Source organism: Hetaerina americana, unplaced genomic scaffold (genome assembly GCF_022747635.1).
Source record: "Hetaerina americana unplaced genomic scaffold, ioHetAmer1.1.p SCAF_21, whole genome shotgun sequence".
In the NCBI taxonomy this organism is placed as follows: Eukaryota; Metazoa; Arthropoda; class Insecta; order Odonata; family Calopterygidae; genus Hetaerina; species Hetaerina americana.
Window position 1 is genome coordinate 5990662 of NW_027286775.1, and position 144179 is coordinate 6134840.

The following is a 144179-nucleotide window of genomic DNA, read 5'->3' on the forward strand; positions in this document are numbered from 1 at the left end:
AAGTAATGTTTTAGAACCAATAACTTGAGTAAATCAGTTAACATGTAGTCTACTTATAACCTACCTGACACGCACACACACATTGGGCAAATAGGATATAAATAGATGCAAAACATTCGCTTACAGCTAAACGAATAGAATACTAGCAATTAAAATTGACTAGACATGTTTCCCTCATACGAAAATAACTATTACTTATATTTTAGTACAATATTATTTGTATATGTATATTTATATACTATAGTCCTTTGATTGGAAACATTTTAGACTTGTTCTGAAAAATCTTCGCGGTCATCGTCACGTACAACACTCATATGCGACATAAAAAGATTTTATTGGAATTAATTACCCAGACTAAGTACTTTGTTGAATTCATATTACTATTTAATTGCAATATGGAGCGTCACGGGGAGCTATCCACGCACGTTTAACGCATACCTTGAAACGGACCCCCTGAATAGAAAAACTCATCCCTTTGGTCTCACCGGGAGGAGCTGGGGAGGGGAGAGGGGGTGTTTGAGGGCGGGGGGTGGAGGAGGAGTGGTGTTCCTTAAGGGGGGAGGGGCCAGGGGGTGCCGTGCTACTCCTCTTGGGAGTCACAAGATGACGGGGGTGCGTGGGGTCGGAATGCCGCGACTTCGCAATCAACGCCATGGCAACCCCAATCTCTCTGCTCCCTCCATCCACTTGCAACAAATACGAGCTGCGGCGGCGACCCCTGCAGGAGGACATATGCCCGAAGGGAAGGCCCGAGGGGGCAGGAGATGTATTAGGGTGTGGTGTGTGTGTGTGTGCGCCATCGTGTTCCTCGGCGTTATATGGATGGCCGCTCTACGGGGCGAGGAGAGTTGGCCGGACCGTCGCAGCCATTCGCTTCTACTGGTGCACGTCTCGTTGGCACGGCTATAAGAGTACGGGAAAACGGACGGCGTTTCTCTGGAGCACGTGAGCGGAATAAGGAGTGGAGGGGGCGCAGGGGGGGAGGGAGGGGGGGGGGGGCGAAGGAAGAACCGGAGAGGCGATCTGGAAATAAGAAGAAGAGGCAGGAGGAGGGTCGTCGTTTGAGTAAATAAAAAGAAACACGATGCTGCCTACCCCTTCTCTTTCTCCACCTGATGAGGGCAAGGGATGGAAGAGCTTGTGAAATATTAGGGGAGGCCATTTGATCTGATTAGAGCGGCCGCAACCAGGGGGATGAGGAAGAAAAAGAGAAGCGAGAAAGAGGAGAGGGACATCTTAACTATTGCGTTCATTCGAAGGCAATAATCGGTGAAATTTATTAAAAAGATGATCGTCTGGATATATCATAAATCGCCATCATCCTCATCATTTGTCCGGACCGTTCCGACCCCAGTGCGCATCTCCTGGGAGATATCTGAAAGTAGCTCTTGGACATCCAGCTCTTTTAGAAGCTTTAATTTTCCTAAAGTACGAATAAATAAGATTTCCATGAGGTCTGTTTTCAATCTTATAGAATTACTTAAGACAAATAAGAAAAGGAACTCTCCATAAAAAAACCTCTTCCCAGATCAGGGGGAAATGTCTCGGTAGGATTTGCGTCAGATAATCATTTCATTCACAATCGCAATGGCTGAAATATTAACTAAAAAAACGTAACATTGCACGGAAAATTGGTTATTTGAATAATGAACTAATGCCCCAATGGAAAAATCTCAGAAACGAATGTCCTTGACTTCAGAATTTGGTCATAGTATTGGGTGTGTATTGTTCAAATATAATTCCACTACGGCGGAGCATAATTCAATTCTCCTCTGGCGTGACTTTTCAGTCCGCCAACTTTAAGAAGAGAGGTGATTTACGTCATATTTTCGTTCGGCTACAAAGAAAAGGCAAGTAGATTCAAAGAAAAATAATACTTTATTGTTAATACGAATCGTTTGAGCTTGAGTTCGCACAGGGGAAGGCGTCCGGCATTAGCCTACTCTTAATGATAGGCGCCAAGGGGCCCGCAGCTTAACGTCCCATCCGACGGACGGCGTACTCACTCAAAGTGCCCTCCACAAAGCACCTCAAGTAGGGATCGAGATACCTCTGAAAAATATTCAACACCGCCGGGATTCGAACCCGTGCCCTCAGGGTGGGAAGCCGCTACGATAGCCACCGTATCATCATTATCTCGATCCCCTAATTCCCGGCCCGATTCCAGAAGGATTCCAGTCACGCTTTTCGTTTTCTTGTAACAGTTTTTAGCAAAACGGCCTGCCCGGCGTTGAACCTTCTTAATTTCCCGAATGAGGCCTTATTCACTCGGATCCCATACGCTACTTGCATATTCATATGCAGGCCTTACAAGAGTGTGGTAACAACCCTCCTTGACCATGGAGTTACTTACTGCCGACAACCGTTGATCGGTGCCGGTGAAACGATCAACTTTGCAAAGTTCAGACAAATTAAAAATGAAAATTATACGGAACAGGGGGTGTCCATTTTAGCTCGATTGACTTTAGGGGGAAACGGGGAATGAGTTTTATTTAATCAAATTTCTTTTATTCGGAATTTTGGGTTCAAGATTAATCTTACACAAGGTTAATCATTGAATTATTCCAACCTCTGTTCATAAGCAAATGATTTTGATCATCCATAATTCCCAAAGAGTACGCTTAGAAAATATTTAATATTGTCATTTCATAATAATTGAAGCATTTGTCAACCTATTGAGAGAGTTTCGAGTTGTTTCGATTCACTCCATGTATTTTAATGCACCTAAAATTGAAAAAGAGTTGTACTTCAGGACAGGCATCTCAATAATTCATTAATCTTCTTAAAAAAGCTTTCGTCAAATTTGGATTCGCTTTTTACTTTATCCTAATAGAAAATGGTGCCTATTTGTCATTAATGCTAGTGACAATAAACATTAAAGAGGAAACGATTTGTGGCTTACGGATTCCCACAAAGAACTGGTGATTACAAAACGCCTCACGTACTTAATTAAGACGCGAGAGATGGATATCGCGAGCTCTCGGCGCTCTTAGTCAGGAGAGATAAAAGGGTTTTGTGCATTCAAGTCTGGATGCTCTTTGCCGAGCGGCTCTGCTTTCGACAATTTTTTCTCATCTCTCGCTGTCCTTCCCTTCCACATCCCGGTGATTCACTTCAGGCCTTTCCCCCACATCAGACGCGAGAGATCGTGCGTTTCAGGAGGAAAGCCTGCCTCTTCACTCGCGCTGTTGCTCAAGGTGCCGGAAAGTTCATTGGGTGCGAGTTGGGAGGTCTAGATTCGCTCACCCGGACGACGCCCGCCCGCAGCATGCAACCGCATCTGGTCGGCCCTTAGGGGTGGCTCTTCTTTGAATACGCGGGGATGCCACCCCTTGGCAACACGCCGATGAGAGACATAAGCCTCAACTCTCCATCTCTCTTCCCTTTTCTTTGGATGAAAACGCCGCCCTGCCACATATTAATGCTACATCTTCAATGCAATTTGTCACGTGAAAAATATCAAAGTGCTCATTTATTTCTACAGGCATTACTAGTGATGCACAATTCAATTTCAAAAATATAAGCTGGCAAACTACAGTCATAAATACAACTAAAAATGTCTTTACAATATTTTTTACTCAATTCTATACTAGTTTTATCAAAGTATTATTTTCAGAAGCAGAGAAAAAATGTAAGTAATGTAATAAGATTGAAAGAATATTTACTCTTTAGAGAAATCTCATCCCTTGGGTGTATGTGCGTACTTATGTATGGGTGTGTATGGGTGTGTATGTGCGTACTTATGTATGTATTTATGCATGTGTATGAATGCATGTATGTATGTTTTATGTGTGTATATGTATGTGTGTGTGGATATGTATGTATATGTGTATGTATGTGTATGCATATAGGTATATATGTGTGTGTATGTGTATGTATGTGTATGTGTGTGTCTATATATATGTATATACTTTTTTCTTTTCGATGTGCAAATTTGGATTAATGAATTTATGTCTATCTCTATGTGTTTATGTTTAGATTTGAATGTAACTGTAAGTTTAAATGGCTAATATAATATGTATATGACGATGGGTTAAATGGAAGAAGGGACCATTTGGTCTCAATTTCGCCCAAATAAAGACCACTATCTATCTATCTATCTATCCCTTCATTAGAAACTGTTCATAGCCAACAAAGTAAGGCATTTAAAATTAGACCAGAAATGTCGAACCATATATTATTCCGAATAATACCTTGCCTAATCGCATATACGTTCATGAACGACATGAAATGCTTTCACTAAAACTCACGCCTTGATGATATCAGAGAAGACGACTTCCATTCCTGCAAATAATAGCAGCTGAAGTGAGGAAGACAAATTACATTGATTCACGAAGACTAATATTCTCCTCGCGTCTTCGTATAATAACTTTTAATAGCCCCAGTGGAAGATTTAAATTTAAAAAACCATGTATTTCTATAAATAATATATTTCAATACCCGTAGTTATCCGAAGGCCTTCCATAAATACTGCCTCTCAATGGAATGGCGGGCGATGTGGACTCTGACTATGAAACGTTGACGATACTTTAATTCTTGAACAGGAATCCGATATTTCCCAATTCTCTAAATGTGTTCATACCTTCGAAAAAACAGGGCCCTGAAATCGGTTTGAACTTCTAGGGTAATCACTAGACTCGAGGAAACATTAAATATGAGGCTAAAGTATCGTTTTACGTTTAAAGTGCTACTTCAAAAATAAAATAATTGAAGAATCAAAAACAAAAAAACACTTGACATTCAATATTTACTCATACTTCTATGGTAATGAAAATAACCAGTCGTTCTTATAATATTCAACTCTCGCCTGAGGAGTCGCTATCAGAAGAAATAAAATATTGGCTTGAGCAACACCAAGGGGACTAATTTACTTAGATAATTCTATACTCTCGCGGCAAATCGCTGAGAGATGCGGCAAATTGCTGAGCGTGGGCAGAGCTTTTTCGTGGATTTTAAACATCAGTGATAATTGAGCGTCATCAATACAGCTTTACACGAAGTCATCGAAGGGAGCGGAGATATTTCCATGGGCTTTAATACAGTCGCAGGGCAGAGAAACAAGCGGGTTTCAATTTGCAAATTGCTTTATTCTCCACTATCCGATTTTCGGTTTTTCGCGAAAGCCATGCTCCTAAATACGTGATCCGATTGAAATTGCGACCCATTCTCCAATCCTCGCCGTGCCTTCGGCAATGAATCTTCGCTGAGAAACCTCTCTGAGAATCTGAGAAACAATCAAGGAAGAGGTGATTGGATTACGGAGTTTAGATTTAACCAATAAATGCAGATCGAGTTGCCACAGGCCAGTGAATTGAGCCATAGTCCTCCTTTTTCCGCTTCGTGCGAATGTCTGTCTGGGTTTTCTAATTCCGAGTGATTGGCTTCAGGAACCGCCGGTGGAAATCCATCACGGCCAACTTATTTATTCATTAAGTCACGTAATCAGTTCAGGAAGCGATATATTTCGGTAGTTTATGGAAAAATATTAATAATAATTTGATTAAAAATTTACTTTTCTTTTTAAATTTAAATTTGTTTAAATTTAAATTTAAGTTTAAGTCAACGGAATTTTTTTTATCAATAAGACGATATAACCGTAGCGTTTCTACCAAGAGAACCTTTCTCACACTACGCCGGTGTGGTTTGAAATTATTTCAAACGCTCAAATATTCCTGCGAAGTACAAAAGTCATGACTATACTCCGCGCATGCATCTCTTTTCCCAGATTCTGAATGACTTAAGTCGATGGCTATTAGAACTTGACGTAATTTATGAAAATTTTATGTGTTCTTTTGTCGGATTCGCCGTCAAGCAAGCATCGCATATTAGAAATAGCTTCTTAATCTCACTGCCATCATCATGTCCTGTGAATTCGTAATTCATGGCAGCATTGAGTGAACTGATGTCATCTGTGATTTTCCTCAGGTAAATTCGAGCCAGAAAGAGACATTAAGACTAGGCGTATAAAGAAGGTGGGTAGGCCGAAGAATTTAAAATGTAAGAGGTGTATTGGGAAGGGAGAAATTAAGAAAGTGAGGAAAAATGTTATTCAAACTTAATAATTGTGTAGTCCAAATCGACTATCCTCGTATGGTTACCCAACCTAATTAGCAAACATTGTTCAGATGTCAATTTAATTATCAAGCATATACAAACCACTATTAAGGTAAGTTTAAATTTATTTTTCACAGAAAAAAGCATTATAGGCACGGTAAAATTATATGAAGTTATAATGGCTTGCATTTACATGAGTTTCACTGGTATTTATTACTTGTAATGCAGGATCTAATCATTATTTGCAGGCCTCAATTTGAAAATGAATTCGGCTCCCGCCCTACTTGAGCTGCCGGGTTCGGTCCCTTGAAGTTATATTGGCATTCAGACTGCATTGTTTGATGCATTCCAATCTTGATATACTATTCTAAATGAGGCCTCAACAGCGACAGATAACATTTCTCTTTTACCTTTTCATCACATTTACCAGTACTATTCTGATGACTTTCGAGACGAGTTAAGCGCATATCTTTCGCATCGCCAACTTTTCAGTGATAATGGGGTGCACTGCCATCTTATGTCAATGCCAATATACGATATCCATGACCGTGCGCACACTTAACAACCGACGGTTTCAATTCAGCGTTTCACGCACACGTCTGGAAAAAAATTGTTACCGATACTATTTATTAAAACCTTACAGGGTTCGTCCGGAAAATAAGTGTACTGAGCTCAGGAAAAAAAAATTATTACACTTTTATATATCTTAAGCTAATATTTCTCAAAATAGGACCCTTGTGAGTCGATACACTTGTTCCAGCGGCGTTCCCATTCCTGGAACGCTCCCGCGAAGGCATCATCGGGAACCTCTCGAAGACACGTCGTCGACCTCTTCTCTGCCCTCCACGAACATCTTGTGCCACCGAAAGAACATGTTTCTCGACATGGCTGACTCCCCGTAAGCCTGGTTAATCATACCGACAGTTTCGGTAGACGATTTCCCAAGCTTGACCGCAAATTTGATGGAATAACGCTGCTCCAAAAACTTCGGCATCGCGTTCCGTGACGTGGGTCGAGCGTGGAGGTTCGCGTTAACAGAGCTCCTCACTACACCACAGCTCAGAGCCGACTGCCTTTTTCAGCGTCGCTTGCCAACATACCCCCCTCCAATCGCAGCCCGTCAGAGCGGTGCTGGGCGCGCCTAGAGCGGCGGGAAAAAAATCAGTAGTCAGTACACTTATTTTCAGGACGAACCCTGTATATCTTTTAGCAGAGAGCATGATATGAGTTTTGTGTCATTTATTAAAAAAAGATATTTTATATCCTGCAAGCCACCGCTAGGGTGTGCAGCAGGGGGCGAATACCCACAAGACTAATTTGACATGAAATCTGACCTGAAATCTTCAAATCGTGGCTCCTCTGAGCGTGGTTCTCCCGACTGCAACTGACACTGAGGTGACGTCGATTGCTGCTGTACCATCTATTAATTGTAGCAAGAGAAACTATTACATACAATTTTATAAAAAAATTTTTGATTTTGATTACAAAATAGTCGGCCTTCGAGTTTCTCAAATAAAGGCCCCGAATCTCATTACTCTAATGAAAAGATACTTTAAGATATGAGTGACAAAATTAATTGGAATCAATTTAGGAGTCACAAGCTTACGGGCGAACAGCAACGGAAAACAAGTTCACTCTTATCGCTTTTCACCGTGGTCGTTTCTTGCATTATTACCATCACTTATTCGCCATCTTGGGGACATAATTCATCAAATCGCACCAGGAGCAACGATGGACAGCAAAACTTGCATTCAGCAATATACGCATTTTTCCTCGTCTGACATATCAGTTCCACTGCAGGGGGAGGGGGGGCGAGGTGCTCTAAGGATCGCCCCCACAGCTGCGTGATTTCTCTCGGGCCTCTCATATCTTCGTGGGAGACCGCTGGCTTCAGGGGGAGTGAGAAACTGCCCACACCTCATCATCATCTTGATGAATGAATCTCACATGTCGCAATGTGCCTAGCGTTGGGTGAGCTCCACCCTCGCCTTTCCAAAAAAAACCTTCCGGCTGTTTAGCGCATGTGGTTGGCTGATGGTCTTAATTGACTGCGCCAGAATCGACGACAAAACTCTCCTTCTGGATTTGCGGGACCTCAATACTTACTTCCCTTCCCTCACTCCCCCAAAGTCTCCTCTCGACCACCAAAACAATTCTCGTCCTTCCGCCAGGGATTAGCGCCTGTTTGGTCGCGTGCCGCCGGCGGCAACCGTCTCACCCGCGCCCCGGTTCATCCAGCATCGAGCCCCAGGAAGGTTGGCCCTCGCACTCCCCGGCGCCGAGGGGCGGTCGACCGTCAAACGCGTAGGAATCGTTCGCACATTTCACCCGAACCGGCTAATTCAGGAAGTAAAAAAAGGCAAAGACGAGATGTATATCGTCGATCATTCTCTAAGAGTATTTTTTCATATTTTCCAGGAGTATTTGTTTTCTCTAGCATAAGCATAAGCTTGAGCTATAAAGATCAAAACCAGTTCGTCTGCAAACAAATTGGAGGTTTTACAGTGAAGCCAGCTGCTCATGGAGTGTGCCGTAACAGCGTTAAAGTAGACACTTCAAATTCTTACACATTCTCTAGACAAGGTCTGAATGAATAGTATCGGTGACAAATTATTTCCTGACGTGCCCTACGTGAAGTAGTGAATTCATTCCGTATCGGTTAAGTGTGCGCACGATCGTATATCGTATTGGTATTCATAATATAACAGTGCACGCACCATTGCCACTAAAAAATTTGCGACGTGAAATATCTAAATTTATCCCGAAGGGCTTTGGACGGACTTCCAAGAGAGCAGAGTCGAGTGTGTCTGCTTGCGAAGACCTTCTGCAACACGCTGAAGAAGACCCGACTTTTTTAACGTTCCCGACTTGGCACCAGCAAACTATTTCCTATTCCCAAAAGTGAAACCCTCCCTCAAAGGATATCACCATGGGACCCTAAGTGCCGTCAAAGAAGCTTGCACGCGTACCCTTACCGGGATCCACCTACGAGGGAGTCTTCGAGCCGTGAAAAAGCCGCTGGCAAATGTGTTAAGGGATGCACTTGGAAGAATTTGGAGGCATTGTACGCAGCAATACCTAAAATAAATCTATTTCTCCAATACTTTTCACGATACTTTTTATACAAATCATGTTCGTACCTGCATTTCAATGAATTTCACCTTACTGTTGTAATATATTCTATGTGAAATACATACGCCCGCAAATGAAATGGGAAACGCACCAATCTGTAACGAGCACGGAATGCGCGCCTCATCCAAGTTGAATTTGTAGCACATATTAAGGAACTTAGTGAGAGATCAGCCCTCAATCGCCATGGTGCCGTGGGAGCATTGATGCAATCCCATTACGGTGTGACCGCCACCTACGGATGAACTTACGAATAGATGAATCTCTTAAGAGCTGATATCACAATGTTAAAGACCAATCAGTGTTTATGGCTCCATTGGCACATGGCTCAGCCTGGCTGACCATGTCTTTGCGAAAGAAGAGGCCAGATGGCGCTCAGGCGGGGAAAAGCACGATCTCCACTGCAACGGATGTGCGCGTAAAAAGTGGCAATTGTCTCTCGACAGACGGGATTCGATGGGAGCGTTGCTCATATGCGCTCCATTTCGCTGCTCCGCGCCGTCCAGGCATTTTATAGCCGACGGGTTGCGGGAAGGGGAGGGGGGGAGTGGTTCTTTCGCCGGAAATGACGCCAGGTATCACTTTTATACTGCAATATTCCTAGAAATGAATGCTTCTCTTTCGGAATCGGGTGGGAAAAAAGAAATCAGAGAAGAGAAGAAATCCGAAAATATAATAAAAGAGAGAATAAAATATGACTGAGACTGAAGCGTTCGATTTGGGCGGACTTAAAATAAAAATTCATAAAGTTCCAACAGCCAATACGAAACCTGAACACTGCCGTGATACAATAAGCAAGACGAACCCTGACGGGATTGGACAACGGTCGTGGAGCCATCGTATGTTTTTCCTATATTTTGGACAGCAATTACACTTGCTTGCGGTACGCGCGCGCAGATCATTTAACGAATATCCGTACTAATGTAGAATATTTGTTTTCACATCAGTCATGACGCAATAGAGTGATGTAAGTGTATGTCAAATCCTTATTGTAGTACGTATCCTCTAGAAGGGTTTCTCAACACATTTTAGAGAAGGAAACACAATTTGGTAAATTATGACGACGCCATCAGATACATAAATAATCCTGTGGACAACAGCGTCACACGGAGTTTGGGAATGATAATGCTCGTCACCGTTGGGTGGACGCCGACAAGTGAAGGACGTCACTGCGGAGTGTCTTCCTATGTGCGTAATACGTGGGGATATTAGTTATAAGGATATTTAAATTCGTTTTGGAAAAGGGTCATTTATATAATGTTCTGGGAAAGAAAAAAAATACCATGATTGTTATAACCTTATCATCCACTGCTCGAAGGGACATATTATCACTTAAATTGCCAGAGAGTGCACTAGCGCTCGCATTGAGTTTTATTTATTTCCTTTCATCCTGTTCATTTATTTATTAATGTACCCTATAAGCCACCGCAAGGGTGTGAATACAATACAGTCTAATTTGGACCCGAATATGACCCTACCGCGTTCGCACAATGTTATTATGATCATTTATCGTTCTTGGTAAAAATGGCATCTTAAATCTTTGTGTTCTACTCTTTATCTCTCTAATTCTATCGACATGTTATCTCCTACCGTAGTACGATCGGGGTAATAATACATGTTGAATATCACTGCTAAAAAGACCTTCTAATTAATGCAAGAGCTTCCATCTGTAATTTAACCTTCGCTCTATAGAGTGATTCCCAGCCTAGCTGCTCTAATATTTTGGATACGCTACTAATTTTATCACAAAAACGTGTTGCAAATCTATCTCCTCTGCGCTGCTAGCCATCCAATTCGGCAATCAATCCAACTTCGTGAGGATCCTATATAGTACTAGCAGCATATTTTAAATGAGGCCTCAACAGCAACAGATAATATTTCTCTTTTACCTTTTCATCACATTTACCTATCACTATTCCGATGAATCCTAAGTTTTTGTCAGCCTGTCTTTATAATCCCCGTATGTGTTTCACCCAGGAGAGATCGTGTGTGAGGGTAACGCCTAGAAGGTATTCAGGATGGAAATACTCTTTTTCCAAAAATTTCTCACTTCGCACTTTTTTAATTTTAATTCTAATTGCTAAGTGTTGCAACAGCGTTGCATAGCAAAATGTATAAATGTAAAGTGCAATATGTGTACGCGTAAATACATTTCAAAAAGTTAAAGCGATCGAAAGACATTAATGATATTTAAAGTCCTCACTTGTACACAACTGAAAAGGCTTCGCCATACAAAGCCAACTAGCCTGCGTGTAATAGTTTACAAAAAAGTCGGTTGCATTTGCAATCCCCACCGAGTGGACATGAACGATTAAATTTGGGATCAGATTGAAGTTTCCCAGTGGATATGCGCAGTTGGCTCCCCGTTGTCATCGTAGCACTCGACACCGGGAGAGCACGTCGCTATTGGGGATAATACGAGCGCTCTTTCCGCCAGGAGTCCTGACCCAACGGGCGGCATGCGTGCGTCGACGAACTAGGCCAATTCACAAAGGGATGCCCACCCGCTCTCCAATCGGACACGCTCGGTCACCCGGAAGTGAGGAAAAAGTTCTCCGAGGGTTTCGGGTGTCCACTGCGGTGCTTTCCCTTTGGTGCTTTGATGTGTGTTCACTCTGGCAGTCACGCCACTGGGTGGAATTTTTGGTGCACGGAAACAATATGACACTTCATAGGTTTACTCGCCGTTGGAAGGAGATGTGGGGAATGAGACTTTGAAAAATTGAGCTACACGACAGAAGGAAATTCAGTGTCGTCCCATGAACGATGGGCAGGGGCAATTGGTGTACTTTTACAGCCGAGAAGGGCTTCGGATGTTGCTCCGTGTCCCTAAATACAGGGAAATCAGAATGACGAGCGGCGAATACAGCTGTGTACTTAATTTAAAATCACGTCCGATACGACTGAATCACTGGTCGCAGACTCTTTTCCAGATGTGGGTAAGGAAGTTGGTGAGGTTTCATTATTTATTCTGAATTTCACTGTGCATACGCACGTATGCACAGTGAAACGGGGCCTGGACGTGGTGGAGTGCTGAATTACCGACCGGAGGGCCCAGGTTCGATTTCGAATGACGCCTCCGTGCGACCTCAGCCTCTCCAAATCTGTGTGGTTTTTCGGAAATCAGATTGAGAAAACACGAGTGGAACAGGGAAAGGAACTTGATCCCTCTTTCCCCTGATGTGCGGATTTTAAGTGAGGCGTATTGCACTCAGTACGAGGTTAGATTCACTCTCACTTATCAAAGCCTCGAGGCCCATCACTGAGCTTTTATGAAGAGAACTAATCTGACGTGGCATATCCTGAAGGAAAACGGGCAACTGGTTTGAATGACACTATTGCATCGAGTTGTGTTCACCATTGACAATGTAATATCCTGTCGATTCCGTCCTTCTGCAATACGTTGACAGGAAAGAATTAGCTCGTTCATGCATTTCAGGCGACCTGACCTCCAACGGAAATATTGAACCACAAATTTATTTCCTTAATTAAAATTTCTAATGTCAACGCACTAGTTGACATATGGTAAGAAGAGTCCTTCCGGGAAATTAACGGCATAATCGCCTATAAAATTGAACCTTATCCTCAGTTTACCCCGATCCATCGCCTTCAATCGTCAATTATGTTCAGTGAAATATATATATATATATGTATGTTTTTTGTAATGTCAATTGGCGGAATGGAGATTCGAGCTGTTTTCGTAAATACAGTTTTGCGGCACCGCAGACTGGGCAGCCAATCTGGACGCTAAATAGTCCCCGCAGTAGTCCCTATTACTCCAAATTTCACAGAAGGGTCGATATGTATCGATTTCTGTGCTTCAGCGATTATCGGTGGGGGCACGAGCAAGATATCGAAAGACTTGCTTTCACCTCAGGGTGTGGCAGCAACCGCAGTTGAGGCGGCGAGTGAAAACCGCCAATTGTTGTCTTCTAATACGTAGCTCGTCCCCCATTGGAACACAGCCCACGGGCCATCGTCTTCTTCTGTTTCCCCGCAGCGTTACCGCCGCAGGTGTGGAACTCGGGGTAATCAAGGCGAAGCGAAGGCGCGACGTCAAACCGGTTGCACTCAAATGTAGCTGAGGACGTGTTCTCGACGCGGTCGTTCCGCGAATGGATATCGAGGTGGCATACGTGCGATATGATGCGCCGTTTTCCTCGTTCAGAAACAAGCTATCTCCGTTCCAACCCGCATGCATGGGAGCTAGACGTCGTGTTCGGGCGATACTTGTGCCTCGCAATCGGAAATGCCCTTCGAGTCACTCCAAAGGTGAAGGTTATGTTTGAGTTCCGGGAGGGGTGGGAGAGAAGGGATGGGGAATAAGGAGTTAAATAGAAAGTGAGCCCCGAATGGGATAGTAAAAGGGAGGGTTACTAGAAATCCCATTGACAATTGAACCAACTTTAGTGTCCATCTTCACAGTGATGACTGCCACATGATATCACGAAATATTGCTCGACTTGTTTCGTAACAATAACAGGTTGGAGTCAGGCGAGGTGCTCTAACGAGACTTTTAGGAGTCCGCCAAATTTAACTTAAATCTTTCATTTTTACCCTTTGAACATATAATTTTATTACCCTGCAAGCCCCTGCTAGGGTGTGTGGCAGGGGGTTTTAGCTAGTTCCCACGAACCAGAATATTTTTTTCCCGAACAAGACCCTACCGCGGTCGAAGAACGTTATTAAGATCCCCTATCGTTCGTGGAAAGAATGATATCTTAAATCTATCTGTTCTACACGAAATCGCTCTAATTTTACTGATACAATCTCTCCTACCGAAGTGCGATGAAGAGAAATGATTAATGAGAGAAATTTTATCCTTCGCTGGTTGGGCCTCATTTGGAATAATATGCTGCTAGTAATACAAGGGATCTTTACATGAAGTTGGATTGATTGTTGATTTGGATCGCGTGCAGCGTCGAGGAGCTAGACTTTAAAACCCTGCCATGATAATCTTAGTAGCGTATCCAAAATATTAGAACAGCTGGGTTGGGAATCAATTAATGGAGCGAAGGTTAAATTACAGATTAAATCTCTTCAATAATTTTGAGGTAGGTCTCTTTAGCAGTGATGTTGAAAATCCATTATCACCCCATCGTACTACGGTCGAAGAGATAATGTCAATAAAACTAGAGAGATTAAGTGTAGAACAGATGTATTTAAGATGTCATTTTTCCCAAAAACGATAATTGATCAGAATAACTTTGTCCGACCGCAGTAGGGTCGTATTTGGGTCAAACTTAGACTGAATTGTATTCACACCCTGCCACACACCCTAGCGGTGGGTTTGACGATACTAAAATAAGAAAATATATATTATTATTAGGTAATCTACCGGTTAAGGTAGGTTTTTGGATGGACAAAGCTCTTAAATAAATATTTTGTGACTCCTAACAAAACATCTACATCAGACCCCTCTTCTTCTCTGAGTACCTTCTTCCTCCCTTCATCCCGTCCAACATCCCTGTCCTCGTTTGCCCAACATTCTCCCCTGTATTACAGTCTTTAACATCCCACTGCCGGTCAACACCCCCTTCATCCACTTTTCCTGCCTCCATAGGATTTCTCCCAACAAACCCCTCTCTTCGCCCACCATACCAAGTACTTCCTCATTTGTTTTCTTCTCTGTCCATTTCACCTTCTCCATTCTTCTCCACACCCACATTTCAAAAGCCTCCAGTCTACGTCTATCCTCCTGCTTCAATGACCACGTTTCCGCGCCGTACATAGCTACGCTCCATATCAAAGTTTTTACGAATCTTTTCTTAACATCCTTACTCAACGTCACTGTCATCGACCCCCTCCTTCTCGCGAAAGTCTCTTTGCCTAGCGCAATTCTTCTCCTTACGTCCCTACTACTTTGACCGTGTTGGTCCAAAACACTTCCGAGATACGTAAACTGTTTACCTGCTCTAGTTTTTGCCCTCCTATTTTAATGTTTAGCTTATCCTTTTTCCTTCTAGAAAATCGCATAACCTTTGTTTTATTAATATTGATTCTCATCCCATACCTGTCGCACTGAATTTCCAATTCACTCAGCAATGCTTGCAGCCCCTTGGCTGACTGACAAACTAAAGCTTGGTCATCAGCAAACCTAACTGATTTTACGAATTGCCCGCCCACTTTCATTCCTACCTCCAGTTCTTCCCATGCCTCTTTGATCATTTCCTCTGCATACAGGTTGAACAGCAACGGTGATAATGGACAACCCTGCCTTACACCCTTTCCTAACACTGCCCATCCTGACTCCCCGTTTCCCACCCGCACCTGAGCAGTCTGAGACATGTACAGGTTGCGGATTAGCCTCCTTTCCCTCCAATATATTCGTATTTTCTGCAATATACTCATTTGTTTTTCCCAATTCACTCTAACAAAGGCTTTTTCGAAATCTACGAAACAGGCAAATACCTCCTGGTTGTGTTCTATATTCCTCTCGATTAATAATCTCATCACGGCAATGGCATCACGCGTACCTCTCCCCTTCCTAAACCCGAACTGATCATCCCCTAAGTAATCCCCAAGGAAGAAACATATGCCATATATATAGAGGCAGATCATACGTAAAGCGTTAGAGTGCAGAGAATTTGGGAGAGCATCAAGTGATATTTGTTTTAATCAATATTGTCACAAGAATGGATTATTGTAAACATAGCTAGTTTCTGTTTGCGAAAATAAACTTTGGCGGCCTCCGCCATCCTATTGAGTTCATCACGATTTTATCTCATCTATACAAGAAAATAATCTGCCTACCTCCCGCACACGTTTGCATCAAATCGCAAGTTTTACTTTATAATTATATACATTCACATTATTTAATTTGGCGCAATACTTTAGCACGCTGATGCCGGAATTATATTAATAAGAAAGTCGAATGCCGAGATTTCTTTTCTCAGATCTGATGCCTCCAGTTGTGAATCAGTATTGGAACCATCAAATTGCGCTATTTCGCGCCGTCTCCTCTCCTTGGCAGATACCCATACCATTCTGCCAAGCCTGACTCACCCTCATTGAGAACGACGCCACGCTAGATTATTTTTTTACTAGTTATCATATACGCAAGAAATCTCTCCCTTGTTATCTCCCACCCTCGAAACAGCCGCGACGAGCACTTCCCTCGGGCTTACCGGCGTTGGAGGATGACGGCGCCATAAAAACCCATGGGGTGCAGCAAATTGGAGAGCAGGGTGGAAACACTCACAGGGGGGATGTCTTTTGATTTCGCGAATACACACACACACATAAATACGTATCCCGGTGGAGGGACGAAGGAATCTAGGGAAAGTCCCTCTTAAACGTAATGCGTCCAGCAATGCCGGAGGCAAGCGAGAGTAGGCGGACGCACGCACGCATTTGTACGGATCACACATTAAAATTCCGGGGGATTCGCAATCTGCTCCCTTTGCTATGTAAATCCCTCACTGCGCGAAATTCAGTCTTTGTCGCCATTAATGTGCGATCATACCCGATTTTCGAACGGTTAGCTCTAAAACACTAAGGACGTAACTTTTTTTGACCTTAATCATTTAACCTCCTCTGATCACTGTCTCTGTGGATTAATTAATTTTCAGCTACTTTGTACAGGTTACTACACAAATACTCTGTGATCCACCAAAATGATATGTGGCAGGGGATACGAGAACCAGGTGGAAAGGGTAAGGGAGAGAAAGGGTTTTTAAAGGGTTAGGTAAAGGGAAAAAACATCCACTTCCTTGATTCATGAAAATGTGTGCATGGTGGAGCACCCATATTACCGGCAAACTCAGTTTTGAATCAACTCTCAATTAAACTCACAATGGAATTCCTCGGCTATATTAAATTATAGGGAATAAAAATGAACCAAAAACACTAATCATCGATATACCAAACCAAGACGGGTCATGCAGAGCTGGAACGGGGAAAGAAGGGGAAATTCGCATTAATCCACCGCCATGTAACTTACAGTTTCCGTTCCTGACGCCGAAGGTAGCAAATGATGTGGACGGCAGGCGAAGTTGTATTGCGAGTGTCAATGATGTGTGAAGGGTGTGTGATTTTGGACGGTCTATGAAATTGAAAAGTGCGCGATTATGGACGGAGTGCGGCGATGGACGGAGTGTCGTAGGCATGGTGTAAACCTAGCCCATGTGTGTTGGTAAAGGTGCGGTTGGTAAACTTAAAGTGCCATTGTAGTGTACAAGAGCATTTTGTTTCATATCTGTTCTTCTTGTGTATGTATGTATGTGCATTGTAAGAGTGACTGTTGACCAGACTTGACCGTTGTTACCAGGACAATTGCCTAATTGCAACGAGGCTCATATAATAATAATAATAACTGTGGCACATTGCTGTTGGCAGTGGACCCCTCGATCCACCCCCACCCCCGGGGAGGGGGTGGGACGTGTGCGAGGAAGGGAGAACTTAAAAATACAAATAAAGACGGTTATAGAGTGACATGATATGCACTACGCTAGATGTTGTTTCAGCCCTACTCAGGGATTTACCAACAAAACTAACGGGATTGGCACGCTAATACTTAGGCATGAGCCATAATTATAATTAGTATGAAGACGTTTTAGGGGATAAACGCTGAGTGATGTTCCAACATTGAAATTTGTTTATTCTGGAAAATAAAATATTTAGAGTCATTTATGAAACACTATTGGGGTAAGAAATCCATCAACTATAAATCTTAGCACAATAGGTTGTCAAAATGTATTAAGAAAATATTATGAAAATTATTCTCCATATTAATCTAATAATATGCTTAAATTGTAACAAAAATTCAAAGAGTAATATATAATTGAGCCCGATCAATTGAGTATTCAGAGATTAAAGAGACAAGCCAAGTTATTGTCTGCTTTGCATTTCGCTGAAATTACGTGTTACCACTTGATACGTTTCACTCAAGTTTTGCAGTTGTACTATCGACCCATATGGGTCGAAAGCGTTGTGTGGATCTGCGACGGTATTGGGGGGGGGGGACCTTAGTTCTGGTCTGGGGCCTCCATGACGCCGAAACCCAACCGAAGAGTCGCCGTTGGCGCTTCGAGCGTGGCCCTGGGACGAGGGGTGTGAGGGAGACTGCGCCCTTCGGCAAACACAAGACATGCGTGCTGCGCAAGAGATTGAGAGACGGAGCGCAATATGCTCTGCGAATTAGAATGCCTTGATTATAGTCGTCCGTCAAACTTGCTTCGCACCTCTTCCCATCGGCTAGACCTTCGACCCCTTTTCACTCAATCGGTCATCTGTGCCACGTTAGCCGTCGCTCGCCAGTTGATGGCCTCCCCCCCCCCCCTGCCTGGGGAAGCGTGCGGAAGAGGCCCGAAAGATCGTGTGTAGAGGCGTACTGTGGGAATGAATAAGTGGTTTGGTGGGTTCATTATCTTTTCAAATGGGGCAAAAGTTATTCAGAATTGATTTTAAAGGACCATACTTCCTGAAATTTGGGGAAATAATTTAAGTGGGTCGGGTGTGATTAATTTTGGGCGTCGGGTCTTGCTTCGGCTGTTCAGAAAGTAACTTACGTTTGCGTGTGGCGAGCGAAGTAGTAACGGGAGCCGAGTGTTTGCTTTATTGCCACACACACACTCAGAGCTGCATTGTTCGAAAGGCCGCTTGTCAATTGTTTGCAGTAGCGAGTCAAAATGAACAATACAATTGGAAATACCGCCAAATATTAATTCCGTTCGGTGCCAAGGCTACAAACCGCAAAGCTGCTGACCTTTAGCAGGAAATGTGTGCTGTGCACCGACTAAGTGATGTGTGACAGTGTTGTACGTCCGTGGTGCTGTTAGTTTTAGGATGAACGGACGAATGTCAATGATTTACTAGAACTACTAGTCATCCGTCAGTTCATCTGTCACAAGGCTAGGTCAATCACTGTGGTGCTCCCGTCTTATGAGCATTGGTGCTGTGGCCATTTTAAAACTGAATGCACCACTGCCTCACTCCGCCTTCACTCATTATTCCGTCTTCTCACACTTCAACAAAGTTATCTATGAATTTCAATTTTCTTGTGGTTTTTTGCCAGTAAAAACCCAATCACAGGTCATGATACAACTCGCGGGATTTCTCATTTTAAAACTCGCACATTTTAAGAGTCTGTAGTGGGCAAACTAGAATAGCCACACAAAGTCTGCACACCCTAGCACAGCAGGATGCGTGCACTGAGTGTAGGGACGTTTAGACTCCGGCAAGATGGTGGCTCTAGCCCTAAACCACCATCACGCTAGGCCGAAACGTATGTTACTTTCTGGTTAGCCCTCGTATAAGAGGTGTTCCTGGCACTCATGCTGCCGTTCCTGCTTATAAGGCACGGCGCTAGAGCCTTGTACCCCGTGTAATAGACAATATGCAAATCGTTATTTCTGATGATTGATCACTGATATTTTAGACGCAACCACAGTACGTTATACTCCAAACACAGGATAAAGCGATAAGGATTCGCGATTTTAATGACAAGTTAAATGCTGGGTAAAAGCATGCTGGTTTAAAATCCTGGTGTATTATTTAGGGGCATCAATACGGAGTACCCATGTCAATGGCGATAAAATCTCTTCACGGTAATTGGAAATCCGTCTCGATAATCACGCTATCTAGGAGTAAAATACGGGTAGCATTGAAAGCCGTTGGCGACCATCCAGCATCAGGACAGGGTGAAATTTAATATACCGAGGCGAAAGCTGTGTCCGAGGATGGAACGGCTGATGAGGCAGCGATTGGGTTATGCCCGCCCCTGAAATTCATTCGGAGGTGACCGGGGGGGGGGGGGGGGGGGTGAGGGCGTACGAGTGACAGAACCTAAAAATTTGACAATCGCAGGTGACGTGGGTGCTTGGCGGACTCAACTTATGGGATTATCCAATTTACGGACGCGATGATGTGGCGTGATGCATGACTACATAGATTTTCTCCGCAGAAAAAAATAAGTGCTTACATCGTGGAAGATGGAGTACTAGACTCAGCCGTGGGAGCATTGACCTTTCGAGTTCACTTCTTCTCTCGAATATATTTGGATCGGATGGAGCGTGGTTTTCTGCGAATCGGAAAGATGTCCGGGTAAGCGGGGGGGGGGGGGTAGATTGGAGGCTTTTGAAATGTGTGTGTGGAGAAGGATTGAAAAGTTGAAAATGGTTGAATAGGAAAACAAACGAGGAAGTGCTAGGCATGGTGAAAGGGGAGGAGAGGGGATTGTTAGAAGAGGGCAGGGAAGATGGATGCAGAGCATTCTGATTGGTGGTGGAGTGCTGAAGACTGCGATAGAAGGGGAGGACATTGAGCGAGCGAGGAAGAGGGAGGGAAGGAAAGCGGGGGTGCATAGTGGACGCAATGAAAGGAGGGTAGAATGCACGCGGATTGGAGAATAGTTGACTTCAGTGAGGGGTGTCAGACTCAGAGTGCCTTCCAGAGCGAATCTCAGAAATACACAAAGGCGCGTTCGACCTTTGTCCGCCTGCACACTCCCTTAAACTAACCACTAGTCATACGTTGTAATATCGAGCTTGTTAATTAATTCATTAATCGATTTGTTTTAGCAAAGATAGTGAACTCCTATTTCCACCATAGATATAGAACTTCCATTCCAGTGGCTGAAGTTGTATTTTCAAACGGGAACCCTCTCCCTGCTCCCACAACACACCTTCCGTGATAAATATTTGTCCAGGGATTGAATCAAAGCAATCACAGGGACCGAAAAAACAAACCACTGGCCTTCCATATTCAAACCAAATTGTGATTTTCAGAACTATTAAGATATTCATTTTTAAAATGCTGACGACATGAACTAAGTCCAGTCAAAAGAATGTGTTATGCGTAGTCTGTTCAGCCGGAGGAAAACTTTCTAGAAATGTATTTCGTTCCAAAGAATCAGATGAATTATCGAGAGAATCTAGTACGATATTAGGTCCGATTTATTCTCATTCCTTGGGTGTTTATCACTTTGTAGGTAGTCTCCTGTGTAGACTCTTATATTTGGCACGATATCTTTCTCCATTTTCAACCGAGTGGTTTAGTCAGGTTAAGCTAACGAGGCGTCCTCTCACAATGGGAAAGTTTAGGGACTTCAAAGGAACTAGAAATTAGTATAACGAAATACTGGACATAGTGTCACATGTATTCGTAGTCGTGGTATTTTTGGCATTCAATTCCAACCACCCTACGTACATATTCCTCACCCCGTTTCACCGTCAATGGAATCGAACAGACTAATTAATACATTGTTAATAACTAATGGCGAATATTAGATCCTCCATTTGGAATCTAGGTTACTCAAAACATGTAAAGTTCATAGAAAATTCCTCCTTTCGAGACGAAAAAGTTAACAATGGAAATAGCATCTTCACCATGGAAATATTATATTTAATTCTAGGTGATTTCAGTCGGAGAGTGCCACTGGGTCTTTCTTTACCTTTTGGATGAGGCCATCGTAATACAAATGCCTACTTCAATGGTACACTCCAGTTTCAAAAAGTTAAATTGAATAAAGGGAGTTAAATTTCGATAAAACTTCATGTTTCAGCTCGCAAATAGGTTAACAAAAACTATCGAAGTTCTTGTTTTGCACCAACGTGGTGAAATGCTATATTCTCTCCCGGGACCACCATTATCAACGAGTGATTCAATTCCGCACAAACTCAGCTCGAATGTTAAGGATGTTCCATCGCGTATTTCGTATTCCCCAATAATACGGGTAACCGATCTCCCCAAAACAAGCATCTCGGGCGCGAGTCACTCACATAACGATCCCGGGGACCCGAACCTCACCCTCCTCGGCCCCGGCGACGAAAAACGTCCAAGTCCAATCCCCCATTCGCCTTCTTCAACCGCCTAGGACGTTCCCTCCCCCTACGGACGCCCCACGAACGAATCTTAATGCCCTTCTCATTTCTCTTCCTCTCACAGGGCCCCCGGTGACCAGTGTCTAGGCGGCGAGAGAGGCCCCGGGGGGTCGAGGATACCCCGGGAGGGGACGGAGACGCCGAAGGAGAGAGACAGGCCAGAGGAAGAAGATCGGGGGGGCGCCTCCCACCGAAGGGGAAGCGGGTGTGTGTGTCTGTGTGTGAGGTCAAGGCGGAGAGGGGGAAGGGTCGGAAGGCCCCCTCCCCCCCCCTCGACTCGAGCGAGACTCCTCCTCCCTGGCCCTGCGTCTGACCCCTGTACCACCCTCCCTCCACCCAGGAGTGCGTGTGTGTTCGTAATATAGCATTTCAAACGACCTGTTTGCGGGCGCGATTCGAACCGTATCCCATAAAAAGAGGGAGAGGGAAGAGTGGAGACGACGTCGTGAAGGAAACTGAAGACGGAAGGAACGAGAGAGGACCGTATTTCATCATTTGGTTGCGGGCGCGGAGGGGAAGAAGGGAAGTGGCCCAAACGTACATTTATGCATGATATGAATAAATGATAATTCCTCGCGTTGACGTTTCAGAGTTTCTCAAATCCTCCCCCGAGCACTCTGCCACAAGGGTGGGGGGCGAAGGAGATAGAGTGGGGGGGGGGGTGGGCGGCCGAGGGAGGGGTCGATTGAGCGAGAGATTGATGCGCTTTCCTTCGCTCCGTCGCCGTGATTGATCGCTCACCGCTCGCTTGCTTGTCGCCGTCGCCGGCCGAGATGGAGAGAGGGAAGAAGGCCGGGCTTAATTAAACACGAGTTCCCCTCGCGAGAGAGGCGACCCGCGGGACGCGCATAGAGGGAAACCCGGTGTCTCGTGCCATTTTTTCCCCTTCAAAAACTCCGAGCCATCGCCTCTAAAATCGCCAACAATCACCATTTTAAGACTTACTTTTATCCCCGAAGGACCCCTCACATGCAAGTCCCCGATGAAAACCTCTCTCTCCTCGAGTTGGGGCATGGCGAATGCGACGACATCAGTGCATCGATAAGATAACGCAGTTCTCGCGATGCAGTGAGGAAGGAGAAGGGCTCAAGTGCTCGTATTAATCAAAAAATAAAAATCTCTATTAATTTTTTTCATGGCTGACGGTCATTTCGTGCCCCATTTTTCGGTAGAACGAACTCGTGACCTGTGATTACGGACTCTAGTTGTGGCGAAGGGTCGACGCCTCCCGGAAAGAGGCAATCTTTCTCGTCTCCTAGGCTTTGAAATCGGTGAGAGGAAAGGATTTCGGAGTGAAATAGAGGTGCAGGCCTTCCAACTGGGCCCCCGGCGCTTCAAATTGAGAGAAGGCCACGCGTTAAGGCCAAGGAGTCAACGCTTCGCAAATGCGACGACCGGCTGCCTCTCATCCTTCGGGTTTGCAAGGCGCCCTGCTTCGCTCATTTATTTAGAGTGGAGCGATCGTTTCTCCTTTCGCCGCGATCGACACTGCCGAAGGGGGACAGGGGGTGTCCATTCCCTCTGACGAAATAACCAGCGCGTAAACAACTCTCTTCCCCCGGACCACCGGGGTCGTTATTCCGTGAGAGACTCTCATCCCCGCCCCCTCGAGTCGGAAGTCCCGACCGACTCCCACCCTCTTTCGTAACCCCCCCCCCCCGTCCGCTGCCCCTCTTTTGAGTGCTCCCTCCTTCCAGTTTAACGCTCACTGACCCCGCACCACGTCCGTATCTCCATCCGAACGCCCCGCGTGACATTAAACAAACGAATTCAAACACGAGCGAACGATATCTTCCTCCTCATTTTATTTCCCTCCCACGCCTCCAACCCTCATCCCCCCCCCCCCCCCCGCGATTTCCAATAGGTGGCACTGGAGCACGGGAGGCGGACAATTTCAGTCCCTGCATGACATGTTGGGACAAGGGCCAAGCGCCGACGACGGCATTTCCCGTTTAGAAAGTGGGTCCGAGCAAGGAAACCTGGCGCCCTCTTCCCCCTTCCTTTCGCCTCAAACAGTGTAGTGGTCACTCAACTGCTTCCGAAACAAGAAACAAACGACGAATTGCTTCAACAAGAATACGATAAAGAAGCACGCATCCGCGCGTGCACGAAAAAGAGCACGCGTCATATGTGTGTGTGTGTGTGTATACAATGAAAAACTTGCCCGTTTTCATTCCCTGAAGGCGTGCTGTTAATTTACGCTCGAAGGAATTATGAAACGCGCTCCATTCCGTGCCCCATCACTTCCGAATTTTATTTCCACAACAGTTGTTTCTATTTTGGAAAGGGCGTGATTTTTTGAGTCGACTCGGAAGAATCGCTTCGGCGGACCGGCCTCTGTGGTGGAGGAGTCCCGGGCAAACACATGCCTATCCCCTTTACCTCTCAAATCTCAATAAAAATTTGGTTCTCTTACGCTTCGACAGAAACTGGGTTGGACGAATAAACACTTTTAAGCATTTCTCAACCGATTAGGCCGCCTTCCAATGGAACTGCAAAAAGGAAATTTCACATCCCTAAGCACCACCCAAGGCCCTGACTTCATCGCTCGGGGAAATCGGGATAGGTGCTCCACTCTCTACTCCGAGGGACGAATCCTACTCATTTCAGTTTAGCAAATCCCCTCAACAAACCCCCAACCCCCTCCCGGATCGCATAAAACAAGCACCCATTCCACAAGACCTTTGACCTGCTATTCCCCCTAACGAGGACACTGAGGAGAATATTCAAACGTACGCATGACCTGACCATTCATCTCACCGAACCGCAAGACCTCTTCCATAAACATTCGATCAAGTGATCGTTGGGTTTCCCACGTGGCTCACGGCGTCGTCGCTCTCTTCCGCGCTCGGGGACCAAAAGGGAGGTGGAGGAAATGTCGCAGTTCGTCACGAAGGACAGGAGTCACGGCAGGTGACTCTCGCTGGCGATTGGGGGAGAGGGTCGAGACGCCTACGTACAACAATCCACTCCGGACCGCGTCGAACTAAGTGGCAAGCGAGACAGCAGAGGGCGGTAATTAGACACGTGAAAGGAAATCAGAAATAAGCGCCGGTGCGTCGACGCGCATTTGGTTGGCGAATCAACGACTGCGCCCTCGCTAACTGACAGCCATCCCACAAGGATCCCTTCGGCCCCACTCCTCCTCCTCCGACGGGGAGTGAGTGCCTTGCTTCGTGAGGAGGAGGAGACGGGTAAGGGTGGGGGGGCGACTGAGGACCGCCACGCGCTGTCGCCACCACCACCCCACGGGATTTCCATCGCTGCTAGGAATCTCTCCTGGATTTCGGACCCTCCTCCGCCGCGCCTGCGCAGTGAGGAGTCGGTGGGTTCGTATTTTTCTCTCTCGCGTTGAAGGGAGAGAGAAGGCGCGAGGAGGCGAACTCCGCGGGCAGAGGGCTTCTCCCGGGACTTTGGGTTGAGTCCGCGGCGAGTGCACGCGGTGCGACTTCGTCCAACACCCCACACCCCTTCGGGTCAGTTGGCGCGGCAAATCTCCGCACTCGAGGCCAACACCGGAAGGGAAGCACTCCGAGGGCTCGTCCCCCGGGCGATTGAGGTGGGGACGCCCCGCCCCACGGCAGGGGCGATCAAACCGAGTGGCGAAGCGAGGTCTTCGGCGGGAGAGACAAGGCGAGGAACTCTATCGAAGATCCGGACGAGGGGAGTTTACCTCCACTGCATACCCCGACTGCGGGAGCGGAGATAAAGTGGACGTCGGAGGCGGGCCCCGCTGGACGGACGCCCCGCGACTCCTTGAGACTCCTCCCTCATCAAGACCTCCCCACGGACATGTGTTCAATCTTCCACACGTTCGAATCCCCCTGCCACCAGAGGGTCGACTTCCTCGCGCACGCTTCGTCGTCCCAGAACTAACTCCCTGCTCTCATCTCCTCCGAGCCAAAGGATTTCCTTCCTGAAGAGTCCCCCCGCGCGCCCACCCATATGATCCGAGGGGCCGCTTCGCTGAAATATTGGCTCGGGAGTTAGCGACCCCATTTCATCGCCGCCCGCAGGGAAGGGACGATCGCCCGGGGACGGGCGCCGTGACTGCCGGGATAATCTGCGAGGTGCGGCGGGGTGGAGAGGCAGGGGAATCGCGGATGGGGGAGGAAGGTTGGGTAAATTAAGGGAGAAGGGAAAGGGATACGCCCGCGAAGGGGAGACCGTGCCACCATCTGCGAGCACCACGCCGTGGAGTGCGGTGCGGGAGAGAAGAAAACAGCAGCAACACGCGAACGGCTGGCTCTCGTCCATCGCGCAGCAAACGGAGAAATCATCGCCCCTCCCCCGCCGAGCACACGCAGCGCCACCGTCTCGGCATCACGCCCCCATCCCCCTTTCGCTTTCTGCCGACTCCCTCCCCGGCCTCCGCCGCCCCCCGCACGAGCCGCGGCGCCACCTGTTGCCCCTCTTCCTCCCCTCCGCTCCGCCTCCCCCGCTCTCTGAGGGGCCCGTGATAAATATAAGGGAGAGGGCGAGCGAGACTCCCCCCTCGCCTACCCCCTCCCCCCCTTTCCGCTCCCATTCGGTGCCACTACCCACCTCCATCCTCGCTTCCTAGCTTACACAGGCGTCCGTGATTGCCAGGCGCGGGCCGCCAAAAGAGGGGACCCATCCTCCGGCCCCTACGCCATAAAGTCCACCCCCCACCCCGAAACCCCTGCCCTCCTCTCCAACCCCCCGCGAACACAGATGCGACGAAAGAGGGGAAGAGTTGGCGTGCAATTAAACTCGCGCGCAAGCGAATTCGTGGGCGTACACAAATCAGATTGATTAGAATTAACCTCATACCCAACCGAGGCGACGAAAGTATTCTCCCTTTTCCCGAGACGGATTCGGTATTCGGAGGCAACCGAAGCGACCGTAAAAAGCGAACGCCTCCACCATCACCATCACCCTGCTGCAATTCCCTTGCACCGAATCCCCGCGGGCCACGGGAAGATAGGCGTGCGGACCCGTGCGGAGGGCACCTCCGCGGAGAGGGGAGGCGAGGCAGTCTCCAGCGAGATCGGTGTCATCGAGACGAATGCGTGAGTGACCGGGAAGAAGTGGAGTCGAGAGTGCGAAGTACGATTCTGGCGGGCGGCAGGAAACAAAAGCCGCTCGAGCACAATCGGGACAGCGGGTGCTCAAAGCGGGTGCCCAGCCGCAGGCGGGAGCGGTTTGCGGAGGAATGGCGCGTGGTGCATACGCTTGGAGGGAGCAGGGCGCGGCGATTAGATTAGCGAGAGGAGGCCCCGACTCTTCTGCTCTCCGGCGATAGGCGTCGTGCCCGCCCCTGCGGGAAGAGGGTGCTCCCCGTCACCCCTCCCCCCCCCTGGTCCGAAGAAAGAGAAAGGGAAGCGTCACTTCCCTTCCCTCTCCCTCAACCCCCCCCCCCCCCCATAATCAAATCTCTTCTCCCCTTGGACCCTAAACCTCATCCCACTGAGGCAGATAATAAAAAAAACTTGAATAGTTTTTCTCCGCAATCGGACTTCTCCCCTTCCTTATCTGTTGATTTTATTATAAATTTATTTTTTGAATGGAGTTGCGCTTTTCGCAAAGCGGAGAATAGGAGGAGAAGTGGGGAGGAAGACTGCTGCCTCCAATCCACCTCCCGTACTCCCATCCCGCCCTCCATTTCACACATTCCATTCCGTCGCGCGCATCGAGACTGCCTCAGTCTTCCATTTACCGCTCTCCCGCGAGCGGCGATAGTAACCTCCTCGCGCTCCCTCCTTCGCTTTCGTCTTTCTCTTTTGTTTTCATTTGCCCTTGGGAGTTGGTGAACGGCGCTTCTTACAAGAGCGAGCCACTGTCACGCGCACACCCATCCGCCCTGACCCCCGTCACCCACCCCCTCCATCGAGTGTCTCTGGGAGAGAACGGCACGACTTCGCCGCCGTGCGCCTGCTCATATCCCCATCAGCGCCTCCCTCCCCCCCCACCCGCCCACTTGCCGGATCGCCTCCACCGCCCCCCCACTCAGGGTGGGCAGAACAGCTTCCGTTGGCCAACGGGGGCGGAGAGGGGCGATTATCCCGCGACGTCTGGGCGCCCCACCCCAACTGCTGGCAAGTGTTTGTCCGCGGGAGCAAGAGATGGGTTCGGCCCTTGCGGCCGGCGGCCTCTCCCGGGTCGAAGGGGTCCCCGCCCACCTGTGAGAGCGAACCCCCTACTCCCCCGATCGCTGGTGGCCTCGACTCCGCTGCCTCCCTCTTCCCTCCCCCCTGAGACACGACCCCTAAAGCCGGGATGGCCGACAGCAACAGCATCCTACCAAGGGTGCAGAAGGAAACCCTGGCGACGACGACGCTGCCTCCCCTGGCGGCTGTATACCCTTTTCCGCCGCGTCCCGTGGCCCTGGAAGGAGCCCCCACGATGCTCAACAACAGCAATACCTCGTCGGACCCTGGAACCTACAATTTCACGTACTCGGATGACCCAGGTGAGTGGAATACGACACAGATTCCGAATATCTCAGTCAACTCTGGTTTGCTGCGGGCAGAAACGCCTTTGAATGCTCGAGACAGTGGCGTCGAGGCGATGGTTTTATGACGCAGATATTGTTGTGATGGCTTGAATGATTTCAGTGGAATTTGTACAGAAGATACTTTTTACGAGGCATATCTCTTTTCATTCGTCATTCATTGTGACGAATTTGAAATATCCAAAGAATTAAAACATTCAGGAATTCATTTTCCCGTGAAAATACGATTTGGTGGTTCTGCCCGCAGTGAATTGTTTAAAAATTGAGTTACGATTGATGATTCAGATTTATGGACGTGGAGATAATTTTGCAATTTTCGGCGGGTAAGGGCTGCTGGGACTCTACCACTCATTAGAATTCCAGAATAATTAATTTTTGAATTTACCTCGAGCATTTCTGGCCAAAATTACAATATTACCGCGGAGTAATAAACTAAAATGGAAGTATTTATCGAATTAATTGCACTATTAATTCATCCAATAAATGAGGTGGCATACGCAGATCATGGAAAACCTTCGCTGTCAGTCGCTCAAGGCTCGAATATTACAGGGTAATGTAAAATGACTGGGGAAATATAAATCATATATTCAACCTTGTAACTGAATAAATCAAGACGTAGCCCCTTACCATAGATGGACGATATCATGATGAGAAGTCAAGGCAAATGATCCGCGTCACAGCTCTGCATAAGTGTCTCATTTAGCGATATGCCATAAAGTAAATAAGCAGCTGTGAATCGAAACGCATTCTCAGTCGTCGTAATTTAAAAAAAAAATCCCGCTTCAAAAGCTCGTGTTAACTTTAATATCAAGATAATTTAGAAAATTGGTAATAATATTCATTAAATAAAGGTAACTTGCCAGAATTCACAGCAAAATGGAGCTTTCGCAACAATAGGTACGCTTGCATGAGAAGAGGAAGCAAAAATTAATTTCCCCACCAAGGGACTGGACACGACAAGGCCGTTGAACAGATCTTACCTTAGGATCCTGACGCTCTCATCGACTGAGACCCTTAAAATTGGTGGTGATTATGTTGACCAAGATTACGCCACACCTATGACGAAAAAAGGAGACACAGCTATAGCGTCATTAAATCACATAATTACCTGAATAGATATTCGAATACACGACCTTTGGGTAAAGAGATGAACAGTAACTTGTCCGTTACAATGATTAAATCCGCTGATTAACTCCTGCTGAAAACGTAAATGTTCCTCGGCATAAATTTTCAGTGGTACGTGTAGTCGAACGTCGGTATCCCAACTTTAGTAGCTGTAAAATAATCTTTTTACCATGACTTTGAGTAAAAAAGTATTTTTTCGCATCTTCTGTGGTTTCAATATTTATACAAACCCATCTTTGCAACAATGTCAATACAAATTATTTTTACGTTTTGAAATTGTTGCGCATTAGGGGATGGCTCCGTCGAAAGCTACTGTCGCCCCAAAGCAGTATTTCCAACATTTGTTGAATTAAAACATCTTTGCTCAATTTCTTTTCCTAGCCTCGGTTCTTCAATGATGGCTATGGCATATCTCGCCGCCTGTGTATTTTGCTCGACAGTTTTTAAAGAGCAGGAGATTTATTTTCTATAGGATTTGGAAAAACAGTATTATGTAGTTGCATTTTGATTTTTCATAATTAAGGCGCTCACTAAAGCATTTGTATTTTGAACCATAAATCATTTTTCAGACGGAAAATATCAATTTAGAAGCATTGAACGAAGGGATCCCAAAAACAATATTGAGAGTTTAATGCCCACCCCAAGAGAATTAAGAAACATGTAGGATAATAGCCATATAGAGAGGATTATATTGGAATTGGATATTAAGAATTATATTGGAAAGTTAAATAAGCTGAAGTCATATCTTATGGGAAAAACTGGTGATAGAGAGTGCAGTATTTTTCTGCCATTTTTTAATATCAATAAACATATCCTCTTCGATACGTTTGAGGATCAGATGCAATCATTTTCTCCTTTCTTGCTTCTAATACTGCGAGGGAACTGGCGTCACATCGTGGATGCAAATTTAGTGAATGAAGTATGAAAGATCCTGAAATAATTCTTCTTAGCGGTATCACTACTCAACTTGATCACTTCTACCGTAAAATCTCAGTACAAAAAAGTAACGAGAATTGCCAATTAAAAAAAATATATAAACATGAACGAGAATACGCCAGTCACGTAGATCAGGAAGCATTATTTCAATATGTTGGAAGCCACTGTCACATTTCAAAAGTGAAATAACCGTGAATTACAGTTACTGAGAAATGGCGCGCTCTATATCTGGAACGAAACCTAGCTTCTCTCATTATCCCCCGCCAAGATATAATGTTTAACCTGCATTGTTAGAATTTTAAAGGAACTTTGCATTCCATAGTTTAGTTACACTAGATAGATTACTATATAGTTTAAGACAAACCGTCTGAGGATTTCAAGTAACTTTCTCATTACTCCGTACAAAGTCGGTTCAAATTAAATAAGTGATGTTATGGACTTTCAGTCAACTAAATGGATTTGGAACTTGATTGATAGGAAGCACATCGTGCTTACTCCGCAGAGATCCTCGGCGGCTGCGCAGTTGGCGGAATAGAATTCGGATCGGGACTCGGTGAAAGTTATTTTGGTCATCTGCCCAGTGGGGGAGGCTCTGGCATTCTGAAGCGAAGGCCGCCGGTATGCCAAGTATGCGTCATCCCATCAATCCAGACATTCCCAGAGACTGACCATTTCTTTGCTCATGATTAAGAGCGCCAGTGATACTAACTTGGACTTGGGTAATACCCGACGCCAAAAATGAGGCACGTTGAATAAAAACAGTAACACAGCATTCATTGTGAATTTTCATTATTTGGGTGATGAAAGTGATAGCTGTTTGGATCTGGCCGTAGTCACCCAGTGCCCTCCCCAGTAAGCGTCCGTCCCCTGGGGAAATGCCGCCTTCGGAAATGAATGCCAAGGACGACTCCCGACGACCGCCCATTCCTCAAATGCGCTCCCTTCCCACGGACGACAGCCTTGACGTGGTGTGCAGGACAGGTGCATTTTGATGACCCCTTAGGGCTGTGCTGGCGAGAGCGCTGATATCCTCCCTTGCAGGGCTCCTCTTAGTTTCAAATACTCTTAAATGATTATGAGACGATCTGAGTTTTAGGAGAAGAGTATATTAATATCCATATTAAATGAGTACATAGTCGGCGAATACTTCCTTAAATAAAACAGCATTCGATTTGTAGCTCATTAGTTGTCAGTTATTCTAATATCCCTTAGCTCACATGGGAACATATCATTTTTGACATGCATGTTCGTATTTAACGATTTTTCTCAATATATGATTTAGCATTCTCTCCGTGAGCGATTCGAAATTCAGTTCCTCTGATATCAGTTCGAAATTCAGTTCCCACGGATCTCAGGGTAAATTACATATCCTCGATAGCTCAAGTGGTTAAGAGCATCCGCCCGGCAAGTGGAAAGATCCGGTGTTCGAGTCCCGGTTGAGGAAATATTTTTACTCTTGTGATCCGTTCGATTCCGCCTTCCCCACCTCTATTGTGTTCGTCCTTTATACGTGTTCCTATCCCTTTTCCTTATATATATATATATATATATATATATATATATATATATATATATATATATATATATATATATATATACAGAGTGTGGCAGCATAACATCCTTTTTTTAAAGAGTTTTGCGTTTGGAAAAAGGAAGTTATGTTGCCGCACCCTTTATTATAGGGCTGTGCAAGGTGAAATGATAGAAGGTAAGCGGGGATTACAGGAGCGATGATTCTAGAGTTTTGCGGCAAGGCTAAGAGTTAGAGCATTGGGTGGCAGTAGTACTAAAAAAGTAGTGAAAGTGTAGTTAACAGAGAGTAGGTGAGTGATAGAACAATATTAGCAGAGGTAAAAGCTAAGCCATTGGCTTAGGTCATGGCTCAGATCTGCATGCCAACAAGTTGAAGCAGGGAGAATGAAATGGAGATCCGCACATAAAGGGAGAAAGCATTCGATATGTGTGAGGGATTGGGAGGCGAAGGAGGAGAGGCATTGGAGTGAGACGCCGGTTTAAGGAGGAAGAATGACCGCGGGAAGGTTGCTTCAAGAGTTCTGTTGGAGTAATGGTTCAATCACGACTAACCCTCGGTTCAAACACCGCAGTCCACGTAGGTATGTTACGAAAATGTACGGAGATTCAGAAATATATCAATTAGCCTATACCATCCAAATCAATTCGCACAGTCTTCTGTGAGATGGTAAGGGCTCAAATCATAATATTGTGTTAATGAAGTGTAATGTCCGATCGAAGAGAGTAAAACACGGAAGAATGAAGAGTAAATGGAATGTACAAGTATTAACAGAACTAATGGAAAATTACGTAAGAAAATTACTAGTGAATAAGTCAAATTACAAATAAAGAAATCACGTCATCAAAGTAGACGAAAGAGGGAAATATGAGAACGCACCTACAATACAAAGTAAGGTAAACGGAAGCAAAAGGTATTTAATAAACTAAGTCGGAAATCTAATAGGGTTATAGGGTCCATGGTGGAGAACGGAATGTAAGGATATGGAGAGTGTACAGAGAACAGTTTGAATTGGAGCATTCACCAGGAAAGTGCTGACCATACTAGGGAGTAAGAAGGGAAAATCCGGGAGCACTAACAAAGAAAAGGCGGGAAAATAATTAATTTGCCCAGGAAAGATTTAGAAGAAATTGTAAGAATAAATAGAAAATATAAATGGCCCTCGTTTGATAGAGTGAATTAAGCAGAATTCATTAATAAGAGGAGATTGGGCAGGAAAAGGAGTAGTGCCAATCGATTGGCGTATTAAACGCCACCGCCAATGTGCCTTAGGTACGTGCGAGTTGCGGGTAGAGATTCTGGATGGGCAGTGTTAGGACGAGGGGTAAGGCGGGGGCGTCCACTATCACCGGTGCCTTTCAACAGATAAGTAAAACAAATGGAAAGAAAGGCTTCGGTTGAGGACAAGAATCTACGTGGACAAAACAAAGGTAATTAAGTGTTCGAGAAAGTGAAATGTTAAATTAGATACTGAAGTAGAAGTTCAGCAACTGGAGCAGGTGGAACAGTTTACCCATTTCGGGAGTATTCTGGGCCAAGATGATCAAACTAGTGGGGCCATTACACCAAGAATTGCGTCAGTCAAAGAAATTTTCACAAGGATGAGGGGAGAGGACAGCATTTTCACTGTTATTGGCGTTGCTCGGAGGAAGTTCTCCACTCTACCGATAATAGAAATCCAGAAATTCTGCAATCAATCCTCCAAATTGATCCAATCATAGCAACACATCATTCCACTATTAACTGTGGAACGTTGTGTTTCTGTTATCCGAGCATTTGGATTGACGATGGGAAGGAAATTTATCGCTGTGCCGTGGTATAGACTGTTTCCATTCAAAACTTATTTCACCCGGTAGAACGCTGATAATAATATATATTATTATTCTCCTGCTACTTGGCTGAACTGAAGTCATTGAAGTATTAGGATGTCTATTTGCATTTTCGGCAAAGTGATAAAAATATTGAATAGATTTTAAACCTCAAATAGTTCATGATTAGAGAGGTCTTGCTTTTTTGTCTAATATTCTTGGCCAAAAGGAAATAAATGCTCCAGTCTAGCTACATTCATAGCCATCAAAGATTGTTGCCTACCTGTCTTATGATTAATTACTAAGGTCAATACATTTGTTATATTGAAATCCATAAGCCATAGGCATTTTATCACGTAGTTGATTGCGATGTTTTATGATTAAATTTTGATGGCTATATGCCGAATCTAAACCCTTTTAAACACATTAGTAACTGCAAATTACGAAACATTATGCATATAATCCTACGGAATCGAAAGATACTTATTACAATTTTACAGATATCTAGCGTAAAACAACACCCTGCACAAGATATGAGCTTTCGCATTCAGTTTCAAAATTTCAAAATGCACTTTGTTCAAAACCACTATTCCTAAAGAACCATCAATATTACATTTACAACGCACGCCAAATATTTGGCAGTTTTGAATCCATTAAACTCTTGTGGTTTTAATTTTTTCCCGGACTTCGCATCAGATTTGATTTACATCCTTTATCGACAGTGTCGGCCATAAATTCTCATTCTTAATCCATCAGATGGCATTCCATTGGACGAATGTAAAAGCGAGAGAGGTAGACGTGGTGACAACTCAAGATATAATTGATGTCCACCGTTACGGAATTTTATTCGTTCAATCGTCAAATTTTTGTTACACTTTCATTTCTTTTTACCCGTTTCTTTCTAAATCGTTCAAATTACGAAAAAATTATATTTCGTTTGGATTTGAATGAATTAATCAACGTTGAAAGAGTGGGATAAGTTTTTGCAATGAAGTGGAGACATAGTTGATAAAGAAGTTTCTGTGTCCAGTTATTTCAGGTTCTTTTGCGACCTTTGAAATATTAAAACAAAAAAAGAACAATGAGTAATGTTGAATATTATTTTTTGATTCCGGATTCGAACAGCTCTGGGAAAAAGTTTTACATCGATATATCCAGAGGCTTGAAAACTGTCTATTTGAGTCAATTTGGAGCGCCGGCCCTGGTGAAAAAAAGTCACTCAGCGCATGATGGCTCCGATGACATGGAGGACGTTTCAGGAGATCCCAAGGGCTGCAGTATCCCACTCCATCGTGAATTCAAGCAAAGATATAATTTTGAAATGGGCATTTTAAGAATTACCAGAATATCATCATACATAAGTACAAGTCTCACTTCATTCACTTGCGTCAGTAGATAAACAAAAATATTGGGCAACAGGAAATGCGATGGTATTGTTTCAGATATATTTCAAGGAATAAATATTTGCTAAAGGTAAAACACTATGGTGGCCAATTAACCAATTTTTCTGTCCCGGTAACTTTCTTTTTGCCTATATAGCGGAGGATAAAAAGTATTCCAACATGCATTTGAAAATTAAGTTGTCATTCTTACAATAACCTTGGGTCTTGTTTATTGATGACTAGTGATTTGCTGATATTATCACCTCGGCCTGTAGTAACATGGACTTTCCTGGAACTTATCTTATGGCGTTTTACTGATGTCATGCTTTTCAGATATAAATTATTAGGTAATACAGCTTCTTTACATTCGTAATTCCAATAATGTTTTCATAAATGAAATACGTGGAGCAACTAAAGCATAATCCGGTTTCGAGGGTATTTAAATGATCGCCCTTGTGTGCTTGAAATGAGGCAAATATCCATGGGTAAGTCCAAGGTGACATTCCTATCCCATGAACTTTTGAGGAAATATAGCCTCAATACCTAATCTGGCGTATGGATTTATAAATTTCAACCCCAAGGGTTTAACGACGTATTTATGAATTAATCTTTTCCGATTTAGCTTGGTGGAACGAATTCATTATGAATTCCAACACTTGAAAATTCCACATTAAATTAATTGAGATTTAATTAACCTATGCGGTTCCGACTTTGAAAAGTAATTTTTATGTGAGGATGACTTTGAAAGTCAAAACCTAGACCGTTTCAATAATTTTTATGTGAAGTTTCCACTTGCTTTCATGTTCATTTAAAACGCGAGGCGTTCCTGCCTACTATCAAATTCTAGCTTGCACGTTATTGGATATTTACTACATTCTAAGGTGCAATTGTTTGTTAGTTGATAGTACATGTATTTGCATGCTTGAACGTTAAAAGGGTTTTAGCATGAATGTATACGCCACTGTGGGTATAGGTTTGCATGGATGTGTTGATTTTGCATGTGGTTTAGTTATTTTTTCCGGATCGTGACCCAACATCATCCGCCACACGCCCTTGCGGTGGCTTGCGAGGTATTATGTAGGTGTACATTTACATTGTATTTAGAGACGAACTCAATGCCAAATTTCAGCTTTGCTAAGTTTTTAGAGTTTGAAGAGTTATTTTATAACGACAGAAGACAAATATTGATGGGTAATTTCATAAATAGATGAATCACATTAAGTTGTATGTGTGCCCGCATATCATTTATTAAAATAGACCGCAAATGGAACGAAAACGAATTATTAAAATACTCTGGAATAGATTGAAAAATCGTAGGTCATCTTTAATGACCGTAAAAATAATTATAAATTGCCAGGAAAATATTTTATGGCTTTTAATCTGATATTAATATGAATGGTAACGTGCTTAGTGATGACTGAGCCCAAACGATTATTGTATTATTCTTACTCTATGTTAATCAGAAACTTATATTGAAATTTATTCAAAAAATTAAGTTTTGATGGACTAATTTTAATTGAATAATAATATTCATTTAAGTATGTGTGCATGTAAAACAACTCTGGGACACCTCTCAAACACTTACCGCGTATTTCGTTGGGATTCTGGCGGAAACTGAATGTGTCAATGAAAGAGGAAAATGTTACAAGACTTATTTCGGGACGACGCGACGTTTGCGTTGAACGCCTTTTTACCTTCTGTTGCTTGTTCAAATTTCCCGCCGAATAGGCGTTATAATGATGCTATTGGAAGACAACTTCAAAAAATCACCTGCATAGTAAACTATTTCCTAAGGATGTGTTGCATTTTCTTAACGATATGATACCATAGAGAAAGATCTGAATGCGGGTCAATGGTGAATTACCCCATATCCCACCTTGCCATTCAATAAACTGTCGTTTTCCGTTCCATACGCTTTCCGAGCGATGGGAAAGGGAGGGGATGATATAGAAGGAAGGGGTGGTGGGAAGGATGATATAGGAGCTTCAGATGGCTGGGGCATTCAACGCTCGAATGGGGGCAGTTAAACATCCGCCGAATTCCATTCGCCCGAATGAATAACGGTCGATATCGATTCGGTCTTTTAATGGGCAGGTAGCGGGAGGCGTGCTTTCATTTTCCCAAAAAAGAGTGGGAAGCAGAAATATCCATCAATAACCCACCCAGTTGGTTATCCTTCACAAATTGCATCGCGCTTGTGAGGAGCGAGTGTGGTATTTGAAACCGGTTGAATGACTTCGCATTAGGTGAGTCAGGGATTATGAAGACTAGGTGGGAATGGGCATCGTTACGAGGGCTTTGAAAACCTATGAAGTGCCGCTCTGTAAGTCTTTGTTCACACGCGAATTCTAAGTAACCTCTTGAGATTATTTCCATTGCTTTCCAACAACATCGCTGGAAATTGATAGTTCAGGTCCTGTCATTCCTTGAGGGCCCCATAGGAATTATTTCACTTCCAAACACAATATGCAGGGAGTTACTGATACAGATAACCAGTTAAGTAATTGGAATAAATCTTATTTAGATAATAATGATTAATAAGGAATAAAATATACATTTCCAGCAAAAATAAAAGCTGAACCCGCCCGCAATTGACCCTAGTGCTGTTTAAGTGCCACTGTACCCCATAAACCCAAACTTCTCGTAAGAAGAGAACAATTCCAGTTTCCTACGGGGGGGGGGGGGAATATTTTCAAATTCAGGCTTTTTAGTCTACGTCGCTTACACTACGTTACCTACCCCTCTGAAAACCGGCAAGTCATCCTCATATCCTGTTTATTCACAGTTTTTTTTACAGCTTATTATACTTTACTTGCTCTTTCTCGCTGATTAGTGAAAAAGGTGTAATTGTTTTGTGAAAAGCTTAAAACTCAAGGGTTAAGGGAAGAGTTTAATTATCACTTTTAACCCTTCCTAAGTGAAGCCTCTGCCTAACTAAGAAATATGCCGATCGACTTTTATAACAGAATCCATTAAGGTCCTGCAAAAGAAACGGATGGCAAAGTAGGGCGTTGATTGTTAGAGGAAGAAAAGAAAAAGGGCTATTCATCTCTATTATTTATATAGAGCCCTAATGAGCCGAGCGGGTCGACCGCTGATGGCCATCGGAGAGGAATCCTTGAATGACAAACTGTAGTAATAAGGTGGTTAGGGGTCACGGGGATTTTTGAGGTTTGGGGATAGTGTAAGGGACGCACTGAGGGGAGTACCGGATTCTCCCCTCCGATTAAAATTCCGCGAAATAAAACAAAAGTCGGCCCTCCAGTCTTTACATCTGCATCGCTTCCCTGCCGGGAGTTCCAAGAAGAAAGAGGGAAAATCAGGAACGGATGAGGGTGGCGAAGGAGACCATAAAATAAGCGAAGGGAGAAGGGGGCGACTTTCCCCTCTCTGCCAGCCCTGCCGTCATTAACGTCGTCATCAATGGCGCATTCAAGATCCGTCGTGATTTTTTAAAAGGCAGAAGGAGGAGGAGCATCCAGCATTGACGACGAACGCCAAAGTGAAATGACATGATCGGATCCATTGTGTGCAGAGCTCTCTGGCGAACGACACGGGGGTCGGAATACGGGGAAGGGTGGAGGGATGGGCGGATGCGAAATATTCCCTCCCCTTGGAAACACTCCTCTCTTTCCCTCCAGCTACGCGCCCTTTATTCCAGGTCGTGTCTTCACACACTCTCCATCAATACTTTATACGTATATGGGCCGTAAACCTCTTTCGGTGATATTACGTAGTACTTCCACTCGAATGCTTCCAAGAATCAGCTCTTTTGATCTGCAGGTCATGATCCTGAATCAGTAGAAGTAATAACATGGAATGAAATTTAAATAAAAAGCTGTTCAATCCTCCATTAACGATGTCTCGGAATTTCCTTAATAATGTGGGATGCTTGCGACGCGAACCAAGGCATTCCGCCCCAGCGGAATGGTGTCTGGATCTGGAACGATTTAGGTCTTTATGACGAATTCTTGCGGTGCCCTAGTTCGTTACATCATCACCCAGATCGTGAGGTCATATTTAATAGATCTGGAACCTCTATTGTATCCCTAAAGCAAAAGGTTATGTGGTAAAGAGTTAAGCACCAAAGTTAACGAAGAAATCATAGTTATTTCAACGGCCTGTATTCCTTTCATCAAACTGCAACTCAATTAGTCGAAAATGTTGTTGAAACAATTGAGTTAAGTTTACATCGGGACATATATATATATATATATATATATATATATATATATATATATATATATATATATATATGTCCCGATGTAAACTTAACTAATTTTAAAATTTATCGATAAGGCTAACATTTTCCCATATATATATATATATATATATATATATATATATATATATATATATATATATGGGAAAATGTTAGCCTTATCGATAAATATTAACACAGAATCGCATCATGGACTATTAGATCAATTTATTTGTTCGCGCCAGTAAATACGTTATATACACACACATATATATATTGTACATACGCTCGGGAAATAGATTCCGATCTAACACCGCATTCATTTTCTTTGCGGATGGAGAAGGCGACAAGCAAATAAGATATTCCCTTTATATGAAACTTATGTTGACTTTAAGTAGTTGGTGTATATATTTTCCTCGATAATTTTAAAATAAACTTCTCATTCAGTTTTTTCCGAAAGCAGGTAAAATCCTAAAAGATCCGCCACACTGTTTTACACAATCGTCTGCTTGAGGGAAATACATGCTGAAATTTTGGCTTCGAAGCCTAAATTCGAACCATTGAGCACCCTTATGTTGCGGATGTATAATAATCGAATATGAAAAATCTTAAAATCTCAGCTTTATAGGTCACAGAAGTTTGCTAGTTGCCATTCTTAATGGATAGGACGCAAGAAAACTATTAAAAATTTTATTTCACCTAACCTAGGATAGCGATGAATACAATAGAGTAATTTGTCCGTGGGCAATGCTCCTGCACTAGTAATTATGAATTCGGCTCCCACGAACTGATTGAAATCGATACATGAACCTAAAAATGCGAAAATTTAACAGCGAATTCAATCCGCCATGAAAGCTATCCCTTTCTCGTGATTATCGAATGAGGCTTGAAAGCGATGCGATGGATCTCTCCGTTTTACGTATCATGACGGTTTGGATGGCCGATCTACGCCAAAAGAATTATTATTCCGGATGTGGATTGTGCTCGGCCATACATAAATTTGGATGGAAATGGAGCGACATTCTTCAAGTATTAAATATTTTCTCCTCGGACAACGCGTTAAACAGAACCATAATTTATGTTGTCAATTTATGAGCAACATGTGCGTTAGGGTAACTTCAATTAGTAATGATAGTATTTTATTGGGAAATTTTATCAAGAAAATCGTGCGTCTAAACGAGCGGTGGGTGTGGTGCGATACCAGTGACGTGGTCCACCACCCATCGCGACAGAAATATGAGACGTCAGGCGTCATCTACGTCACCCTTTTATTGTCATAGTCCCGAAACGCAGATAGGTCCTTCGGTGCCAATAGAGTACGTGTAAAATATATTAGAAAATTCATGTCTCGAGACATATAATAACAAATTTTTATAACGTAATAATTTGGAACTCGAGTGAGTTATCACATTTTTGAGGACTATTTGCAATTATTTTATTGTTTAATAGCAATTAGTTATGAAAAGATTGATTTATTAGTGGATTGTTATAAACATTAGTCGTAAAAGTGAACAAGAGTTTCTATTTTGTTTTTTTATTCGACATTTTCCTGCTTTATTGTTGCTAAATGGCCACATATTTCGTCACGTTCGTTGAATCTCCTTGAGTTATACGTAGATTCCATTCCATAAATGAAAAAAATAAACAAAATTCATCCAGTTCTTTTGCTTCACTGCCGGAGGATGGCAATCTGCTGGTTAAATATCTCCTAAGGCTTGAGTTTTCGAGATATTAGAGCGTGGAAATTCTGGGCTCCACAATGTACGCATGCTTTACCAAAGCGATAGAATACTAAATTTCATCTCCATCCTAAATGGTAACACGTGTGGTACACCAGGAAAGGCGGGTAATGCTTTCAAGTTTATTTTGAAAATAGAAAAAATCTGCGAATTTTTCTGTCGAGAAAAATCCAATATGCTTTTCTGATATGTGCTTTCAATAAACATATACGCATTTAAAATATTTATGAATCTGTCTTACTCTCTTGAGGTTCTCAACCACTAATATTGACAGAAGCCTGCCAAAAATCAATTTTATTTTCCTCAAAATTCACGTGTTATTATGGTCGAGTAGAGAGACGTGAGGCGTTTGTTTTGAGCACTTCCATTCGAGGCATAGTTCGCATGACCACAATTTCTCGTGACTCTCAGAAAAGTGCGCGAAATAAAGGTCATGCGCTTGAACATTCACGATCTTTATCCACTGTCGATCACACGATCCCTCGAGAGAACGAATCCTCAGGAGTGCGTGACATTTTGGAGGAACTCGTTTCGTGCAAATGCATATCGAGTTTCGCGTATGCAGTTACAATGCCTTTCATTTTGTGTTTAAGGTTAAGTGTACCTCCCGTGACTACTCTAATAGCACTACCCCACTGTGACTACTTCAGGTGTAAAATTTCATGCATGGTTCGAGGGTTGGTAGCAAAAGGCATCAGTTTGTGTGTGCTCGTACGGTTGATTGTCCAGTGAGAATCATTTAGTGAAAGAAACGTCGACGAGAGCGAGCCCATTAATGGCAATTATTGATTTACTTGAATTAATGGAATACTTATGGATATACTTAGCATTGTTTTTTATTATTACCGCTATTGCCTTAAAGACACAATGATTTGCAAAAATTCTCCGTCGAGTCTAACCTGCGGATACCAGCGAATGTCGATTAAAAATAAAAACTACCCCTTTCTCCAAAACAGCAGGACGGGAATTCTAGAATAGGAATAGTTATTGGCAAATGGCCAATGACCGTACCATCGCGCATGCTTTCAGCGCAGAAATAGTAGCATCAGTCCGTCACTTGAATTAATTAGCGAATTAATTCATGCAGTGTCATACGCAACGTAATGCTTCGTGTTTGATGATTGGTTGACTGCACCCCTGTCGCTCTACATTGATGACGCAAACTCTCTTGTGGGGACTAAAACAGTTAGCCATCCGTCCAATTTATCTCTTCACTCAGCGTTCGCGTTTGTCGGTAACTGCTATTTAATTTTACTACTTCAACGAGAATGAACTTAAGAATTTTCATAGAAATTTGTATCTTAAGTTTGATCTTTTTAGAAATTCCCTTAGCTAGACTGTCGCTTTGCAAACGCTCCTCTGTGGGCTAAATTTGCTCAAAAGGTCAGATGAAATATTCGTATTTACGATAGCGAAACATCGGCAACCTTCGATTTGATTCATGTCATATACATTTTGTCCTATTTGATATGTTTTTTTACGAGCAATCTTTTTCTGAAATAAGTTGTCTTTTCTTTATAATGAAATGCTGTTCTGAAATGTCTACAAAAGTGCGAAGGAAAAAAATCTCGACCTTATAAAAAAACATTCAAATGAGCTTAGGTTATTATCAAACCATAAAAAAACTTGTTTTCAGTTATATGAAGCAAAAACAGAAGTTAAGCAATTCAAATAATTATTTAATGCTCAAAAAGCAAGTGACTCGTAAGTGTTACATTGCAAATAGGCTGGGGCTGGTCGAAGGCTTTGGATTAAATCAGGTGAATAGCGCTTTCAGATGTGAGAAAGCGATTTACACGAGTGACCACTTTGGGAACACTCATTGAAGGGGTACGTATACTTATTATTGCCAAGGTATGTTTAAAAGTCGGCACGTTTCTTTTTAATTTTAGTAGAAGATCTAGAACATTTCAGAAAACTAATACAGTAGCCTATATGTTGTAGCCTTAATGATCAAAAAGACTCATCTGCTCATTCAGTTCGAAGAACAAACATTTAAATGAAGAAATTAAGCTCGTATGAAGTTTGGGGAAGACAATAAGTGAGAATTTGAGCATTTCGCGTTTTGTCTTGCCGAATAAATCAATGGAGGATTTCCATTGCTCGGTTAAATTTTTGGGAAATAAATATTATTAAAAATTAATTAAATGATTATGTTAGGACGTTATGGTCCCATAAGCGTTAGATGATACATTTTTAAAACAAATTTGAATAGAAAGTATTCTCACTCTGTTGGAAACGAAATAAAACTGCCGATAGTCCTGATTTCGAGGTTGATTCTCATTTTGTCTCGATATCATCTCACCATAACAATCCAGAACATCTTGATTCAAAATTACGCTCAAACGTTTTCAAAAAATTCCACTTTGGAAACGACGGAATACTGCTTTTTACATGGAATGTGAATCTCGTTGTTCCATTTACTGGTTATCTAGTTTCGAGCGATGTTACAATGAAATATCCCAGGTTTTTTTAGTCTATAGCCACAATTATTTTCCATAATTTAAACCTTAAACGAAATTGTTACGCGTAACGTTTTCTGTAGCTTTGACGAAGTTTAGGCATATAAAGCGCTCGTGGGTGGCCGCATTAACACGAGTATGCTGAGAACAGTTGGGCTTCCTTTACTTCGAGCCGAGCAAGTGACTAATAATCATCCCTTCGCCGATAAGGTCACTATGATAACGCCAAAAATTACTAGATTATCAAGACCATTAAAAAAGTCACCATTAATCTTTTGTCCGTTTTTTCGAACACATCCCCAGCAGTAGAAACAAGAAACAGGCTTTCCAGGTTCGCAGCGATATGATAAAATGAACAATTGGATTTTGGCGTATGTTGCTCCTTATTCCAACAGTATTTTATACTGCTGTTTTTAAAATAAAGCGATTATACTATTTACAACTATTCCAAAAATTATTGGCCTTGGTTAGCCAAAACTTTTAATCCGATTAAAAAAATTGTATTCGCCACCTCAACAGCTACCCTTTTCGTTCGATAATATTCCTTTGTTGCTCTCAACGATACAACCGTAGCTTGCGCGAAGTGCATATCACTCGGCAACGAGCAAGTGGAGGGGGCGAGCCAAAGGGACGGGGACGACGGAGTCCAGTGTGGTCGCCATGACGCGGATCTGTTTTTAAAATGCAGTTACGGCTCGCACGGTGGCAGTGTCCAATCTCAAGACGTCCCACTTTCTAGATATTAACCTTTAAGTGCTTTGCAAGCGAAACACCCGAAGAGGAACTGTATACCACCACGATGGTCAAATCTAGTCGGTGGAATTGAAAACATTTCATTAAAGATAACTCTTTAAACGCGTTTCAACGTTTTATATTTTTTGAAAGAAGGTGACCTATATAAACCCTTGCGCCTTCGATTAGTATTTTGATTCTTTTTACCCGTGCTTTTAACGGTTTGAAATCTCACGGAAGACAAAGATTACTAAGCAGTAACTCTAGGTCTCTTAACTGAGAACCATTTGCATCCTCCATTGACCGGTCTATTGTGTCCTCAAAACGTTTGGTGATATTTATTTTAGTCATGAAATTCACCCGTACGTATTGACAGCTTCCGTAGGAACGCTTTATTCCCAATATCTACTCAAAGCTACGAGAAACTTTAACAGTACATCCCAACGACGTGTCCGTTCGTTCCTTTCAGGATGATAAATAGCCCAGAAGCAATCCAGACGACAGCTTTATTGCGCTTCAACTTATAAGTCCGAAAGAGAGTCCACACGTCCTCTGGCAGTGCATTTAGCAATCAACTACACACACGATTTCCGGCTCGATCAAATTCGACGGTAGAGAGTAACCTTTGGCGGAAGGGAAGTTGAACGATAGCGAAAATATTCAAATTCCATTATTTCCACCAAATGATTGGCGAAAAAAAATAAACGAAAAGTTGCAGAACATTCACCAACGTGCACCATTCAATAAAACTATCTGGGGAATAAAAAATGGAGCCAAAAAGTTTGATAAAGGACATCATTGCTTCATAGAAATTCCACGATTTGAAAATAGTACTTTCCAGGTCATGTGTAAACCCGTCGTCATCCGATATTTAGTAGTTTCATCACGTTTATTGGGCGAAATAATTAAATTCTACAAGTCTTTTTTATTATAGTAAAATAGATCGCTGAGAGAAAACCTTTTAACAAACATACAACTCCTGCTTAGTGCCCTAATACACTAGCACCTCGATTTCAGCTCCATGAAAGGTTTTTCTTCTTTAAAGGATAAAAGACCCCTGAATATCGGTAGAATTTCGGTTAAGTGAACATAGAGACACATATTTTTAAGTGTAATGCTTTCTCCCAAGAAAAAGAGCTCTAAAATATGCGTGTAAAATATTTCAGTCACGAATTGCAGTACAGGACACATGCCATTATGCTGAAATGCCGTGCAGTGACGTCAAAACAATCCAAAGGCGCTTTGAGTCGCGTGAATTTTTATAACTTTGAGGTACATTTAAATGCTTCATTGTCCTAGTGCCTAGCGCATGTTATTTTGACTTGTATTAGATCATTGGATTCGTTGTAACATTTACTGCCACTAAGCACAATAAGAATATCAGGAACAGAAAGAAGATTGTGGGGCTTATCGTCTGACCTTGAGGCAATCAATCACTTCCCCTCTTTATCTGCGCGGGTAAATGGGTGCCGTGGCTGGTGCCTTTTTGGTCCCTCTTCCTGGCCCTACCTCCGTCCGACGTCAGCCGCACATTCGCCTCAACGTGGACCACGCCGGATCAAGGTCACATTCAGCTGGCGAGAGAAGGGTAGAATGGAGACGAACTGCGATGGCGGCATCTTGCTCACTGCTCGCGCAGCAGCGCTCTTTTGTTTAACTACCATCACACCACGTCGACACTCGTGGCTAATTAGTGGAATGGCATGGAACTCTGGGAGAAAAATGGAGCCAGTCCTTGGAAACTTGGCCCTTTTGAAGTGATGTTTGTTAGATACATACTTAACTCGCCGATATTATCACTATTGCTTCTCCTTTATACTGTGGTCACAATGATTTATTTTGGAATCAGGCACCAAAAAGTAATTTTCAACGAAAATGGCATTAGGCAAACTACTCCTATGATTAATGCACGAGTTTGTACAGGATAATTGCGAGATGTCTAGCCTACGTTGCCCATTTAGGTGACGCCAACCAGCATCCGTCGAGTATGCTACCTCCCGGTGTTAAAGCTGGCTTTAATGTTTTCTCGAGGGGAGAGTAATCTCCAAGGATCACCGCTCGGAACCCCATTCCCTCCGTCGGAGTTAGGGGCAACTGGAGTGGCCGGCAATCTTCTCCATTTCCACTCGACGCTGGGGAAACTTGACGGGAAGTACTTGATGATCTCAGGGAGTTCTCTCCAAGATTCTAGAGCGGTATCGGTGGGAGGAGAGCTTCTGGAATCCTCGCATATTTACTTGATGTCAGGTATGCCCTGAGGGAAGTCGAGCACGTGCCTCGTATTATGGACATTACTGACGTCATTAACATACAGAGTTTCATACGATGCCAAGTGGTGGGTGCCCGTTTGTCAATTCTAGGAATTACGTATAATAAGAACGAAGGGCACAACTATGTAATTTTAAAACAAGATACCTTCAATAGTGGTGCAGGATTGAAAACTAGTCCATATTTCACATGCTTTCTTGCATCTTTATTAGTTTCCAGTCTAACAATTAGCAAGGACCGTCATTGATTTATTCAATCCAATTAATAAAAAGAGACGTTTCAGGCGTGATATGGTGGAATATCATGATTAATTAAAAATAGCAATTTTCCGCAAAAATAAAATTTAATGCGACCGGTTTATGACCGATGATGTAGTAACATTGAAACCGGTCGCATTAAATTTTATTTTTGTGGAAAATTGCTATTTTTAATTAATCAATCCAATGCATTATATCGTGTAAATATTTTGCAACGCACACTTTCAGGTTTTGTTGTGACTATCCGAAATGTTTGATTTTTTATCTGTGGGACATTTATCGCTTGTAATATTTATTCATCGGCCAGTCCTCCTTTCAGTTATATGCATTTTCTCAAGAACATTTTCATGAGCGTGTACCTAATTCATATCTCTATTCCGTCATGTGTTCCACGATGTTTCTCTTATTGTGCTCTTCAGTACTTAACAGGTGCATCTTCACCTATCAATCCTCTCCATCTATCTTGAGTTCATCTACATAATACCCCGCAAGCCGCCGCAGGGGCGTGTGGCGGGGGGTGTTAGGTCACCCGTAAAATAGAATTAAACCACATTGAAAACCAACAAATGCATGCAGATTTACACCCAAAAAGACCCAAATTTTCATGCACAAACATTCTTAACCCACACGCATACAAAAAAATGTAATTCGAAAAAAGTGATATTCTCTGGCCTTCCAGATCTGGACAAAATCACCTTTGTTACCGAAGCATTAAAGAAAAGAATTACATTCTGAAGTGATTCAAGGTGGAAGGAATGGTACGTGCAGCTTGATTTTTCTATTTGACAACCACCTCATATTTTCTTAGTTCTCAATTTATGATTTACCAATATTTTTTTCAATGCATCACAATTTATAATAATCTCTTAGCTCTATCTTTTGATCTCGCACAGTTAGCCTTCCACATTTTTTTTATGCCAAGTCAATGGTGTTAACACCTTTCCCCTTCCCACTTCCTTTCTCATTATTTTCCATGGACTTCACCTACACTTGGCACAGTTTTCACCAAAGATTTTATTCCTTCGTCTTCATTATTTTTCTGCCGCAAAACATTCCCATTGCTTCGAACAATATTTCACCCGATGGCTCCTCCATCCAATTTCTCGCTTTTAGCGATATATCTATTAGCTCCATCTGGGTGCCTCGATAACGGTATTTTTTATTCTTGGCTGTATTCTGGGCATAAATACATTTTTTTAAAATACTTGGCTTGTTCCTCTATGCTAGTTGTCATTACTCCACCATATATACGAGGGCGATTCGAAAAGTAAGGTCTCCTATTTTTTTCTAGAAAAATCAAATTTATTCTAAACTTTGCGTGTTTCGTTGCAAAGGTTGAGTATTTAGCTATTTTTCTACATAGTCGCCTTGACGATCAATCACTTTTTGCATCCTTGCAAGCAGCTATTTAATACCGGCGTCGTGCCTTTTTCCCGCCGCGTCGCGAAGCCAACTGGCGACTGCTTCTCCGATACAAATTCATCGCCGTTTAGTGGAAGTGTACGGTGAGTAGTTTATGGACATCAAAAACGTGCGGAAGTGGTGCAGGGAGTTTTTTGATGGCCGGGAAAACGTCCACGATGAGCAGCGGTCGGGGCTGCCGAGTTTGCCGGAATCAACGGTGGCTCCGATTGACGAGATGGTGCGCAATAACCGGTGAATTACCCTTCATGAGATAATGGAAGGCCTTATTGAAGAGAGTGACTACTTTTCCGTGCAGAATATTGTACCGGAGCTATCTTCTTATTAGGTCTACTCCCCTCTCCCGCCCAAATAAAGACCACTATCTATCTATCTATCTATCTATCTCTCCCTACATCCCCTCATTGCCCCCTCACCTCGTTCCCACGCTAATTGCCTCTCAAAAAACATTATTTATCTTGTGTCATGCGAACATTGTACTTCCTTTTATATAGGCGAATGCATTACCCCCTTATCCACCCGAATGAATAATCACCGGTACTCCTGCAATTCTACCTCACTCTCTACATCTACATCTACATAATACCCCGCAAGCCGCCGCAAGGGCGTGTGGCGGGGGGTGTTAGATCACCAACCGTAAAAAGGAAAAATACCACATGCAAAAAAACAACACGGAAAATTACACCCACAGCAGCGCACACACTCATGCAAAAATCCCTTCATCCAATACTCATGCAAACACATATACCGCAAAACAACTAAAAAACTGCACCCCATGATGCAGCACGAAAGCCATCCTACAACACGGAAGCCAGGACACAACAAGCAAGAAATTGAAACATCACTACCACATGAAAATGCACCACGAAACACTCTACCCCCAAGGAGTCTGTAAAAGGCAGGGAATGCGACCCAACGTTGCAGGTAGCAGGAATTTCCCCCGCGGAGAGGGGGGAAATTTTACTTACCCACCTGACATTGGTTAACCGAACAGATAGGGCTTATCGAGCTGGATTAAGGCATTGAATGACAGTATTGCCACTACACTAAAGTACTGTGTTGGTCCCTTCAAAGCAAAGCAGTTTTGCCATAAAATGACATCATCATCCAAGGATTTAGAGTGGAGAATTTTCTCAATCTGATCGACTGACCAACTTACCTGCCATTTTATTAGATCCGAATGTTATAATCCAATATACGGTTTTGTATAGTATTACGATGCATTTGGCGAACATTTCTTGGCGGATTTACAAATTGTATGTATTCTTCCATCGAATGTGCTTCCGTCTAAGATACTCAGAAGATCCAAATAATTGAGCAATTATAACGACATTTGTATATTATAAACTATGCCTAGAGATTAGAAATAAAGTTGGAAAACATAGGTTCATCAATTTTTGCCGTTGATTCCATTTTCAGGAAAAAAAACATAAAATTGCCAATCCAAAGTTGCTTTCTAATTTCAATGGCTAGAGTAATTGGATGATATTACGGAGTCTAACAAAATAATGTTTTACGACCATGCACCGTAGTTTAAATTTTAATGGAAATATCAATAAATAGTTGAATGAAGTGGGTCGCAGTAGTCCAGAGATAGAGCATTGGACTAGTGACGGGAGGGCCCGGGTTTCCCGGGCAAGCTTCCCTGAGCACCCTCAGCTCCACCCCAGCTATGTGATTCATCTACATCTACATCTACTTAATACCCCGCAAGCCGCCGCAAGGGCGTGTGGCGGGGGGTGCTAGGACACCACCCGTAATTTAGAAAAGAAAAAGAAAAAAAACCGCATGCAATAACCACAAAATCATATATCCAAAAAAAAACATGCCATACATTCATGCATGAACACTTAAACCCCACACACATGCAAACACTCAAACTACCAACTAACATACACATGCACCTGAAAGTATACCTAACATCTCTATAGTGTTTAATTTTGTTCCGACTTGTAAATTCAACGTTTTTAATATTTCTAAAGTGACTTCGGTTTCTTGCTATTATGATTTCTGATTGTTCGGGGAAAGAATGAGTATTTGTACCTATCTGTCTTGGAATCTATCTTCCTTAGTTTATCTTTGTGGTCTGATCTACCTAAGTAGTGTGGGGCCATTATAATTCCTTCAGTGTCATAGTTAAACTCGTTTGTTCTGAACCTTTCTAAAAGTCTAAGCCTCGCTTGTTCTCTCCGCACTTCAAGTGGTTCCCAGCCTAAATCCCCTAAGAGACCTGTCACGCTTGTGTTTTTATCATAACAATTTTTAACGAATCTAGCGGATTTTCTCTGGACTTTATCTAATTCTTTTTGCCAAATTTTCTCCCACGGATCCCAAATACTTGCGGAATATTCCAAATGAGGTCTAACTAGAGCAAAATAACACCTCTCTTTAACTTTTTCATTACATTTCCCCACCACCCGTTTTATGAAGCCAAGTTTCTTTAAAGCTGATCCGCATATTGTCCTGATATGTGCTCCCCATGAAAGGCGTGGTGTTAGAACAACCCCCAAATATTTAACTTGATTTGCCGTAGTCAATACTGAACCCTCTATTTTGTAGTTTATATCCTGTTCCTCGCTTCCTTTATTCCAAAATTTCGAAACTGCACATTTATCTATATTAAGTGTTAATCCCCATTTATTGCACCATTCCGAGATATTGTCTAAGTCTCTAGAGAGTAGCTCGCGATCTAGTTGGCTCCTTCTTTCCCTGTATATCACCGTGTCGTCAGCAAATAACCTTAGATAGCTAATAACATGTGTGCTTAAGTCATTAATGTATATTAAGAACAGAAGAGGCCCTATTACACTTCCCTGGGGGACGCCCGAAGTTACATTTCTCTCCGTTGAGCACAACCCTGAGAGACAACTCTCTTCTCTTCCTATCCCTTCACACGCCAATTCCCGCAACCTTTCATTCGACCAGTGTTTTGCTCTCAGCATCCTAGAATCCCTACCTGATTCAGCCACCAATATAGAGGTGAGAACTCGTGAATCCGCCTACATATTAGCATTCCGTTATTTAAAAATTCCCACCCTTAACCGCCATCTTTAATTTCCCTCCCAGCATTCCCTCCACACCTCCCCTCCCCACCCAAACCTCTTTCCCCTCTCCCCAGTAAAAGCATATTTTCAGTCTCTCTTGAAGAAGGCCTCTGAGAGGGTCGAAAGCTCGAACAATTTACCGTGTGAGTGTCCATTTAAATGTTGCTATTCTATTCTATTTGTGTTATATTGTGTCAGCCCATTATTGTGCCGCTCGTGTGAGTTTTTCCGTACAATCGTTATATATATATATATATATATATATATATATATATATATATATATATATATATATATATATATATATAATTATTGGGTAATCTACCGGTTAGGGATGGTTTTTCGATGGACATAGCCACTAAATAGAGAAATAAAGTATTTTGTGATTCCTAACAAAATACAAAATCCGGTATCCTACTCTACATCAGACCCCTCTTCATCTCTTAGTACTTTCTTCCTCCCTTCATCCCGTCCAACATCCCTATCCTGTTCCTTCCCTTTCCTCGTTTGCCTAACATTCTCCCCTCTATTACAGTCTTCAACATCCCACTGCCGGTCAATACTCCCTTGAAGAGTTGAAGAGGGACCTGATGCACAGTAGGATGTTGTGTTTTGCTAGGGGTCACACATTATTTAATTAGTAATTATGTAATTAGAATGAATTGAGAGAGTTTTCTCCCCCATTTAGCAAAAATCCTTTTCCGCGCATACTCCCTCCGTCGCGTCTGTGCCCCACGCAGCGCCATCACTGTCTCTTCCGCTCTGCTCAATGCGGCTCGTAGCCCTCGTCGGTGGTGAGACCCATTCGCACACCCTCTTGCGTCGTCTCTCCTCGACCAACATCTCTCTCTCTCCCCTCGACAGAAGGCGCGCTTCAGTGAAACCTCCGGCCGCTCAAGGTACACGGACAGAGGGGAGGAAAGGCCCAATGCCCTTGACTCGAAGGAGTCAAACTTCCTGTTTTTTGTCTATTTCCATCGACACCCACCAAATTCGATCGATTGCTGCGAGGGAAACGGGATACTGCGGTTGTGTGGTGTGTTTCTCTGCAGAGGAAGGGATTGGGGGTCCCAGGGAGGGAGCTAGACTAGCGGCCGAGGTGATTGACCCCCTCGTGGGAGAAAATGCCGGGGGGGTGATGGTGTGTTTTGTATTTTGTAATCAGAGGATCGGCGTCATCACTCTCCCCTTATGTCATGCAACGTCCGGCGTGGACACTAGCACGCCCAGGATCACTGATTACCAAATGTCCACTTCTCCGTTTCCCTTCGGTGCAGGCAGTTCATTTTCATTCATAAATTCGTTTTCCAGAGTCGCCTACTCGATAGTACCTGGCCGGTGATAGTATCGCGGCAGAAAAGAAACACGTGTGGGTAGGTGCTTTAAAGGTGATGGCCATTCAATGTATTGAAATGATTTATGTATTATTAATCCCAAAAGATGCCATGTTGAAAATCAAGGTATCCACTGGGTCGGGGGATTTCTTGACGTGTCGGAGACCTTCGACATAGGTTGACACGAAGTGGTCCTGGAAAAATCTACTTGGCTAATTCAATGAACGAAATCATACCTTGAAGGAAGGAAATCCAGCTGAAAATGAGAAGACTTTCGGTCATCCTTGGGGTATATTAAAGCAGAAGTTTATCAGGGCTTTGTACTCGAACCTAATGTGTTTAACCTTTACACGGCCCACTTTCCAACATCTCGAAACTTCTGGAATACATCAGTAGCCACGCATTTACTCTGACGGTGTGGCATTGTTAGCCAGGAACATAAAATCAGTGAGAAGCAGTGAAGCAAACTGCCCCAAACAATGGAATACGTTACGAAAACTCCAAAAAATTACAATCTACTCGCTTTCCAAACTCGTGCCTACAAGAAACGCCAAGGGAAATGAAAAATACATGGGAAAAGTATGAAATACTCCGCGTCAGTGACCTATTTGGGGGTTAAATTGGACTGAAAATTAAATGTGGAAGTAATGAGCATAACGAGGTAGCTTGGTCTGTAGCAAGATTAAGTCCAACATATAAACCAAATCATGTGGCTGGGAGCCTGAAACTATTGCGGATGAGTCAATAATCAGACCACCAATCGCATATGCATGGCCAGGTTTTCGGATAAATACGTATGAGTTGGACAAGGATTAAACGTTTTGAGAAAATGACTCAAAGGACGATCTTAAAACGAAGACAGCGAGGGGAAGTAGATTGCTACGAAGACTTAAAAGCGACCGACTTAAGCGGTATACTTGTACTGAGGAGTTAGTGACAAACCATTACGAAAAGGTAAAAAATAATAGTCATGAAATAGGTAAAAACTTGGTCTTAGATAAAAATCCACACGGGATAAGTGTAAAAGGACAATAAATATAACTGGGGGAAGGTTGTCTTCCCCTTAAAAAGGAAAAATGAAGGAACTCCAAGCAATTAGAGTATATTTAAAAGCCCCAATGTAAGATGCAACGATAATAAAGGCAATCTGGTATCTAGGTACCGATGTACCACTTGCATGTCATCCAGGGAGAAGGCGGGACAACGTTTACTTCAATGGCTCTCGACCTCGGGAGTGGGCTGATTTGTATTCTGTTCTGTGCAAACACTCACTAGGCCCCTATGAACATGAGTGTAATACAGAGGCGCGCAGGCTGCGATCACAAACCGTATGCCGCCCGTGACAACTGACGTTTTTTTACTTGAAGGCTATTTGAAATTTCGCACAGTACATATACTACATACGTAAAAATAATTAAATAAGCAAAATAATATCTGTTCTTAATACAATTTTCCAAATACGGAAAAATGACCGTTGTGTGACAAAGGCCATATCATATTAATGTGCCCTATCGAATTAGAGGGAGGGCGCTACTTAGCACTTCTAATAGGTTCCAGAAGGGAGACACTCTGGACGGTCAATCCAAGACAGGAAAGAGTGTGAGGTAGGCGAGGATTAAGACTCCCTTGAAGTTCAACAGTTTCAGGCGAGATGAAGTGGAATTACGCCATTATGACAAAAGCACTTTTCCACAGATTTATTTGTATCGCACAATGCGTTTCCGTTCATAGAACCATCTTCAGGCACAAGAAAAGGTTCAACACGTGATGCATCTTATTTATACCTGATTGAGGAAGGTGGGAAGAATAGAGTGAGGAGTGAGGTGGGCAGGGACAAAGCGGGTAAATGTGGAAAACCCAAACAAACAGGGAAAGTAAAGAAATGGAGAGGTAAAAAGAGGGGGAGAGGGTAGGGGGTGGTTGAATGGGAAAATACGGGAAAGGTGGAGTCAATACGAAGAGAGAGAGGGAGTTTCCCTTTATGCTGTAGAAACGGGATTCTGAGGAGAGGAGAGTGGTTTACAAAAATATTGTCGCTTAAAAGAACATTCATATTCAATTTTGCAATTTCAATTGGCTCTAAAATATCAAGTATTTTTTACTGTTTTCGTAGTGTTGAATTTCCGGATGACATTTACATGAGTGGGATAATTGAGGAAGATGCTAAGCTAGGAGTGATGTTTCATCAAAAGCCCTCCAGCATCTTTCATGTGCTTTTAGTCTGGTTTTGAAACTTCTTCCGGTGTGGCCTATCATAGCACATATCACAGGAATCACACTTAACCTTGTCGAACAACCCTTCCCTGATAATGTCCTTCTCAGAATCACTTATGCCTCAACCTGCCATCCAATCCATTCCATGTCTCCTTCCCGCTCAACCCTTCTTTATTCTTCCCTCCTTCCCTTCCTGCCTACCACCGTCCTCTCAAATAATGACCACAAGTGATCATCCCTTCCCTCTTTTTAGCTCTCCATTTCTTTAGTTTCTCTGTTTCTTTGGGTTTTCCATATGTCCACTCTTTGTCCCCACCTACCTAACTCCTCACTCTTTTCTTCCCTCTCCCCTTACTCAAACAGGTATAAATGAAGCTATAAAAGATGCATCACATGTTGAAACTTGTCTTGTACCTAAAGATGGTTCGATGAACGGAAACGCGTTGTACGGAACAAATAAATCTGTGGAAAATTGAAAATTTTGTTTTTCTCATAACTCCCACGAAGTGTAGATACTCACACCCCTCGACGGGCGGTAACTTGGACTCTCTCGAATACAATGCAGTCACTGCGCTTGGTGTGCGGGATAATTCTCATTATTTTCATATATTATATTCTTTAGTCTTAAATTCCCGTTCGCGTGACGTCTCCGCTAAGCTATAGTGAATGAACTCCAACAGTTCACTTGATTTCCTTCAGATTAGCCTCCTAATTCCTTCGCATTCCTTCGCTTCCTTCCCCTTGCTGTCGAGTTTCTTCATATATCTCTTCCCTTTTCCGTCGCTGCTCTTCCCGAACTTCGTTCCATCAAAACTGGCACCTATTAAGTTCGACAAGTTCATTTCTTTTACCGACCTGAGATTGGACTCGAACTCCTTCTTCTCCCGCTAATCTTGGAATTTAATTACACATTCTATTTATCTTTGCCTTCTTAATCACTCTCTCGTAATATCACCTTCATATTATCTTTTCTGCAGTGTCCATATATATATCATTAACACAGAAATATATGGTTCAAGTTGTTTTCAAAACTATATAAGAAATCACGAAATTTGTTGACGGCGTCTCCCAATTCTCCTTCCTTAAGGCCAAGAGATCTCGTGTGATTGTGACCTCAGTGAAGTCGCTTGTATTTCGCCTCAAATTCGAAGTTTCATGGAATCCTCCGCACTCATGTTGAGATGATTCCGCGCGTGCCATTCGCGTGGTCGTCTCACCTCTCGCACCAACGGAACGACCGCTTCGGTCAGTGGACATGACCGTGCGCTGCAAGATTTGAACCGCCCATATAAATTGTTCGTTATCGTGCAGTCATCCGAAAAGGAGAAGGGGGCGTCGACGACCCTTCCCGTATATCTTCTCCCTTCCTGCGATTGAGACGAAATGCTAGACGTCGTGGAATAATGCGAACTGAAACTCCTGAGACCCGAACGGAAATTCCTCCTTCAAACGAGAAAAGTGGATGGGAATTGATCGGGTTGGGTATTTTCGGTGTTATTTCCTTTGCATCCATTAGCGAGCAGGTGAAATGCTATCTAATTTAATAATTTGGGTTCGTAATTAGGATTCAAGATTTTCGCTCCAAACGCTCGCTCATCAGAGTTTAAATCTGCAATTCCATTGGTGCTTTTTCCGGCATATGATTCAACGGAGGTCCCCGTGAATGCCTCGGGGAATTCGAATAATTTGCGCGCTCATCCCTCACCATGCGTAATCACAAGTAACTCAAACTTCCTCGGCTCGAAGCCTTTCATTATGTGGAGGGGAACACTGTTAATGAGCAGATGTAGTTTGTGGAAGAGCGACTGTAACTATTCAAATTTTCTGGTAAAAATAACTTTAAAGTTACCAGAAATATCTGCAAAGAAGCCTTTTATACTACGCGGTTAGGAAAAACAACTGAATCCACTTTAGCGAAGCGTTATTCATTGGAGAATGAACTTTCAACGACGGGGGAAAGAACACTTAACCACCGTTCGACTGATCATGGGCTTCGTTACGGGTGCTTCTATCGCCTTGGGGGCAGTCACGTGATCTCGTTTGACATGGCCCCTTCATTATTATTACTGGATAGAGAAACATGCTCCCCGCCTTGAAATTTAACGAGTGCCGTAACTTACCGAGGATCTAATGTTATTGATTTCTAAAGACGGCTTGTTATTTTTTTGTTTTTTGCCCATTTTAAAGCATATTGGAAACATTTTTTAAGAAATACCATGAAACATTCTTCTGACGATTTTACATTTTAATCCAAGATAATAAACGTGTGTTCAGGAGAGGCAAGGCGTTCTTCATTACTTCTTGTTCTTACAAGAATAATGTCCAATTGCTCCAGGTTTTTGAGGCTAAATATAATGTTGAGAAAAATTTACTCCATTATGGAATAATGTTCTCTACCACGTCATAATCAGAACGGCCTGCTAAAGGAAGGTAACGGGCAGGACTAAATGAGCAGGGAAGTGAATCAATTTTAGTCTCCAAGTACCAGTATTATTAACACATTTCGATCAATATACAAAACCTCGGCTCTGTTTGAGACGTAGTCCTCTATTTATCGCATAGTCGAGCGTAAGAATCGACTGATTTGTGGTTAACGCCAAAAGATAGCGAACAGGATTTGATGCATCGAAAATGCCGGGAATATTATTATTTTCCGGTCTTCGCCTGATCTTTCAATATTAATTTTTCCAGGTCTCATCCCTGATATCAAGAAACTTTAAACGCATATTTCATGACTATTTTTCCTAAAATGTATGATAAAAATAAATGTACATTTAAATTCCATATATATAAATATATATATATATATATATATATATATATATATATACATAATTATTATTATTCTTAGGTAATCTACCGGTTAAGGTAGGTTTTTGGATGGACACAGCTCTAAGTAAATATTTTGTGACTCCTAGCAAAACATCTACATCAGGTACCTCTTCATCTCTGAGTACCTTCTTCCTCCCTCCCTTCATCCCGTCCAATATCCCTATCCTGTTCCTTCCCTTTCCTCGTTTGCCTAACATTCTCCCCTCTATCACAGTCTTCAACATCCCACTGCCGGTCAATACCCCCTTCATCCACTTTTCCTGCCTCCATAGGATTTCTCCCAACAAACCCCTCTCTTCGCCCACCATACCAAGTACTTCCTCATTTGTTTTCATCTCTCTGTCCATTTCACCTTTTCTTTCTTCTCCACACCCACATTTCAAAAGCCTCCAATCTACGTCTATCCTCCTGCTTCAATGACCACGTTTCCGCGCCGTGCATAATTATGCTCCATATCAAAGATTTAAGAGTCATTTCTTAATATCCTTACTCAAAGTCCCTGTCATCAACTCCCTCCTCCTTGTGGAAGCCTCTTTGCCTAGCGCAATTCTTCTCCTAAAGTCCCTACTACTTTGACTGCGTAGGTCCAAAACACTTCCAAGATACGTAAACTGTTCTACCTGCTCTAGTTTTTTCCCTCCTATTTTAATGTTTAGCTTAGCCTTTTTATTTCTAGAAAATCGCATAACCTTTGTTTTATTAATATTGATTATTATCCCATACCTGTCGTACTGAATTTACAATTCGCTCAGCAATGCCTGCAACCCCTTGGCTGACTTACAGACTAAAGCTTGGTCATCAGCAAACCTAACTGATTTTACGAATTGCCTGCCCACTTTCATTCCTACCTTCAGTTCTTCCCATGCCTCTTTGATCATTTCCTCAACATACAGGTTGAACAACATCGGTGATAATGGGCATCCCTGCCTTATACCTCTTCCTAACACTGCCCATCCGGACTCCCCGTTCCCCAACCGCAACTGAGCAGTCTGAGACATGTACAGGTTGCGGATTAGCCTCCTTTCCCACCAATCTATTCCTATTTTCTTCAATATACTCATTATTTTTTCCCAATTCACTCTATCAACCACTTTTTCGAATTCTACGAAAGAGGAAAATACATCCTCGTTGTATTCTATGTTCCTCTCGATTTATAATCTCATTACTGCAATTGCATCACGCGTACCTCTCCTCTTCCTAAACCCAAACTGAACAACCCTTAAGTAATCATTTGCCTTACTCTATATCCTTTTGTTTATGATCCTGAGAAAAACTTTAGCTGCGTGGGATATCAAACTTATTGTCCTGTAGTCCTCATATGATGTAGCCTTTACCTTTTTCGGAATAGGAACTAAAACTGATTTCACAAAGTCTTCCGGCAAGATTCTTTCCTCATAAATACTACGAATCAGCCCATATAGCCTCTTCCTCCCACATTTTCCTAAACATTTCAACAGTTCCGCGGGAATGTTATCCACCCCCACGGCCTTATTTAGTTTCATCTCCCTTAATGCCCTTTCTATCTCATCGTCTAGTATGCCTGGACTTAAGCTATCTTCCTCTACGCCATACTCTTTTTCAATGTCTAACTTTGTTGGTCTAAGTTCTTTACTATACAGTTCTTCTATATATTCCTTCCATCTCTCTTCGATCTTTCCTGCATCAACTATTATCTTGCCCGCCTTATCTCTAACATATATATATATACATATATATATATATATATATATATATATATATATATATATATATATAAACTAAATACCCATAGATTCGTCGAATTAGAGCAATGTTGCCGTAAACAGGATTTGGTTTATTTTATCGGCGCTTTTCTCATTATGACTCTTGAGTTTAAGAATATTTGACATAAGACTATCTTTTTTCTAGAAATCAAGAGGAATGAAATAATATTTTCCGAATTCTATTAAATAATTCCGTTTAAAGTAGCAATGCTACTTAACCACGCAATCGATTTTTCGTGCGTTGCATTATCCACTGGATGATAATATCCCATTTTGACAAAGCCGAGAACGTATTATTTTCAGCGAGTAAATAATCTTTTAAAACATAACGTTTTTCTTCAACAAAATGTTCTCTCTCCTCATTTTTGCTGGTGAATTTCAAGACCAAGCAGTTTTTAAGAGTTATGCATGTTCACCGTATTCGCGGTGGAGACGATGAAACTCCGAAACTCCCACTTTCCCCCTCTACCCTCCCGAACAAACCCCCCCTCCTGCTCTCCCCGCCGCAATTGAGTCGAAACGACGTCCACCTTTCCCTTCCTATCTCCCCCCGCTCCCTCAATCTCCAACCGAGGGGCGGAACATCCACCCCGTGTGCAAATATTGGGGTGACTCCGAACCTATTGCGCCCACCGCCGAGCGGACACCGAGGCACCCTCTCGCAAGGGGGTGCACTACCGCACCGCACCGCCCGCCACCACATGGGCCGGCGTCGTATCCAGTCAGTCGGAAACCCAATTACCGGAGGACGGGGGGGAGAGAGAGGGTGGACGCGCTATCTCTATCCTCCTCGGCCGTCACTCATTCTCACTGGCTGCCCTCCACAGCGATCTGTCCGCGAAATCGATTGCAAACACGAGACAAACGAAATACAATACAGCATTTCACATCAGAAATTATTTAAAACACTCGTGTAATGCCCAATACGCTTCTAAATATAGTCCAAGGGACTTTAACAAATTTTGAAGGATTACAGATTACTTTTGTTGAAAGTTCTGCTCTATTCTACAAGTAATTCTTGAGGAAAATACTCCTTACATGACACTTCGTGTAGTCATTATGAAAACTAGAGTGTTAGTTCAATCACAGGCCTGTTATAGGGGAGTATACAGATGCTTAAGGATTCAAAAATAACCATTTAAACTTAATTTGCCAATTCTATTGCCAATAATTATTATTTTCCAATTCTATTCTATTCTATTGGATAAAAAGACGTAACAAGTCCTAAAGCGGTGACTTTGAATGCCTTTTCTCACCTCAATGCTTCTATGAGTCTGGCACGCTGTGCTCATAATATCCTCTTGTTCACATTGCATTCAGTACAGTTCTTCAAAGGAGAGAGTGAGCTATCGTTCTTTTAGTCGTCCGCTAGTTAGGTCTTTTATTGATAATTCTTCAGATTTAATTAACGAAGCGTTAGAGTTATGGGCATGGGTTATTCATTCATTAATTTCATTAATAGGCATGAATAGGTTTTACGAACAGTTCCATTGCGAGAAGATATCCTCCATTATCAGGTTATGGGTCAAATTTTAGCTTGATATGAAATTTTTAATATTGATTTTACATTGAAACGCTAAGAGAAAATATTGAATGCTTCCACAAAATATTCTAAAGCAACTTAAATAGGAGTAATAAAATAATGCACATTTTACCACTTTCAAGAACGAAATAGCATTTTAAATTTTATTAGTTGGCAAAATAATGTATCCAGATTAGATTAATTGGGACATTTTTACGAATTCCAAACAATCGTTTGGCGATAGTTTTCTATTTGGCAGAGTCACATTTAGGAATATTATATATATGAGTGGGTGTTTCGTTTAATTTTTTATCATGTAGATTTTACATAGAAAATTCAATATTTTTACAATATGTCGCCCGAGACGATGTCAGATTATGAACTTATGATTTTTATTTTTTATTTTATTTACGTTTTAAAGCTTATCTTCGAGCTTATGTCGAAAAAGGAACGTGAATTGGTCATAGACCTGTCCCATATATTTACAGTAGTTTAAGCGGGCGCACCAAGTCTTAGTAATTCAAACAGAACTAATTCCTCTCTCCCACAAACACGAGTTCTCTAACTTGTTGGCTCCTAATTAACTGTATCCCGGTGTGAAACTCTTTCCTACGCAAAAGACACTTCAGGTTCCTCCCGCTTTCCTCATCTGGAAATTTGAAAACAAACGTGCTGTACCTCCACCACCCCCTTCCCTGACCATCTTTCACTCGCCTAAACGCCGGGTTCCAAAAGCACGCACGCACGCCTACTCTCCCCCATCCACTTCACCCAGAACTTCCTCGCCCCCCCCCTCCCCCAATTCCTCACAGTGATGACCCTGGCGATATTCTGTAACCACTCCTGATGATGCAGATCTACTTCGAAGCCTATGTCGTGTTGCAATATAAAAATTGTATCCGGAACACACTTCCACATTGGCTTTTTTCATTCCACTTAACGGATACGTATTAAATTTTTTTACCTCACATTTGAAGAAGTGTGCTATTGTTGGTTGTATAGAAAGCGTCTAATAAACAGAGCGTAAATACTGTTAATTTTGTTTTAGTACATATATTACCCTCCAAGGCGGGGTTTGTGGCAGGAGGTGATTGCACACCAGATGCGAAATACTTTTATCCGCCCAGGCGTGGTCGGACAATGTTATTCTGATCCCTTATCAGTCGTGGGAAAAATTACATCTTAAATCTATCTGTTCTACACTTAATCTCTCTAATGATTATTGACATGGTTTCTCCTAACGTAGTGCGATGGGGGTAAAGAATACATTTTAAACTACACTACTAAAGAGACGTCCTTCCAATTTATGTGCAAGTGATTTAATATGAAATTTAGCCTTCGCTCCGTGAGTGATTGCCGGCCTAGCTGCTCTAATATTTTGGATACGCTACTGAGCTTATCATAACAACGTTTCATGAATCTAGCTCCTCTACGCTGCACGCGATCTAATTCGGCAATATATTCAACCTCGTGAGGATCCTATTATATACTAGCAGCAAATTCTAAATAAGGCCTAACCAACGACAGATAACATTTCTCCTTGACTTTTCCTCACATTTGCCCTGTACTCTGCTAATAAACCCCAATGTTTTGTTAGCTTGTCCATATATTCCCCCAATGTGTTTCACCCAGGAGAGGCCGTGAGTGAGAGTGACTCCTACGTATTTAATCGAGTCTACACATTCCTTTTCGGTGCTCCCGATGCAGTGGTCGTTCGGGTGGGAATTGCTATTTTTCCAAAAATTTATGACTACACACTTTTTTAAGTTTAATCCTAACTGTCAAGTGTCGCAACAGCGTTGTATAGCATTAAGATCATATGACAAAGCTGCTGTGTCCTCAGTATCACTGATATTATGGTTACCCCCGACCCCGGTGGCGGCGGGGGAACGTCCTCGTCCGCCATTCCAAGGGTCGCGGGTTCGATTTCCGCCTGGGTGAGTTTTCCTCCACCTAGGGCTTGGGTGTTTGTAAATGTGACCATTGTTATCGTTGTTAATAGTTCGATGTAAAGGCCAAAATGTGCTGTTTTCGGACTAATACTGAAAAAAATAAATAAAAAATAAAATAAATAAATAAACCACTGCATCGTTGGCAAATAAACGTATCCCCCTAGTGACTACGGAGTCAATGTCGTTGATTTAAAGTAGGAATAAAAGAGGTCCGCCAACACTTCCCTGGGGAACACCTGAAGTAACTTCTATTGCACTGGAGCCAAATCTATCTACCACTACTCTTATTACCCGACCATTCAAAAAGTCTTGAATCAAACCCCGGATATTTTTATCAATGCCATGTGCTTCTAGCTTTGCGAGTAGTTTATTATGAGGTACTTTGTCGAATGATCTCTTAAAATCTAGAAAAATCGCGTTCACTGGAACATTGCACCCTCCCGAAATAAGAATGTCAACTTTACACCACTGCTACCATTGTGAGAATGGACCTTTTAATGACACCAAGAAAACTACCAGAAACACTGAAAAAATTCAATTGAATGTTACTTACATGATCTTCACATAAATTACGCAAAGGTCGTGTTTGCTTGCAGCGGTTTCAAGAAAATGCTAATGCCCGCACAAAAAGGACATTCGCGCGCAGTTTTGCTCGTAGTTGAAGCCGATGTTACTGGAAGGTCAGCAGATTCATGAGAAGGTTATCCCCGCAGAAGAAATTAGTTAAATGCGTCACTTTGATATTCAGAGCATACAGCATAGCTATGTGTATTTTTTGAACATTCTCCGTTTATGCGAATGGAGCAAATTTTATTTACTTTTACGTCGAAGTTTAATTTTGAACCGATTACCCGATGCATATCACCGAAAACGTCAATACCTCCAGGGTGTAGAGCGCGCATGTAGATTTTTGCTCGAAATGGTATGTCCTATAATCAAGGTATAAAGGGGAGATGGCAAATAGACCAAAACTGGGAAAATTAATTTCAATCGTTCAGCAATGCCAGATAAACGCTTTGGTCATTTTGAGTTCCCAAGGGGATATTGAACGGCTGCTGTAATTAATATCTAATCAACCAACAGATTTGATCACCATCGCTGAGACCACTGATTGATATTCCCCTTTGACTCGACCAAAGTTCTCGATTGGTCTGGAATATTTGCAAACGGATAAAAAAGATAAAAAAAAGGGATTGGGTGAAATGCATATTCCTCACGGAGGCGTATAACTGAATCATGACGATTAAAGTTTGAGAGCTATGACTATACCATGGCGAACGTTCCTTTCCAAAAATGTGTGCTCCATTTTTAAGGTTTCATCCATTTCCTCGAGATAATAAGTCGATTTTTACTGCCGTTTTTGAATGCTTTCTTCTCGAAGGAATTTTTTCATTTGACGCAGTAGGTTAGTTTTCGGTTTTTTTGCCGGAAAGTGATTGATGACGCGACTTGATTTTCCATTAATTGCGAACAAGAGGAATACCTACAATCTTAGCGAGGGGTTGGACTCACGATGACTCCATCGCACAGCCAACATCATTGACAAAATGTCTTTTATGAAGAGAGAAACGGGAATTAAAATTCGAGCAGACTGCGGTCAATTGAAACATTTCCTTATCTACATACGTATGTTGTGTCCGTCCAAAAACCTACCTAAACCGGTAGATTACCAAATAATAAAAAAATACGTATGTTGAGGAATCAAATTCTGGATGACTCATCAATTCCTTGCGATTTTGAATATTCACCACATCTCATCTGCTCCATAGCAACGGATTTTACATTATATATATATATATATATATCACATTAAAGCCACTAACCATCAGCAATACCTACACCACACTAGCTGTCATCCTCAACACACGAAACGCTAGATTCCTAACTGTCTCTCTATCCGCGGACACCGAATTTGCAACACCACAGCCACTCTCAACAAATACCTTGACAATCTACACCTTGCACTCCTCAAACGCGGTTACCCAGAAAAGTTACTACAAAATAAAATCCGCCGCTCCACCCGACCAAACACACCGCATAAAAACAAGCCCACATCTGACGCAGGACTCAACCTTTGCACCACCAATTTCCCCGGATCACAAACACATAAAACCTTCCTTAAAGAAGTTTCCAATTTTACATGACAATGACGTGACCTCCTCCTTACTACCCCAATGCCCATCTATCGCATACAGACGACCCACCAATCTCAAAAACCTCCTGAGATCCACCAACCCTTTGGCACCGTCCCGCGACAAATTTCCGAATATTTCCCCAACTTGCAAGCGGCCCCGATGTAAAACATTTCTATTTATCAAATCTACTTCCCTCTCCCCACATCCCCACATTGCCCGCTCACCTCGTTCCCACGCCAATTGCCTCTCAAAAAATATTATTTATCTTTTATCATGCGAACACTGGACTTCCTTTTACATAGGCGAATGCGTTACCCCCTTATCCATCCGAATGAATAATCACCGGTACTCCTGCAATTCTGCCTCACTCTCTTCTCTTCCTATCCCTTCACACGCCAATTCCCACAACCTTTCAGTAGACCGGTGTTTTGCTCTCAGCATCCTAGAATCCCTACCTGATTCAGCCACCAACATAGAGGTGAGAACTCGTGAATCCGCCTACATATTAGCTTTCCGTTCTTTCAAAATTCCCACCCTTAACCGCCATCTTTAATTTCCCTCCCAGCATTCCCTCCACACCTCCCCTCCCCCGCCCAGACTCCTAACCGCTCTCCAGAAAATTTTCAGTCTTATTTGAAGAAGTTCTTGGAGAAGGCCGAAAGCTTAAACAATTTACAATGTGAGTGTCTTTTTAAGTGTTACTATTTTATTTTTGTTCTATTGTGCCGTCCAAATATTAAACACACACACACACACACACATACATATATATATATATATTTACAAATTGTGAGTGTCCTTTCTTTGTGTCTCTATATTATAAAAATCTACATCTGTGTTTTTATATATTTGTGTGTCGCCGATGAGCGTTCCATTTCGAAGATATTTTATATATATATATATATATATATATATATATATATATATATATATATATATATATATATATATATATATATATATATATATATATGCTTTCGTAGACGTAACACGGAAGTGCTGAATAGTACAATACACAGTAACACACAATATAGAAACAAAATAAAAAGAAGAACACTCACACGTATTTTCTTGATATTTCGACGGAAACAATCCGTCTTCATCTGAAGATATAGAAGTAATGACTCATATATATATATATATATATATATATATATATATATATATATATATATATATATATATCGATTATACAGAAACACTCCAGTGCCAGTGCCTACCCATTTCCTACTTAGTGTCTCGCCCTTGTAGCGTTCTGTTGCGAATGGTGCGCGGGAAAACAGACGCGTGAATCTAACCATTCCGCCGGGCTATATCTCTTATTTGGTGAGCATTACCTGCCCTGCCAATGAAGTGGAGGAACTGAATAGTTTCTTCTGCTTATGGAATGCAAAACCACATGATTGGTATCTTTGAAATATGTTCAATCTATCTCTGGGTATTTGCCCATCTAAAGGTTCCAATCCCGGACCTTGCAGTTCATGTGTTCCACTGGATGTTCTTCCGTAAGAATTTTTTAAGGATCTGGCGAACCTTATCTGTACTTTGTTTATTTCTATGACAAATATTTTCTGAGATGGATCCCATATGCTCGTCCAATGCATTTGTGTTTGTCTTGCCGGGAATATGTCAGCTTTCAGTTTCTCCCAAAGCAAATATTTCATTAGTAGTGTGAATATTTCTGTTTGTTCGTGACTCCTTTGGAGGAAACAGAGAGCTTTCATTTGTATCATTTTTAATAGCAAAATTAGATCCAATTCTGCACTTAGCTCCAAAGACTTGAATCATATTCAAGAAGAGGTATGAGACACTGACGCGAAATAGCACCTCTCCTAGATCTTTTTCATCCGAGCATTTCCTGCCAGTATTCGTTTTATGAATCGCTGTCCCCCAGACATTTCTTCCTCACCCAATCCACAACTTTGAAACAAAGGACGAAATACGCCTAATAGAACGTTTCTTCTTGAGTGAACAGCACTCGGATATCTAACCTTGTTGAGAAATTGAACACCCGCACTTCAGTGGGTGACACCACCGTCGTCTGCACTTAGCCCTGAAGATGAAGGCGGTATAAGCTTCTGAAAGGTACCTCTCAACGCGATTGGTAGACCTACAAGTTCCTCACCCAAGCAATGGCAATGACTCGATTCTAACCCCTGAGTTAAATTATATATATTGGAATGTTGAATGGTTTAAAAATATTTGTTATGATTTTTCCTAAAATAAAATAAACCAAATATACTATTGAAATAAAATCAACATGGAAATAATGACATGCTTGTATGTAACACGCATACATTCGGACTAGAAGCCATATTTAGCTAATATTATGATTTCCCTGAAAGCGTAATTTATATGCATTTTATATTTGCTTTTATTTAATTACCGTTTTAATTAAATTAGTGTACTGGTCAATTTTTACAATTCATTAACCGACCGCAGTATCTAAACAGTGCAATTATCAAAGGAAAATTTAGGTTAAGCGATCTCATTTACAAAATTTGTTTTGCGCCCTGGTATATTTATAAGCGGAAATTTCATGAATTTTTTTATCACGCACGTATTTATATAAAATTCGATATTTTTACAGTACAGGTCGCCTGAGACGGTGCCATGGATTTGGTTTTTGTGTAGTTATGATATTTATTATTTTATTTACGTTTTTTAACTCATCTTTGAGCTTATGCATGGTAAACAAGTGTGAATGGATTGACTCATGGGCTATAGACCTGACCCATACATTCGCTGTAGTCCAAGCGGTCGCAGTGAGTATCGGTGAATCAAGCCGCGCTAATTCCTTTCTCCCCGATATCTTCCGAGCAGCGATGGAGGAGGACAGGCACCTGCTGGTGCACTTGGTCTCCATCATCGTGCCCGTCATCTTCGGCATCATTGTCCTGGTGGGCCTCTTCGGCAACGCCCTCGTGGTGGTGGTTGTCGCCGCCAACCAGACCATGCGCAGCACCACCAACCTGCTCATCATCAACTTAGCCGTGGCCGACCTGCTCTTCATAGTCTTCTGCGTACCCTTCACCGCCACAGACTACGCCCTGCCCTACTGGCCCTTCGGCGACGCGTGGTGCAAGATCGTGCAGTACCTGATCGTGGTGACCGCCCTCGCATCCGTCTACACGCTGGTGCTCATGTCCCTCGACCGGTTCTTGGCCGTGGTGCACCCCGTTGCCTCCATGTCGGTGCGCACGCAGAAAAACGCTGCGGCCGCCATCGGGGTCACATGGGTGGTCATCCTGGCCGCCTCCTTCCCCGTCATCATCTTCCATGGGGAGGTGACGCACACCTACGGCGGTGACCCCTCGCTGCAGGACGACGACAACGTCCAGGACACCTCGTGCATCTTCCTGCAGCGGGACGAGGACAGACCCGACGGCTACAACCGGCTCGCCTTCCAGGTGAGGATTGCATACTGTGCTTCTTACTAGTTTCTCCACGAATTTCAGGTTTCTTAGCACTTTCTTCTACCTAATTCTCCCTTTCAAAATTTCCATCACCTTAAGTTGTCTATCTTTCTATTCAGCTCGTCAGTATTCCATAATGTTATAGTCATATCACCATAGACTCTTTCTATTATTACATTTTCAGCTCTCGATATCTCCTTACTACTTATTCCTATTTTTCTCCTACCATACCAAGTCTATGTCTACATAATTTTTCCCCTGTCTCCTGTTTCTTCTTTCTTCATCATCTGCTCTCAGGATACTGCGAATTGATTATGCTGTTCTTATATCAGTGCATTATGATGAAATAGTTTAATTGTTACATTACCTCCCGGAATCGCCAATAATATTTAACGCATTCTTTACAACTGTTATGAAGTTTTAACCAGGTGTTCGTTAAGATTAAATCATTACTCCTGCTTGACTCACCGCGGTCATTTCTTGTTCCCCTACCGCTATATCATCTGTCCTTTTGCCGTGCTCCACTTCCCAGCCCCCTAAAATGATCAAGAATATTTCCATTCCGGGACATAGTCAGTTATGTCCTCTTATGTTCGCACCCCTTGTCTATTTCTTCCCTAATATGATTACTTGCTGGTGTTCACATCCGAATAATGAACATGATAACAAGTTTGCTGGTACAGCTTTTATTACGCTTCTTCCTATTTCTGTTCACTAATAAAGCACCCCTGCATATTATTTTATAACTATTTCTCCATCAATTCCCGCCATCCTTCCATCTCATCTCGAAATCCTATAATATCAATATTTAATCCCTCCAACTTCTGCTTTATATTTACTAATTTCGCTGTCCTTGACAATGTCCTAATATTCCAGGTCCCTTATTTAGCTGACTCGGTCTTCTTCAGTAACACCTTCGCTGCTTTGCTCTAACCTTAGCTATGAAAGGATTTCGTGTGATGGCGACTTCGTAATCCTTAAAGTCTGTCATGGCCCAGTGAGCCGCGTCCTATAGTTGCCACGACTCATTCGAATAATCCTGTCCATCAATGGTTCATAAGATAATAAGTAAGATAGTCTCCTGTTGCTCTCCTCAATGGTGTTTTTATCCTGACAACTTTACGCAAATGGCCACCACACTGGAGGAAGACACCTTTGCAGACTCAGCTTCACTGAGGAACAGCCGCTATCCGGAATAGTTTCAGCTTTTTAGTTATATTTAGTACCCTGCGAGCCACCACTAGGGTGTGTGGCAGGGGTTGATTACCCCACAGACTGCCCTGGCGAAAAATACCTTTCCCTCATAGCGAGGTCGGTTACCTATCATTTGGCTCTACGTCAGGAATATTTCACTCTATTTAAAGAAAATAGCGTTGATCCCATCACCGCAGTTGTGGGAGTCATCAGAATGCCCAGCACGCTTGCATTTTAAGATTTTTTAACTTCCTTCCAAATTCAATATATATAACGATTGTACGGAAAAACTCACACACGCGGCACAATAATGGGTAAACACAAATATAACACAAATAGAATACAATAGGGACATTTAAAAGGACACTCACACGGATAATTGTTCGAGCTTTCGGCCCTCTCAGAGGCCTTCTTCAAGAGAGACTGAAAATATGCTGTTGCTTTGGAGAGGGGAAAGAAGTATGGGCGGGGAGGGGAGGTGTGGAGGGAATACTGGGAGGGAAATTAAATATGGCGGTTAAGGGTGGGAATTTTGAAAGCACGGAAAGCTAGTATGTAGGCGGATTCACGAGTTCTCACCTCTATGTTGGTGGCTGAATCAGGTAGGGATTCTAGGATGCTGAGAGCAAAACACTGGTCAAATGAAGGTTGTGGGAATTGGCGTGCGAAGGGGTAGGAAGAGAAGAGAGTGAGGCAGAATTGCAGGAGTACCGGTGATTATTCATTTGGATGGATAAAGGGGTAATGCATTCACCAATGTAAAAGGAAGTGCAATGTTTGCATGATAAAAGATAAATAATATTTTTTGAGAGGCAGTTAGCGTGGAAACGAGGTGAGGGGGCAATGAGGGGATGTAGGGAGAGGGGAGTAGGCATAATAAGAGGACAGGTTTTACATCGGGGGCGGTTGCAAGTTGGGGATATATTGGGAAATGTGTCACGGGGGGGGCGCCAAAGGGTTGGTGGATCTCAGAAGGTTTTTGAGAATGGCGGGTCGTCTGTATGCGATGGATGGGCATTGGGGTAGTAAGGAGGAGGTGGCGTCATTGTCATGTAAAATTGGAAACAGTTCTTTAAGGAGGGTTTTCAGTCTGTGTGATCCAGGGAAATAGGTGGTGCAAAGGTCCTGCGTCAGATCTGGGCTTGTTTTTATGCGGTGTGTTTGGTCGGGTGGAGCGGTGGATTTTATTTTGTAGTAACTTTTCTGGGTAACCGCGTTTGAGGAGTGCAAGGTGTAGATTGTCAAGGTATTTGTTGAGAGTGGCTGTGGTGTTGCAAATTCGGTGTCCGCGGATAGAGAGACAGTTAGGAATCTAGCGTTTCGTGTGTTGAGGATGACAGCTAGTGTGGTGTAGGTATTGCTGATGGTTAGTGGCTTTAATGTGTACTGATGTAGTGAATTTGTTGTTTTGAAGTGAGATCTCTGTGTCAAGAAACCTCATTGCCCGCTAACCTCGTTTCCACGCTAACTGCCTCTCAAAAAATATTATTTATCTTTTATCATGCAAACATTGCACTTCCTTTTACATTGGTGAATGCATTACCCCTTTATCCATCCAAATGAATAATCACCGGTACTCCTGCAATTCTGCCTCACTCTCTTCTCTTCCTACCCCTTCGCACGCCAATTCCCACAACCTTCATTTGACCAGTGTTTTGCTCTCAGCATCCTAGAATCCCTACCTGATTCAGCCACCAACATAGAGGTGAGAACTCGTGAATCCGCCTACATACTAGCTTTCCGTGCTTTCAAAATTCCCACCCTTAACCGCCATATTTAATTTCCCTCCCAGTATTCCCTCCACACCTCCCCTCCCCACCCATACTTCTTTCCCCTCTCCAAAGCAACAGCATATTTTCAGTCTCTCTTGAAGAAGGCCTCTGAGAGGGCCCAAAGCTCGAACGATTGAACAATTATCCGTGTGAGTGTCCTTTTAAATGACCCTATTCTATTCTATTTGTGTTATATTGTGTCAGCCCATTATATATATATATATATATATATATATATATATATATAGTACAATACACAGTAACACATAATATAGAAACACAAAAAAAGAGAACACACACGTATTTTCTTGATATTTCGACGGTAACTATCCGTCTTCCTCTGAAGATATAGAAGTAATGGTAATATATATATATATATATATATAATTTATCCATGGTGCCGTCGAAACGTCAAAACTACATATGTGGGTGTCCTTTCTTTGTGTTTCTATGTTCTAAAAATCTACATCTGTATTTTTATATACTTGTGAGTCACCGAGGAGCGTTCCATTTTGAAGATGTCATATGTATATATATATATATATATATATATATATATATATATATATATATATGATATCTTCAAAATGGAACGCTCCTCGGTGACTCACAAGTATATAAAAATACAGATGTAGATATAATATATATATATATATATATATATATATATATATATATATATATATATATATATATATATATACATGGCTGCTCAATAATTTGTCAAAACTAAAATCTAATACGTTGGCTTAAGGTTTGTCACCATATTGTTAAAATGACATTAATGCTCTTGCCTCCCCGATGTTAATCACGAACTACCAGGAATATAAGAATGGGAAGCATTCAACGGTTTATTTTATCTTATTTTACATAATTCAAAGGAATCTTCATGAAATAAATACACTTTTGGCACTGACCGTAATGTTCATAATTATTAAAATTTCTGAATCGAACAAGATAGAGAGGAAAGAGAAAGTGTTCCTGTTACGTGAACAACCATCATGAAGCCGCAGAAAGCGCAGCCGTGTTACTGGATTGCCTACTTTCGCAGCAAGTAAGGACTCAAAGATTACATGTAGGAATACAATTTTTATAAATAAAAATGAATCAAGTTTAACGTTTACACGGAAGAAATAATTTTTGCTTAGCACGAGAATTAAACTGCAAGACGAGGCAACAACGAGAAGTTAACAGAGACTGACTGCTCACCTATTTAAGAAATCATTTTTTCTTTCCTCAGTTCGAGATCAAAACAATATTCATCACCAAGTACAATTATTTGACTCCCCAGAAAATAAATAACTATGTACAACAATTAGTTGCGAATTAGGCGCGGAAATGCTCCAATGCCTCACGCCCCCATGATGAATTGACACGCCTCTAATGTACATGTCGTTCTAGACCGGTTTACGATTTTGAATGGAGAATATCCTTTTAAGTGAAAACGATTAAAAAAATATTTTGAAGCATTGCTTACTCATTAGTTTTTGTTCTCAGCCAGAAGCATTCGACATACATGAGCCTCAGCTCTCCATCATTCATCGTCGATGACTGGCAATAACTATATATCAAAGAAACTGCGGGAGATGCCGCAACAGTAACTTTTAACGGAGTCATCCGCTAATGTGCATTTCAATGCAACAATTTCAGAGTGTAAAAATCATTCGCCTTGACCGGTATTCGAACCCAGATCCCTCAATATCCGGTCGAGTGGTTTAGCCCTCGAGGACGCCTCGATAGCTTAACTGGTTAAGCCCTCGACCGGATATTGAAGGATCTGGATTCCAATCCCAGTCAAGGCGAATGATTTTTACATTCTGAAATTTGTACATTACTATATATCATTTCCATTGGATTAAAATTAGCAAATTTCCGCGTAATAGACAGGTATACATGACGCAGCTCTGAATATAAGATACATATTCAGTCATAACGATGTGCTTGAAATGGATTGCTTCGTTCGCCGCGCTCGATTTGGACGATTGCGTCCGGATTAATCGCACTCTTAGAGAAGCACGTGAGCAAGTCCTCTCTGATTGCCTTCTGTATTTGGCTTGCATCGAAAATGAAAAATATATCGGACCAGGACCGCAAAGACTTCACCAAATGACATCATGAGTCGGATTCTCAACTCTCATTGACGAGAGACAAAAGTTAATTCCGACGAGCGCGTAGGTTAAAAGTTTATATCCTGATGATGGCAGGCATCACTCTCGAGATAAACAATCGGATATAGCGAGTCCAGAAGCAGAGTATCCACTCCGATAAGCTGTTTCCGAGGGAACGTGGCCACTAAACTCACTGAAAGCCGGCCGCCGGTCCATTTCGGGTTCTATCAACTCAATTTTAGTCTCCTTTATTCCTCCGTTGACCTATTTTCCAGTTTACTCTGAGTGGTAGATATTGGCGAAGGCATATCGCTGAGCGGGATCCATTGCTTATTTTTACTCTTCGCGTTAATGGATAAACTAACGAGGTTGGGATCGGAGGCTGGGATGGAATGGACGGATAATTATTAGATCATTGAATAAAGTTGTGGATTGAACGATATCTGCCATGCGATCTCTTCGAGCTGAGCCGACATTGAAAACTAAGAAAACGAACAGACATTGAGAAAAAATAAGTCTACTTTTTGATGGGATCAGTTAGGGGAGGATTTATTGCAAACTAAAAGCACTTTTTCAATAACTTTAGACGACTTCATACACATTGGACCGAGAAAAGTGTTTTGGATTGCATGACTAAGAATGGAAGGCGCGGGATTTTACATTGGGAATGTGTTTCGAGCGAAGTATTAGGACGACAAGTTCATCAGGCGAAATAAATTCACGATATCGTAGTGATGCAAGTGTAAAAAATTTAGTCAACATAATTCGTAGAAATAGAGGGCTTTCTCTTTCCGCTCATCCTTGGGCTGAATTTCCGTTTGCATGACCCGAGGAACTCCATGAATAGTCTCTAGACGACGCACTGAAGTAGTACTAGTACAAAGTGTACAAATTTGGTCGCATTAAGTAATTTAATCAAAAGTATTCGGTGAAGGAATACGGCAACTCCTTAAGAAGAAAATTCTTGGCTTCATCGTCTCTCCATCTTTGGTGAAAATAGTAACCTTTTTAGTGAAAAAGTACTGAAAGAAAGTAATTATGTTGGACCACCAAGTCAACAGTGATTCCATCACACGTAAGAAGAGTGATGAAGTCCATTATATAGTAAAATGTTTAACTAATCAAATTGAGATTCAATTCAGAAACGTAGAAATTTAATATCTCACGTCCGGCATTGACCATGAGAATTAGTATTTTAAGGTGCAAAATGACCAGAGCAAGCACATATATATTCCGGTGTTCAAGTCCCGGTCAAGGAAATATTTTGTCTCTTGTGATCTGTTCGATTCCGCCTTCCCCACCTCTCCTGTGTCCGTCCTTTCCAGTGTGTTCCTATCCCTTTTCTTTATATCTATTTTCATGTGAGTGAATATTTATACGAGGTTTGTGCAAAAAGTATCGCGACTTTTGTGTATTATTAAAAATTATTCATTGATTCATAAATATCTATTTTGTCCCCTTCAAAGTAATCCCCATAAGATATTATACATATGGGCAAACGTTTTTTCCAATCCTCGAAGCACTTCAAAAAATATTTTTTTGTGATCTTGTTCAGCTGAAACATACTGATCGATGAAGTCTTTATTTCGTCAATCGTAGCATAGCGTCGTCCTTTCATGGGCCTCTCCAGTTTCGGGAAAAGGTCATTGGGGGCCAGGTCTGCGGGATACGGTAGCTGCGGCATCATTAGTGTGTAGTTTTTGGCCAAAAATTCACGCACGAGCAACGATGTGTGAGCAGGGGCAAAAGCCAATTTTTGTTCTTCCACAAATCCGGGCGTTTGTGGCGGATTGCTTCGTGCAAATTGCGCATAACTTGCAAGTAATAATCCATATTTACCGTGCTACCCTGTGGAAAGAACTTATGACCCACAACGCCCCAGAATTTGAAGAAAACTATGAGCAAAACTTTCACATTCGACCGAACTTGTCGCGCTTTTTTCGGTCTTTGCTCGTGCTGCAGCTTCCATTGGGATGATTGAGATGTAGTTTCCACATCATAACCATAAACCTATAATTCGTCACCCATTTGTGAGGAGCAAATTTGGGCCGTCGCTGAGTCCAGAGTCCAACACTTCATAAAAAATGTTAATGTGTTGCTGTTTTTGGTCGAAATTGAGCAATTTTGGTAGGCATTTCGCAACGACCCGTCTCATGCCCAAATCATTCGTAAAAATTGAATGGCCGAGCCAATCCATATGTTTAGGTCCTCAGATTTAACTTCTCTAACGGTAATTTGACAATTGGCCAATACTATTTTCTTCATTTCATCAATGTTTTCGTCTATTGTTAACGCGCTCGGGCGTCCGGCACGCTCTTCGTCGTTCACATCTTCTCGGCCCTCTGAGGACATTTTGTGCCACCGATAAACGTAGCTTCGGTCCAAGGTATGTTCTCCATATACCACAGTCTACATTCGGAATGCGTCCGCACACTTCATTTCGTTTTTCACATAAAATTTGAAAGAGTGAATTTGAAAATTTGATCCAAATTTTGGAACAGACAAAAATCGAAGACAAGGCAAAACACGTCCCAGAAAAACAGCTGTCAAAAACTAACGGAACATTCAAAATGGCCGCATTTTTCGGCAAAAGTAGGAGACATAAGTACCAACAAAACGCCGAAAATCTAATATACGCAACCCGCAGCAAAAAAAATTCGCGGTACGTTTTGAACAGATATTAATAATAATAATAATAATAATAGTAATAATAATAATAATAATAATAATAATAATAATAATAATAATAATAATAATTATTATTATTATTATTATTATTATTATTATTTTATTATTATTATTATTAGTATTATTATAAGTATTATTATTATTAGTATTATTATTTTCATTAGTATTATTATATAATACACCGGTTAAGGTAGATTTTTGGATTGAAACAGCTCCTAAATAAATATTTTGTGACACCTAGCAATACACAACATCCTACTCTACATCAGGTCCCTTCATCTCTGAGTACCTTCTTCCTCCTTTCATCCCGTCCAACACCCCTACTCTATTCTTGATCTTTCATCGTTTGCCAAACATTCTACCCTCTATTACAGTCTTCAACATCCCGCTGCCGGTCAAAACCCCCTTCATCCATTGTTCCTGCTTCCATAGGATTACTCCCAACAAACCCCTCTCTTCGCCCACCATACCAAGTACTTCTTCATTTGTTTTCTTCTCTATCCATTTAACCTTCTCCATTCTTCTCCAGACCCACATTTCAAAAGCCTCCAGTCTACGTCTAGCCTCCTGCTTCAATGACCACGTTTCCGCGCCGCACATAGCTACGCTCCATATCAAACTTTTGACGAGTCTTTCCTTAATATCCCTACTCAACGTCCCCGTCATCAACTCCCTCCTCCTTGTGAAAGCCTCTTTGCCTAGCGCAATTCTTCTCCTTACGTCCCTAATACTTTGACCGTGTTGGTCCAAAACACTATCGAGATACGTAAACTGTTCTACCTGCTCTAGTTTTTGCCCTCCTATTTTAATGTTAAGCTTGGCCTTTTTCTTTCTAGAAAATCGCATAACCTTCGTTTTATTAATATTGATTCGCATCCCATGCCTGTCGCACTGAATTTCCAATTCACTCAGCAATGCTTGCAGCCCCTTGGCTGACTGACAAACTAAAGCTTGGTCATCAGCAAACCTAACTGATTTTACGAATTGCCCGCCCACTTTCATTCCTACCTCCAGTTCTTCCCATGACTCTTTAATCATTTCCTCTACATACATGTTGAAGTGCAATGGTGATAATTGGCAAGCCTACATTACACCTATTCCTAACACTACCCATCTGAACTCCCCGTTCCCGGCTCGCACCTGAGCAGTCTGAGACATGTACAGGTTCCGGATTAGCCTCCTTTCCCTCCAATCTATTCCTATTTTCCTTAATATACTCATTAGTTTTTCCCAATTCACTCTATCAAACGCTTTTTCGAAATCTACGACACTGGCAAATACCTCCTGGTTGTATTCTATATTCCTCTCGATTAACAATCTCATTACTGCAATGGCATCACGCGTACCTCTGCCCTTCCTAAACCCAAACTGATCATCCCCTAAGTAATCATTTCCCCTACTCTCTATCCTTTTGTTAATGATTATATGAGCCCATTATATATATATATATATATATATAATTAATTATATATATATATATATATATATATATATATATATAACGCTAGTAGGTCGCGGTATTCCAGGGGGTCACTACCAACCCGACTACCATCAATCAACCCGACGGTCGGTTTGGTAGGTGAATACAGAGTTCATCCAGTACTTAGCCCGACGGCGTGTGAAATTCACATATCAGGGTAGGGGGGTCTGTTCCTTGCCCTGTGCTGGTTATGGTTTCCCAGGAAGATCTAATACCTGAAAAATCATATAGCTTGTATATAGATAGGTATGTACACTACATTGCTAAGGTACACTACATTGCTAGATGTGCAAGTAGAGGAGGGAATTAGTGGGAGAGAGTTAAAAAGCGGGTGGGAGAGGGATGGGATTTTGGTTTTGAAAATATGGCATGTTTTGCATCTGGGTTTATTGCATGGCGTTGGAGTGGTTTTAGGCCGGGTTGGGGATTTAAGGAGTGGATTGGTTGATTTGAGGAGATCGGATAGGTTGGCGGGGCGTTTTAAGGTAACTGAGGGGCATTTGGGAAAAAGGTTGGCGGTGGCATTATGATTTTTTAGGATAGGGTAGAGGTCTTTTAGGATTGATCGTAGAGGTCTCTTCTTTAGGATTGATCGTAGAGATCTTTGTCTTTGGTGTTTCCCAGGAGCTGTTTTAGTTTGTTGCTGTTGGTGTTATTGGAGATTTCCGTGTCAACATTCTTGAAAATTTTGTCGATACCCCTGGATAACTGAGGGTAGAAGAGTAATTTAATGTATTTCTTTGTTGCATCTTTTTTGTGTGTGGCGTAAGTCGAGATTAATTTTTTCAATTTGTGTTTGCTTAATTTGTTGTCGATAAGATGACGCTTATGAGAGCATTTTAATTTTCCAAGGCAGAGACAATCTCCGAAACAGGACCTATTTCATATTCCTCGCTTTTCTCCCTGTTAAATTGAAAGTAGCCCTTAGTTCATTGTGAACCTTCAATTTCTTCAACGTTTGTGCTCTCCGTTTCCTATACTGTCCATTCTCCGTTTTTGAGGTATTCCCTTCATTCTCTGTAACTTTTTTCCCACATTCTCAAAGGTCATGTTTCTGTAGGATACCTTTCACTTCTCCCTCCCCCACCAAAGTTCGATTAACGGTTGTGCTAAGATTCCCCTTCACTTCTCCCCCCCTTTTTGCAACAGTCATTTTCTTGATCGCTCAATTCCCCCTCCCCTTCACTACATAACATATCTTTTCAAACTCCTCAACTATCAGCTTTGTCTATCGGCTCCCGTCTCTTTCACCCCCTCCCCCCACATTACACTACACTATATACATTACACTATATATATATATATATATATATACTATATATACTATATATATACTATATATAGTATACTATAGTATATACTATATATACTTCGGATTTCCCTTACCCTTTCTCACTTCGACTTGTGCTGTCGTGACGATTCACCTTCAGTAGGGTGAAGAGGGCTACTTTGTGGCCGAGATACGCGTATTCGTATTCAGCTTCCTTATCCCTTTCCTTTTTAACTTTGTCCCATCCTTTTACTTGTGGCGCTAGCCAACTAATCTAATTTGTACGTTGTTTAGAAAGGTAAACTGTTGGACGGCTATTGGAGTTTATCATTTATTTAATCCCCTAAGTAATCATTTGCCCTACTCTATCCTTTTGTTGATGATCTTGAGAACAACTTCAGCTGCGTGTGATATCAAACTTATTGTCCTGTAGTCCTCACGTGATGTAGCCTTTACCTTTTTCGGAATAGGACTAAAAATGATCTCACAAAGCCTTCCCGCCAGATTCCTTCATAGATACTACGAATCAGTCGATATAGACTATCCCTCCCACATTTTCCTAAACATTTCAGCAGTTCCGCTGGAATGTTTTCCACCCCCACGGCCTTATTAGATTTTATCGCCCTTTATCCCCTTTTATCTATCTATCTATCTATAAATATATGTATATTAGAAATAAATAAATATATATATATATATATATATATATTTATGTTGTGTATATATATGTATATATATACACAACATAAAGAATATGGAACGAGTACATTTTAAAATTAAATGAAACTGTCAAATTCATCGCACGTAATTGTTTGATTTTGGAATGGATTTAAATTTACAATAAATACATTTCAGATTTCATACATTTGACTCAAGTGGAAAAGATAGAACTATCATCTTTGTACAAGGCTATAACAATCGCCCAGTTTATTAGGTACGAATTTTATGCCGCAATTTAAGTAATTTGTCCTTTCCAGTTTAAACAATGTCAGTTACAAATCACGGCGAGGGAAACAAAACTGTAATAAATAGGGTTTCGAAGAGTGGGGCAAAATTATCCCTTGCAATGCCGCCAACAGTTATTTTTGTCGTGAATTACTCATTTTTTTAAATTAAGAATTTTGATAAAGTTTCATAACGAAATTCAGCTTCGATGACAATTTCCGTGTAAATGTCGCCCGGGAATTGATTGCTGCCTGTCCTCGGGCGTTCGCATTGGACCACGCTCTCATATGAAAATGATTTAATAGGGATTGATGTGCTGCGAGGATCAGGGTCTATACGATTTTCAAAATTACATGGAAATGAAATGTGGTGCAGCACCCAATGGTATTACAGTTTACATCGGTCGGATGTTTGGACCGCAGCCTGATTGTTTCATACTCATCCAAGTGTTAATGGTTTCTCAGATTGATGCGACGCAAAGAGGGAGGAATATGCATCAGTTGGTAATAAAAATATCCATTAGGATATCTGAGGTCAATCGTGATGATTTTTTCGAGGCACATTCGCAAATAATGCCGAATCATTGCTACTATTTGGAAGCCGCTTGTGATGTAATTATTCAAAATTAGAATCTCCAATTTAAGTTTTATTAATTTTTCTAACTAAAAATATTAAAACACGATATTTATATAAATGAAAATGCCAGCATATCCCTCAGAAAGGAAGTAGCTATGTATTATAATCGGTAATTCTGAAGTCGACAACTTCAGAAAATCAAAGAACATGAAATGAATTCAAGCGCATTATTAATAAATAAAAATGTGGTACTCATTCAGCCGCCGTAAAAAAAGAATAAATAAAATATCATATAATAAGGGAAAAAATAAAGTCGGGAACAAAATAAGGAAACTCGATGATGCTTGGCAGCAAGTGGAACGGGCTGGACTACGCGGCAGTTGGAATTGAAGCAAACAAAATTTGAATTTACCCGATTAATATGAATTCGCCAAATGATGTAGTAAACTTTCCAAACGATTTAATAAAGGTTAACCTAAAATATTTGTAATGATATCTGCCAATGACATTGCCTCTAATCATAAAATGGATGGCGCATTTTGGAACGGGACGAGTTCTTACTGAGGGAGCTTTTGTTTTCGAAAACGGCGATATTATGATTATCGTATTACAGGTATCGTTTTGAACGCCGACTTTTATTTTATTGACATTTGTCAAAGGTTAACCCTGAAAAGGGCAAATTTGTCCTGATTGAATTGTGAAAATAATTATTGGGTCATTCGAATCTCATAATCAAAAAACCATTTTAACCTCAAATTGATAAACATATCAAAAATTGCCAAACTTACCTGTATTTGAGTAAATGCGTGATTTTCCCCACCACAATTCGAGACATTAGAAAATGTAAGAACTTCGGCATTTGCCACCCGAATATGGATAATAGAGGGTGTCTATAGCGATATAAGTTGGCGAGAGTTGTACATCTTTTCACAAAAGTGAATATTCAACAATAATCTGTTAGACATCGGTTTGAAGAGTGAGTTGTTGATTCCTTGTCTCGGACTGCACGAATGAAGACATTGAACGGAGAGTCGAAACGGGCCGCACTTTTCCTGGAAGGTGCAGTCCTTGGCACATTGAAGAGCGAGTTTGTAAGTTGTGAGAAACGGAATAGATGAAAAGAAAACAAAAATGATGAGATTCTCAAGAGATAGAAAGACAAACATTTGATATGAATTATAATCGGGTGATTTCACGGCGTAGCAGCATAAAGAAGTTTTATCGGGTCTTCCACGGGGTCAGGGGTTCCATGTTGGCCTGACTTAGATTTTTTTAAGATTTAAAAAAGTTTATTTCCGTTATGAAAGGATACTGCGAAAGTAGGAATAAACTATGAAGTGAATAACAATAACATAACAGAAACCCCGTTTTAGGCTAGGCTCCTCTTTTGGTGTGGGAAAACAGCAAAAGTACAGTTCATAAAGTTGTAGGTGGCGGGAAAGCCAAGACTGCATTTTGGCCGTCTTATATAAATGCGGCCAAGGGTTGGGTGACTCGTAATTGGTCCGCGGTGGAGCGGAAGATGTTGGAGCCTCCCGCGAACCTTCCGCAGCACCGGTTTCCACGCGTTGCTGAGGGAATTGTCGAAATCTCTATTGCAATTCGGACTCGCCATCCACACTGGCACCCTGAGCGTCCATAATGTTCAGGGAAGAAATTAGTTGGAGTTAAGAACTGATTTATTTTCAAATGGGATTGAGGTTGATTAGTGTAGCCTTAAGTGGGGCTTAGAACTGTGGCCGTCCTTGGTTCTTGGCTCCATGAAGTGATGAAATGACGAAAGAAGACACTTTGATTTTCCACATAGAATTTTTTATTACGACCTAGGTTTTGTTTCAGCGTAGCATCTTCAGATGCTCAACCCTTCTTCCTTCATGCAGGATTTCCGCCGTATTACGCCGCAAACTGTGTTGTTCTAACAATTATTGACATTACTAAACAACTGCTGATAACTATCGGTATGAGAACTTGATAAAGGTTAAAAACGCATAATTAAAAAAAATTTCTTTTTTCATTTTATGTAACCATGCTATTTTTGGCTTCTATTGACAATAGTGCCCATTGGTCTCTTGGAAGTCCGATAAAACAATGAAATGGAGCTTAGTCTCATGGGTTTGTCCGGTAAACGAGAGACTGATGAAGTCACTTAGGATAATAAAAACCCAACGCCAGAGGAATGCAGTGTTTGATCCAGGAGTGTCCATTACGCCTTCAATTATCTTCGGTTGCACAAAGTCGTTGTAAATCACCAGGCACCAAAGAATCGAATCAATTTAATGTAGACCAAACTTTTTAACTTCATGTTTTGCTAGCTACAGTCTTCTCAACCCCCAAATAAGGTTGCTGTTCACCCCTTTTTTGAACATTGTGCAGCCCTTAAATCATCGAACCCTGAATCCGTCCCTGGAAGGGTCTTAAACCCGAGGCCATAAGTAAAAAGGTAGCCTGAATAACCTATCTGATGAAAGAGGTATGCTGCAATGATCCAGTTTTAGCAACCTATAAAAAAAGAACGATTAAAATTCAGTTGGTGAGAGATGAAAATTTTCGAGGTCGGTGAATCGAACGTGCGGCCAGGCATTTCGAGTGCCCGAGTTTAATTCGAAAGCGAATGAGGGCCCACGCACGCTCCAACGCCACGAGGACACCCAGGCCGTCGACAGCAGGCAAATGGCACGCATGCCATTTGCCTGCTGTCGACGGCCATCAGTCACGCAATCATGAGGACGTACGAACCATAAGCGAATGCAGGGATTCGCCACTGAGGCGAGGACGGCCACAATATGACCACCGACACGCATCCTTAAAGAGGGCGAGAGCCGGTTGCACGGCCATCTCCCCCCCCCCCCCCCAACCCACCCACCCACCTCGATGTCGCACGAACCAAGGTGGACTCCCCCGGCGTAGGTATAGTTGCAATATGTAAGGATTTTTCGTTTTTTACAGTAAATATGTATGTTTATAGAACGGTACAAAATCTGTCCCAAAAGTAGTAGGAATGAGTCGTTTAAAACAATGTATTTCCAGAATTGATACGTTCGCTCGAAAGTCTTCCAACTAGCACCCTTCTGCGTCCACACACACCGCTATTCCAGTGGGTTTAGCTACGCGGCGCACACCTTCTGGAAGGCGGCGCCGGGAATTCTGCTTAGATCCCTCGTCACGGCCTGTTGCAAAGCTTCCAACGAGCCGTAGTGAGGTCCCTTTAGGTGGAGGAAGTGGAAGATTTCTGATGGGGCATTGTCTAAAAAATTTGAATTATCACTCCTTACATGGTCGAGAAGCTCTTGACAGAGATCCGCGTGCGAGTTTCCTTTTGTTCGTCCGAGAGCACACGCGGCACCAACTCCGCACACGCACCTCTCTCATGCCCATGCTTTCGACCACAAGTCACAGATGCACATCACTTTTAGAGATGCCAAGTTAGTCATAAACCATACGAACACTTAAAATGCGATCCCTGTCCGACAAAGCCTTCAATCTTGCAATATTTTTGTCACTTTTAGACGTCGAAGGGTATCCTGAACATTCAGCCTCTTCAGCATCTCATCTATCCTCCAACACCCGATCTACCCATGGTGCTATCACCATAAGATGCCTCGAGAATGTCATGTGTTTCCTTCCCGTTTTGCCCAGTTTCACAAGAAACTTGATAGCGTAGTACTGTTTCAGTAACCTGATCATGATGGAGCGTAACGAGGTCACGTTACAGAGGTTTCGCAAACGAACGATCCGCACTCTGCAAAGGCTGGGAGCCAACTGCCCCCGGCCTCCAGCCTTTTCTGAAACTCTCTTCTCTTGAATACAGCCAGAGAAACCGCCACCCGCCCATTCGTCTATGCGGGGAAAACCAAGTCATACTAGTTTTGGGATGGACCTTGTAAATACGTCTAAAAGGGTGCATTGCATTTCACAGGGAATTTTCAGCCGTTTTTTAGCATAAAATTTCTAATATTTTACAGTGTCATCTAAAAGCATTACCATGACAATGAATATTAGAGCGTTTTCTTCCCCTCTCCTTGGTGTTTTGTTAATCATATTAGTCAACCATTGATAAAATAAGTACATTTTAAAATATACTATGCCACTCAGAGAACCAAGGGTGGCTGTTGATGTAGAGGTTGCAGCAAAGTGACTTCCTTTTTTCTATAGTAAAACCCCTTTAAAAAGTAAGTTATGTTGCCGCACCCTGCACACACACATACATATGGATATATATATGTATATATATACAACCTGTATATATATATATATATATATACAACCTGTATATATATATATATATATATATATATATATATATATACATACACAGGGTTCGTCCGGAAAATAAGTGTACTGATTTTTTCCCGCCGCTCCAGGCGCGCCCAGCACCGCTCTGACGGGCTGCGATCGGAGGGGGGTATGTTGGCAAGCGACGCTGAAAAAAGCAGTCGGCTCTGAGCTGTGGTGTAGTGAGGAGCTCTGTTAACGCGAACCTCCACGCTCGACCCACGTCACGGAACGCGATGCCGAAGTTTTTGGAGCAGCGTTATTCCATCAAATTTGCGGTAAAGCTTGGGAAATCGTCTACCGAAACTGTCGGTATGATTAACCAGGCTTACGGGGAGTCAGCCATGTCCAGAAACATGATCTTTCGGTGGCACAAGATGTTCGTGGAGGGCAGAGAAGAGGTCGACGACGAACCACGGCCTGGACGCCCATCAACGACACTCACCGACGAAAATGTGCGAAAAGTTCGCGATGTACTGAACTCTGATCGTCGTCTTAGTGTTCGGATGATAGCAGAGCAGTGTAATGTGCCAAAAACAATAGTGCACGAGATTATTAGGCACCAATTACAGATGCGAAAAATTTGTGCAAAGTTGGTGCCGAAAGTGCTCAGTGATGATCAAAGACTCAATTGTTTGGAAATCGCGACACAACTTGCGGATCACTGCAAAAATGATCCACATTTTTTAGAGAACGTTGTTTCGGGTGACGAGACGTGGATCTTTGAGTACGACCCGGAGTCGAAGAGACAAAGTGCGGAGTGGCACACCCCATCATCACCCCGTCAAAAGAAAGCTCGCATGAGCAAATCTCGGATCAAGGCGATACTCATTGTCTTTTTTGACAAAAGGGGAGTCGTCCACTACGAATTTGTACCTGAACGACAAACTGTAAATGCTGCATTTTACGTCCAAGTGCTCGACAGGCTTCGAAAACGAGTCGCCCGCGTCCGGCCAGCGATCAAAAACATCAGGCGGCTGCATCACGACAATGCGCCGTCTCACACCGCGCTTGTCGTGTCGGACTTCTTGGCCAAGCACGGCGTGGCAACGCTGCCGCACCCGCCCTATAGCCCGGACTTGGCACCACCGGACTTCTTTCTGTTCCCGAAGATAAAGAGGAGTTTGAAAGGAACGCGATACGGGACTTTGGACGCCGTCAAAGAGGCCGTGACGACGTGTCTTCGAGAGGTTCCCGATGATGCCTTCGCGGGAGCGTTTCAGGAATGGGAACGCCGCTGGAACAAGTGTATCGACTCACAAGGGTCCTATTTTGAGGAATATTAGCTTAAGATATGTAAAAGTGTAATAAATTTTTTTTCCTGAGATCAGTACACTTATTTTCCGGACGAACCCTGTATGTATATACAGGTATACCTGTATATATATGTATCGATTGTACGGAAAAACTCACTCGAGCGGCACAATAATGGGCTGGCACAATATAACACAAATAGAATACAATAGGGACATTTAAAAGAACACACACACGGTAAATTGTTCGAGGTTTCGGACCTCTCAGAGGCCTTCTTCAAGAGAGACTGAAAATATGCTGTTGCTGTGGAGAGGGGAAAGAGGCATGGTGTTGGTGGTTAATAGAAGAATAAAGTGAGGTAACTACGATGGTGGCCATAAGTAGGTTGGGTGTGGAGGGAATAGAGACAGAATTTAGACGGTTGAGGAAGTGGTATGTGTCTTACGTGAAGGAGGGCATGGAGAGTACAAGTGGTTGTAGGTGGTTGTAGGTGGTGGTCAAGGAATGCGGAGATTCTTTCGGTGGGAGAATTGTAACTGGATACTATAGGACGACAGGGGACGCTGGGTTTGTGTATTTTTGGGAGGAGATAAAACTGGGGTGTTCTTGGGTTTGGCGGTGAAAGTAGGGAAATGTCTTGGGAGGTGAGGCCTTCTTCTGGATTCTACTTCTACCTACACCACAAAAGCTGTCATCCTCAACACAAGAAACGCTCGATTCCTAACTCTCTCTCTATTCGCGGACATCGAATTTGCAACACCACAGCCACTCTCAACATATACCTTGACAATCTACATCTTGCATTCCTCAAACGCGGTTACCCAGAAAAGCTACTACAAAATAATATCCACCGCTCCACCTGACCACACACACCACATAAAAACAAGCCCACATCTGACGCAGGACTCAACCTTTGCACCACCTATTTACCCGAATCACACAGACTGAAAACCTTCCTTAAAGAACTGTTTCCAATTTTACATGACAATGACGCGACCTCATCCTTACTACCCCAATGCCCATCTATCGCATACAGACGGCCCGCCAATCTCAAAAAACTTCTGAGATCCACCAACCCTTTGGCGCGCCCCCGTGACAAATTTCCTAATATTTCCCCTACTTTCAACCGCCCCCGATGTAAAACCTGTCTACGTTTTAGGTCTACTCCCCTCTCCCTACATCCCCTCATTGCCCCATCACCTCGTTCCCACGCTAATTGCCTCTCAAAAATATTGTTTATCTTTTATCATGCAAAAATTGCACTTCCTTTTACATAGGCGAATGCATTACCCCCTTTTTCATTCGAATACAGACAGGCGTACCTGTAATCACCGGTGCTCCTGCAATTCTGCCTCACTCTCTTCTCTTCCTATCCCTTCACACACCAATTCCCACAGCCTTTCATTCGACCAGTGTTTTGCTCTTAGCATCCTAGAATCCCTACCCGATTCAGCCACCAAATTAGTGGTGAGAACTCGTGAATCCGCCTACATACTAGCTTTCCGTTCTTTCAAAATTCCCACCCTTAACCACCATCTTTAATTTCCCTCCCAGCATTCCCTCCACACCTCCCCTCTCCGCCCATACCCCTTTCCCCTCTCCAGCATATTTTCAGTCTTTCTTGAAGAAGGCCTCTGAGAGGGCCGAAAGCTCGAACAATTTACCGTGTGAATGTTCTTTTAAATGTTGCTACTCTTTTCTGTTTATGTTATATTGTGTCAGCGCATTATATATTTATATTTATTTATATATAAAAATATCTTCGAAATGGAACGCTCTTCGATATATGATGCGAGTTTTTGTGTTTGAATGTGTATGTGTGTGTGTATAAATATAACTATATAAATACATATATATTTGTGTGTGTATATATATAATTATTTCATAATACGATACATTTTGATGGTTTATTTCACGCTAATCTTATGCAGCCTAGAAAAATTCCCTACCACGCTTTAATACGATACGGAGACCATTATCTCGTGATTTACTCTGCTGTTCAGAAGTATGAAGTACATTTGGACCCATTATCAGTGAGCGTAATTTAAAGCATGGGCGCTCATACATCCATCGCAATATTAATGCCATGGGGAATAGTTTCTCAACGCACTGACTGTGTCGCTAATGCATCGAGGTCATATTATTAAGTCGCATCGTCGGCCGTGCTGGGTGGATTTATTGCGGCCAAGAATGGACATCATAAAATTGACGTGCCATTTAAGCGGGAGGGCACTTGAAGGACTCGACCCTCCACTGGCCCTCTCGCTCTCTTTGGAGGATAAGTGCCGTTGACTTGAGAGAGTTTGGGCGCGGTTTTAGCGCCGCCGCGGTGGAGCCTGATGGGGCGACGACTCCGCTGCCGGCAAGGGCGTTATCCTCGAAACCGCAGCGCTTAACCGCGACCACAGAAGTTCCTCATCACGTCTCAGCAGTCTGGAAAACCTAGCGCAGTATTTTAGGGTTGAAGATTTGGCTTTTACACGTTGGAGTTTACATTTTTCATATATCTTTGTTGAACGAGAATTATTGACTCGATACCATAACTTGATCTGCACCAAATAATAAATGACATGTGAGGGGAAAATAGCACAGGTACGCACCATAAATATTTATTTGATTTTGTTCTCAGGATTGTTACATTTCGCATTATTAAACACCAGCAACTTAGTAAAAATTATAAAATAGTTGAATGTTTAAAAATAAATCTATATAAGATTTATTTTTAAGATATCCGGCGAGGGGTAATCAACGCATTCACCACGGCAAACCTTTCCCTCAGCCACCCACAGATGCCAATAAGTCATCCTCTGCATTTAAACGTAGACTGCAGCGGCAGGTGTCCGAGGGAAACACTCAATTACCGAAGTCAAGGTATTTCTGTATGAAGAAACGTGAGGAGATACATTTTAAACCATTATCGTGATGAAGCACCCCAAGTCGTTTCGATAGTTTCCCTTTAAAATTGATTAGCGTTCAGGAACTTGCGATTCGAAGAAATTTCCACGTATATTAACAACCAGCGGTGAACCAACTCTCGTTTCCAAGGTCTAGCAAAATGTGTGCAATTGGTCTTCCTCTACTCGGTCCATCAAACTCAAAATTGCTTGATAACTTTCGTGAAACAAGGTTACTTGCCCATTTTAACCATTTCCCTCCATCAAAGCCCCACGGGATCATCCTCCCTTCAAATCTCATTGCATTTCCTTTGACTAATCTGCCCTAACCAATTTCCTAACTCAAAATATTAAGTTTTTCCTGGAAATAGCAATTGGCAAATGTAGGTCGCCCGGATTTCTTCACCCTTTGACAGTCATCTCACGCTCGACGCGATTGAATGAACTCTTCTTCGCATAGCGTTTCCCTTCCCGCCTCGCACTCATATCCAGACTTCCATCAAAACTAATGTGTTCATTTGAAACGTCTCCCCGACTTTGATCTCTTCCATGCACCCCACATCTTCCGCACTCCGATCTAACTTTATTCTCGCCTACTTCTCCTCGTCCAAAAAACTCTCGAGTCTTTGACTCGAATTTCACTTTGATTCCTCGAGCCTTTTGTTTTCAAACTAAAACTTATTTTAATTTTATGATTTCATATTATTAAATTTCTTTTAGGTGTTATTCATCCGATTTGAATAGTCGTTGTGTTTTTTGAACTAGAGAAATGAATGTAACGCGCGTTGCGTTGATGGCAGGAGTGAAGTTTGGAAAATTAAAGGGGCCGCTATAATGATAAAAAAACTTCTCACGATGACGTTTTTAGTTTTTATTTTGGACCTCATTTTTCCCCTGGGATGCTTAAAATCATTTCAACAGCATCTGGATGTGATATATCCGGCGAAGACGCTGAGAATACTTAAAATATCATTTTTTTATTAGCCCGAACTTTCTTATTCCATTTTGTTGGAATAAATCCTGCTCCTAGAAAGAGAAATGAAATATCACGTTCAAAACTGGAAAATTTTATTTCGGTCGTCAACGGTATGCAACACTCATAACCGTCATTTGGCGAATAGTTGGAGTGGAAGATAACTGTAGGACGATAAAGGTCTCCAAACGAGCGGGTGCTCCTATCGAGCTGGGGGAGGCGGTTTGAATGCATTTGGATCGTTCCCTTTCATGAAAGATGCTCATCAATTAGCGTTGGTGTGCAGTAAAATGATAATTGACAAAAATAATTGATGATTGCCTACACTTTCTCCACGTAATCTAGGCTTCATCTTGCCTCAAATTATTTTTTGTGAAAAGTGTGATCACTCCAGGAAACTGGACGGTCACACGTAGTTTAGGCAATGCATATAGTTCACCGTTTTTTACGCAAATATACTTAATGCCATGATGGTAAGAAAAGTACTCAGCAATTTGCTATAAGCGAAGAGAAAGAATTCAAGAAATTGACAAATGTTGTAAGTATATAGTTTGTAGCTTTCTTTTTAAAATTGTTATTTATTTTACAATTAAGTCACGTAGACAATTTATAAATTTTCGCAATGATTATTCTCAATCCGATTTCAACGGGGAAAATTTACGAAGTAAGAAATAACCACCTTGTGCTTCCTTGCCCTTTGAATTAGATTCACTAACGGGAGTAACAGGAACATGTAATGTCACTCCATAAATAGTGAGAGGCATTAACCATAAAATTAGCATCGAATTAGATCAACTTGAACAATCTTTTAAATTAACCTCAAGACCACGATTTAGTGACATATCAAGTGTCGGTGAAATTATAAGGGCTTACATTTTTAATACGGAGTATACACATTTTTTGCGTAAAGTTAGCCGTTAAAGATGCAATAGTTTTAAACCTCAAGGTATATAAATAAATGAGGAAACTTATTTATTGGTGCTTTAAACCAATGCGGTCACGATATTTCAAGGTTTGATAGGTAAATACATATATACTGTTTTCATAAATATAACAGTAAATATATATATATAATATATATAAATATATATAAATATTAATTATATAAATATATATATATATATATATATATATATATATATATATATATATATAAAAGTAAATAAATAAATATATTTTATATACATATATATATATATTTTATACTGTTATACTTATGAAAACCTTTTTACCTCAGCAAAAAAACTTTGTTTCGTGTTTCAATCAATTATATCACAAATTAATAGCGAAAACTCAGAAGAGAAGGCTCCTTTGACTTGGGAATGAGGGGTTATGGGCATGACAAGACTCTTTTGGCAGAGATAATGGAATTGCTTAGCAAAGATTCTCGTTGATTTACTGCGACCGTCGCGGAACAGTACAATTCAGAACATTCTCTGAAGTGTAGACCCTGCTTATGTCCTGCGCTGGCATTAAGCACGCAAACATGGAGCCTCGGTGCCACATCTCTCCCTCCGCTGGTTTATCGGCTAGGGGTGTGGTAGCGCTAACTGTTGCCGCAAACAGTAATCAATATTCCTATGACAAGAGGAAGAAGAATAGCCACCAGCTTCCACGGGCGACATGAGATATCTGGTTTTAAGAGTTGGAAACCCCCTCTTCAATTAGCGGGGAGACTTGTCCAGGGGAAGAGCGGGAGAATCATTGATAGGCAACTCGATCCAGCCCTGATATCAATTCCTCCCAGCATCATCCAGAGCTACATGGCACCCAACATTTTTGTTGATAAGAGGGGATCTGTGCCAGCAGGCCTATAAGATAAAACTCTGAGATAATTTCATGTTACTCGTGACTTACTCGCTGAAAAGAGCATCCCTATGATTATAGGTTCGAAGGACCGTAGCATAACCTAGTGGGCCTACAAGAGGAAAATGGAAAGCTCTTACTGTTCAGGGAGCAAGCAAGGAAGTTTTCATACCACCAAGTCATTTTACTATTTTTTTAATTCACAACGGAATTCCACTGAGTTACAAAAATGTGCATAGAGGGTTGTTTAATGATGCAGTCACACTCGATATCAGCATTTCATGAAATTCAATTAGGTAGTTGACTTTTAGCTTGATACTTTTCGGCCAAAATTCTTCCTTTAAAAAAATATTGTGTGCAAGAATGGAGTATTTTGAGTAAACCCAAGGGTTCCTTACTTCCCTTTTTCTTGAAGGAAAAGTTATTTGAATTTTTATTAACTAATTTTTTGGTCGGGTAATACTTGATGAAACAAGTAGTTGACATGTATCTGAATCAACAAAACATTTGAGCATCAGCCCCTGATGCGAGCCGAATGGTGGGAAAATTTAAAAACCTCGCAGAAATTATGATCGATCGTAATGTGCAAGACGTATGCATGTATCACTGAAGGCACCAAATAATTTCCGGCGAAACTGTACCCAGGAACATGAATAAAAAGCGGAATGATTGGAAAACTTGGAAGTTGTATAATAACACTCTTTGCTGTAACTTAATACTCGTGCTGTTCATGCATCTCAGAATATACCGCTGTCACGGTTTATCTCTTTATATCGTAAGTTTATGTTTCGCCAGAGGAGCGACTGACACGGTGCCTAGGCAAACATAATTTCTATTTATATTGTAAACTATTAGCTATGATATAGAGGTGCTTAACATAGATTGTCTTTATAACATATGACACCTATTTTTACTCATCAAAATATCTGCATTCCGTCCAATTTACATTTAATTCCATTATTCTCTGCTATTTCCAGACCTGAGACGGAAAGCTAGTTGAAGTGTAATAACCAAACGAACGGTGTCGAGGAAGAAACTTGCGGAGGGGAGACGAGTTTATCGTTTCACTTTTTAGGAGGCATTTTAATTTCACCATGTTTCACCCCACTGCAGGATCTTCAATTATAATTTGCTGATTAGCATACCTGAAGATGTGGTGAACCCTCTTTTAATTAAAAAATCTTCTATTAAAGTGAAGCAATAAAGTCTCCCTCCGTAAGCTTTTAAGTTCTTTCATGAGCACTATTACGAAGTTTCGGCCAACTGTGATCGATCTTCTTGCTCCTACTGTTATCCACGGCTTCAATGTCATGGAGTATGCAATTGAATATATTTAAATCGAACACATAATTTGTACTTTGTGGAAAACTTATTTAATGAGTCATAGATGAAATGACAAACTTCCGTAATCCAACCTACTTAGTATTAATTATAATGGGATTTCTACCAATCGGCGATTTATCCCTGACATTGTGTTGGAATTAGGAAACGGCGATTGTGGAAATAAATTCCTGGGTGAATATCATAAAAAGTCATTAATCGAAAACAACGCGTAAAATCACAGCTGAGGAACTAAAGTCCATGGGAAGGGAAAGGCAGAAAGTCGTCGTTCCACTTTTTTTTCGGACATTTTTACAGTGGAGGGAATGGCGAGCGTGATATCCTCGGTGTTAAATGTAGCTCGGGATTTGTTTTTCAAATTAATCGGTAGGTGGGCACTCACCATGCTCTGTCAAATTGAGAATGGTACGGAAATTAGCACGGGAACGGATTCATTCCAAGCGCTGGACTGGACCAGATGGAATGAAAATTGGTTTTGGAGGATAATTATATTTATCTGCGGGTTTCGTCCTGAGCATTTAGAATGACGGCTATAATGTGGTATTATTGATTCTTCAGCCAAAGTCAGATAGAAATGGGGGAAAGGGAGGGAGCAATGACCACCTAGATCCCAGGGGCTCGTAAAGCAAGAGCATTTGTTGATTAACAGCACAAACATAATAATTTAACTACGGAAGAAACAGACAAAAAAACTGATTTTACTAATCATTGCTGTACCAAAACTGCATACCATATACCCGCTGATCTAAGAAGGAACAAAATATTCAGAATTCGAGACAAATTGAAGTTTCAGAACTGCAGCATGAAGTTGCATATGAAAACCATTTAGTCTAGCACTCTAATTATGTACAATTAAAATGTTTTAATGCATCGGTTTGAATCGTTTATCTTACTTCATAGGACCATCATGTAATTTAATTATTTATTTTTGCATTTAATAACATATAAATTTAGCGTTAACAGGAGTCTAATTCTGTGTCCAAGCGGTAGGGATTCCAACTGGGACTCAATGATCTCAAATGATTTAGCGTTTTGTTGAGCTCCTGTTAATATTATCAGACATTAAATGCCGAAAACTCAAGTAATTAAATATACTGCGATGGTATCCTCAGAAATCTCAAGAATATTCGCACTTGTTGTCAAGAGTGAATCTTAAATTAAATTTGAAGAAAGCACAATACGCTAAGAAAATGCACATGCACTGGGAAAATTCCTTAATCCTACAGAAACGGAAGGGTAGAAATTAGATCAGCGGAACTGATCGGAGTGAAATACCTGTGTGACGCATATTTAATCGGAGCCGATGGGCCGACAAAGCAAAGGGAAAGTCTCGTTGAGAATGCTTTAAGAGCTGCATTAATGAAAATTATCGGCATCAAACGAATAGTGTTGGGCGGGGTGGAAAATATTCGAATGAAAAATGAAGGAGAGGTTTCGCTGTTCAGACTTCACCTTCAATACTTGTCGACCGTTGAACCTCCTGCGCAGGAGGAATTAACTTCGGAATCAAAACATACAGTGGGAAAAGCTGGGTGGTCTCGTCGTGATCAGTGAACAGAAATTCCTCTTTGTTCTTGGAGGGCATCGGTAGCGAGCCAGGGCGTAGATTACTCGAGAGAGATTAAATATTAGAGAGCAAACAGAAATAGGAATCTGATGCCGAATGGGCTCAAAGAGGGAATGATTTTTTCCTTTGCAAAGATCGTAATCTTAAATTGGCAATAATTCAAATTACTCTTCGAAAAATGGTTATGTTAAGTTAAAAATCACTAATTAAATTCATGGCTGTTGGCCTCTCCAAAGTGCCCAACCGCTTCCACACAACTTGGTTAATTTTGCATGCTGGATTGAGTTGTCTGTGGGGAACATTACTCTATTTTGAAACAAACCTACCGGGCACACTATCCGTATATATATATATATATATATATATATATATATATAAACCATAAATACCCTAAAGTCGGTTCAGGAGGGTCAGTCAGTCAAAGATCACCCAGTACTAAGCCCTATACGGAGTGTGAAATTCACACATCAGGGAAGGGGAGCCAGTTCCTTTCCCTGTGCCGGTTACGGTTTCCCAGGAAGACCTGGTACCCGAAAAATCACATAGCTTGGGTGGAGCTCCAGGTGCCAAGAGTGCGTTGCTCGGGAATCGAACCGGGACCCTCTGGTCAGTAGTCCAACGCTTTACCACCTGGACTACCGCGACCCACTAGAGTTATATATATATATATATATATATATATATATATATATATATATATATATATATATATATATATAGTATATGCTTTCATAGACGTAACACGGAAGTTCCGAATAGTACAATACACAGTAACACATAATATAGAAACACAAAAAAAGAGAACACTCACACGTATTTTCTTGATATTTCGACGGAAACAATCCGTCTTCCTCTGAAGATGTAGAAGTAATGACTGCTGGAATTGTTGAGGTGAGGGGTGCGAGAGAAAGGGAAGGGGGCCAGGGGAAGGGGAGAACGGGAGGCGAAGGAGGGGTGAAAGGAATGGTTGGGGGAGGAAAGGGAGAGGGAAGGGGTGGAAGTAACAGTTTTAGGCCACTCCCATCAGTGAACGACATTGAGGCCCGGATGCTGATAGGCCATACAGATGTAAATGAAAGCCAATTCAAGGGTTTTTAATTCTATAGGGTTATCGGATGTGGGAAGGGACGCTAGGACGGAAACATTGTAACACTGGTTGAAGGGGGTATTATGATGGGAAGCATGTTTAGGGATGGGGAGACCCGCGGACGGGGAGGAGGGATTGCACGAGGCGCGGTGGTTGTTAATCCTAATGTTAAGTGGTGTGGAACATTGGCCTATGTAAAAGGACGGGCAGAGTTTACAGGTAAGAAGATAAACAACATTCTTGGAAGTGCAAGAGGAATAGGGGAAGGGCGGGAGAGAGTTGAATGGTGGGATGGAGTGGGGTGGAGTGGTGAAAATAGGGCAGGTTTTGCATCTTGCTCGATGACATGGAGTGGGTATGGCTCTGGGTGTGTGAGGGGATTTTGAGAGTGGCCTGGTGGATTTGAGGATATCTGCTAGGTTGGCGGGACGTTTGAAGGTGACAGAGGGGCAATTGGGGAGAAGGTTGGAGGAAGTGTTGTGATTTTTGAGGATGGGGAATAGGTCTTTGAGGATGACTTTGAGAGACTGAATGCCTGGGAAGTAGGTCGTACAGATTGAGAGAGGCTGGGAGTCTGTGGTTGACGCAGGCTTGGGGGTGTAGGAATGTTTAAGTATTTTTTTATGGAGGAGAGAATCAGGGTATCCTCGTTGGAGGAGGGAGTGGTGAAGGTTGTTAAGGTATTTGTTAAGGGATTCGGGATGGTTGCAAATGCGGTGACCGCGGATAGAAAGAGAGTAAGGGAGGGAGCGCTTGGTATGGGAGGGGTGACAACTGCTGTAATGAAGGTATTGCTGCTTATTAGTAGGTTTGGTGTGAACAGAGGTAAGGAATTTGTTGTTGCTGAGGGAAATATTAACATCGAGGAAGGTAATCTGAGAGGATGAAATGATCGAGGTGAAAGACAAAGATGAGGAATCATTGAGTTTGGAGATGAAGGAATTGAGGGAATCTATGCCGTGTGGCCATAGTAGAAAGATGTCGTCAATGTATCGGAGACACAGGAGAGGTTGCAGAGGATAGTTGGAAAGGAAATTCTCTTCCAGGACACCGAGGTGGAGGTTTGCATATGAAGGGCTGAATCTGCTACCCATGGCACAGCCCTTTATTTGGAGGTAATGGTTATTGTTGAAAGAAAAGGAGTTGCGGGTGAGAATGAAGTTGGAAAGATCAATGAGAAAATCGGTACTGGGGATTTGAGGGGTAGGGCGTTTGGAGAGGAAGTAACGTAGGGAAGAAAGGCCTTCTTGGTGAGGAATGGATGTGTATAAGGAGGTGGCATCGATTGTAGCCATAGTAATTTGGGTGTCAGGAGGGAGTGAAGTTGAGTGGAGCAATCTGAGGAAGTGGTAGGTATCTTTGATAAAGGAGGGTAGGGAGTGAACTAAAGGTTGGAGATAGTGGTCCACGAAGGCGGAAATTCTTTCGGTCGGAGAGCTACGCGAGGAGACTATAGGGCGGCCTGGGTTGTTGGGTTTGTGGATCTTAGGAAGGATGTAGAAGTGAGGGGTGTGAGGTTGGGAAGGGGAAAGGAGGGAGATGTCCCTGGGGGAAAGATTCTCCTTAGGGCCATTGTCTCGGAGGAAAGCGATTATTTCTTTTTGGAATGCGGGGTTAGGGTCAGCAGGAATATGTTGATAGGAGGAAGTGTCGGAGAGTAATCTGTTGCATTTTTGAAGGTAGTCTGTAGTGTTTAGGATTACAACTGTCGAACCCTTGTCGGCAGAAGTGATGACTAGGTTGGGGTTGCGTGTGAGTTTTTTTAACTCAGCTAATTCGGCCGGGGAGAGATTAGTTTTCGGATTTAGAGATTTAAGGAAAGAAGGACTAGATGTTTTGGACAGGAGAAGATTGATAAAGATTTCGACCGGGTGATTTGGAGGGAGCGGTGGAGGCTCAAGGTGGGAAGGCGGCCGGAACTTGGTGAGAGCGCTGTGTGTGTGTGCGGGGGATTGAGTGGCGGGTTGCATCGCCCAGAAATGTCGCCATCTAAGATTTCTGGCAAAATTGATGACGTCTGCGAGGATGGTCACGTGATTAACCTTGGGGGTGGGGGAAAAAGAGAGGCCTTTTCCCAGAAGAGAGGTTTGGTGCTCATTCAGCGTTGTGCTAGAGAGGTTCAGCACGTGTTCGGCAGTATCTTTTGCTTGGTCAGCCGGCGGGGAAGGGACGGATTGAGAAGGGTTTTGTTGGTGGCAACGGCTCGGTGGAATTCCTGGTGTTGGTAGGGAAGGTGGGGGTAAGTGGAAAATAGTCGCTAAATCCGGTTTCTGTAGGTAAAGGGGTGGGGGAGGAGGGCTAGTTTTGACAAGTTGGAGAGGTAAGGCAAGGCCTTGGCGGAAGTAAGAAGTGCAAAGATTGGACAATTTGTTTAAGGCTTTTCTGCGTCGGAACTCAAGGGAGCGGAGAGCCGATTTGAGGATTCGGTTTACATTCGGGAGGAGATGTGGGGAAGTGAGAGAAAGAATGTTGATGAGGGAATGTGTGGAATTGTGATATTTGTGAATGAGGCCATTGTATTGATCTCGGATGAACGTGAAAAAAAGAAAGGACTGTTGAAACTTGAGTGCATGTAGACTGGGGTGCAGGACGGAAGGTAGGCCTGATATAGGGAACTTAATGCATAAGCCATTGGGAATGATACCCAATGCAATGCATGCCGAAAGAAATTCAGAATGGCAGGTGTATTGGGCGAGTTTGCGGGAAAATTTCCGAATCTGGCGTAACCAAGATGATCCCTTAACAAATACCTTAACAACCTTCACCACTCCCTCCTCCAACGAGGATACCCTGATTCTCTCCTCCATAAAAAAATACTTAAACGTTCCTACACCCCCAAGCCTGCGTCAACCACAGACTCCCAGCCTCTCTCAATCTGTACGACCTACTTCCCAGGCATTCAGTCTCTCAAAGTCATCCTCAAAGACCTATTCCCCATCCTCAAAAATCACAACACTTCCTCCAACCTTCTCCCCAATTGCCCCTCTGTCACCTTCAAACGTCCCGCCAACCTAGCAGATATCCTCAAATCCACCAGGCCACTCTCAAAATCCCCTCACACACCCAGAGCCATACCCACTCCATGTCATCGAGCAAGATGCAAAACCTGCCCTATTTTCACCACTCCACCCCACTCCATCCCACCATTCAACTCTCTCCCGCCCTTCCCCTATTCCTCTTGCACTTCCAAGAATGTTGTTTATCTTCTTACCTGTAAACTCTGCCCGTCCTTTTACATAGGCCAATGTTCCACACCACTTAACATTAGGATTAACAACCACCGCGCCTCGTGCAATCCCTCCTCCCCGTCCGCGGGTCTCCCCATCCCTAAACATGCTTCCCATCATAATACCCCCTTCAACCAGTGTTACAATGTTTCCGTCCTAGCGTCCCTTCCCACATCCGATAACCCTATAGAATTAAAAACCCTTGAATTGGCTTTCATTTACATCTGTATGGCCTATCAGCATCCGGGCCTCAATGTCGTTCACTGATGGGAGTGGCCTAAAACTGTTACTTCCACCCCTTCCCTCTCCCTTTCCTCCCCCAACCATTCCTTTCACCCCTCCTTCGCCTCCCGTTCTCCCCTTCCCCTGGCCCCCTTCCCTTTCTCTCGCACCCCTCACCTCAACAATTCCAGCAGTCATTACTTCTACATCTTCAGAGGAAGACGGATTGTTTCCGTCGAAATATCAAGAAAATACGTGTGAGTGTTCTCTTTTTTTGTGTTTCTATATTATGTGTTACTGTGTATTGTACTATATATATATATATATATATATATATATATATATATATATATATATATATATATATAAAATCATAAACAAAAGGATAAAGAGTAGGGCAAATGATTACTTAGGGGATGATCAGTTTGGGTTTAGGAAGGGGAGAGGTACGCGCGATGTCATTACAGTAATGAGATTATTAATCGATAGGAATATAGAACACAGCCAGGAGGTATTAGCCTGTTTCGTAGATTTCAAAAAAGCCTTTGATAGAGTAAATTGGGAAACACTAATGAGTATATTGCAGAAAATGGGAATAGATTGGAGCGAAAGGAGGCTAATCCGCAACCTGTACATGTCTCAGATTGCTCAGGTGTGGGGGGGAACGGTGAGTCAGGATGGGCAGTGTTAGGAAGAGGTGTAAGGCAGGGTTTCCCATTATCACCGTTGCTGTTCAACCTGTATGCAGAGGAAATGATCAAAGAGGCATGGGAAGAACTGGAGGTAGGAATGAAAGTGGGCGGGGAATTCGTAAAATCAGTTAGGTTTGCTGATGACCAAGCTTTAGTTTGTCAGTCAGCCAAGGGGCTGCAAGCATTGCTGAGTGAATTGGAAATTCAGCGCGACAGGTATGGGATGATAATCATTAATAGTAAAATAAAGGTTATGCGATTTTCTGGAAAGAAAAAGGCTAAGCTAAACATTAAAATAGGAGGGCAAAATCTAAAGCAGGTAGAACAGTTTACGTATCTCGGTAGTGTTTTGGATCAACACGGTCAACGTCGTAGGGACGTAAGGAGAAGATTTGCGCTAGGCAAAGTGGCTCTCACGAGGAGGAGGGAGTTGATGAGAGGGACGTGGAGTAAGGGTATTAAGAAAAGACTCGTAAAAACTTTAATATGGAGCGTAGCTAAGTACGGTGTGGAAACGTGGTCATTGAAGCAGGAGGATAGACGTATGACCAAGCAGAGTCGGGCGTCTGCTTGTGAAGACCTTCTGAAACGGTATCGCGTCGATTTCCCAAACCCCATTCATTTCCGACTTGGCATCACCAGATTATATTTCCTAGTCCCAAAAGTTGAATCCTCCCTCAAAGGAAACCGCCACCATGGGACCCTAAGTGCCGTCAAAGAATCTTGCACGCGCGCCCTTGAGAACCTTCCGGAATCCTCCTTCAAGTCGTGGAAAATCCGCAGGCAAAGGTGTGTCGTCCCTCAAGGGATGTACTTTGAAGAACTTTGAGTCATTTGAATCAATTTTTTCGAAACCTTTCCCGATACCTTTTATATAAATCTTGTGCATAATATACACATATGCACTGTTTATCTGCTCGAATGTATGCGCGTGTGTGTATCGTGTGCTCCGAATATGTCAATTGCTGTACGCCCTCGTGTTTTTTGCAGAATTAACGCGAGTGACCTCACTTTTCAGGTGAGCTTCTTCGCCACGTCGTACGTGCTGCCGTTGGCGCTCATCTGCGGCCTCTACGTGTGCATGCTGGCGCGGCTGTGGCGAGGGGCGGCCCCCGGGGGACACGTGTCGGCCGAGGGCCGCCGGGGCCGCAAGCGCGTCACCCGCATGGTGGTCGTCGTGGTGGCCATCTTCGCCATCTGCTGGTGCCCCATACAGGTGAATGGTGGCTCGAAAGGTTCCTTTGAAGGTGTGCTAGCCAAACACCATAAGGGAGGTTGGAGTGGCTGGCCAACATGGCTGACCAATGACGGGGTGAGTCCTGTGGGGTGGTTTCAGTCGGAAAGAGATCATTTCTGAAGCATTTCCACGGGACTATGGAACGTGCTCCAGCAATCACCTCTTGCCAACACTAGTCTTCTCACACAGCTCCCCCTTCTCAATGGTCAGCCATGTCGATACTGGAGTTTCCATCTTCCTATTTGATTTTGGAATCCATTTTCTTCATTCATTCATGTCTATATAATTCATAGTATGCAAAGAGCTAAATCAGTCACTTCAAGGAGGATGTCGATTCGTGTGCCTTTCCCCGCGCACACCCCTGCGACTGACCGCTAACTCTTCCCCTTCCAGGTGATCCTCGTCCTGAAGAGCGTGGACCACTACGAGATCACAAGCGTCTCCGTGTTCATCCAGATCGCTTCGCAGGTGTTGGCGTATCTCAACTCATGTGTCAACCCTATTCTATACGCTTTCCTGTCCGAGAACTTCCGCAAGGTTTGTTCCTCACCTTGACCCGACTTCCGCCGTCCTTACGCTGACCTTCTCGTACCTTTTCAAGCCCAAATATTGGCAACTTCGCACTGAACAAACATTTCTTCGTACATTTTTCCTGCTATTAGTTGAACTGATATGTCTTTTCAAAATTAAATATTTCAAAATTTTAAAATACTGAATCTTTTAAATTCCGTTCACCAGAGAGCCAGGAATGGATCATCCCGAGATCATTCATTTGAGTTGCGTTTTGCTCTCTCAATTACTGGGATAAAAGCAGAATCAAATGAAACACCGAAAAGGACCGACGAATGGTATGTGCCCGATATCTCCTCCCAAGCATTAGGGTTTGCGTACGCCGACGAATAGAGGGAGCACTGATGAGTGTACTGTGTCAAATTTAGGGAGAAAATAATGCCCTAGTTGAGGAGGTATAGTCGTGTACCTGTTGGAAATACTGTGTGTGTTGGTATTATTGACAAATCTGTAGTTAATACCCAATTTGTGTATAGTTTGCTACGTAGATAGAGGCCTTTATTCGGGCGAAATTGAGGGCAAATGGTCCCTTCTTCCATTTAACCCATAGTCGTATACATATTATATTAGGCATTAAACTTATAGTTACATTCATATGTACACATAAATACATATAGACAGACTTAAATTCATTTAGCACAGATTTGCACATCGTAAAGAAAAAGATCCAGAGAGTCCAATTTATAAGGCCACTTCTATGAACTCGGCAATGTCGTGGCCGTGCACCTTGAGAAAAGGAAGCGATAAAGCTCCTGCTCCTTTGAAATGTTACCAAGGGCAACCAACCTCTTGAAAATGATGTGCGTATCTTGAAACTGAGCCGAAGTGTTTGTATTAGTGCCGGAAAATCATAAATATATGGAGTGTCGAGCATAGCGTTCAGATATCTACTCCAAGCATTTATCAAAATTGACGTTAGCACCACGATTGTGGTGTGTAGGTGCTATAATCAGGGATATGTGCGTTATCAATTAACAGTTAATGCTGCTTCCAACGCTCATTCACTTGAAAAATGAAGTCGGGAGATGTAATACCCTCTGTGCTTTCCAATAGTCATATGACAGGTTATTGAATGCCGCGACCGCCACAATTGGAACAAAGTCCATCACCAATCGATCGCAGTACATACACTGTGGAAGAAATGACTACGTAAATAGCACTGACTAGTGTCATAAGACGCCGACTTTATTTACTGTCTGCGCAAAAACAATGCAAATGGCCTCTCCGACGGATGGCCCAAATAAAATAAAATGGGCCCAAAAACCCGAATTGAAAAATGGTTTCCTGTCTCTCAGTAAATGAAGATTCATTAATTATGCGTATGTTTCCCATCCATCGGCTTACAATATTGCTTTACTTTTTGATAGTTTTGTATGCGTCTTCTTTCCCATGCTCCTTTTAATTTTTTACCCTAATATTTGCACCGTTTAAAACCTCATTCGGACGGCTTTGGATGAAAAATATAAAATCTGTTCTCACTTTCTTAATTCTATTTTACTTTTTCAATGCACATAAATTATACGAGGGTAGGCTGAAAAGTAATGCGCACATGTTTGTCAAGAGCGCGAACAAAAACAAATGGCGAGATCGGGCAAAAAGTACATCCAAGTACAATTCTTAAATTTCAAAATCATACATTTATTTTTCAACATAGTCACCATTAAGTCCATCACCAATACCCTCGTACTATATTTATTATACTTATCACTAAATAAAACGAACATTACATATTATTATTCATAATACGCACAACTTATACTATGCATAGTGTATATATAAATATATATATATATATATATTATTATTATTATTATTGGGTAATCTACTGGTTAAAGTAGGTTTTTGGATGGACGTAATTACTAATTAAATAATTTGTGGCCCCTAGCAAAACACAAAATCCTACTCTGAGTACTTTCTTCCTCCCTTCATCCCGTCCAACATCCCTATCCTGTTCCTTCCCTTTCCTCGTTTGCCCAACATTCTCCCCTCAATTACAGTCTTCAACATACCGCTGCCGGTCAATACCCCCTTCAGCCACTTTTCCTGCCTCCAAAGGATTGCTCCCAACAAACACCTCTCTTCGCCCACCATACCAAGTACTTCCTCGTTTGTTTTCCGCTCTGTCCATTTCACCTTCTCCATTCTTCTCCACACCCACATTTCAAAAGCCTCCAGTCTACGTCTATCCTCCTGCTTCAATGACCACGTTTCCGCGCCGTACATAGCTACGTTCCATATCAAAGTTTTTACGAGTCTTTTCTTAACATCCTTACTCAACGTCCCTGTCATCAACTCCCTCCTCCTTGTGAAAGCCTCTTTGCCCAGCGCAATTCTTCTCCTTTCGTCCCTACTACTTTGACTGTGTTGGTCCAAAACACTACCGAGATACGTAAACTGTTCTACCTGCTCTAGCTTTTGCCCTCCTATTTTAATGTTAAGCATGGCCTTTTTCTTTCTAGAAAATCGCATAACCTTTGTTTTATTAATATTGATTCTCATCGCATACCTGTCGCACTGAATTTCCAATTCACTCAGCAATGCTTGCAGCCCCTTGGCTGACTGACAAACTAAAGCTTGGTCATCGGCAAACCTGATTTTACGAATTCCCCACCCACCTTCATTCCTACCTCCAGTTCTTCCCATGCCTCTTTAACCATTTCCTCTGCATACAGGTTGAACAGCAACGGTGATAATGGGCAACCCTGCCTTACACCTCTTCCTAACACTGCCCAACCGGACTCCCCGTTCCCCACTCGTACCTGAGCAGTCTGAGACATGTACAGGTTGCGGATTAGCCTCCTTTCCCTCCAATCTATTCCTATTTTCTGCAATATACTCATTAGTTTTTCCCAATTTTCTCTATCAAACGCTTTTTCGAAATCTACGAAACAGGCAAATACCTCCTGTTTGTGTTCTATATTCTTTCGATTAATAATCCCATTGCTGCAATGTCATCACGCGTACCTCTCCCCTTCCTAAACCCAAACTGATCATCCCCTAAGTCCTATTTGCCCTACTCTCTATCCTTTTGTTTATGATCCTGAGAACAACTTTATCTGCGTGGGTTATCAAACTTATCTTCCTGTAGTCCTCACATGATGTAGCCTTTACCTTTTTCGGAATAGGAACTAAAACTGATCTCACGAAGTCTTCCGGCCAGATTCCTGCCTCATAAATACTACGGATCAGCCCATATAGCCTATTCCTCCCATATTTTCCTAAGTCTTTTAAAAGTTCCGTGGGAATGTTATTAACCCCCACGCTCTATTTAGTTTCATCTCCCTTAATGCCCTTTCTATCTCATTGTTTAGTATGCCTGGACCTAAGCTGTCTTCCTATATATCATATTCCTTTTCTATGTCTAACATATATATAAAAACCATAAACACAGTAATCAACCCGAAGGTCGGTTTAGTAGGTGATGGTAGAGTCCCCCCAATACTAAGCCCTATACGGCGTGTGAAATTCACACATCAGGGTAGGGGGGCCAGTTCTTTTCCCTATGCCGGTTATGGTTTTCCAGGAAGGCCTGGTACCCGAAAAATCACTTAAGCTTGGGTGGAGCTTCAGGTGCATAGCAGGAGCTGCAGAGTGGCTTGCCCGGGAATCGAACCCGGGACCTTCCGGTCAGCAGTCCAACGCTCTACCCACTGGACTACCGCGACCCACAATATATATATAACGATGATTGTACGGAAAAACTCACACGTGCGGCACAATAATGGGCTGACACAATATAACACAAATAGAAAAGAATAGACACATTTAAAAGAACACTCACACGGTAAATTGTTCGAGCTCTCGGCCCTCTCAGAGGCCTTCTTCAAGAGAGACTCTCTCAGAGGCCTTCTTCAAGAGAGACTCTCTTGAAGAAGGCCTCTGAGAGGGCCGAGAGCTCGAACAATTTACCGTGTGAGTGTTCTTTTAAATGTGTCTATTCTTTTCTATTTGTGTTATATTGTGTCAGCCCATTATATGTATACACACACATATATATATATATATATATATATATATATATATATATATATTTATATATATGTTTGTGTGTGTGTACACACACACACTATATATCAAACTTATTTGAGGATCAGAGTTTATGTTTTGACTATCCTGATTGTATCCGTCGTAATATAATATGTATCCTTATTAACCAATTCTTTATTTGGGAAATATTGGATTTAAGAAATGTTTTTGTTCCATTTGCTCCTCATCATCAAATTAAGAACATTTATTAATGCTATTTGACAGATTACATTCTATCATCATGTAAACATTTAATAAATAGATTTAAAAAATCTGGGAAAAACAATGGGCATGATTTGAATATACGCATCCTTTTATTGAATAGTATTGCATACAGCTACTTTCTTTCGTGTGATTAAAATTCATCGAGTGCATGATCAAGTTAATATTTGTGGAGAGGTAACATGATTGCGATTGTGCATGTATGGCTAGTGACCTGACACCCCCCGCCACACGCCCTTACGGTGGCTCGTGGTGTATTGTAGTGATGTAGATATTTCCGCATGTGCGGTTGCTGCCCCAACGCCCCCGCCACACCCCCTAGTGCCGGATTACAGGCGATGGGTAGATGCGAATATAGATGTTACCTTCCTACTCAAGCCCTTCTTTGGACGAAACGTTTCCCTTAAGCCTTGAGGTTGAGGAACGAGGGATGACCATATTGCATCCGAGACTTCCGTTCGAGATGAAAGGGTCTGCAGGGTGATTAAGTTGACATTGATGCAGCCAAAACTAGAGAAATGCATTGAAAGCAGTAGCTTGACGATGCAATTCTTTTTCTGTCCCTCTGACGTGAGAAAATTGGTAACACATTTAGTGGGCAGGCCCCCGGCGAAGCGACCACGTCGCCTTCCAAGACCGGACGATGGATAAGCCTACAAGCAGTCAAAATATCGGTTTTTTAATCTTAATATTCCTATGAAGGTTTCATTTAACCCGTCATGTCGCACTGCCGTGATCCATCACATGAAAACGCCTGATTTTGGAATAGAAGGAGTTTTTTCTGGCTATTTTAGGAGCTCTCCGCACAATTGGCAATGGCAATCGAGAGAGCGGATGCCCTTAAAATGCTTTCAGTTAGAGGTGCTATGGATCCATGAATCCATGGCATCACCGGTGTGGAGTGCAGCACTATTGTAAAATATTTCACACCTTAGCAATAAATCTAGTACCGTCATCAACAAGACTCTGGAACTTAACGATTAATTCAATCCGCAACTCTATTTTTCTGCTCCTCTCCTCTCTAGCACGACTAGGTTTGCTAGGTAAATGAGATAAAAAGGCAAAAGAGAAATATAGTATTATCTTTCGCTGGTTTGGCCTCATTTAGAATATGCTCCAGGTACATTATGGGATCCTCACGAAGTTGGATTGATTGCCGAATTGGATCGCGTACAGTGTAGAGGAGATAGATTTGTAAAACGTTGTTATGATAAACTTTGTACCGTATCCAAAATATTCAAGGAGCTAGGCTGGGAATCACTCCATGGAGCGAAGTTTGGTGTACAAATTGAAGCTCTTGCTGATTTGGAAAGACGTTTATTTTACAGTGATGTTACAGTATAAATATGAAAATATAGTATTATCCCCATCGTAGATCATGCCAAAATGTACATTCCACCATCTAGATTACCTTTGACCGACGTATTACTGACAACAATCAGAAAAATGGAACATTTTTCATACAGTTTAATTTATTTCCATTTAATTTGAGTTTAATTTTTAACTGACAGAGAAAAGTAAATAATTTTTCAAAGGGAAAAAAGCCAAGAGATTAGTAATAATCATTCCTGTACAAATTGTGCACTTATGCACCATTTCTTCCCAACTAGATATGCTAAGTTAATAGAGGGCAAAAACTGAGTAGGGGGAACATTTTATGTATCTCGGAAGTGTTTTGGACCAAAATGGTCAAAGTAGTAAAGGTATAGACCTAGTAATCCGCAACATAAACATATCTCAGACTGTTAGAGAAGAGGTTTAAGCCAGGTTTGTCCATTATCACCGGTGCTGTCCAACGTATATGTGGAGGAAATGATTAAAGAGGCATGGGAAGAACTGGAGGCAGGAATGAAAGTCGGAGGGGAATTCGTGAAATCATGCACCCATCTCTAGTTTGTAAGTCAGTCACGGGATTGCAAGCATTGCTGAGAGAATTGGAAATTCAGTGCGACAGGTATGGGATGAGAATCAATATTAATAAAACAAAGGTTATGCGATTTTCTGGAAAAAAATGCTAAGCTTAACATTAGAATAGGAGGGCAAAAACTAGAACAGGTAGGAAAGTTAACGTATCTCGGTGGTGTTTTGGACCAACACGATCAAAGTAGTGGGGATGTAAGGAGAAGAATTGCGCTAGGCAAAGAGGCTTTCACAAGGAGGAGGGAGTTGATGACAGGGACGTTGAGCATGGATGTTAAGAAAAGACTCGTAAAAACTTTGATATGGAGCGCAGCTATGTGCGGCGCGGAAACGTGGTCATTGAAGCAGGAGGATATACGTAGACTGGAGGCTTTTGAAATGTGGGTGTGGAGAAGAATGGAGAAGGTGAAATGGACAGAGAAGAAAACACACGAGGAAGTACTTGGTATGGTGGGCGAAGGGAGGGGTTTTTTGGGAGAAATCCTATAGAGGCAGGAAAAGTGGATGAAGGGGGTATTGACCGGCGGCGGGATGTTGAAGACTGTAATAGAGGGGAGAATGTTGGGCAAACGAGGAAAGGGAAGGAACAGGATAGGGTTGTTGGACAGGATGAAGGGAGGAAGAAGGTATTCAGAGATAAAGAGGGACCTGATGTAGAGTAGGATGTTGGATTGTATTTTGCTAAGAGAAACAATAAATTCTTTTGGTAGTTGTGTCCATCAAAAACCTTCCCTAGCCGGTATATTACCCAATTCAACTCCATCTTTTCGCAGGCGTTCCGGAAGGTGATCTACTGCGGCCCACCAGGGGGGATGACGAGCATCGGGGGGGCCAACGGCGGCACGGCATCTAGACGCCGGACGCAGAACGGGCGCTTCGACTACGAGCGTACGAAGACGACCCGCACCAACGGCAGCAACGACATTTTGTGATCGGGGGCCAAGGGTCGTGGGGGGGGTGGAGGGCCCGAGGGGACGGCGCAGCAGGGGAAGGAAGCCGCCGAGGGGGAGCGGTGGGTGTAGGCGCGCGGCGGCAGCCCGGGGACAGGAAGAAGGAAAGCCGAGAACCCACCGGGGACAACCCTGGGGGGGATGAACGCCGTTGCTAATATCATCAAAAACGAGACACGTGTGCCCAAGAGCTCTCTCCGACCATGCATCAACAACCTCTTCCCTCTTCGACAGCCACTTGTAAGCACACCCAAACACCCTCTTGTCTTCCTTCCTTGTCTGTCTGTCCCACTCATCTTCCTCTCTTCTAGAAGAAAGGCACGAGCGAGTATTAATACCCCGCGTCCCTCTTTTCGTACTTAAGAACCCCCACGGGGGAGGGTGCAAAGAGCCCTTCCTGGGATTTAATGCCCAAACACTCAACTCTATCTCTTTCTTGATGCAAAAACAAACCCTCCCCTTAAATGGAATAATAAAATAAAGGATCGATTCCGATAGGTTCCAGGTGATCAGCGGAATTGAGAGCAACTCAAGAAAACTTCGTTCCACTGTCGCCAGAACTGAATGAAAAGACGACGAAAAACGGAGACTGAGATCGGTACGTGCGACGCGCCAAAACCGAAAAAAATGAGCGATCAAGTGGATATCTATGCGTGTGTAAAAGTGTGTTTGTGTGGGCGTGAATTTCGCGTCGAGTGCGTGTGCTTCGAGGCTTTGCCATGAGGGAGAGTGACCGGAGAGGGCGCGACGGCAATCCGTTTAGGTCGCGGGTGGGGCGATCGAGGCGGCGTCGGGGGCGTGGGTTTGAGCCTCCTCCGAGCCCCGAGGCCCTTCCCCCGCCCCCGCAAACCCTCGCTCGTCTGACCCGTGCCCTCGCTCGTCTGACCCCAAAAGGGACGCCCGCGAAAGGGGTGGGAGAGAGAAAGAGGATGGGAGGGGGAGAGTGTCCTTCCTTCTCGCCGAAGAAAGCAGCGAGGGTTGGGGGAGTATCTGTCTTCGACCAGAGCCATGCGTCTCGCACTCGTGGACGTCGTCGTCAGGAGAAGACGGAGGGTCGTCGAGAGGACGGTGAAGGTCAAGAGAATGCGGATGCGATCGAGGCCAAATATCGGTCGCCATCACAATGCAATGCCCACCCCTTTGAATGCGCGCGATACATTTACTTTTCTGATGAAATACCCGAATGCGCGAACGAGTGAACCGTTCATTCTCTACTGATCCGTTTCACGAGTGCACTGCACATGAACTTAATGGATCCGGACCGTTTTCTTTTGACACGTGCAGGATTATTTTTCTTTCTTTTGATCCTAAAATCATCCTGAACGCGTGTCGTGCTTCGCTTTATCCGTGTGAACGTATTTCGCGTGTGCTGGGGCGACGAAGGAGTGAATCTCGCGCATTTCGTCGCGACGAAAGAAGAAGAGCGCGGGGGTCCGGGGGGAGGGAGGGCCCCGCGAAGAGGAGGAGTCGAGGGGAGATTGAGGCGGCAGGGTAAATGGGGGGGGACCCTGTCGGACACTGCGTCTGTTCTCTTCCCATCCATGCCCCCTCTACATTCACCCCTCCGAATAAAATAGGGCAGAACCACTTCACGAAACCCCAAACAACCCCACCCCCAACCACTTCATCAACCCCACTTTCCCGTTAACCCCATCACTCCCCAGTTCCCTTCATATCGTTTAAGATTAAAAGTTCGCGTCCTTATGCAGCTAACCTCATGGAGAAGAAGGAAAGGAACTTACGAAACTACTTCAATGAAACTGACACTTTGTAGCATGTGTTGATCGCAATGCTATGCTCAATTGTTTTCATCTATCTCGCTACGACACGTTGATTCGTAACGCCTATCGCATCGAAGGTTTAATCAAACTGATTAAACATTTGGCCGAACGTCATTTCATCAACTCAAAGTTTATGAAGCTTAAAACACCCGTGGATAAAATCCAGCATTCTTATTGGCCGTCCCTCGTTCTCCTCTTATTGGCTGTCCGCGTTATTGGCACGCGTCGTTTCGGCCGAGCGCACCTCCTGCTCTGGAGGCGGCGGATCTGAAAGACGAACGCTCTTGCTCATTCATTTGCCCCATCCTCATTTGGCCTCCGCCGGGAATGCTTCATTTTCCCGTGGGAAGTGTTTGAAGTAAACCTACATAATCATTATCAAAATTCACCCCTTGGATCAAGCGGTTGTTCATTAGATTAGGAGTAATGACCGCTGAATGAAGCTGCGTCTCGTAATATCATCCGATACTAATCATTTGAAACAGCTACTTTTATGTTTAATGTGACATACGGTAACTACCCCATGACCGGAGGATGATCAACCCTCATAATTGTGAAATGTTCTTAGCATCCATAAAATTAATGTTAAAGGCAGCAAGTGTTTTCGTGATTCAAATATGTGTATAAAATTTAAGGTCGCAATGCCGAGGGCCTCAACCCAGTTAATTCCTCAAAATAGCATAATATGGGGAATTAAAAGGTAACACAACTTTAAACGAGTACTGATAGCATTAATAGAGCTCCAGTTTAAAAAAAAGAGAACGCAAAGGAATTAAGTTTTGAAAAATTAAATATGTTTCGAACGAAACGGAAGCGTGCCTCGGCACTGTTTCCTTCGGTCGATTGGTTAGGGCGAAGAGCAGTGTTTGAAGCCGAATGCGTTCGACGAGGGCGCGGAAGACCGGGGCAGTGGACGAAGAAGCGAGGGGGTTGCCCTCCCCCACTTGCCCCTCACCCCGCCCATATATCCGCGAGGGGCGAATGATTTTGGGGGCGGGAGGGGGCGTGCGGTGCAGCTGTCATTTTGCCCCGGGAGGAGACTGCTCTGGGGGAGGAAGCACATTTTTAGGGTTGGGGTTGGGATGAGGTTTAAGGGCAGATCATGGTTCTGTTACTTGGCCGCTAAGGGCCTGTTAGGAGAGAGTTAGGACACCCCGATGGGGATCGAGGTGCGACCTCCGGAGTTAGGTGGCATGTTTTGGTGCTCTCAACGGAAAAAATCTCCCCAACCCCTCCCTTCCATTCCCTCTCTCTCTCAACCTTCCTTAATGTTCGCGCGAATGCGAGGGATTGATTCGATCACCATCACGCACCAAGTCCCCCCCACACCCCCTCGGAAGACCTACCACCGTTCCCCGCAACCCCCTCTCCCTTCCCCTCCTCAGCCCTGCTGCCCCTCCTGCCAACGCCCTCCTCACCCTCCATCCCACGGCCAAGTGGAGAATGTGTAAAGGAGAGGGGGATCTGGGCGACCCCTCCCCCCGCCCACGCAAACCACCTTGAAAACTCAAGCCCATGATATCCCACGCGGCGAACCCCTTTCGAGGATGACTAAGGGGCCCACCGCCGATGGATGGATGGATCCCTTTCTGCGGACGTGACCAGCCCGAGTGCTCCCGCGCCCGCCCGCCACCTCGTCACTGCGTCTCCCTCTGCACGACGGCCGGTCTTCCTTCGGCTGACCCTTCCGACGTGAGTACAATCACGCGCTGTTTTTCTTACAGGTAATCACTCATCAGCGAAATTCACCTCGCTGGGGTCACTCAATAGATTGGCAATTGCCCGTCAGATATCAACCATTAAATTAGCGTCGTAGAAATGGTCAAGGATGTTTATTAAGCACCGAGGAAAATATCGGATGTCATTAAATGGAAAAATCATCTCAGAAAGTTATCGTTAAATCTCGTTAAACATAATAAATTTTCCACTTTACGGTGATATATTCTAATAATAATATTAATCCCCTGAAAATTTCCTTTCAAATCTACACTGTTCCCTCCTCAAACGAGGTTATCCCGAATCCCTCATGAACAAAAGAATCCGAAAACATGCTTACACTCCCAAACCTTCCTCCGCCGCGGAACCCCACCCTCTTTCAATTTGAACCACACATACTTCCCGGGCTTAGAATGTCTACGATCAATCCTTAAAGACCTCTACCCTATCCTCAAAAATCATAATGCCACCGCCAACCTTTTTCCCAAATGTCCCTCTGTTACTTTCAAACGCCCCGCCAACCTATCCGATCTCTTCAAATCAACATATCCACTCCTTAAATCCTCGACCCGTTCCAAAACCACTCACACGCCATGCAATAAACCCAGAAGCAAAACATGCCCTATTTTCAAAACAAAAATCCCATCCCTCTCCCACCCGCTTTTTAACTCTCTCCCACCAATTCCCTCCTCTACTTTCACATCTAGCAATGTAGTGTACCTTTTGAAGTGCCAATTTTGCCATGCCTATTATATTGAGCAGTGCACCACACCCCTCGATATCAGAATCAACAACCACCGAGCATCATGCAAAAACTCTTCCCTAATTGATATGCTCCCTATTCCCAAACACGCCTCCGAACACAACACTCCCTTTGATAAATGCTATAGTGTATCCATCATAGCATCCCTCACACCCTCTGATCCTCCACTGAAACTGAAAACATTAGAGCAATCCTTCATCTGGCTCTTGGAGTCCTGGAATTGGCCAGGAATCAATATTAGGCATTAATTACCCTGCTCTAAATATATTTTCATCCCCCTTCCACCCCATCACCTTCTACATTTTCCCCACCCTTCTAACGCTGCCCCTCCAAACCCGTCCCTTCGGAATTCTCTCCCCACCTTCCCCTTCCATCCATCGCTCCAGCCCTCGTATTCCCTTCAGTCCTGTCCCTCTCTTCCTTGATAAAGGTGGTCACGACCACCGAAAATTTGAAAAATAGTGAGTCTTTTTTTGCCTGTTTCTGTGTGTTTTTGTCTGTGTCCACTAGTGCTAAGTGTTATACATTATTATTCACGTCCGTGAGACTTTCAAAAAGTGTTATATATATATACATATATGCTTGTGAATATATATTTACATATATATAGACGTGCTCTATTAACTTGCAAAATATTCTCAATACTATACCCTGTGCCTACTGGAAAAATAAATAAATATATATATATATATATGCATATATATTAATTACACACATATTAGCTTCCAATTAGAAAGGGATGAATCTTTTATCTGTTTTCACTGTGTAACCATAGGGATGGACCTTGTCCTAGAGTCAAGGGAAAAGAGTGATGCTAGACTTGCTCAATTAGATGTGTGGGCGGCGTGTTTGATCTCCACCGCCCGGCCACGCCTGGGTCACGACGCAGAAAAGCCATGAAAACTATCGCATGGTGAAGCTTTTATCCCATTTAAATTTCTATGTGATGCAGTGGAATGCTTCATGTGTGAGTTGGAAACCTTCTTTGTATAAGTTATGCAGAAGCTCCCGAAATTGATGGCTGGCCTTCCGAAGGTGGCCCATTTCACTCCGGCGGGCGGCCTTCGGCCGTGTGGGGGGTCCGTCGTGTAGGATATTCAAAGCTTTGAATTTGCAAGAATTGGAGAATCTCTCTCTCCTTATTTTTTTTCCATTCAATGTACACGCAAGTTTTCAGTGTCTAAATTTCATGCAAATTAAACGACAGCTACGGCGCAATTTTATTCATAATACGAAATAATTTTTGGAGTTAAATGCAAAAAATCCCATTCTCTATATTTCCTCTACTTGCTTTATAAAACATTCTCCCCCAAGTAATGTTTTTCAAATTCTTATTTGGAATGAAATATGTTATATTCGTATGTATCCTGCCATACTGTTACGGAAAAATGTTTGCACCTAAATTAAATTTTGATTGTTTTATGCCACAGATACGATTATTTTATAATTAAGAGCAGCAAGAGGATATTGATTTTCTATAACTTTCGCAGATATCAATCGTGCCTCTTCGGCATACGGATCAGTCACGCCAGGATATTGGACTCTCTTTAGAGCATTTTATGAATAAGTAACTTTTTACGTAGTTTCATTTACAGCAACTAATAAACTAATTTGTAAAAGGATTTCATTTTGCCATGCATTTATGCACCAAGTTCAACCTAAGATGCCGAACGGGCGGGAAACTTATAATTCGCCTCGTGAGTGAAGACATCACTGTGTATTGTTTTTGCGGAGAGAGATTATCAGGTATCGCTGGCTTTAACAAATACGAGTACCAGCCAACCGACTTACCGCACCTAAACGCGAGGCATTCAATTAGAGAGGAAAACAATTCTGTTTATGAAATCAATGTCATTCGATTCATATGAATGAAAATACTAAATTCTAGTGGTTCCTGTACTATAAGAAAACTCATTGATGGAGATTTTTGCTATTTCATTGTCAAGGAAGATGAAATCAGTGCCATGGTAGCGATGTAAATAATGGAATTTGGTGGAATGCCGAAAGGACCAGACCACTCCATCTCCAAATAATGGTTCCAAGGACGGCAAGGGTGCATAAATGACGTTATTAAAGCGTCTTGAACATTTGAGGATTGGATACCTTGTACATTTAGAGAGCTCACTTGAACTTGCTGACGAAAGATGGATAGAGGTCTTTATTTGGGCGAAATTGAGACCAAATGGTCCCTTCCTCCATTTAACCCATAGTCGTGTACATATTATATTAGGCGTTAAACTTATAGTTACATTCATATGTACACATAAATACATATAGACAGACATAAATTCATATAGCACAGATTTGCACATCGAAAAGAAAAAAGTATATATATATATATATGTGTGTATATATATATACACACACATATATATATATATATATATATATATATATATATATATATATATATATATATATATATATATATATATACACACATATATATGTATATATAAATATATATATATATATATACATATATATGTGTATATATATATATATATATATATATATATATATATATATATATATATATATATATATATATATATATATGCATATATGCATACCTACACGTATACATACATATCCACACATACATACATACACACACACACACATAAACATACATACATGCATGCATACACATACATAAATAAATACATAATTACGCACATATACATCCTTACATTCATACATATACATATATAAATTAAGAATACACCGACACATACTCAAATTAAATGACAGTGAAGATAGAGAACAATAAAATAAGGAAAGTCTAAGCAAAGAATGAGGTTTTTGGGAAAGCTAGGGAGAGCGTGGCATTGCTCAACTAGTAAAAACCCACGCAGGAAAAACACCCACGAAGAGAAGGGAGGTGTGAAAAACCTGCGAAAACCCTATTAATTAGAGGAAAGATACATGTACATTGTAACAATCATTTTTACATAGTATACATATTATTAAGTTACTGAAATTGAAATGGAGAAATTAAATATATAGACAACACATGCGGAGTAATGAGAAGCGTAGTATTTCTAAAAATAATGATGCAAACACCTATCGCTGGAGATGACAAAACAAAAAAGCAGGGTAAAAAAAGTAGACACAGTGATCTGTATAACAGCTGAGTGGAATGGCGGAGGGTATACTGGTTAAGTTAAGTACCTGAGGAAAATGAACTTGTGAAGTGCTCTTCTAAATGTTGTTGTTGATGAAGAGTTTTTATGTCATCTGGGAGAGAGTTCCACAGACGGCATGCTGTATTATGAAAAGATTTGTGATGGATTTCCGTGCGATGGTGTGGGACAAGAAGTTTATTATTACCCCTAGTATTTCTGTTGTGGATTGAGCTGATGAAGAGGAAATTTTGGTATAGACAGTTAGGTGTGTGGTTTGAAAGTATTCCGTAGAAAAGTGAAAGAATATGTAAATACCTGCGGCCTTCTAGCTTTAACGAGGATATTCTATTAAATGAGTCGAAAATATGATTGTATTTCCTATATTATAATGGACTGACTTTTGATTGGGTTTATTTTCAATAAAGTTTTTATTCCCCATAGTGACAAAGCAGCTGGATCTGAATTAATTTCGTTTATAATTGTAGGTAGGTCTTGAAGGCGGGAATGGTGATATATTTGTAAATCATCGGCATAAAGGTGATGATTGCAATTTAAAAGCAAGGGTCCAAGAATGAATCCTGGTGGAACACCCTTTGAAGCCAGTTAGAGGATGAATTAGGTGTGATGGCTCTTTGAAATCGGTTACTTAGGTATGAGCGAATCCACAGTAAAAACGAGGAAGTAAATTCAGGTTTTGAAGTTTTGCTAAGAGAATATCTTCGTCAATTGAGTCGAAGGCTTTGGTAAAGTCTAGGAGAGTCATAATTGTCACCTCTTTGCGATCCATGGATAGTCGGATGTAATCTGTTATTTTAAGGAGAGCGGTAGCTGTGCTGTGAGAGGACCGAAAGCCAGATTGTAGAGGAACAAGTAAGTTATTTTCATTGAGAAACTTTGAAATTTGTTCGTGAATGAGTCTCTAGAATGCTTTTGATAAAGGAGGCAAAATGCTGATTGGCTTGTATTCAGCAATGTTAGTGGATGTGGATTTTTTGGGGATGGGACGGACGAGGGCACGTTTTCAGAGCAAGGGATATGTTCCAGTTAGAATAGACCAATTAAAGATATGAGTTATAACAGGAAGCACAATGGGAAGTAACATTTGTATGAGAATAGCTGAAATTCCATCAGCTACATCTGAGGAGGACTTGATTTTTTTGAGGGCTTCCATATGTGTAACGGGAGAAATTTTGAATGAGCTTCCAGTAGAAACTAGAGTTGGTTCAGAATTTAAAATACTGTATAAGTATTCATTTTTTGCACTAAAGTCTATTTCCGTCGATGGGGCTGTGAATAAACGGTTTAGGTCGTCTGGAGAAATGTCAGCAGGTAGGGAGTGTTGATTTTTAGTTTTTCCGACACCAGGGCACTTCAAGCTTTTCCAAATATGTGACGGGGACTCTTTAGATATTTGGAAGGCGTATCTGATGTTGGAATTTCTAATGACTTGTTCAGTTTTGATACGCATTTTTTTGTAGATATTGAATATATTTTCGTTTTTATGTTTTTTAAACAGGCTATAGACTACGTCACGCCTACGCTTCAAGTATTTTATTTCCTCTGTTATCCAAGGGGAGCGTGGTTTGAAGGAGTAAACTTGAGATGAATTGGAAATGCATTGCTTCAAGAACGCTGCGTTTGACACGGATACAGCCAGAGGATCTTCTCGGATACAAAGTGGGACTTAAAGATAAACGTTTGAAAAAGGCAAGATCCAAGTCTTCCTCACTGAAGACCGGGAGAGTTATTTATCGCGACATCCCCAACTGCGATTCCGAACTTTCCCCTTCGGTTTCGAATGCGTCGAGAGGATTTCTTTTGCCGGCCCACACTCCCCCTCCCTCCGCTCCCCTCCCCAACCTCGGGCTTCTGAGCGATCCACAATCCAAAGAAACTGGGTTATCGCCTCTCAACTTCATCGCTGCCGCCTCTCCTTCTGATCCAACTGGATTCCCAGAGATAAAACTTTTTGTTTCAGAAATTGGCATTTCTATGGCGATATACCTCTCCTTTCCTTCTACCTGCCACTTCCCCCCTCCACTCCCACCCCACCCACCCCTGCTCACCTTTCCCTGAGAGCAATCAATAAAAGTTCCGCATATCGTGAGTTATCGTGAGCTAACCTAATCTCTCCCTCTTCTTATTTTCTCCTCGCGCGGAGATCTTAGAAGTTGGGAACTTCGGCTCCTTCCCCTTCGTCTTCGGGCGCCTTGCGGGCGTCCCACCGATCCGGCGGGCGCTCATGAATAAGTGAGCTGGAGTCCATTCTACCTCGGATGTAAACTTTAAGATGCGCGCTACCCGCCGAAGGCTCCTCCGTGCCGTCGTAAGGGAGATAGTCAAGTTCCATCTCTAAGGATTACGGCAAGCATTTGACACCAGCCAATCAGAGCGCGTAATTAATTCTGCCAGTATCATTACACTCGCCCACTTGGCCGGACGAGGCTAATTTGACGTCAGTTGTTTATTTTCATACAGTACATCTCATTTGAAGTAAGAATTACAAAAAGGCACATTAGAATACCGTCCCTGTTCCCCCATCCCGAATATACGTACTTTATATGAGTAATGAGGCACTTAATAAACAACTTAAACAAAGAAAAAATGATTTAAATATTGAGACATTAACAAATAGAGAAGAGTTTCATAACCAATTGAAATGAAGAAAATGAAGCGGAAACAAGAAGGCAATGAGTCTGAAGGCACTTTGGTTATCCTAATGAAATACGGCTTACTTCTTACTTCCATTATAAGAGTGGCTTTAAAAGGATTGATGGATGGGTATAAAAGGGGAAACTCGTCCGCTTGCCTTAATTTCTTCGCCTCCAAGGCCTTTTCCCCCTTACACCTCGCGAATTTCACCTTGTTTAAGATCTTTCCCCCCCCCCCTTCTCCACTCCATCTCATTCCGCCACCATTCGCATTCCATTAATGCATATTCCACTCGAGTCATGTGCACTGAGTGATATTTGCTCCAAAACATCGGGCCACGCATATGTAAAAACATCCCGGACAAGGATGTACTAGTAATTTAAAATCGTTAAGTGGCAGCGAAATCCTACAGTACTCCTCAAGCCCAATTTTTTTTATGGCTGGAATTCTTTGCGACTTCATTTCACCGCCATATCACTCAGACTTGTGAAGTCAGCGCCACCGTCGCGACGTATATACGAGTAGTATATTGGAATTCGGTGAAGCGCCAAGGCCACCAAAGCACTTCATCCTCAAGTCATGGTTCAAGGAACCATCAGTGTCGGAACGCCAGTTGTGCATAAATTACGTAATAACGTGGTTAGTTATTAAAATAGAGAATAACTTCATTTAATAAATAGTTTAGAAATATATCACCCACATTAAATCTTTAAAAATATACACATAATTAGCAGAATAAATATGCTGAATAACTTTTTAAACAATGAGTTCAGGTGCCATAACACTGTTGGAAGAAAATAATTGCTAAATAATCGAATAACTGACATTATATTAATTACATCCACAGTTTTTTCTCAAATGGAATAATAATTCACAAATAAGCAGTAAAAAAATAAAATACTTTTGGTTGGATTCAAGGTTTATTTTTAACTTTGATATATTAATCTTCAAATGGTAAATCGAAAGGTAATTCAGCTCCAGGTCAATAATTTACAACGACATATGCACAACATATACCTAACCAGAAATCAAAAGGAAAGAGTGACACGTTAACATCCAAACAGAAAGCTTGGTCATCTGTTTAGAAAGAACCGCGAGACGACTATATGTACGCAAGGAAAGGGTGTTGAAACATCGTTGAACCACAATGGAAGACCTAGACCACCACCAATAATAATAATAATAACAATTATTATTACTCGGCTTCATTTCGGGCGATATTGAGACTGTGGCATTCCCTTCTTCCATCTAACTCATCATCAAATACATTCAATGAAAATATAATTAAATTTAAGTGCTAAATAATGCAAAAAAGAACTACATAATTACAATCGATGTAAATGGATATGCATGAGTACAAAGAGTGAAGAAGGATATGCTCAATTGTAGGAAAAATGTAAGGAATAAAACTTTTACCCTTGACGAAAAAAACTACCGCAGGAAAACACCCACCGATGAAGGGGAGTGTGAAAAACCTGCGAAAACCTACAGATAGATAATGCTTGTTATAATTTAATAAATAAAATAAAATCAAGCAATGCATGAAATAAAAGAGAAGGCAAAATAGGAGAGCTGATATAAACGCTTAAATGTGAAGAAAGGTTATTCAAAATTAAATTGCAGATAATAATACAGGAGGAAGAAATATCAAAGAAAAAATATTACTACAATACGGTTAAATGATAATTTTCAAAACAATTAAAGCATATCATATGATGTGAGAACATGAACCGCACGGAGGGGGAGAGTAGGGCGGTCAATGAGCTAGACATAAAAAATGGTATATTTAAAAAGAACAAAAAAATGTCAGCTTTCTTGGTGAAAGTGGAGCGAACGACTAGTTCAATAGGTAGCGTAGGCGTAGCCAGGGGAGGCCGGCCGTTCTCTCATCAATTTGTGGCCGGCGAAGATATTAATTTTTTCGCATCGGATGTGATAATAAGCGAATAATATTGGTGAAACGGTAGCGGATGATTAAATATCAGAAAAAAGATAATATCAGTCGGGTCTCGACGAATGAAGAAATCTCACACTCCTGAAACTCCTTTCGCCCCCGTCTAATTAATCAGTTATGGACACGTCCGCGAGGGGCATTTAAAAAGTTATGCCTTCTTCATTGGGAGAGGAGGAGGAAGGGAAGGCGAGGGAAGGGAGAGGCGCCGAAAGAAAAAAATTTGAGGCATTCGCAATGAGAGAAGTTTATTCCAAGAAAAAGGTCTTTCAGTTTTGATTATTTAATTATAAATCATATTTTTTATATCTTTGTATATTTGCATGCATAAACCGACGTAAGATCGAATTCTTAAAATTGTTGGTTTGTCCGTATGCTTCTCTTATCTTTCCATTTCTGTCAATCTACCATTCAGAAGATAAGGCTAGAAGAATGTATGTGTTGGGGCACGCATGGAGTACTATTTTGTAACCAGGATTGATTCATACTCAGAGAATCATAACATGTTCTCGCATGGTAAAAAGGAAGTTAAGGACGTCTGCTGCTGTGTGCTATGAACCTCTTTTGCCACTCCACTAATTTATTCAATATTCATTTAAATTCCTACCAACACAGCTCTCAGCAGGCAGATCCCATTCACCGCCATCAGGCCCTTAAGTTGGAAGAGGAAGGCTCACTTGGACGCGACTCGAGCGAAAGGCCATTGGGACAGCAGGTGAGGGCGTAACCCAGGCGGCGATTACCTTAGTGAATCATCATTTATTTTTCGAGGGAGCCCCATAGAACATCAAATGGGTGACTGCATGAGAGACTGTCTAAGGCGGAGTGCCCCTGATGGGAAAGCCTAAAGGAAGAACTGCACGAGGAAAACCAAATGATAAGAACCTAGGAGAATAAAAAGGACCAATCACGCATGGCAAAAGAAAGACTAGAGGGAGTGGAGTTGCATCGGCAATTCAGGATGGCAAACAAACGATGGCCATGGCGAGGAGCGCTCTAGTTCGGGGTGGTTCTCGGTGTCTCCCCCCCCCCCCATCTCACGCCTCCCTCGCGCTCGCTCCTTTGGCAAGGACTCGCGAGCACTCGGTGGGCACGGAATTCCATGCGCACCGAACTTGATGCCCACACGAGCGTAATGCGACGGCATGCCACGGTGTTACCTCCAATTGACGAGTGAGACGAGGGGATTGCGCAAGGGTGAGCAACGTGCCTCTCGGAGATTTCCGCTTCCCTCAGGATGGAGATGCGAGTTTACCCCGGAGTCGATATTTTATATTGATATTGAAATGCCCTCCACGTGAGCCTTTGTTCCTCCTGCTCTGCCCCGGCCCTGGCGCCATCGTGCCCCCTCTTCGTTTGGCACGCCCTGCTGCCGCCCCTCTGTCTCTCTCTCAGCCTCTCCACTGTCTCTCCACACCGCAATCCTCTCTACCCACTCCTCCCATACACCCCCACCCTCCCGTCCATGACAACACCCCGCTTCGCCTCATTCCCCATCAAGAGTCCCTCCAGGGTGTTGGAGCGGGGCTAGGACTATTACTCCACGTGTACACTAGGATTCCCCGGCAATTCCTCCCGAAGCTCACACGTTAATACCTGCCAACCGACGTTCAGGCGCCATGCACCCTTCCCTCTCCAGCCCTCGCAGCTCCGTTTAAATTAAGCGCCATAAATTCGAGGAACAAGCAATCCCGCCGCGAAATTTCTCCGCGTGCTCACGCGGTCGTCTCGAGGACGCGCTTTAAAATCCTCCCCACCCACCTCGCCGCCCACCTCCCCACCCCTCTCTTACCGCTCCCGCCCGCCCTCACCCACCCTCACCCACCCTCCCTCCTTCTCTCACCCTCACAAACCCCATCGACGCACTGGTGAAGTTCCTCGGTTTTTAATTACCGAGCCCTACCTAGGTATTTTTTTCTTGGTAGTCGCGCTAAGTTTTTCGGGGAGGCAATTTTGCTTCTCCTTCTAAAAAGGTTAACGCGGAGAGAAGTTTGTTTGCAGAGGTGTGGGTGGGTGGGTGCGTTTGAGAGGGGATGGTTTTTCCCCGAGCGAGCTCGATAAAAATGCGCCGCGTTGTTTCCACTTTCCTTCGTGATAATAACACTGCACGGGAAGTGTGCTAGGAGTTTCGTGCAAGTTTGCTATTGCGAAATATTAATAACTTACGGTATGCAGACGTTATGAAACGTCGACACCCATATCAATTGCTGGCGTGGGATCTGCTTTGTTTTAGTATTGACTTCTTGCGCCTGCGCCTCAAATATACCAACGGCAAACTCATGCATCGAGTCGATTCTAAATTATTAAAATGGAATATTATTGTTATTTCATTTCATTTGCTTAGCTTTTCGAGGAATTAATTAAATAAAGCCTTTCCAAAAAATATCTATAAAATCAGTGAGAAATTACAATCATCTTAGACTCTGCTCAAACAATCTTGCATACACGATAGTTTTGTAGTGGTAGTGTTGCAACGTCGACATTTCAAGGTATCGGTTGAAATTAGGTCGTAGATTAACGCACATGCTGTTGCATTTTATGAATACAGGGCTGCTAATGCTATGCATATTCCTGAGAATTACAAATGGTCACCAAACGTCGTCACCAATGGAATTTCGTGGAGAAAAAGAAAATTCGCTCATAAGTATCAATCGTCGAACCCAGGAGAAATCGAAATTTTTCTATCAGTTTCGTGGTTCGACCAACGGCTTCACGAAAACCGTATCTCCCGACGCTAAGCCATTTGAGCTCGCTATTAGCATCCAACAAGGGCGAACTTTGCCTCACCCCTCGGGAGAGGGTGGATTATTATTTCCCATGGTCTAGGGGAAGCTGCACAAACGCATCCCTGGAAACCAGCCAAAAGTGGTGGCCCGAATTAAAAACAACACCTACTGGAAAATCCATTTCCTTTTGATTGGTGCATGTTGATTTCTCACAACAAACCACAGACCAAATCTCTTTTAATTTAAAATGTGATTTTTCCCACGAACGATGAGGGATCAGATTTACGCTGTCCGACCGCGCTAGAGGGGGTAAATAGTTTGTGTCCAAAGTAGTCTGGTGTGTGATAACCCTCTGCCAAACACCCTCGTTGGTGGCTCACATGGTACCATGTAATGTAAACATTATTCGGCGTCCGCAATGGGCGATAACTTCTTCGCGAATGCCGCTCGATTTCTGTCTTGGGGTGCTTTCTTCGCGGGGAGGGGAGGGGTGTCGTCGCATTCCGGGTCAGAGCGGCGCCAGCTGCCGCGTCCTGGGCGTTAATGCCGGAACATTCAAAAGTAGCGGCGGTGGTGCTTGGGAAATGCTCACGTGAAATCTGGCATTTGCTCAACTCCCAAGTCCCGTCCGATTCCGCAGAGCGTGTGGGATAGCGAAGCTAGACTCTTGACTGCAGGGGAGAGCGGAACCGCCGCATTCCTAACCCGTCTCCCTCCCACACATGAAGAACGGAGCACTTAAACCTCCCCGCTCCAGCTGCGCCTCCACCCCATCATTCGGAGATATTCTTCAATTTTTATTTCTCATCTCGATGCGGGGAAAACGGTCAAGCAAACACGTTTCTCAGCACTTCTGATCTCAATTCGGTCGAAGCTAATCAATTTAATGCAACCGAAATGCATCTCAGACAACAACAATTTGCGATTAAATCCTACACAATTATTACTTTTAATAATTAATCCATCCATCCATCGCACTAGTAAAATTGAGGAAACCAAGAAAGAGCATAAAATGTATTTCATGCAGCCAACGACGATAATGATAGCAATGCCTATCCATTGCAGCTCTAAGAGAATCATCAAACTCCATTTGTGTGATTTCTTTAAAAAAATCTCTTGTGAATCTCGAAATAAATCTCAAGTAATCTCTCTTGAGCGGTCTCGTAAACGAGTGTGTCCCGAAGCATGGTGTTTCGGGCATTCGCAAACAATAGTTTTTATCACAAGGATGGAGCACGGCCGACAGACAAACTTACAATCAGTGGATGGCTTTCGTCGACTATAATTCGGTCACAGGGAAAGCGTTTCAATTGGTACTGAGTCGCTAATATTCCAGGCGAAATGCCTTTTATGCCGCGCGACTATTGAGAGACAGCTCATAAAGGAGCAATAATGGTGGGCCTCAAAATACTGAGAAAGTAGAATTTAAATTTGAATCTACAACATGGAGAATCCATTTTATCCCAGTTTTCGAATGAGTCGAGGGGTAATACCGGATTTCCCATTATTCATAGGGTGAGTAGTTTTTATTCTGAACATATACGGTCAAAAACTTTGGCTCGATCGTCGTTTGATCCGCTTGAAGTAAGAAAATAAGGGAAATACAGATGTTTTAAATGATCTCAAACGAAAATAAAGTCGGGAATATTCACTGACATAAATAATATATGACTTGTAACGGTTTTAAGAGTCTCATCATATTATTTCGTATGGTAAAATCTAACAGCGGAGACTTGAATTAAAACAGAGATATTAAATACTCATTAAGATACATCAATTGTATTAAAAACTTAAAATAACCAAAATAGCAGTAACTGAAAAACTACTTATCTTTATCCTTCATTTTGGCAAATGATTTCTGGTAACACTTTCTGCGAAATCATTATGCAATACTAATTCAACCTAACCATCGAATATCACCGAATTTAAAAAAAAATCAGGTACTCAAGCATTTTGAGGCTACCGTTCTCCATGCATTTCCATCGATAACACTTAAAAATAATGGTGTAAGTGCGTCATTGCGATGATAGAAAGCAGCAAGTGTAATACGCGGAAGAGGAACTACAGAATCATGGCGCGGTGGATGTCCAGTGACATTCGGCTGCCAGCGAACGCGAGGTAATACTTATGCAAATTATTACCCCGAAAGGGCTGTCCGCGTGCGGGCACCAGCGTGCCAAATTTATGGTAGTCATAAAACCAGGGCGGCGCCGTATAAAACAATTTACATAATTTTCCATCTCACGGGAAAATAAAAACATTTAACAATATATTTCGCTTAATGGCGCAAGGAAAGAAGGTGGTAGGTAATTTTGGGAACCACTTTATCTCCGTTTCCTAGGGGAAGACATGTGCAAGAAAGAAGCAGTTTGTATCAAAAATCATCCTCTTGTGCTGCGAAAAAAACTCCAAATTAAAGGCCACATCTATTTAATCAAACGCATCTAGGAAACAATTTAGCCCAAATACGAGGGTAGTTTGAAGGTTCTCCAATTTACCACTATATGTCAGCGCTAGTGCAACGAGTTTCCCGCGTAGTAAATAGGTAATCCGTTATTTGTATACACGTAACGTGTCAGTTTTCTGGTGAGAGTTCTGTGGTGCGGACGCTTCTCTGTACTTGTTCCTTTGTAGTAATGAGTGAGGATATAAAAAATTGAGATTCGAACAATGGTTAAATACTTTGTAAAGAAAGGTATGAAATCAAAGGAAATGCATGCTGACTTTCAGAACACTCTGGGGGGCTCTGCTCTTTCATGTTTATTTTTCGCCAAATCGACTAACGAGTTTGGTCGAGACAGCTCAAATCCGTGCAGTGGTCGGTTGTGCCAATACCCCAGAAACTATTGCAAAGGTTAATTAAATGGCAATGGAGGATCGCCGAGTGAAAGTTTGAGGAATTGATGAACCTGTAGGGATGTCATCGAACGGGCATATCACATTTTAAGAGCGGGATTTGATATGAGAAAATTATCTTCTGGATGGGCGCAGTGGTTCTTAACGCAGAATCACAAACGCATTAGAATGGATATTTCCGAACAATGTTTGGCCCGTTTCAAGAACAATAAACAACATTTTCTGCGCCGGTTCGCGACCACAGATGAATCTTAGGTCAAGTACTATACCCCAGAGAAAATACAGCAGTCAAAGCAGTGGAAACATGTTGATCCATCACCACCAAAGAAAGAAAAGGCAATACGGTCGGCCGGAAAGGCGATGGCTTCAGTTTTCTGGGATGCGAAAAGGATTCTGCTGATAGATTATCTTCCAACTCGTAACTATGATTCCGTTGTAGGGTTACTGCCTTTCCGAAATCATCAAATAGGTTTGAATCCACTTGCGCTGTGCTCTCACCAACCCGTCGCTGAGCGAGACCAACCAGTGGATTTTCCCTCAAATCGATATTCAAAAAGCAGGGAAAAAGGTGAAAATATTAAGAACGCTCAAAAAATAATAATATCGTCTTAAAAAATGATTAATTCCCACATCACATATATCCTTTAATATCTGGTAAATTAACACTACTCATCTGTAAGCAGAAATAGCTTGCTTACAAGGTAACGGTTAGAAGTGCATGGAAGTGCACTTATGAGTCCAAATTTTCGAGAAGTGGCGTGGGATCGTGTGCTGCGAGATGTCCTCCCCGACTGGCTCTAATTTATGACAATCAATCAATTATTTGCTTGTGAACCTTTTGATCGACGACCTGATAGTTACTTGTTAAAATGCACAAGGCTGCACAAAATGAATCAGTTAATAGAAAACAGTTTGGTATCAAGAAGGAGTAATTGCAAACCTTCAATTTCTTGGATTTATTTTTCATCTACTAAATGAGAAACGTCCTTAATTATCTCATTTCAAAAATGTGTTTCTTTACGATCTCCTCACCGCCTGGACGAATTAATAACTCAATCTGTAGAGTTCTTTCTCTTTCATCTCTGCGGGGCATGACCGATTTATGTGCGCTACGTGTGGTCACTGGCAATGGATGCAAAATTAGAATGGACCTATTGTGTTATTATTATTATTTTGTCGCTTCATTCTCTTCAGTTCGCATTGGTATGTGTACCAATCATGACACACCGAGGCTATCCGAGTGGTTATCGTAATTGTCCTCGATTTTAAAGGAAGTTGAGAGCCGCAGGTAATAAGTAAACGGTCAGCAATGAATAAAAATGCACGTCTAGTGGGACTGCCGCAAGCATTATTGAAACACATGGCTCGGTAAATTAAGAAAATGCAGTCCTAAATGATTACTTTTCTTTTAGCGAAACAAATATTTTGTGTCTTAATCCATGCTATAAATACATTCCCATTTTAATTACACGATTTCAGCATGCAAAAAATAGAATATTCGTCGCTGAATTATTCGCCACAACTCAACTATCTTCTTCTCTACCGCAGCCCTGAAATGCGTCCGTCCCTTACCAGAGCACGGATACCTGGGATACCGTCAAATATTAATAGGACTCTATCACAGAGCACATTGCATTCAACAAAAATTCCGGAGTTAATCAATAATCATCGCACGCAATAGGTTTATATTAAGGTGCCAAGTATTACTTAGGTAGCCTACCGCTTGCGGTAGGTTTAAATGGGCAAAAAACCCACACTTTTACTTTTCTCAACCTTCTCGAAGACGAAAGTCTACCCTAAAATAAGCTCTTTTACAATTATACGTACATTCTTTCTCCCTTCACCACGTCCAACGTGTCTTTCCTTTTTCTATCCCTTCCTCGCGTGTCTAAGTATCAATCACTATATATATAGTATGTATATATATATACCTGTGTATATATATATATATATATATATATATATATATATATATATATATATATATATATATATATATATATATATACACCCTTCATATCAAAAGGATATTCTCTCTTTTCTATCCAATTTTGGTCCCAAAGTAGGTCTCTCTCCCAAAGATATATTCATTCTATCGCCGCCTATTCCCAAGACTCCCCATTTCTCTTTGCTACCCAAAATTCACAAAACCAATAACCCCGGACGCCCTATTGTCTCCAGTATCAACTCACCCACTGAACGAATCTCCGCAATAATAGACCACCACCTTCAACCATTAGCCACTTCACTCCCTTCTTACATCAAAGACTCGCACCACTTTCTGGAACGTCTACACTCAATCCCGATTCCGCACAAAACGACCATTCTCATGGCCACGATAGACGTCACATCTCTGTACACCTCCATTCCCCATAAAGAAGGCTTAGAAACCCTAAAATACTTACCTCTCCCTACGACCCACACCACATGCCCCATCCACAGATTTCCTCATCGAACCTGGCTCAATCGTCTTCACCAAAAATGCTTCCCAATTCAACGACAAAATATATTTGCAAATAAAGGCACTGCAATGGGCGCGCATATGGCTCATGCATACGCCAATCTTTTTAAGAGTAAACTTGAACATAACTTTCTACAACAACAAACCCTCAAACCACTCTTTTGGGCCCGCTATATCGATGACATTTTCCTCCTTTGGTCCCACGGACGCGAAACTTTATCCTCCTTTATTTCCTCTCTCAACTCCTCCTCCTCGCTATCTTTCACTTCTTCAATGTCTAACTCGAATATCACTTTCCTAGATATCGGGATTCACCTCCGAAACAATACGTTTTACGCCTCAGTCCGCATTAAACCAACCAATAAGTAACAGTATCTTCATTTCGTCAGCCACCATCCACCTCATGCAAAACGGTCCATCCCCTTCTCATTCTCAGTCCATGGCTTCCGTCTTTGCAACAACACCCCCTCCCAACAGAAATACTTGGACCAGCTACATGACTCTCTCAGAAAATGTGTATACCCTGAAAAACTACTAAACAGCAAAATCCTCAAACCGTCAACCCACTACACTCACCTCCCCAAACCAAACCGCCCAAAATTCCCTAATCTTATCACCACTTTCTTCCCCGGAACACACAAAATTAAACATTCAATCCGTGACCTCTTCCCAATTATTAATAACAGTCAGTCCACATCACTTTTATTCCCACATTGTCCTTCTGTTTCTTTTAAACGCCCCTCGAACTTGCGAGACATCTTCAAGTCCACAAATCCAACTTCAAGCACCCCCGTCTCTCCCCCGCCCCTATCCGCACCCAGCAACCGCCCACGCTGCAAATGCTGTCATCTTTTAAGACCCTCCCCCTCACTCAGTACCAACTCCCAACCACTCGCCACCTGTACCTCAAAAAACATTATATATCGCCTCTCCTGTAACTTCTGCCCTGCCTTCTACGTGGGCGAATGCACGACCGCACTTTCCCTCCGCATGAATAACCACAGCTATTCCACCAAATCTCCCACCTTCCTTAATTTCTCCCACATCCCTACTCACACTGCTTACCACGACCAATCTTTTGATGACTGCTTCTCCGTTTCGGTGATAGAAACCCTTCCCAAATGTACTATTGTCATAGAGGCGAGAATCCGCGAGATGGTGCATGTCGTGGTCATTTGAACCCCCCGGACTGAACCAAGCCCACTGAATGAATACATTCATTAGCTGCCTACATATCCCCTTCCGCCCCCTTGTTCATTTCCTATTGGTCCCTTCCCTCTACTTCCATCAAACCTCCCCTGCACATGTCCTCTCCACTCTTCCCCAAGAACGCCCTTATGATGACGACGGTCGAGTCGTCGAAACGTCAAAACTACATATGTGAGAATTTTTGTGTTTCTATGGTTTAAAAATCTACATCTCTGTTTTTATAAATTTGTGCGTCGCCAAAGAGCGTCCCTCTTCAAGATATATTTACTTACACATTATTTCTTGATCATTTCGACGGAATTCAGCTGCGTCTTCATCGGTAGATATAGAAGTAATCCTGGTAGATTATTTCTATTTCTTCCGATGAAGACTGAGCTGAATTCCGTCGAAATGATCAAGAAATAACGTGTGAGTGATCGTTTTATGTGTTCTTATATTGCTTGTTGCTGTCCAAGTTTGTTATTCGGCACTTCCGTGTTACTTCGACGAAATCATCTGTACATATATATATATATATATATATATATATATATATATATATATATAGTATATATATAGTATATATATATATAGTATATATATAGTATATATCTAGTACACATATAGTATATATATAGTATATATATATATATATATATATATATATATATATATATATATATATATATATATATATATATATATATAAAGATGGCCGTCGTCATCAGAAGAATGATCCTTTCTTTTGTGTTTCTATGATTGAAAAATCTACACCTGTGTTTTTTCGCGTTCCATTTCGAAGATATAAAGAATAAATATATTTATTATTATTAATACATTATTATTATTATTAATATTAAAAATACACATGTGCTGATAGACATTGTCCGGTATATATATATATATATATATATATATATATATATATATATATAATATATATATATATATATATATATATATATAATATATATATATAATTTCGTGGACGTAACACGGAAGTGCCGAATAGTACAATACACAGTAACACACAATATAGAAACACAAAAAAAAAGAAGAACACTCACACGTTATTTCTTGATATTTCGACGGAAACAATCCGTCTTCCTCTGAAGATATAGAAGTAATGACTGCTGGCATTGTAGAGGTGAGGGGTGCGAGAGAAAGGGAAGGGGGCCAGGGGAAGGGGAGAACGGGAGGCGGAGGAGGGGTGAGAGGAATGGTTGGGGAGAGGAAAGGGAGAGGGGATAGAGGGGAGCGGAGATAGGCAAGGAGGGAGAGGGAGGAGGTGGAATTGACGCAAAATCGGAAAATAGAAGAACATGCTCACCGCAACTATTGCAACATCCGAGACTCAGGTTTCAACTTGCAAAGTATTGATCAAGACTTCGAAAGTCGAAACAAAGGCCACGTACACCAAAACTCATGCGGAAAAACACAGTGTTCAACCCTCCGATATGCATCGCATCCACAAAGTAACAATTTAAGGCCACTCCCATCAGTGAACGACATTGAGGCCCGGATGCCGATATGCCATACAGATGTAAATGAATGTAATTTCAAGAGTTTTTAATTCTATAGGGTTATCGGATGTGGGAAGGGAGGCTAGGACGGAAACATTGTAACACTGGTTGAAAGGGGTATTAAGGGAAAGGGGCCTATGTAAAAGGATGGGCAGAGTTTACCGGTTAGAAGATAAAAAACATTCTTGGAAGTGCAAGAGGAATAGGGGAAGGGCGGGAGAGAGTTAAATGGTGGGATGGAGTGGGGTGGACTGGTGAAAATAGGGCAGGTTTTGCATCTTGCGGTATATATATATATATATATATATATATATATATGTGTGTGTATATATATATATGTGTGTATATATATATATAACTCATTTGTACTCATATATATATATGTATATATATATATATATATATATATATATATATATATATATATATATATATATAATGTATAACACTTAGCACTAGTGGACACAGACAAAAACACAGAAACACACAAAAAAGAGACTCACTATTTTTCGAATTTTCGGTGGTCGTTACCACCTTTATCAAGGAAGAGAGGGTCCCTCTACTCCTCCCCTAGTGCTAAGTGTTATACATTATTATTCACGTCCGTGAGGCTTTCAAAAAGTGTTATATATATATATATATATATATACCATATATATACCATATATAGTATACCATATATATATACCATATATATATACCACATATATATATATATATATATATATATATATATATATATATATATGAGTACAGAAATATATGCAATAAAATGTGTATCTGTGTATTTGTGTGACCCATATTGTTGAAGAATGTTTTACAAGCATAAAATTGTATTCATAGCTGATGAATGTCGAAACCGAAGGAATGAAATGAAAAATAATCTGTGAAAGAGAGAACAAGGGCAACTCCAGGTCGTGCTCGATGCCCTGGGGTAGGGGCGCCGGGGCCGAAATGTAGCCTCCCTCCCACCTGCCGCCGCCCCGGGAGGGCCATCTTCCATGGGCCGTGGGTTTTTCGCTTCCTCATTAAATCGCTCGCCGGCACACAGACCGATCCCATCGCGGAGATGCCTCCATTCGAATGGAAAGAACGGCCGCTCTCTCATTAGAGCGCGATTTGCGTCCACCTCCCTTCCTGTCGGGGAAGGGGCCGCCGGGGCACGGAGGGTATCTCGAATCAGGCTAACCTGGGCGTATGGTTGGAACTATCCGAGGAACTCAGTTCCCACGCCGAGATCTCAGTGTGATTCCTTTCGGGGGGGGGGGGGGCGAATTCCTCAGCGGCATCATCAGTGTGTTTCGTCAATTCTGATGACATGGGAATGTCCTTTAAGAGCAGTCCTCGGTCCTTCGGATTTGAAAACAAACTATATAAGACTACGTTATGATGACATTTCTGTCTTTCGTGACTTGAACTTGGAACTTAACTGTACTTAATGCTATCCGTCATCTCCGCTTATAGCTACTTATACCGCTGTTAAACTTTTTAAAATCTATTATTACTATTCATGAGTACGTTTCCTTACTCTTTCCCTGGTTAGGGCGTTCGTATTTGTATGCGTTATTTAAAAATTCTTTGCTTTGGAAACGTTTTTTAGTTCTTCATTACATATTCGGTAGTTTTTTCATTGAAAATTGGAACTAATTCCTTAAAATTTCTAATTCATTATTGGTATTTTTTGCCTTTGGTTCTGTGAATAATTTCTTTGCATAATTGTCATTAAATGACCGGTCAGGAAATTGAGATGGGGCAGCAATGTGACACGGACTGATATCTCTCCTGATCACATTGAAGAGTCCACTCATGAGCCTGGATATTCTTATCAAGAGTTCGAATCCCTCCTCAGACCCGGATTTCATGCTTCTCCTAGAATTAAATAAGTTTATTTCTACGAGAAGTTTAATGATATTATGCTGGCTGGGCATTTGAGGACGTAAAGTTGTAACCGCTTACCATTCAAATATGCGAATTCGATGATAGCTTCAATGGTGGAAAGAAACTCACTCTGGGCCACCATTTGATCTTCAAATCGGTGTATCAACTTAAAATTACCTTCATTTAACAAGGAAAAATCAACGAAAAAATGTAAAAGAAACTTCTTCAGAACGCTAAATGTGACCAAATTAACTCCTCGCCCGCCTCGTCTTCTGAAAGAGAAGCATTCTTTAAAAGGACACAGACGAGAATTTGTTTCAAAAAGCGTTTGAGTTGATCAGTAGATTAGAGCTTCGGCAATCGCAATGGAATACCTCCGGCCTTGTGATCCTCCTAAAATCAAAGGCGCTCTTTCTCTGAATATTTAATTCCCTATTTCCAGGGCAAAAGGGATGCAAATGTAACTAGCAAAGCCGGTTTTAAGGGAATTAGAGATAATTAGTTTAAATTAAGAGAAGAAGGATTCCAAAGGTTTCCCACGATTCAACGGAAGCCCATGAAATGCGCTAGATTGCTGGTGTGTAATTGACTGAATTCTCACCTGTTATTTTTTTGCTGAGACAAGTTTCATGCAAAAAGAATTTTATTAAATGTTCTTATAGTTGAATGGAGTAAAACGGGTAAATATGTTGATGACACATGAGCCAAAATAAATTACAAGCCCTCACATAAATGCAATTGCCTAAATACCGATTTTCACTGAGCTGAACACCTCTCAAGTAATTGCTTCTCAAGGAAAAGGTTTATATCCGTGATAAAAGTTCATCGGAATACGCCATCAGCATTTAAAGAAGTTTTGAATATTCATAAGCAAGGAAAATCCTCTACTTGCATCTGAGGTTTAATTGTAGCAAGCGGATAATCGGTATTAACGGTCATAAAAACTACCCTTATCGTCCTCGCGAAACTCCCTTATTTCAAGACAATATATTTTCACTACATTTAATCTACGCATTTCTTGTGAGGGAATCTTCTGAAAACAATTAGCTAATCTACCAATGTTGATCAAGGCCTGCGGAATCTCATGACAAAAAATATCCTTCAGGGTTCAATTGATGAGTTTGTCTATATATATGTATGTGTGTATATCTACGCGCATGTATTTGTATATACGTTTATATATATGCATATTTACAAATATACACATACATATCCATATACACCATAACTACTTCTCCGTTGTGATGATTTAAAACCTCCGCGGATCTGCAAGCAGCAGAGAGGTGAGAACATGAGAGATACCCTCCCGCCCCCGCTTCTTCATCACCCTTCGTTCTTTACCTCCTCCTCCACCTCTTCCCCCGTGAACGCCATTCTGAAGACGAACGTTTTGCCTAATATTCGTGAGTGTCCTTTCTTGGTTGAACTGTGTTTAGTTTTAAATAAAAACTAATATTATACATTGAGATGCCGTACCGTCGAAACGTCAAAATTACATACATGAATGTCCTTCCTTTGTGTTTCTATGCTTTAAAAATCTACATCTGTGTTTTCATATTTTTTGCCATCGCGGAAGAGCGTTTCATTTCGAAGATAATTGTAAATATACTCGTATAATTATATATATCCCTCCCCGGACAACAAACTTGACGTGGTGGAAGGGCTTGTGCGTTCCGATGACCCCTAGAGCTGTGCTGGCGAGAGTAATAATAATTGCTCCTGGATAGGGGTCATCCATGCCAGATAGGTCGAAGGTTAGGAGCCAGACGAAAGGTAGTCGACGCAGCGTCTGTTCCTCAGTGAGGCGGCTGCAATGGTGTCTGACCCCAGTGGGGCGGCCAGTAAGTGATGGTGTCACGTTAAAAACACTATTGAGGAAAGCAACGCGAAACCACCTCAATTATCATTCCCAAGATTTATATGATGGAAAATACAGAGATTTTGAGTCCTGGCAACAAAGGGGCTCGTCCCAATCGGCCGTGTGTCGTGCTCGGCAGCGGGGGAGGCAAGGCTTCCGCGGTTGTCATCCCACGAAACGCATGCAAGGGAAAACCGGCAGCAGCAAGACGGAAGACGCAGGAGAAGAAGGCCAAATTAGTTAGAATAGGAAGGTGGAATGTTAGGACAATGATGAGGAGAGGGAAACTGGAGAATGCTAAGCGAGAGATGGAAAGGGGAAATATGGATATTTTAGGCCTATGCAAGGTGAGATGGATGGATTGCGGGAATTCCTGGAGTGATAATTATAGAACAATATATAGTACAGCGGTGGGGACGAGAGCCAACGAGGGGTTACCATAATATTAAATGAAGAGGTAGGAAGAAGCGTAGAGCAACATAGAGCAGGTAAAGGATAGCTTATTACTAGTAGAGATAAAGGCAGAACTGACGAACTTGGTTATTATTCAGTTATACATGCCACCGAGCAAACATAAGGAAGAAGAGGTCGATAGGTTATGCGATCAGTTAGAGGACATAATCGCGTGTGTTCCCGCAGGGAAACATTTGATAGTGATGTGGGATTGGAATGCGACGGTAGGCGAAGGAAGAGATGGTGATGAGGTGGGGGACTACCGTTTAGGCACGAGGAATGGCCGCGGGGAGAAAGCAGTTGAGTTCTGCAGGAGACAGGGGTTAGTCATCACCAACACTTGGTTTAGACACCACAAAAGTCGCAGGTACACATGGAAAAGGCCAGGTGACTCAGAAAGGTATCAGCTAGATTATATTCTGGTTAGACACAGGTTTAGAAACAGTGTGATAAATTCGCACAGCTTCCCGGGAGCGGATGCGGACTCTGGCCACAATTTAGTTGTTATGAAATGTAGCGTCCGTTTCATAAAGATAAGGCAGGGGTGGCGGGTTAAAAAATGGAATGTATAAGTATTAAATAGTTTGAAAAGGAAGGAATACCAACAGGCGGTAGAGGAAATCATTAATGATGATTAAGAGCCAAGTTCTATCGAAGAAAAATGGGAAAGTATCAAGAAAGGGTTATCGAAAGCCGCAAAAGACACTATTGGAACCCTTAACGCTAAAAGGACTAGGAAACCATGGATCAGGGATGAGATGATTATAAAAATGGTTGAGCGGAGAAAATGGAAGATTGTAAATACAGAGTTAGGCAAAATTAAGTACAAAGAATTAAACAATAAATTGAGGCGGACAGCAAATAAAGCAAAAGAAGCATGGTGGAAGACGCACTGCGAGGTAATGGAAAGTCTGCAGAGGAAGGGTGAAATCGGTGCCCGGCGGATTAGCCTCCTTTCGCTCCAATCTATTCCTATTTTCTGCAATATACTCATTAGCTTTTCCCAATTAACTCTATCAAAAGCTTTTTACGAATGTACGAAAGAGGCAAATACCTCCTGGTTGTATTTTATATTCCTCTCGACTAATAATCTCATTACTGCAATACCATCACGCGTACCTCTCCCCTTCCTAAATCCAAACTGGTCATCCCCGAAGTAAACATTTTCCCTACTCTCTATTCTTTTGTTTATGATCCTGAGAACAACTCTAGCTGCGTGGGATATCAAACTTATTGTCCTGTAGTCCTCACATGATGCAGCCTTTACCATTTTCGGAATAGGAACTAAAACTGACCTCACAAAGTCTTCCGACCAGATTCCTTCCTCATAAATACTACGAATCAGCCCATATAGCCTCTTTCTCCCACATTTGCCCAAACAATAATCGATATTTTTATTTATTATTGCTAGGTAATCTACCGTTTAAGGTAGGTTTTTGGATGGACATAGCGACTAATTATATAATTTGTGACTCCTAGCAAAACACAACATCGACTACGAAGGCATGGAAGAAGTTACAGGTGAGGCGATATATAATATATTTATTGGTGCAGTTGGTGACCGGTTGGGAGTTGGTACTCTGTAAGGGGGAGGGTCTTAGAAGATGGCAGCATTTGCGGCGTAGGTGTTTGCATGGTGCGGATAGGGGCGGGGGAGACAGGGGTGCTCGCAGGTTGTTGCTAGTGAACAGTAAAATCCTAAAGCGGTCAACCTATTACTTTCCTCTCCCCAAACCAAACCGCCCAAAATGCCCTAATCTTATCACCACTTTCTTTCCCGAAACAAACATAATTAAACATTTAATGCGTTACCTCTTTCCAATTATTAATAACACTCAGTCCACATCACTTTTTTCCCACATTGTCCTTCTGTTTCGTTTAAACGCCCGTCGAACTTGCGAGACATCTTCAAGTCAACAAAACGCAGTCTCGTCAGATCCCAATCGCAAGACGATTGCTGAAAAATTAGGGCCCATTAGATTTTCCTGGACTCGAACAAATCATCTTCCAATTGAGACCTTGCTGTGCCCACCAATTAAGCAATAGTGTCACTCTCCTCTTCCAACTTTAGAATTAAAATTATTAACTTCAGAATTTGAATCGTTTAAATTTGTTCGCCAATTTTTTGCTAAACATTTCTTTACCTCCACAATTCCCTTAAAGCTTTGTGCTTTGCAGTTGTATGCAGAAGTTTATTTGTTAAGATTTATATCTTGCAGTTTATTGGAGTCGGTCTTGGTCATCTATCACCATCCTTAAACGATAAGATTGCCGTGACTTTTCCACCTCTGGGAAGTATTTGCGGCGCTAAGAAGGACGTGCAGGTGTTGCTGGCTCGATAGCTATTCACACCGTGGCTTCCGAAATATGTCCCTCTCTCTCTCTCTCTCTCCCTTTCCCTCCCTCTTTCCCTTTCTCTCTCTAACCCCCCCCCCCCTCTTTCTCTCTCTCTCCATGCCCTCGGGAAATATGGCAGCTTTAAAGACAAGAATCCAAAAATAAACCTTCAGGGAAAAGTCGCCGACAATCTTGAAAAATGTATCGCCCCTGAATAAAGGAATGCGCAAGGCGAATGTGCACTCCCACAGCATTAACACAACCGATGCTGCTCTCGGGCATCTGTCCTAACGGCGAGATGACACCAGACCGGGACGTGTGGAGAGAGGGGAGCGCGGGCCGCACTTGCAGTGGGGCGTCGGAATTATGTTAAAATACTTCGAGCTCTAATGCTTCCGAATGGCAGTCGCGAGAAAGTTCCCACAAAACGGAGTGGGGTAAAGGGTGGGTAGGGGTCACAGCGACACCCCATCTGCCCCCTCCACACCCCCTTGGGAGGGTCTCTCATGGCGAGGGAGATGGTGACACCGTTGTTTTGTAGGGATGCCTTGAAGACGCGCACCGCTGCTCTTGAAGATAGAAAACGGATTCGAATAAAATGTGCAGATGTACATATACGAGTAATTTCAGCTCTTAGCAGATTTGGAGTATAAAACGTTAGGAAATTAATCGGTCACCTTCGATAAATCTTGTCAGATGAATAGGGCACAAACCGGCTAACGACTTCTCGATAAAGACTCTGGTTCCTCCTCAGAGAAAACGGGTACCCCTTGATTGCTGTGTGCAAATTGTAGAAGCCATGATGCATTCTTAATCGTTTACTGAAGCACCGACTGGCTACTTGCGATGCTCGACACTTGACTTCGGTGCGGATCGCTGGTTCGGGCGTTCGATTAACCTTGCCACGCCAACATCGAAAGTTTACCGAAGCAACCCGAGCCGAATGCAAATATCAAATTACCTATTCTTTACACGCTCAAAATAAAAAAGGTAGCATAGATTAAATACATGCACATTTCATTAGGATGAAATGAATGCACATTTCAAGGCGTAATCAAATCATAGAAAATAGTATAAAAACACTCCCCATTTCTAAGGATATAATAAGTAGTAGTTAATTTTCATAAGTGTTTATTTTCAATCGCAGTGTTAAGCATTATGGAAACGCTCCTTAAAGGGGTTAAAACGTATATCACCCTGCCCTAATTCCGCTCTCCAGCGCGGAGAAGGGTGTGATGGCCCCACCCTATTCCAGCGTGTGGTTGTTGGGAGGGGGGGGTGGTGCTGGAGAGGGGGGGGCGACGAAGGAAGGATGAGCATGTATGAGAGTACTCTCTACTCCGGCCTGGGATGAATTTCCCCACAAACCATGAATTACGTTGAACGAAAAGGCAAAAGATAAAACATTCAGTGTTGCCTCGACCATAAAAAAAATCCATACAAATATAGTATGTCACACATTAGCATTGCGAGGCAAAAAGCCAAAGATATCAAATCTAGTACTCAATCATGAAAGAAATATATGCTCAAGTTTAAACATTTATGCACTTCTTCTTGCATTTGTATCTCGTAATTCTCAACATTCCGGGTCGTTTTAAATGAATGAGGCGGAGAGAATTTACGAGAGGGAATGAGAAAGGAATTTCAGCAAAACGTGGTTTGGAGTGAAGTCATCGATTTTGACCCGTTTTTCGCGCTTTTCCACTGTATAATTAAATATTAAATTATGTTATCATTCAAGTAATTTCTTGCTTAATGCACTTTTAATCATTTTGAATAAAAAGGTGTCACTTGTAAGTTTACTTTTGCGATTAGTGCTTAGGCAAGAGTTGCAAGTGGGATGGGAAAATGAGAGCGGGCATGGGGCGTGAGGGAGGTGTGAGAGGGAGGAAGGGAGGGTAGGAGGGGGGGTGGAAGGAGAGGAATGTAGCGGCATCGCTGGCCTGGCATCCGCACGCCAATGGCGGATAAGGACAAAGGACGAAACGTCAAGCATTCGGAGGTTGCGGTGAGACGTATGGGTGGGCGTCAGTCGGTCCCCCGCCCCTCCCTCCCCATCGAAGGCCAGTGGGGCCAAGGGGAGGGAGTGGGGTCGGACGGACAGGGAGAGATCCGCCGTGGAATTGCGATGGTGGGTCGGTGAGAGCTTCCGGGAAGGGAGAGAGAGAAAAATGCAAGGGTTTTCGTGCTGCGACTGGACCGCAAATTTTACGTAATATTTCACAAGTTTAATGCCCAGGAGGTACCTCTGGTGCTAGATTCTCCATTGCGATATATTAATATACACACACACACATATACGAGTGTGTGTATATATATATATGTATATAAATTATATATACATGAATATATTATAGTAAAATATACATACAAAGATCAACCAAAACACATACATAACTCATTTCGCTATTTCAATCTACACACGATTTACATCCATGTCACTCAGTGGCTCATTGTACCCTGATCAAAATGGCTAGGATCACCGAAATATCTCAGTGAATTGTGGTTTGGTTTTATATATATACGTAGAAACACAAAGAAAGGACATTCACATGTGTAGTTTTGACGTTTCAACGGCACGACCATCGTCATCAGAAATATATATATACATATGTATATATATATATATATTTTTTTTTTTTTAAAGGTAATCTACCGGTTAAGGTAGGTTTTTCGATGGACACAACTACCAAACAAATATTTTGTGGCTACTAACAAAACACAACCCTAAATTCTACTCTACACCAGGTCCCTCTTCATCTCTGAGTACTTTCTTCCGCCCTTCATCCCGTCCAACATCCCTATCCTGTTCCTTCCCTTTCCTCTTTTGCCCAACATTCTACCCTCTATCACAGTCTTCAACATCCCGCTGCCGGTCAACACCCCCTTCATCCACTTTTCCTGCCTCCATAGGATTGCTCCCAACAAACCCCTCTCTTCGCCCACCATACCAAGTACTTCCTCATTTGTTTTCTTCTCTGTCCATTTCACCTTTTCCATTCTTCTCCACACCCACATTTCAAAAGCCTCCAGTCTACGTCTATCCTCCTGCTTCAATGACCACGTTTCCGCGCCGTACATAGCTACGCTCCATATAAAAGTTTTTACGAGTCTTTTCTTAACATCCTTACTCAAAGACCGCGTCATCAACTCCCTCCTCCTCGTGAAAGCCTCTTTGCCTAGCGCAATTCTTCTCCTTACGTCCCTACTACTTTGACCGTGTTGGTCCAAAACACTACCGAGATACGTAAACTGTTCTACCTGCTCTAGCTTTTGCCCTCCTATTTTAATGTTAAGCTTGCCCTTTTTCTTTCTAGAAAATCGCATAACCTTTGTTTTATTAATGTTGATTCTCATCCCATACCTGTCGCACTGAATTTCCAATTCACTCAGCAATGCTTGCAGCCCCTTGGCTGACTGACAAACTAAAGCTTGGTCATCAGCAAACCTAACTGATTTTACGAATTCCCCGCCCACTTTCATTCCTACCTCTAGTTCTTCCCATGCCTCTTTGATCATTTCCTCTGCATACAGGTTGAACAGCAACGGTGATAATGGGCAACCCTGCCTTACACCCCTTCCTAACACTGCCCATCCTGACTCCCCGTTTCCCACCCGCACCTGAGCAGTCTGAGACTTGTACAGGTTGCGGATTAGCCTCCTTTCCCTCCAATCTATTCCTATTTTCTGCAGAATACTCATTAGTTTTTCCCAATTCACTCTATCAAACGCTTTTTCGAAATCTACGAAACAGGCAAATACCTCCTGGTTGTGTTCTATATTCCTCTCGATTAATAATCTCATTACTGCAATGGCATCACGCGTACCTCTCCCCTTCCTAAACCCAAACTGATCATCCCCTAAGTAATCATTTGCCCTACTTTCTATCCTTTTCTTTATGATCCTGAGAACAACTTTAGCTGCGTGGGATATCAAACTAATTGTCCTATAGTCCTCAAATGACGTGGCCTTTACCTTTTTCGGAATCGGAACTAAAACTGCTCTCACAAAGTCTTCCGGCCAGATTCCCTCCTCATAAATGCTACGGATCAGCCCATATAGCCTCTTCCTCCCACATTTTCCTAAGCATTTTAAAAGTTCCACGGGAATGTTATCTGCCCCCACGGCCTTATTTAGTTTCATCTCCCTTAATGCCCTTTCTATCTCATTGTCTAGTATGCCTGGACCTAAGCTGTCTTCCTCTACGTCATTTTCTTTTTCAATGTCTAACTGTGTTGGTCTGAGTTCTTTACTATACAGTTCTTCTATATACTCCTTCCATCTCTCTTGGATCTTTCCTGCGTCAACTATTACCTTACCCGCCTTATCTCTAACTGTTAGCATAGCTCTTCCTTTCTTACTTCACGATAACGATTTAACTTTGCTGTACAGCGCACCGATTTCACCCTTCCTCTGGTATGATATATATATATATATATATATATATATATATACATATATATATACACATGTATATATATATATATGTATCTATTCATTCAAAAAGCAATAGATATAAGGAAAAGGGATAGGAACACATTTAGAGGACGAACACAGGAGAGGGGGGACAGGCGGAATCGAGCAAATCACAAGCGCAAAAATATTTTCTTGACCGGGACTTGAACACCGGATCTTTCCACTTGCGGGGTGGAATTATCTGTGCGCTTGTGATTTGCTCGATTCCGCCTTTCCCACCTCTCCGGTGTTCGTCCTTTACATGTGATACTTTTCCTTATATCTATTTCCATTTGAACGAGTATTTGTTCGCCATATAGCGGGATTTCATGTTTGAATGTGTATATATAATAAAAAAATGGTTGGTATTTATATATAACGATGGTATATACATATATATAAAATATATAATATATAATGTTATATATATATATATATATATATATATATATATATATATATATATATATATATATATATATATATACGCACACACATACATATACACGTCAGGCGGATGGCTGCCGGCCCTGACTCCGGCCCCTCCTTCGTCGTCACCTTCCCCCATCCGCCGTGGTTCTCTCGTCCCTTTCCCATCCAATCATCCTCGATCTGACGTTTGACCTAGCTCTGTAAAATGATTCTTGCCGCCAGCTTTTTCAATTAAACGGGCAAGAAGCTGGCGTTTACAAGGCGTGCACTCCAGCATGATCAGCAAAAATTATTTTCTGGAACTCGTTCATCTAGCTGACGGGTGAAATCTATTTGCAAGCAGTGAATTGCACTTGTTGTATTGGGCAGTAGAAAGAGGGAGCCTCGAGTGTCGATGGCGTCTTACGGCGCGGTGTCATCTCCTATGCTCTACCTTTTTCTTATCAAGTTCTTTCAAATAATCCTTAGGCCATAGCATATCTCATTCGAATTAACAGATGAACTTGGAAAGAGATATAACAATAGTAGAAATTTTGAAGCAAAGACGCCTTAACTCGTCAGGATAAGATACCTAGTGAATTAAAAGTGAATGATTGCATTTAACCAATTACTGTCCACGGTCGTGAAATGGAGGATTATGACTAAATGCAAATATTGCCTGTTCGATATATATTTAACCTTATTTTGCCTGAAACTGATTTTTCTACTGTCAATTCTAAATCAGTAAAAATTAAAAAGCTTCGAGGCAAAATATATAATTTGAGATTTCGATTTACCTAGCAAAAATGTTTTCGCTGTACATATTTCGTAAATGTAACTTGTGCCAAAAGGGTATCATTGAGTAACAGTGTTACATCCTAAACGTTAAACGCATTGCTCTTCATATTCACTGGGGAGCTGTAGCCTTCTCCTAAACATGCCTCCTTCCCGTGAATTTTCCAAATTTGAACTGTTTCATTCCATTGACGCCCTATCTAATGCGCTTCAACGTATTTTGTCACATTGTGTGAAATATTTATGAAGATTATCTGGCGTTTAATCCTCTTATATTTGACACTCAGCATTATCTCTAAGGGTTGCAGACTGTTGATTTTTATCACAAGTAACGGAAAAGGATGTATTCTAGCCACAATTTGTGGACAAAGTTCATCTTCTGCTCGCCAAATAAAAACGATCATGAAATACTATTCATGGA

The 144179-nt window shown here is 42.3% G+C and overlaps 1 protein-coding gene across 1 annotated transcript; it reads left to right on the top strand.

Moving 5' to 3' along the window:
- The first annotated feature begins 28134 nt into the window (after positions 1–28134).
- LOC139688607 (allatostatin-A receptor-like) lies at positions 28135–108808 on the top strand. The gene is made up of 5 exons (XM_071586153.1): positions 28135–28437; positions 67941–68527; positions 100920–101117; positions 101532–101675; positions 108650–108808. Exons 1-5 carry the CDS (start codon positions 28245–28247, stop codon positions 108806–108808), a joined length of 1281 nt encoding a protein of 426 aa, XP_071442254.1. The 5' UTR covers positions 28135–28244.
- Positions 108809–144179: the final 35371 nt, after the last annotated feature.

Coding starts and splice junctions, on each gene's coding strand:
- LOC139688607 (XM_071586153.1), top strand. CDS start 28,245: ATGGCCGACAGCAACAGCATCCTACCAAGGGTGCAGAAGGAAACCCTG. Junction 68,528..100,919: donor ACAACCGGCTCGCCTTCCAG/GTGAGGATTGCA, acceptor CTCACTTTTCAG/GTGAGCTTCTTCGCCACGTC. Junction 101,118..101,531: donor TCTGCTGGTGCCCCATACAG/GTGAATGGTGGC, acceptor TTCCCCTTCCAG/GTGATCCTCGTCCTGAAGAG.